This window comes from Perca flavescens, chromosome 16 (genome assembly GCF_004354835.1).
Source record: "Perca flavescens isolate YP-PL-M2 chromosome 16, PFLA_1.0, whole genome shotgun sequence".
NCBI classification, from domain to species: Eukaryota; Metazoa; Chordata; class Actinopteri; order Perciformes; family Percidae; genus Perca; species Perca flavescens.
Genome location: NC_041346.1, coordinates 556,330 through 700,000, shown reverse-complemented (window position 1 = coordinate 700,000; position 143,671 = coordinate 556,330). Strand labels below are relative to the sequence as shown.

Genomic DNA, 143,671 nt, shown 5'->3' with positions numbered 1-143,671 from the left:
CATCTAATGCACACATCATTTGCCAGCATCCATTAAAATATAAAATAGGTAAATCTACAACCCTCTGCTGCCCACACTACTGCACTAGCTGAGCCACATCATGCTTATATCTAGGTTTGATTATATTTCTGGATGAATATATTGTCTGATGTTTCATTTAACCAGCAGACAGGAGCCCAAAGCAGCTAGCCAGCTGTTAACACGTGGGATGTAGCGCGATTGATTCATATTTGATCCGAGCCGTGATGATGTTGGCTGGAGTGTAATTGGAGTTCAGTGTGATGGTCGGCTCAAATATCTATTCCACCAACTCCCATCAAGTCACCCATTCATCATGTTTCCCAGCCCATTGTGTCAGTTGGCAGTCATTCAACATTATTACACATATATATAGTAACAATTGTAGACGGAGTCAAACTGGAGTTGTGAGTATGATATCAATATGGAATATCAGCCAATAAGAGTTCATTTTTAGTGCACACATTAACAGAGAATGATGACCCAGATACAGTATGTAGTGAGCGCGACGTGTTAAGGGCTTTTCACACGGGGAGCGACACTCGGCCTGCGTAGTTGTGTGGATCTGCGGGGTCTACCACGCTCCTCGTGTGAACGCCAGGCGATCAATGTGTGGTAACCATGGAGATTCTGTGCACTACTGTATCCCTGCCGTACAACTGAATGAGATCAGCTGACTGGTATCATATATCCCTAATCACAGGTCCATTTATAACAAACAGTGGTAATCCTAGTCTTATCCTTAGTAATCCTAAAGTTAGCTACATTAGGGTCCGTGTACTTGGCGGCCAACGGATTTTCGTTTTGAAAGGAAAAAAACAAAAACGAGAAACGGCCAGTTTCCCAATTACCATTAGTAAATAGAAAAACAAAAAACGGAAAACAACCCATTATTTGTTTTTTGTTTTGATATTAAAAAACGGAAAACGAAAAACTATCTCGTTATCCGATTGTCTTTGATGTGTTTGTAGATGGAACTCGGAAATTAAATTGTGTGTATAAATCTTATTCTTCATTCATTTTTTTCGTGACCCGGAAGCGATCGTAGGTAGTAAGCAGCTTTTTTTTTTATTTTTTTTATTTTTTTTTATTTGCTATTTCTTCTCTTTTATGTAAGGTGTTTGTCTGTTGTCTGTGATGACATTTCATTTACTGTACCAGGCCAAGGTTGGTTGTTACTATTGTTCAATAAAAAAAAAAATAAAAAAAAAAGGTAGTAAGCGGCTGCATACCCGGAAATCATTTGGACATCCATGAGACCCATAAGACCATGGACAGTTAGAATGATACGGACGTAAAAATGTTTTTAGACGAATATGCTAGTTGCGTAGATAGCAGCTGCGTTGGGTTCACAGTTTGGAACGATACGGGGTTTTCTGAGAGGAGTGTGTGGAGGTGGTGTGCTCAGCAGGAAACACAAGTTGACTTTTATTATGAAGTGGTCACAGGAGATTAGCGCTGACTGCTCTCATTCATCAAAAAGGAGTCTACACAACAAGACAACCATCATAGTCTAATAATAATAATAATAATAATAATAATGTGCGGAGGTGGTGTGCTCAGCAGGGACTTGTCAGGGACTTCTGTCCTGACGGCCAACTTGAAGTTGAAATCGCTGAAGGTATTGCTGAGGCAAGTTTTTCTTTTTTTATCAATCGCCGTTTACTGCTTTTGTTAAACATACAAATGAATGCTACTCTTAAAGTAAATAAAAAGCTGACCACCACAGCTAGGCCGATATGCAGACTAGGGCTAGGTCTATGCAATTTTTAGATTTAAATAAATCAGCAGAAGTGAAAAGAGTAAAAAAAAATTTCTACTTAAGTAAAAGTACTGTTACTTTGTTGTTTACTCAAGTACAAGTAAAATAGTAAAAGTAGCTAATTTAAAATGTAGTTACTTAGTTACTTTTTTAACCTCCAAAAATCACATTTATATTGATTTTATATCTTATTTATACTAATTATATCCCTGTTTGTCTTTTGCGATTTGATAAGGGAAAGCCATATCATGGTTTCGATTTTAGTTTGTCTGACAGATATTTGCCAAAGCAATGGCGCAAAACAACGTTAGAGACCTTTTAGGTGAAAATGAGAAATTTTGAAAATGTTTTCGCTTCATTATTATTATTATTATTAGACTATGATGGTTGTCTTGTGTAGACTCATTTTTGATGAATGAGAGCAGTCAGCGCTAATCTCCTGTGACCACTTCATAATAAAAGTCAACTTGTGTTTCGCCACAAGTCCCTGCTGAGCACACCACCTCCACACACTCCTCTCAGAAAACCCCGTATCGTTCCAAACTGTGAACCCAACGCAGCTGCTATATCCCCACAAGACATCCCATTCTTTCGGTTTTCTAATATAAAACTAGCATATTCGTCTAAAAACATTTTTATGTCCGTATCATTCTAACTGTCCATGGTCTCATTGATGTCCAAATGATTTCCGGGTATGCAGCCGCTTACTACCTACGATCGCTTCCGGGTCACGAAAAAAATTAATGAGGAATAAGATTTATACACACAATTTAATTTCCGAGTTCCATCTACAAACACATCAAAGACAATCGGATAACGAGATAGTTTTTCGTTTTCCGTTTTTTAATATCAAAACAAAAAACGAATAATGGGTTGTTTTCCGTTTTTTTTGTTTTTCTATTTACTAATGGTAATTGGGAAACTGGCCGTTTCTCGTTTTTGTTTTTTTCCTTTCAAAACGAAAATCCGTTGGCCGCCAAGTACACGGACCCATTAGCATAGTCATAATTACAGAGGTTACCTGATAAATCCAGTCTTGTGCCGATGCTCTGAGAAGCAGAAGCCCCGCTGTCTGTGTCCTGATTACTCTTTAGAAAACACTTATATTTTAGAAGTAAGAATCAGTCTATCTCTCGTTCATTGATTTGAACGGCGCGTCGTACGCGTAGGGAGAAGTTCAACACAAATCAACTCTAGTGGCGGGCGTGAGTGTGTGACGAGCACGAACGCAACAGTTTCACGGGATTGCTTGTTGCGTTGCCTGTCCAACTGCCTGCGTCCCCCTACCTAGCTCGCCTCTCATTGAAAATGAATTACGAGATGAAAATGAATTATTAATCGCTCCCCGTGTTTACAGGTCAGTTGACAAACTGTTATGGAGATACGGTTTTGAAAGGTTCTCAAACATATCCTTGGGTGATTTCTCACCCGTCTACTCTCTGTGAGTCACCTGGTCACTGAGCCTCAGTGTGATGCGGTCGATGTGTCCCGTTTACACCGTGTAAAAAGCCTTTTACCAATCCCCTGCCAGGTGTAACTGCTTCACGATGGAAAGGCCATTCTGATTGGATGAATGCGGGCTATGTGCAGTCCTGTCTGCTCCTGTTGCCCCCAAGCTAAACGCTGTAAACACTCTCAGCTAGCTAATGGCAGTGGAGTTTCCTGGTGAGCTCTTTTCTTCAGGAATAAACAAAGTCCCTGATGAGCAGGTTCAGAGCAGGACTCTGTTCTACAGTTCAAATTCTCCAGTCTGTGATCTGATTAAATGAAGCATTGCTGGATGTCTGACCTGGGTAATGTGGGGCTGCAGAAGTGTGTGTGTGTGATGTGTGTGTGTGTGTGTGTGTTCTCTGTGGTGTGTGTGTGATCTGTGTGTGTGTTTGTGTGATCTGTGTGTGTGTGTGTGTGTGTGTGATCTGTGTGTGTGTGTGATCTGTGTGTATCTTTGAAGTAGGCTGCTGTTCTGATCTGTATATGGACACTTGCTACTATTCCAAACTATTGAAATATCAACCACTGGTAGCTCGCATTCATCGACTTGGATACAACTGTAAAATAATAACTCTGATATTTGGAAGCTTAGGCCATGTCCATAAGACAAGGGCTGCAACAAAAGGAGGCAAAAAGACTTGCAAAATGTTGCTCTGTTTCAACCGTGTGTGTGTGTGTGTGTGTGTGTGTGTGTGTGTGTGTGTGTGTGTGTGTGTGTGTGTGTGTGTGTGTGTGTGTGTGTGTGTGTGTGTGTGTGTGTGTGTGTGTGTGTGTGTGTGTGTGTGTGTGTGTGTGTGTGTGTGTGTGTGTGTGTGTGTGTGTGTGTGTGTGTGTGCGTGCGTGCGTGTGCGTGTGTGTGTGTAGGGCTACAGACGGCCAAACTTCAAAGACCTGAGCACGGACCAGGCCCGGTACCAGCGCTGGCTGCTGAAGAATGAAACCAAGGCCTTCTACACACCGGTGTACGCCGAGGACATGAGGCAGGGGACACAGTACCTGCTGCAGGTAGGAACACAGCCCCGTTATCACTGAGTCAACGGCTCTGCAGGAAGCATTGTTCAAGCCTCCTGTAGACTCGCACGGCAAGGGCCAGCAGCAGCCAGCCGTGTTGGCTCAGTGCTCTCGGCTTGCTGATAAGCAGCACATGCTTCTAATGGAAACTTTCTCACAAGTGGTCTCAAGTGTTGCCAACCACAAATGTTTGAAATTTTTGTTCCAGGTAGAGGATAGTTGTATTCATTGTGTAAGAGGCTATGAACTTTATTGAATTTGGCCCCTGCATGCCCTTAAACTGTCTCAAATGATCCCAATTAATCTCAAATCAAATTTATGTTATTTTAATAACCCAATAAAAGAAAAGAAAAAGGAAACAATTCAGGAAAGACATTCCCTGCTTAGTTAAAAGATATTATTCTGTATTTTTCTTACGTGTGTGTGATACACACACAATACTTATGTTCATTATTTGTTTCATAGAATTAGTTGAGAAGTAAACTCTCAATCCTAAATATTGGGGTTTAACATCTTAAATGAAAACTATATTCAAAGCAAATTTCCTGCTGAGAAAGAAAACCAGTTTAGATCTTCTGAAGCACAGTTCTGAAAAAAGGTTGTTGTTGTTTTGGTGAATAAATTGGTCTTATTTTATTTTGAATGGAAACCAGAAGAAGGTGAAAGTAGCAAGCTCCTGAGGATCTGAGAGTTGAGTCATACACAGTGCTGCCAGCGTTTCCATCTGAAATGTTCAAACTGGCCTGAGAGGAAACAGTAAGAACTGGCACCAGTGACAGCTTTAACAGTTACTTTCCTGCTCCAGAATGAACGTGTCAATGAGTCCTAGGAATGTATCCAGCCTTTAAGAAAAGAGTCGAGCAATGAATTCATGTGATTGTGATTTCCTCCCTCTCAAGGCTGCCGGCCTGGGTCGCCTCAAGCCCAACACCCTGGTGCTGGGCTTCAAGAACGACTGGAGGGACGGCGACATGATGAACGTGGAGACTTACATCAGCATGATCCAGTAAGTGGACAAGAACTAAAGCTGAGTCACGTTATCGTAATACAGAGGATGTTCTGGAAATGAAAAGTTCCGAGTGACAAGTCCTCTAACATCAGTGGACATGAATTTCACTACATGCTCTAATAGGAGAGTAGAATGATGGTAGTTGTGAGGAGAAATACCATCCTGTTGAGTGTATCTCAGGGCGTTTTCACACCTATAACTTGTTCATTTGGTCTGACTCAGTTGATGAGTTTGTAAACTTGGTTCGGTTTCGCTTCACACCTGTAAAAATCCAAGCATACCTAAATGCTTCATTACAAATCCTGCAAGATAGTTCCCTCCTCTTATTGGTCAGCTGTGTCTGGGGCGGGAGCAAGAAAGTAAATGCAGGAAGAAGGTCCTGTGTTCTGGACATATCCGTGGTCAAACCAGCTCATTTCATTAAACTAATCGGACATTGTTTGGCGAGGGTCCGGGAGCCCTGTGAGGTCCAGGGGCCAGGGACACTCTGTGTGTACTGTGCTAACACAGGAGTGCAGTGTGGGTCCATGTGAACACTAAAGCAGTCATGTGAGACTGTGAGTGAAGGACTTAAGCTGAATGAGTTCCTGATTGTAAAGTGTGGGGATTATGGCATTAGAGCTGAAGGTCAGATGGTTCAGCCCGACAATATTAAAATCTTTGCTAATACGCTCAGCAATTTGCCCTTTACTTTCCGTCCAGCTAGAGCCGAGGCAGAGTACAAGCTGTAAGGTTCAGCCTCCACACGTTGGAGCCTTCTCTCAGCAGCCTCCTCTGTAGCCACTTCTTCTTCACTCTCGGTTTAGTTGAGTATGTCCTCTGCTGATTTTTTTGTTGTTGTTGATGTGGAAATTAATGTAACATTATAGAGCTCAACACAGGGTTTAAAGTCTTAAAAAGTCTAAAATTTCTAAATAAAAATTTTAGGTCTTACAAAGTCTTCACTGAAGAATTGTGTTTTATGTCCAAAATCATTTTAAACGGTCTAAATGTTCTCAATGAAATGCTCCCGCAGTGCTTTACAATGTTTTTTTGGTATTCCATGGTGTTGAAGTTCTTTCTTTGCTACTCCAAATATAATTCACTGTATTACGACTACAAATGAGACCAACATGCATTTTATATAGCAGCCGGGTGCAGGGCTGCTTGAGTCTCTTTTTTTATTTGTTTTGTTTTTTCATAAAGGCTGATAGAACGATTTGTAAGGCTGGAACCGTGCCAACCAGCTACGAGATGAATCGTGACCATAAAACATTTAATCCGCAAAAGAACATTATGAAAAATGAAAAAGCAAAGGTCCAAGACTGAGTACAGAAACTATCAGAGACTTCAATGGTAGAGGCTTGCTCTAGCCGTGGGTGCGGTAAACATTTCCATGGTAAGAGCGAGCTCCACCAATCAGAGACGTCGCTGTTACGGTTAGGATTGTGGGTAGTGTAGTACTTCTCCATGACATGGTAAATAAAACTGGTTTTCCTTAGAACCAGGTTGATTTTATACAGACTTGTGTCTTCTACAGGAGCAGAAACCTTGGTTACACAACCTCACAGCTCAGGGTCCGTCTTCCTGGGATGGTTTAGACTTTATGGATGATAATCAACGGGATTTTCAACCACACTGTTGAGCTCTATACTCATAACATGGGTGTATGCACCAGGAACAGATGCACTGTGTTAACAGCGGCTATCCACTGGAGGCATTTTATTCTCAGACTTTAATTCCGTTTTTGTTTTTTTCTTCTCAGCGATTCCTTTGACTTCCAGTTTGGTGCTGTTATTCTGCGACTCAAAGAGGGACTGGATGTGTCTCATATCCAAGGACAAGGTATCAAAACAAACAGTTTATCAGTGTGGTTGAAATCAAAATGATTTTTCTAAATTGTAGCACCTGTAACACAACATGGCAGATGTCTCCAAAATTGCATATAAAATCAAGTTTAATCACTGGAGTGTTTCTGTGTGAAGACTACTGAACTCTAAAGTTCTCTGATTTCCTTTTTTCCCTGTTTTCGTGTTTTGTTTTAGTTTTTTTGTCTTCACACCATGACACTCTGTAAAATAAGCATTTCTAATTCCCACCGTCTTGTGTTCCCTCTCCTTGCCTTGTTTTGTCCTCCCGTTTCCTCCCAGATGACTTGCTGTCCTCCCAGGAGAAGTCCTCGGGGATGAAAGATGTGATAGTGTCCATAGACACCAGCAAAGACTCTGACGCAGATTCCTCCAAGCTGTCATCTAAGGCCACCAGCCTCCAGAACAGTCCGGCTGTGCACAAAGGTCAGCACCCCGCCTCACTATCAATGACTTTTATTGGCCAAGCACACTTAAGACAGAAGTAGGGAAATGGAAAACATAATAATTTATAAAGTTAGATTTAAAAAAATAATTGCATATTGAAGAAAATAAAGCACTTCTGTATTGTGAACATCTTATTTATGCATACTGTATAATATCCTTTTATGCATTATGTCTGTGGCTCTTAGCTCCAAGCCCATTGGTTCATACTGAAGCTCAAAAAAATATAGTTTAATCTAACCATAAATTGAGGAGTGCGTGCGTGCGTGCGTGCGTGCGTGCGTGCATGCGTGCGTGTTTATGTTGCTCAAACACTACTTTAGGTCATGACAGAGGAAGGCTTTTCATTCAGGAAATCAGTTTAACAACATTATCAGAGATCCCTCTTAATCCATCAATGACTTCTATTATTGTGCCTACACACACACACACACACACACACACACACACACACACTGCTCGAACAGGAAGTTGCCTCAGTGACCCATGACTCCAGTTTAATACTCCCCAGAGAGAGAGAGAGATGTAGACGTGCCACCCACACAACTCTGAGCAAACAAACCAACCCACCAATTGTTCCCAGCTTGTGGCAGCGGAGCACCAGCCTGGTCCAGTCTGGGTTCACCAAGGCTCTTGGAGTATTTAGCCCTGTACTGCTGCATGCTTACTTTATTGTCTTATTGTAGGGTGAGCTGTGTTACTTTTTTTTTTTTTGTCAAAGTTTAAGTACAATATCAAATCTGTAAAACAAATGCCCTACAACGAGAGGTGCACATGTATGTCACTCAAATCTACTGATAAGGGATCATTTCAGGTTGATCATTACAACTTGGGTTGTATTTTTGTATTGTGGTTACCATCATTTCTATCGCTCGGCTCACCAAAGGAACTGCTGACACTTGTTCTGCAGTTTAACTTTGCTGTTGATGTAAACGGTCTCCCAAACAGAACTTCCACAGCAGCACTTCATCCATACAACATTGCTGTGTCCTTTTAACAGAAGTACAGCTCTAATTCACTTTCTAAATTGAATGGCTTCTGTATGTTTTTGGTCATTCTTGCTCTCCACACACATTGTGAACATGTAGGTCTGGTGAAGATGATTGGGCTAATCCTCTTACTGTGAGCCTGAGCTCCTACTGTACCTGAGCCGTCATTAAGACAGAATCACCCTCCTCAGTGTGGGAGCTTTTCATTTTAATCCCAGCATAGTGTTGGTGGAGAGTTGAGTTTCGAGAGTTGCAGGTGATTTATGTGGATTTGATCCCCTCCGAATGGCCATTGGAAGCCGGTGTAAGACGTTTCCAGAAACGGGAGAGACTAAGTTGAGCCCTCTGTTAAAGCTTCAGTTAGCATGAAGCTAGCTGTCTCCTCAGGACCATCTGTGAATGTCTGCTTTGTTGCACTTTTAATCCTTCTTAATAATGTACATGTTCTGTTGTACTCAACTTCATCTTGATTCATGAAGCCTTGGTTGTAATTTTTTATCACATCAAACCAACATTTCACATCAATATCTCTCCTTTTGTCTCACATTTCCCAGATGACGACGATGATGGCAAAGCTACGACTCAGCCCCTGTTGAGAAAAGGCAGGAGATCCACTTTATTGTGTTGCCTTTAAACCTTTCTCTCTCTGCTTTGTTTTCATCTGAATCTCCATCCATCTAGCTCTCTGTCGCCTCATTTTTCACAGTATATTATGAATTCCGCCTGTATTAACATCCCGTCCTGTGCCCGGCTGTCTCTGTCTTGTGTCTCTCCATGTCTAGCTTCTTGGCTTTGGGGAATAACATCCTGTCTTTTCCTCTCTTTCTCCAGCTTGTAGCTCAAGCCCAGTCTCTGACGCTGTACTGTGTGTGTGTGTGTGCGTGATAGTGCCTTAACTCAGTCCAAGTCTTGAGTATTTAATGTTGTGAGTGTGTGCCAACATTTCAATTTCCTCCTTTCGTCTTCAGCCTCTCTCGCCTGCTGCTTCTTCTCACTCTGGAGGGGACACATTGTCTGCAGCTTTCTTTTCCAGGATGAAAACTGCTCTCCTGTTTCTGATCGCTGGTGTTTCCCCGTGTACATGAAAGAAATCATCCATGCATCAGAAAAATAGCTACCTATATCAAAACTTCAAAGAGCAACAATGTAACTTTTAAAAGAACACGTCTTCCTCTTTCAAATGAAAAGTCCCATTAAGAAACAATAAAAATGCACTCACTCAGTTGAATAAAGTGTCAGATGTTACTGGGACAGCCTTCCACCCATGGTGGCTAATGCTGGCTACAGATATTTAGGACTGAGTCAGTTCACTGACATTATCATTCTTCATTTAATGATCATACCGTGCCACCCTGACAAAAATCAAGAATACATGACACAGTGACTACAATATTCCAAACCATTCAACCATATAATAACAAAATAGACAATAAACAATAAACCAAATAAACATATGTATAAATGACCACACCATAAGCCTCTCCCCAGCACAGAGCTTCTTAGGAGCCCTCCAGAAAGTTCAGCTACTTTCTCTCTTTTCTAGTATAGACATCCAATCTGGCAAACCGTTTATATGACATTTATTCAAACATCGCCACCCTAGCCCTCTCACAAGCCCACTCCTGGATTGACGGCACCCCTTCATGCCTCCGTCCTCTTAAAATAATCTGTCTGGCTATCAGTAAACTAGTCTGGACCCAGCTTCATATGTGCTTATCTATCCCTCTTAGGACTGACCCATCTCCCAGAACAAATCATCTTGGGATGAATGGAACCTGGGTCCCTGCAATCTGACATAGGTTATCATAGATCCCAGTCCAAAATTCCTGGACCTTATCACAGGACCATAGGACATGAAGTAATTGGCTGTCCTCTGTCTTACATGTCCAACAATTTGGTGTGTTTTTCAGACCAATTCTAATTCCAATTCTGCTGTCCAGGCTCCATCCCCCAGCTTCTGCAGCCTCATGACCTTGTCCATATTTCAACAACCCCTTATCTAAACTTGTTTTTAAACTACAGTTGGCTTTTGCTTTTCATTGTTGCCGACCATTCTCCTAAGCATACTCTCTATTGTCCATTTTCTAACTTGAAGGCAGCCATTGTTGTCTGTTCATCTCAGTACACCATGAATATGAACTGCTACTGAAACGATTGGTCAAACATTTACAGCTTCTCAGATGGAAAGATTTGTTGCAAGTCTCTGTGTACACTATGTCATTGTAAACGCAACACACGGAGGACGCCGCCTTGAGAAAAAAATGGAAAATTGTTGATGGGAATTGCCCCTGCTTTGTAACATTTTATATTTTATTCATAATACTTAGAAGTACAGAATACAGAAAGTATTAAAATTGAGATACAAAAAAATAAATAAGTCAAAAGCAGTGGCCAGTCCATAGCTGACCAACAGTGTTTAATAATGAACAATAATTGATTACAGACACTCGACATTGCTGCAGATTTGTGCCTCACGTTAGTCATGTTTCCATCAACGTATTTTTATACACATTTTGAAGTATCGCATTAGTAAATGTTGATGGAAACGGCAGAATTAAAAAGAAATCTTCAAATAAAAAAAAAAGGTTTTTATGCTCGCTTGAGGTGGTTTTTGCCTTTTTCGAAAAAGAGTTCATGCACAAAATGGGAGATGGAAACAGCTTTGCCGAGTCAGTTGTGACATAGCGCACATGACTATAGTCCCAGTATCCATCAGATGGGGGAAGGATCGGGATACGGGTCCCATCCAGGGCGCTGTACACTTGTGGCACAAGGTGCATGGTGGAGTTGCGGTGCGCTATAGCCTGGGCCTCAGACATGTCGGGTAAATTGAGAAATTGGTTCAACAGCGTGAGTAGTATGGCCCTGCACACCGCGTATACACAGCGGTGGAAGGTTTTCTCGCTGACACCAAATGTCTCTGCCACAACCCTGGATTCTTCACAGGTGGCCAACTGGTCCAGTGCTCCCTCTCTCAATTTAGCCAGAGAACTCGGCTTCTAAACTCTTTGATTTGGCAAGCCGGTTTACGATCTACAACCATGTGTAACATCAGCTTGTGACCAAACTACGCTTTGCCTAGTCTAGTTTTTACGCTTTTAATTTGCTTTTGCTTTTTTTTTTTTTTTTTTTTTGCAACATTTTAAAAGTTTGCTTAAAATTCACTTGACAATTTGACAACAGAGTCTGTCTTTCCTCTCCTTTACTCTGAGGCATTGGTTACAAATGTAACATGTTGATGATTTTTAAATAATAACTTCAAAATCAACAATTCTGAAATCTCTAAATCTAAAATGTGCAGAGGAAAAACTGGAACTGTAACGTGGCGGTTTCATAATTTGCCTTTTAGTTTTATTAGAATTGTGAAACATGTTTTAAGTGCTTACCATCATACCCTTTTCAAAACCACAAAAGTCCGACTCTACATAAATTACTCATCCAAAGTACACACTGTTTGTCCACTGGGGGTTTGGTTCCACTCTCAGGACTCCCCACAGGCTGACATATTCTAGTAATTACAGTTGTATTTTATCATCTAAAGTGTGTGTGTGTGTGTGTGTGTGTGTGTGTGTGTGTGTGTGTGTGTGTGTGTGTGTGTGTGTGTGTGTGTGTGTGTGTGTGTGTGTGTGTGTGTGTGTGTGTGTGTGTGTGTGTGTGTGTGTGTGTGTGTGTGTGTGTGTGTGTGTGTGTGTGTGTGTGTGTGTGTGTGTGTGTGTGTGTGTGTGTGTGTGTGTGTGTTCTATCCTCTATCCCTACAGAAAAGAGGAGCCCGACTCTACCACTGAATGGGTCAGACCAGAGGCTGCTGGAGGCCAGCCAGCAGTTCCAGAAGAAACAAGGGAAGGGCACAGTGGACGTCTGGTGGCTGTTTGATGACGGAGGTGAGTCTGGGAAAAGAAATGTCCGCTATTGGGAGATCAGTCCAATGGCAGTCTATATCGAGGGCAGTTTATATACAGTGGTATATCTGGTGGATTTGTGAGGACTATGGTTAACAGCTCCTCAGATCTCTGCAGGGTAAATCCAGACAGCTAGCTAGACTATCTGTCCAATCTGAGTTTTCGGTTAGTCCAAATTGCTATTATTGTACATACTTGTATGTTTTAGAAGAAAAGCATGCATCACCTTTTTGTTGGCAGATTAAAATAATTCTGTTGTTAGGTAGTTTGGCTTGCAGCCAAGAAATAAATACAATAAATACTAAATGAAATTTGTGTTGGAAAAACTGAATATTGTCTTAAAAATACAGTAAACAACATAAATGATTCTCTTGAATGCACAGGGACATTTTGCACAAAAACCTGTGTTAAAAACAGATATGGACACAGAACAATTTGAGTAACATAAAGCAGGACAACACAGAGGCATGAGATGGACCCCCTAGCTGTGTGATGAAATCTTTTAGTGATATGTTGATCAGTACAATATGTCAATCTGACGCGCTGTCAGCCCAGCGGAGGGGAAGATGTGAACAAGGCCAGAGGCGTCGTCCTCACTGTGACAGCAGAGACACTGCCCCTCTGGTGCAGGCTCACGCCGCTCTCTGGATCAGCTTTCTGCTCTTCTCTTCTCTTCTCTTCTCTTCTCTTCTCTTCTCTTCTCTTCTCTTCTCGTGACTATATTTACACTGCTATGTTTTGGTTTAAAAAGGAATAACTTTTGCTACATTTCCCCCTCTCATTCCCCCTGCTCTGGTGTTTCCCCCCTCTCATTCCCCCTGCTCTGGTGTTTCCCCCTCTCATTCCCCTGCTCTGGTGTTTCCCCCTCTCATTCCCCCTGCTCTAACGTTTCCCCTCTCATTCCCCCTGCTCTGGCGTTTCCCCCTCTCATTCCCCCTCTCATTCCCCTGCTCTAACGTTTCCCCTCTCATTCCCCCTGCTCTGGTGTTTCCCCCCTCTCATTCCCCTGCTCTGGTGTTTCCCCTCTCATTCCCCCTGCTCTAACGTTTCCCCCTCTCATTCCCCCTGCTCTGGCGTTTCCCCCCTCTCATTCCCCCTGCTCTGGTGTTTCCCCCTGCTCTAACGTTTCCCCCTCTCATTCCCCCTGCTCTGGTGTTTCCCCCTCTCATTCCCCCTGCTCTGGCTTTTCTGAGCCCCTAAACCGGAAACCTTGACCGACACAGACGCCAACGTTTCTCCTCCTGATTGGGTCTTATCGGTCACGACGTCTTGTTCTCAGAGACTAAAGCTGCTAACGTTACCATGGTAACTACCATAGGGGGCGGAGCCTCCACGCTGCCTCCTGTTTACATCCAGTATACCAGAATGATGATGAGATATGAGGTTAGGCCGTGTTAGTTTAAACAGAGATTAGTTCTTCTACTGGAGACACTTGTTGCTCAAAACTCAAACGCTTAAAAACCAAAACGTAGCGATGGAGATGTAGCCTACATGTTGACATGACATGTCTCGTGTCCAGGTCTGACCCTGCTCATCCCCTACCTGCTGACCAACAAGAAGAGGTGGAAGGACTGCAAGATCCGGGTCTTCATCGGAGGCAAGATCAACAGGATCGATCATGACCGCAGAGCGTAAGTACTGCAAGTTCTTCCCATGACCTGCAGGAAAGGGCCGTCGAGGAGTAAACCTCTATATATGGGCGCTGGTTCTACCAACTGAGCTATCTGGGCGCCCAACACCATGTCAAATTCAAAGGTTAACACGAGTAGATAGTAGGGTTGGGCATCGTTTAGATTTGAACATTTCTGATTCCAATTCTTCCTTTTTGATTCTGGTTCTTTGAGGGCTGGAGTTGAAACACATCTTTACTTCACAGATAAGAGGACCATTTGATTTGGATTCATTGGTGATTAACAGTTTTACCGGGTTTTTACATCCACACTTTAGAGCGCTGTTACTGAGCTCCATGGCTGCAACACAACCAGCTCCTGGAAGTACAGTGGTCGCTACGGAAACCAACACTTGGGCAGGTTAAATTTGGAACCGATGATCAGATTTTAAAACCAAATTTTCCAAACAACTCAAACAAAAAAACAATTCCATTGGAATCCTAGTAGATAAGGTCACATTTAGCAAAAGAAATGACTTTTGTTCACTTTCCCCAATTATTAACCCTAAAAATAGAAGAAGACAGAAATACAACAACTGCTACTACATACAATAATCATGATAATAGTTAAAAATAATAATGGTTGGAAAGATTGTTCCCGGTTCTTAGTGCTCTGTTTGTAGATTTCTGGCATGACTAGGGTTGTGGCCATCTGCTCTCCTCCAGCAGCACTCTCTCTCCTCAGCTGCTGCTGACACAATGCCACTGTGTTCTGTTGACGCCGGCCACTTTGCACACAAGTGTGTGTTCACATGTTTGCCATAAGAAGCTGATTTATTGATACACAACCTGACTAAGAGGCACTCGAGATTCTAACCCTCAGTGTCTTGTGAATAGACACATGTTTAAATGTGTACAGCTCACACAACAACATGCAGTTCATGTACATCACCAAACATTTTACTTGCCACTGACTTGTAAAGTTTTCAAATTTGTAATTAGCCATTCCAAAGTGACACTTTGGTTGATGTCCTTGGCACATACTGTTGGACACCGATTAGTCAGCACGTAACACTGCATAACATTACGGATTCCTCTCTGTATGACAAATGGTCAAACTTTGACTGTTTTATTGTAGTTGCCAAAGAAAAACCACTAACCCTAGAAAGAAGCTGTTGGATTCTCAAAATTGCGACGGTCCCTGAATGTGCCTCGACATTATGTAAAAAAGCTCCAAAGTAGGCCAAAAAAAATCACTAAGTGGCTACAAACCTCACATAGAACATGTCCAATTTTAAAAAAAAATCTATCAACCATTTACATGATCAAGGAGCTGTAAAATGCATAATATTCTACAGCTGTTCAGCTACATGTAGGCAGCCATGTTTGTTTACTGCCATGCACAGCCACGTGATGAAAATTCATCCAAACTGACTGAGACCAGCACCAAAACACAGAGCAGCCTGGTAGAAGAAGTATTCAGATCCTTTACCTTACGTAAAAGTACCAATACTACATTGCAATAATACTTTGTAGCAGTACAAGTCCTGCATTGACAATGTTACTTCATTAAAAGTATGTAAGTATCATCAGGAAAATTTAGTTCTTCTTTGAAAACTGTCCTGTGGTGTGTTCATGGACGCCATGGCTTCCAGGGCTTGAAAACTTCTGTTGACATGCACTGGTGAAAAATGTTAAAATTTCTTAACTTTTTTTTAAAATGCACCATTTGGTGTATTTGTCCTTTTTTCCACCTAATTACTGTACCAAGTTACGTGCACTGGTGCATGTAAAGCTGAGAATTACGCTCACAGGTTAAATTTGACGTACACTACCGTCACATGCACGTGGTATTTCAAGACCTTACTCCACTTACACAAAAGGTAAAGGCAACCAAACATTAACTGAATGTTTAGTCGACATCACACTGAACTTTAAATGCAATCTAAAATGTTACAAATGATTATGGAAATTGGTGAAAACCCAGAAATATAAGTATAAAGTGTGGTCCTTGGAGAAAGCTGTTTGGGAACATCCTGTCTGCTTTGTGGTTGTATTCCCCCCGGATCAGGTCTTCATCAGAACCATTAGTGTGTGGCCAGCAGGGCTCATTTCCTTGTTATTGTTGGAGAGTCCCATCTCTGGTAATTATCCAAACTGAACTGAAGGCATGTAGAGTGAACAAACACCCTATTTCAGTGTCTTCGGACATTAGTTTTCTATGGTATCAAAGGAAAAGTTCAACCTGTTCAGAAATAGCTTTCTTTCCTACAGCAAGGAAATCAATCTCATGTCTGTGTAGGGAGCTGAAGTCAGGATGTGGTTAGCTTAGCTTAGAATGAAGACTGAAAACAGAGGGCTCTGCCCAAATTTGAAAAAATAAACCTACCAGCTCACTGATTATCATGCTGTATCATGTTTGTTTAAAGGGGTGATACGATGATAATATAGAGTATTTCACACTGTTCCTTATGGTCTCCTAATGGGGTATGTAACATTAGTTGGGCTGAAAATGGCCTGGTTGATATTGTATTGACCCTTATGCATCCCTGTGTTTTGGCCCTATTTGTAACAAGAGCTTTTCTTCCAAATATGGTATGCTCGTGAATATTTAGATGAGCTGCGCGCTGATTGGTTGAGTGAATTGCCATACACACACATTAGAGATGCGCGCTGATTGGTTGAGCAAATCCCCAATACACACACATTAGAGACGCACGCTGATTGGTTGAGCAAATCCCCAATACACACACATTAGAGAAGGGGCAGAATCTCATATTCCAGACACTGCAATGTTTCCTTACCAAATTCACTTCTGAGACTTTTTTTATGTGAGAAATCAACTATATAAAGCTCAAATATGGGCCGTTTCACGAAAATTGATGGCTAATTGCAAATATGGTAAGACTGTGTGTCGGACTTCAGCGGCGGTGCTGCTGCCTCGCCGCCCGGCCTGCCTTCCTTCACAGAGCCCGGCCTGCTCCGTTAGGCTGGCAGCCCTGACAGAGCTCCAGGGCCTGTAACTCCCCTCTTCCTGCTAGCTAAATGGCCCGTTGTGTGAGAGTGAGAGCGCGGTCAGCGAGCTTGTTACACCAGCAATCTCTTACCACATGTTACACACATGTCACGCTACTTATACAACATCTAACTAAATGTCTTATAAAGCTAACAACGGTGTCCGATTTCAAGTTAATGAATATTTGTGAAGACTAGGGGTTTTGTCAGCTGCGACTGTCCCTTCAATCCTAGCTATGTGTAGCTAGCTACAAATCACGGATAGCTAGCTTCATTTTCGGCGTAATTCCGAGTATATTTACAGTTTGAATTTTGTCACGCCACGTATACAACATCTAACTAAATGTCTTATAAAGCTAACAACGGTGTCCGATTTCAAGTTAATGAATATTTGTGAAGACTAGCTAGGTGTTTTGTCAGCTGCGACTGTCCCTTCATAGCTGTGTGTAGCTACAAATCACGGATAGTTAGCTTCATTTTCGGCGTAATTAGAGTATATTTACAGTTTGAATTTCGTCACGCCACTTATACAACTAACTAAATGTCTTTTATAAGACATTTAGTTAGTAGCTAACAACGGTGTCCGATTTCAAGTTAATGATTTTTTGTGAATTCCGGAGGAATTCTAAGAGGAGGCTAGCTAGCTCCATCCAGCCGCAGGCTCTATCACATCCAGCCGCAGGCTCTATCAATGAGACTCGCGGACAAGAGGCGTGTATTTCACCGATCGTTTGTTTAAATAACTCAACACATTATAATTACACACATTATAAGATTAACTGGAACCTGTGGTAAGAGATTGCTGGCGTAACAAGCTCGCTGACCGCGCTCTCACTCACACACACCTGGCATTAGGAAGAGGGGAACTGCAGGCCCTGGAGCTCTGTCAGAGCACCGGCATTTAGTAGTCCATTAGCCCACAAAACGGTGACTTGGCGCGGGTATGAAGTGCCGTGGGTTGCCAGCCGTAACGGAGCTCAATCGAGCTCACAGCAGGCCGGGGTCTGTGAAGGAAGGCAGGCCCGGGCGGCGAGGCAGTAACCCAGGCAGCACCGGCCGCTGAAGTCCAACACACAGTCGGACAAAATTTGCAATTAGACATACATTTTTGTAAAACGGCCCATATTTGAGCTTTACATAGTTGATTTCTCGCATAAAAAAGTTTCAGAAGTGAATTTTGTAATGGAATAGCAGAGATCTGCGTGACCTAGATTCAGAAGACTACCTGATCTCAGGTCAGTTGTGTAGCCTATGTAAATGTTGGGGCGTAACTGTTCTCTTAATACACCCACGGCTGTGACAGATTTTGAGATGCTTACGCAAGCAACCAGCTTTGTTGAGATTTGCCCGTTTTCAGCGGCAGTTTCAAAATATGAGATTTTCATAGTAAAGGGGTGTCAATGGGATTTTGAGCTCATATGTATGTCCTATTTACCCACTGAACGGTCGTTATTCAACTATGACAGGGTAAAATCGGTTTTGCATTCTATCACCCCTAATCTGTCAATGACTCGACATGTCAAAATAATAATTTGTGGTTTTAGGGGGAGTCATTTTCTGGAACTATTTTTTGACAGTGTATCCATCCACCCAGTGTTTCTGTGGGTTACCAGACTGGGTTGGTGAGCACCAGGGATGGAAGAAGTATTCAGATTACTGCAGTAAAAGTACTAATACCACACTGTAAAAATACTCTACTACTACAGTAAAAGTCCTGCATTGTAAATGTTCCTTCAGTAAAAGTGTGTAAGTATCATCAGGTAAATGTAGTTCAAGTATTCTCCCATTGTAGAAAGAGTAAAGGATCCAACCAGCTGTGTGTTTAATGGTCTCATCATCTCAGCTGGACTTGTAGCCGTTATATTGTCGGCTAGTTTACTTTAGAATCAAACATCAGATTTATAAACTACATGTGTTCTGTGTGCAGGAATCTGAATGTGTAAAGTAACTAGTAACTAAAGCTGTAACAGATGAATGTAGTGGAGTAACTAAAGTAACTAGTAACTAAAGCTGTAACAGATGAATGTAGTGGAGTAACTAAAGAAACTAGTAACTAAAGCTGTAACAGATGAATGTAGTGGAGTAACTAAAGAAACTAACTAAAGCTGTAACAGATGAATGTAGTGGAGTAACTAAAGTAACTAGTAACTAAAGCTGTAACAGATGAATGTAGTGGAGTAACTAAAGAAACTAGTAACTAAAGCTGTAACAGATGAATGTAGTGGAGTAAAACGTACAATATTTCTCTCTGAAATGTAGCGGAGTAGAAGTAGAAAGTGGCATAAAAAGAAAAGACTCAAGTAAAGTACAAGTACCTCAACATTTGGACTGAAGTACAGTACTGGAGTAAATGTACTTAGTTACATTCCAACACTGGTGAGAACTGTTTTTTTTGGCTCTATACACACACGGTGGTACCACACCTGACAATCTCAGTTCACCAGGAAATAGTTCCCTCACAACCACAAACTCTGATTCCTACTTTGTGTGGACACAATGGTAGTCAGTGAGCTTTAGAGGAGTTGGTATATTTGGACAGCGCCAGGTGCTGGCTCAGTGTTTCCTCCAGTGTATTGCAAGCCTGGTGGCCCACCGGGCCTAAGCTACTGGGAATTATTTGTACTGTATTTTTATGTTTTTTAAACTACAGTTACAGTGGGGCGGCTCGGTTGGAAACTTAGACGAAGTCATATTTTCAAATCTCCAGTCAGCTTTTAGCACTGACTCAATGTAGAGCCCTATGGAGGCTGTCTTAGCCTGGGTAAATCCTGACAAACTTCCAGCAAATGTGAGATTTGCTCTGCAAGTCAGTCTGGCCAAGAGCCCATTCAAGCCCATTTTCAATGTCCCCAAAATCGAGGCACCAATCACAACCGCCGAGGCGGGCTTTACACCAATCACAACCGTCGAGGCGGGCTTTACACCAATCGCAACCGTCGAGGCGGGCTTTACACGATGACGATAAGCAAAAGCTTTTTGTTTACATTCAACATGACGGCCACCGAAGCGCAGCAACCATGGATGTATTAAGAGAACTGGATACAGTGTTCGGCGGGAAGCCCCGTACGTTCCAATGAGAGTGCTCAAAAGCGCATTAAGACAACATGGAGCTCGGCATTTCCGCATTCTTGGCCCATGACGTCACGGTGGACACGCGCACTAGCAACAATTTGTTTGTGTTGTCGTAGCAACCGGTAGCAACATGCTCGTTCATGAGCTTATCTCCCGTGTCTCTTACAAGTGGCGAACTCATGAACTCGCCGTTTTCATTGTCTAAAATATTCACTAACGTTAAACATTGTGTTTTCGTTGTTCCCGATCGTTTACATGCTTAGCTAAATAAACAATAGATGTATTTAGCTAGCTAGACAACCAAGGAGATTTAATCATTATGTCGTGCTACTAGCTAGCGCTAGCAGTTAGCCTGCAGTTTCGGGAACAGAGCTCATCCACGGCTTCATCTCTCATCCACGTTACAAGCTTTACAGCCTACAGATGCTGTATGCATCGGATGTATCATAGGAGAGAACCAAGGCGATGTAATCACTATGTCTGTTGTAACGTTATGTAGGCATGATCTTAATACAGCCATGCTAGCTAACCCTGATGTTAGCAACTAGCTAGCTAGCCGATAGCCCCGCCAGTTTGGGAAACGCTAATGACGTTACATCTACATAACAGGCTTTATAACATACATACATCCCTCGGATGTATCATAACTTCATAAGATAATACCACGAACGTATTAATAGAACACATGAATTACAACCATTAGCTACGTGTGCTCGGAAGAACAGTCATGTGAGCGGGCGTGTGCAGTCCCGTGGGTCTGCTCGCGTCCATTATGCGCGTTCATCATTTCAAATTTAATAATTCCGGATTCGCTTCTAGTGAATGTTAAAGTAACGTTTTAAACAAGGACCCTTTCAGTGTTCGGGCTGGTAGGTTGATATACCCCGAAACAAATGATCCGCTGAAATATAGACGTTTCTTTCGCCATGTAATGTCTATGTGAAAAGTCTTTCTGGGCCATGGGGTGCAGTACCACCGTTATCCACTAAGCCCATGTTGGCATATAGACATGGCGCTCTTCCTGGGGGCTTGGCAGCAACCAGTTAATGCCGCTGTCGCTGCTACGTCACCTGGATCTTTGGTCTGATTGGTTGAAGGACTATCCATTTGCGCCCAGAGGCATTTGTGCGGCGTCCGTTGGTGACGCTCCTTTCACTGCATGAAAAGTGGGATTTCCATCCCCGTAAATGCCTGTAAACGCCCGGAAATCCCCCAAATGTTGCCACATATTGTCGGAAACAAACCATGAGGTATGTGGAGAGCCCCCGCGGAGGTGTTAATGGATCTAATTAGAATATGAATAGGCGCCTGGCCAGAGAACGTCTGGCCTGGCTGGAATTTCCTCACTGAAACCACTACTTTTAAATAAGAAAAATCTCTCGTGATTGGTTGACAGGTCTGTCACGGGTTAGAATATTGGTCAACCTGGGCCATTATTATTATAATAATAAAATTATATTATTTATTTATTTATTTATGTATTATATATATTTATTTAATATATGCTATGTTGTATATTCATGTCATGGTTATCCTAATTAAAATGATTTGCCAGGAACGTGCTGTTTATTCAAAGAGAGCTTTATTGACACAAAACACAAACGCAATCAGAAAAAAAAACTGTGTACAAAGCATCGGAGACACACAGCACACGCAACAAATATCCCTCGCTCACGAGGAGCAGCACCGTCCACACCTAACCCACGGCCGCCTCGGAGCTGTAGGTAACCGGCAGCATTCGGTCTGAATTCGGTCCATTTAGCAGACGTCTGTGGTGCGTTGTCCTGTAGGTCTATGGGCCAGGACACATCAGGCCGATTATTGGCCGTGGGACAGTCTGGCGAGGTCAGTGACTCAAATCTGTTCGGTTTGCCCCGGTTCGTCGTCCGCCTGGGGGGCTGTCGGCGTTCATTTTGGCCGACCTGACATGTTCGGTCGGCGGCAGGGCCGTCGGGACTCACCTGGAAATGACGAGCGGAATGAGGTGACTACAGTCTCTTAAAATCTGATGAAAATCTTTTAAACTGACCTTTGTTGAGCTGAAATGAAGACCGATTCAGGAACTGCACGGCCTATTTCTCGCTTAAAATGTTTTCAGAAACACGTTTCAGTGGACTATTTTAGTACAATATGAGATCGTATTCTGAACGGCCGCCATGACAGTCCAGGTCTGAATATCCGGAGAAAACAAACTCATGTGACGCGTTTGTCCAATCAGCTGCCGGTTTTCATTTCTTGGGCGACAATACAGATTAGCGCCGCCTGCTGTTATCGAGGCGTATTACGTCTAGTCTCCTCTCGTCTTTTTGATGTGTCCCGAGGCAGTTTTTTGGACCTCGGGGACGCGACTAATCATATCGACGGGGTTTTCTGTCAACGGTCGGCCGTCGGCTATATGTGTCTACACCATATGGTGGCGCACTTCCAAATGTCCACCTCACCCGCAGCCAGCACTGTCTCGCTTCCAGCAGCTGTAAAATCAACCAATAAAGACAATCAGTACTACGTGATATTTATTTATGGCCACAGCACACCTACGAATGCACCTGAAAAATATGCCCATTGACCAAACGGATCTAATCTTACCCTCTTTTCTTCTCGACCAACTCCGAGCTGAACTCTTCACAGCTTCTGCCCGCGATGCCACATCTGGTTGTTTCTAGCTGAAGCTCCTGCGTGCTGTCTCGTCATGTCTTACAGACAGCTGGAAAACAATGAAATGAGAGTGGTATGAATAAAAAACACAAGTCACAGTAAAATTAAACATGGAAAGATGAAAAAGTAAAAATTACTTACACACAATGGCGTCATTAACAGCGTCATGTAAATCTGGACTTGCAGACAACTCCGAGCAAATATAGGTCACGGCCTCGTTATGAGGCGAGGTTAGTCTGTAAAAAATAAAATAAACTATGGTTAAGATCGGTATCTATTAACGTATATCTATGTCCTTATACAGAAGAGTTAATGAAGTTCATTCAATGAAAGAATATTCTTTAAATCTTACCCTTGCTCCGGTTCGTAGCACCTGCTGTAGTTTCTCAGAGTTGTGAAGACGGCGGACTGCTTTCTGAAAATTACGAGAAAAAAAATATACTTTTATAAAACAACATCACCAGCTTAGCTCTGTAATGAATGGTGCTGAAAGCAGCCACAGCTCTGTGCTGCTCGCGTTTAAACTTGGTGGGGTTTAAAACATTACTGCCAAGTCTAAGTAGCCTGTTTAACATCCAAAGACAGTCACTGTACGATCAAGAGTTAATAAACAGTATACAGACTAGCTCGCCGTTTCATTAATAATCATATACTTACGTTGACTTCTTCTTTTCTGTGAGCGCATCTTTGGAGCCCCGGATGTGATATGAAGGAGAGAAAAAAACTGCTCCAAACGTCTCGAACAACTCCTGTGTGTTTCTAAGTGAAGTTTGACAGAGTGTACCGACAACTCTTTTACCAGCTGGCCTGAAATATTCCCATATTTCGGAAGTTTTTGCTCCAACTCTCAGACTCATCTCCCATGTCCCGCCGCTTTTTTTCAAATGGAAGCAGTGGGGGCGGGGCAGAGTGATAGAGAGAGACCGTGGAGCAGATTAACCAGCAGGGCGTGAACAGCGCACATACTGGTGTGGAGGTGAATTACAGTGAGTTATAATGGATTACTGGGAAAGCTTAATAATAGGACAATTGAAGTCTGGATTATGAGGCCATTTCAGCAGAGCCAACAGCTTCATATGCCATGGACATGTGAATATGGTGCTGAATTTGCCAGTATTTTAAGAAGATAAATGGTTGGGACCTTGTCAAACCTGATATGCTTTATGTGAAGCACAGTGTTTTGGTGTCAGCAGAAAGACTTCTCTTAGAAAACTGTACAGTGGAGCCTCTGTCTCCATTCAACCAGACAATGTTGGATGAGCAAGACCAAAGACTGTAGTCATGTCACTATGCTCAGTGGTGCTGCTCGAGGAGACTGGGAATGAATCATGGAATGCATATTTTACCTTTTGTAGCAAAGCCTGTAAAACTAATTGTTGAAATAAATTATTTTGTGTATCTTTTTTACATAACATTGGTCATTGCTAATGACATACAAAGTAATTAATCTAGCATACTTTCATTAAATAAATCAATTCAAGCTAAAATTGAAGAGTCTACAATTAGGCTATACTGGGTCTGATCTATTTTAAGAGATTTTCTTAAAATTAAGTTAATACCTTTTTGGAAAAATGTCATCTGGGGGCTGAAGATAGATCTTGATTTACAATCCACAAATGTTTTTGACCATGTCATGTGGAAATGATATATATGGGTGTGTGTGTATATATGTGTGTGTGTGTGTGTGTGTATGTATGTATATATATGTATATGTGTGTATATATATATATATGTGTGTGTGTGTGTGTGTGTGTGTGTGTGTATATATATATATATATATATATATATATTTATTTATTTATTTATTTATTTATTTATTAATAAATAAATAAATAAATAAATAAATAAGAGAGAGAGAGACCATTACATGTTCTGCTATTCCAGACCACAACATTTACTGCATTACATACCATGAAGATTGGCGTGGGATCAACATAACAGGATGCCACCAACACAGGAGGGCCGACTGAGGGCCTGGCACCCAACACCTCGTGCATGTCCTCGTAAAATTGCCAGGTTGCAGCGGTCACTTCCCCTCTGTCCTTACCTGACCCTGTTCTGGGAGTTATTAGTTCCTGGAAGGACACACAACACACACAATAATCATGCCTACAACCATACTGTATGCATTCATTACATCGTATTGAGATTGAAGATGCAGATTTTTTTTCTTTAACAGAACATCACATACCTTGTATTTTTGTTTCAGATTCTCCCACTTCTTTGCTGCCTGTTGGCCAGTCACTTTTCCCTCCAAACCCATTTCTTTCACCAGTGTCCTGTATCATAACCAACAACAATGTAAATGAACAGGAATGAATTACAAATTACAATACAGTAACAGTTACAAATATACAGTACTAATACAATAATGAATGTATGACTCACTCCCATAGTTGTTTTGCGGCATATTTTGATTTTAGAAACTTTGGTTCCTTTTCAGTCCGAAAGAAGATCAGCTGCCGGGTTTCCTCTGGCGTCCCTGTGCGATACAGGATGTACAGTAAAACGTCAAAATAATATTTATGAATCCCCTTCCCCACAACAAAGCACATAAGAACAAAGAACATAGCAGGACTCGACTTGTACAGACAAACGACAAAATATAATATTTACGAATCCCCTTCCCCACAGCAAAGCACATAGCTAGCTAGCTAGTGGCTACAGTTACCTCATGGGGGGATAACTGCCAAGCAAGGCCCACGTCAATTTCCGTCAATTTACGGCAGCTTTCGGTGTTGCCTGTAAATTGCCGTGTGCAGTCGTAAACCTGAAGTTCCACGACAATCTACAGTGCCAAAGACTGACGAAAATCCCACTTTTCATGCAGTGTTTGGAAATGAACTGTCAATGAACCTTTCCCAGACCCGCTCTCAGTTACAACTGAGAAGGGTCTAGTGTCAACCAGGCTAAGGCTGTCTTATAGCTTTTTAAATTCTCAATTTCAGCGACTCTGTCCATGATTCTGTTATCACCGAAACTGCTGGGCTCTACATTAAAGGTCCCATGGCATGAAAACTTCAATTGATGAGATTTTTTAACATTAACATGCGTTCCCCCACCCTGCCTATGGTCCCCCAATGGCTAGAAATGGCGATAGGTGTAAACCGAGCCCTGGGTATCCTGCTCTGCCTTTGAGAAAATGAAAGCTCAGATGGACCGATGTGGAATCTTCTCCTTATGAGGTCATAAGGGGAAAGGTTACCTCCCCTTTCTCTGCTTTGCCCGCCCAGAGAATTTGGCCCACCCATGAGAGAGAGAGACATCATGGCTTTCAAACAAGCAAAATGGCAATTGGTCAAGGCCACACCCCCACCCTCCACCTTGCCCCCCCTCTCTCCTCCTCAATAGCTACAGACACAGAAATGGCACATCCTAAGGAAAGCTCATTGTGGGACTGGCTCTAGTGGCTGTAGTTCTGCACCAAGGCTGAATTATGGGAAAGAGTCTTCAGATACAGTATTAGGGGACCACTAAGGTCTATATAAAAGAGACTTCAGATACAGTATTAGGGGACCACTAAGGTCTATATAAAAGAGACTTCAGATACAGTATTGGGGGACCACTAAGGCCTATATAAAAGACTTCAGATACAGTATTAGGGGACCACTAAGGTCTATATAAAAGAGTCTTCAGATACAGTATTAGGGGACCACTAAGGTCTATATAAAAGAGACTTCAGATACAGTATTAGGGGACCACTAAGGCCTATATAAAAGACTTCAGATACAGTATTAGGGGACCACTAAGGTCTATATAAAAGAGACTTCAGATACAGTATTAGGGGACCACTAAGGTCTATATAAAAGAGACTTCAGATACAGTGTTAGGGGACCACTAAGGTCTATATAAAAGAGACTTCAGATACAGTATTAGGGGACCACTAAGGTCTATATAAAAGAGACTTCAGATACAGTATTAGGGGACCACTAAGGTCTATATAAAAGCATCCAAAGAGCACCATGTCATGGGACCATTAGCGTTGCCATCAGCCTGGGACTCCGGGCGGTCGTTGGAAGAAAAAAACACTATGACACTATGTCCTGGCTCCTGCTCTGTATTTAAAACATTGATATCCATATTCTCATCCGACTCCCTGTAAGGAAGCAAAGAAGCCTCCTTAACAAAATCTGGAACTGTTCTTGGATGTAATGGGATGTAACATTTCCAATATTTACATCTGCATAAACCTTCACGACAGAATCCGCACAAAGGCATCTGCTGCTTGTACTGTGTCGTCGTCCCCCCCCTCTCCACACACACACACACACACACACACACACACCCACACCTCTCTGTGTCTGTCTCTCATTGTCTCCTACAGCTGCCTCCTACCTCCTTTTGTTGGATCAAATTAGCGAGGTGCTAGCAGCCGAGCCTTTTATCTCGGTGTGCAGTACAGTACACAGCTCTATGTGCTCTTTGAAAGCCCCTTTGTGTCTGTTCACTGTACAGCTACAAACTGGCCATTTCAACCCATATCTGCCACTTTAATGTTTCCCTGTCCAACCTTGAATGGATTCACACTCCACCATTGTTTTACCAATAGGCACATTTATGTATTTATTTTATTTTTTACCCCTCATATTTTGTTTCTTTCTGTATCTTCATTCATTCAGTTCAAAGGGTCAGTTCACCCAGATTTGACCCCAAACAATGGAATTTACCTCTGAAGAGCTCAAATTCAATAGTTTTCATTCGGAATGGCAATTGTTTGGGCTAAAATACACACATCATTTGGTGTCTTTTTATTTGTCATCTGCTGCAGGTTTTATAAAGCTCTTTGGGTTCGTCACTACGAGTGACGTCATTACACATTGTTAATGGAAAATATTGATTATTGGGTTTTGACATATGAAAGCAGGAGCATCCCAGTTGGATAACGCAGCTCTCCATATGTGACAGCTGATGCATTCAGGCACTCTGCTTCTTTGTAGTTGAAGCTAAAGGAAATGGCTCCCAGTGCAGTCCGTCCCACCTGCCTCCACCCTCCCAGAAACGTGTCCAAACAGAGCTATTTAAAGCCGCTTCCCTGCCTTTGGGATGACTCAGCGCTCTTATCTCTGTCCACAGCTCCTCGGATTGGAAATGTCTTGCAGTTGGATTCCCGTATTTCTCCCAAAGCTCCTTGTTTTGTGTTTTTGTGTGCAGGATGGCCACTCTACTCAGCAAGTTCAGGATAGACTTCTCGGACATCAACGTGTTGGGAGACATCAACACCAAGCCTAAGAAGGAGCAGTAAGTACCAGCCGAGTCCCATTTCCGTTCCTCTGTTATCAGCTCCGTCTGGATCAGCCAATAACGGCAGGCGCTCTGTCTAACCCCTCCCCATCCCCCGGGGCTCCGCCCACAAACAGATGTGCACGAGCACCGCCGCGTCACTGCTGCAGAGCAGAGAAAGGGCCGCAGTTTCACTCTAACTTTAGCTGAGTTTTCCCCTCCGTTCTCCAGTAAACCTGCAGTAACTCGCTACTAAAGTACTGCGTTTCACATGTGTCAGCACGCTGAATAAATGAATGGTAGAGGAGTCTGTGGCCAGACTGGCCCTCTGCCCCCACCATGTGTCTGGGTGAACACATTACATCATCAGAATCCTGAAGCTCAGACACATTACACTTTGCTTTGAAAATCCATGTATCTTTAGGACTTCAGAAAAGACTGCTTTGGTACCTATTTCTACATGGCTTTAGGTCATGCGGGTCCATAACAGTGTTGTTTGTCTTTTTGCTCTAACTTAAAGGATCATTCCAGCTAACTATATAATGTGGGTTTCCCTTTTCATTGAAAGCAGTAATAAAAACATTATAGTCACCAAGTTCTGGAGATGCAATGACATCACTAAAAAGAAGTCTGGATCAGACAAGTTGAAAGGTCCAGTTGGTGTTGGTGGCGTATGCACCTGCAGCTGGTTTGCCAAGAAGAAGATTTTAAAACGGATGCTTGTTTAGAAGAGAGGTTGTGCGAGGAGATCGGAACCCAAACTCCTGTCACATTTACGGACTCACTTCCTGCTTTAAAGCTTTAGTGCGTATATTATATAGTTTCTGTCTCCCCCATCAGGAATTCTAAGTAATGACAACAGAACTGTTGGAGCGTCCACATGATACAAGCCTTACGTGATCACACATGTGCAATGCGTTAGTTGTTTGGTTTCTGAAATGGTGAAATGTGGATCAGAGTTTCCCAAAACCCAAGATGACGTCCTGAAATGTCTTGGTTAGTCCCCAACTCAAAGATCTTCAGTTTCCTGTCTCAGAGGAGAGAAGAAACTACAACATATTCACATCTAACAAGCTGACTTCACACAAGTTTGACTTTCTTTTCATAAAAATGGCTGATAAATAACGATTGTTGGGTTATCCAAATAGTTTATGATAAATGTAATAGTTGGAATAATAATAGTTTGAACTAATGGATGAATCTTTGCAGCTCTACTACTTGACACGGCTGCGGCCGGTTGTATCCCTGTGTGCTGTCTGAGTGTTGTTTAAGGCTTTATAGCATGTGGTTGGCTGGCTGATATGGGGCTGACCACAGAGCTGTGTGTTGTGCAGCGTGTTGGCCTTTGAGGAGATGATCGAGCCGTATCGGCTGAAGGAAGACGACATGGAGCAGGACGCGGCGGAGGCGCTGAAGGACAGCGAGCCCTGGAGGATCACCGACAACGAGCTGGAGCTGTACCGCGCCAAGGTCAGTAACTTACCGTGTTCTCTACCGCTTCATGAGTTTCAAAACTCAGTGTCATTCCACCTCGCACAAGAAAAGCTGAGAGGAGGGGATGGCTCTCTGTGAACACCGTGCTGGCTCGGGACAGAGCAGCTGCAGCGTGTGATGTCATCTGGTAGGCTGATAGCTGAATGTCTGAACCTGTTTGTGTCTGTTTGGCTCCTCAGACTAATCGTCAGATCAGACTCAACGAGCTTCTGAAGGAGCACTCAAGCACCGCCAACCTCATTGTCATGTAAGCTGCTGCTCTGTGTGTGTGTGTCTTTGTGTGTGTGTGTGTGTCTGTTTGTGTGTGTGTGTGTGTCTGTCTTTGTGTGTGTGTGTGTGTGTGTGTGTCTGTCTGTCTGTCTTTGTGTGTGTGTGTGTCTCGGTGTATATCTGTGTGTCTGACCAGACGACATTCCGGCTAATTTCTACAGAATAATCAGATATCTACATATAAATGCAGATACATTTACAACAAGTTAACAAAAAAGCTAACTTGCCAATGGGTTCAAAGATTGCATTTCATGCAATTCCACCTTGACTGCTCTCCACACAGACTGTTGACCTGCATGCAACCAAAGCCCACTCAAACGTTATAGATGTGCAAAGTATTGTTCTGTACTGAAAAATCTTTTTAAAAATCAACAATACTATGGTGCCCCCCCTGCAGTATCTTTGAAGACCACCTGTTGAAGATCTCTCTTTAGAGCTTAGAGAGAGTTCTAGCTGTATCAACATCCCCACTTCTAGACCAGCAGAGACTCTGTATCTGGAGATTTGTCGGGTCATTTGAAAAGACAGAAATGGGGACCAACAACATTGATTTTCAATAACCGCATTGGGGGGGTAGTGTATGAGACATTTCTTGTATGCTTGAACTTCTTTCTAAAGTTTTTTCTTTCTTCCCAAAACTACTGCTGTTAATCGTTGTGTGAACAAACATGTGCGGCCCCATGGATGTCTAGCAGGACAGACTGTCTGATGTCCCGCCCCTCTCTATGAAGGCGGGGCTTCCACTGCGACCGTTCAGACAACTTTGCCTTGTGACCTTTATGGACGACACGTCATACAAACTTGAAGGCAGTGTTCAACCACTCGTAGCTCTGCGTTAAAGTTCCCTCGTTCATTTCAATGAGACCAGAGCGTTGGCACAAAGAGCTTCTACAAAAAACCCGCAGGCCCGTGTGAACCTGGCTCAGCTATTGGCCAAAGCTCCCATTCGGGTTGGGCTTCTGTGGGACACCGGTGCTCGTGCGGAGCTCATAGTATTGATCAGCAGATCACAGAGGGAGGGAGAGGGTGGAGGAAACGGGGATCTCTAACAGCACAAACAACTACTGTGCAAACAGAGCATTAGTTAGTGCCGTGGTTAGCTCAGTCACCGGGGCGACCTGGCTTCCACCAGAGAGCCGGGCTCATCGGCGGTGAAGTTAACCGTGCGGTGTAATCAGCAGGTAACATCTGTATGAGCACCAATCTCTCGCAGAAGGCTGGCAGCGAGCAGCACAGCGCTGACTGTGGCCAACATTTCAACAACCCGTTCTTGTTTCCACTGACGCCAATAAAATCTTTTTCTAAATCAAATTACAGTGCTCAGCATAAGTGAATACATCCATGCTAAAGTTGACTAAAAAGAGGTATAAAAAAATCATCTTTTGGAAATTGATGTTAATGCCTTAATTAAAAAATGAGGAAAAATCCAACCTTTTGAGAACACCATTTTTCTTTTGTGAATGAATAATGTATCGTAAATAAAGAAATGTTCTTCCTTAAAATACATGGGGCATAAGTCAGTACACCCCTATGTTAAATTCCCATAGAGGCAGGCAGATATTTAGTTATTTCATGGATCCAGGATACTATGCATCCTGATAAAGTTCCCTTGGCCTTTTGGAATTAAAATAGCCCCCATCATCACATACCCTTCACCATACCTAGAGATTGGCATGGTTTTATTTCAGTTAGACTATTAGTTGGTTTGATTTGCATTGAGAGATGATTTTATGGAAAGTACCCCATGCCAATCTCTAGGTATGGTGAAGGGTATGTGATGATGTGGGGGGGGGGGGGGGTTATTTTAATCCCAAAGGCCAAGGGAACTTTATCAGGATGCATAGTATCCTGGATCCATGAAATAACTGGCCTTTAAAAATAAACATCTGCCTGCCTCTATGGGAATTTAACATAGGGGTCATTATTGTGAAATTACTTGCTCTACCTTATCGCTAACATAGTCTTTATCCACAACGACCTCTGGTGGATTTGTGAGGACTATGGTTAACTGCTCCTCAGATCTCTGCAGGGTAAATCCAGACAGCTAGCTAAACTATCTGTGCAATTAGAGTTTTCTGTTACACGACTAAAACTACTTTTGAACGTCCACGTTCCACCAAAACAAGTTCCTTCCTGAGACTATTTAGCAGAGGCACTGTCAATAAATGCCAATAAACCAGAGCACGTTTTCTCCCATCCCAGAATGCTGTGTGGACTAGCCAGACCCTCCTCCACAGCACTGTAGAGGAAGGTCTGGCTATGCGAGACTATTGCTAACATATCAATTTAAAAGAAAGGTATCAATTTAAAAAGGTATCAAAAGCCGTATTAGTTTCTGGGTACTAAAGCTCTAGTATGTATCAGTGAAGTCAAAGAGAAGTAGCCTGCTGATGCTGTCACTGTGTCCCTGTTTACAGGAGTCTGCCGCTGGCCAGGAAGGGTGCCGTGTCCAGCGCTCTGTACATGGCCTGGCTGGAGGCCTTGTCCCGGGACCTGCCTCCCATCCTCCTGGTGCGCGGAAACCACCAGAGTGTCCTCACCTTCTACTCTTAAACACACACGGAGAACAAAACAAATCCACCTTTTTAAAGTCTCACATCTACTTCTGCCTGTGGAGCAGAGCCACATCCACATCCCAGTTCCAGTCCGAAGCTACCGGTGCACCACACACACTCCAGAGACACTGATGGAAACAATGCCGCTAATATGAATGAAGATGAAGGAAGTGAGAATGGTCGAGATGTGTAGAAGCCCTAAGGTGATGGAGGAATGTCAGGGTTGCCCACTCTGCTCCTTTCTCTCTATTTATTCCAAGATGTCTGGGCTTTGCTCTTGTAGCTTTAGTTTCTTCTAATTTCCTCATGAAACTTTCATTTTTGTCAAGTTGATTTCTCTCAGGCTCCAAAGCAGTCGTGCACCATGTTCACGTTGTTCTCATGATATGGAATATCCTGATGTCATACTTGTTAAGTTAATTGGACCAGTTGTTTTGTTCGTGATGCAGCAATAATCACCCTAATAAATGTTGGGAGAGAACCATGCAGAATGCTTTGCAACACCTTCTAAAGCCTTATGGATGTGCCTTCCAGTTGAATCAGATAAAACAATTATAATCTCTATCCAGATTGACAATATTACCTATTATATTAGTGGATAATAGTTAGCTTTATTGAGTTTTAAATGTAATTCCTTCTTAGATGGAGCATTGTATTTATTCGAGTGGATTGCTTGTATTTAATGAAGGGTGTCCACTTGATTGCATGAAGACTTTCTCTGTCATTTCTTTCTCTTTTACCCTAATCGATATGTTTATTTTGGACCATTGCCTTTTTATTTTTTATTCACTTTGGAGTCTTCCTTTTTTAAGCTGTTGAATATTTACGATAGCCTCAGCTACGCGACACAAGACACATTTAGTTTTTAGGCCCAGTGCCTGAAAGTGTTTTTATGGTTCTTGTTTTGTTAGAAAAGATGTGAAGCTAGTTTTCCATTAGCCTTGTCCAATGTAGCTGCTGATGACTAAATGAAGTTTTTCAACAACGATTGTGTTTCTGTGTCCACATGTCCCGTTCTTCCCCTGAAGAGAAACTGCTCCACCCAATGAGCTAGCTGAAACCTTGCCTTAATGCTAGAACTAACGATTGTCAAAAGTTCCTTCTCTCTTATAAGCCATACTGGCTGGGTGGTTTCTGGGTAAATGCAGATAGCAATCCATTGGTTCCATGTTCTGTTTCAACACAATTTAATGTATATGCATCTTAATTTTTCTTCCCATAGTCCACCTACATCAGTCTGTTCCGTTGCTTACTGTAGGCCTGCAGGTTGCTGGGGAGGTAGAGTTAGTGGCCCAGTAGACTGGCTGCTTGTTAGACCACTGGTCTCCATTCCTACACAGCCTAGATGGAACGAGAGAGTGAAGGACACAAGCTTCATGCTGAAAGACTTGCTGGCAGGAAGAATGTGATATTAGTGTTGAGGCTGAGTGAAGAAATACCTCTATGCATGTGAGCTTGTGTTGCGTAGGTACGTGTAATAAAAGTCCATGTTAAAGGAACTCCTCACCTCTGTTCATATAAGGGGCACGTTAGGCTCTGGCTTAAGGGTACCAAATAAAGCCATGTACAGCATGGACCATTTCACCATTTTATATACTGATGTTCTAAATAGGTCAAATGTAGTCCCTGTTGGACCGCGGTCATAGGGAATATTGACTTGGCTGGAGGATGTGGGTCATTTTCACACCTCTCGGATGTAGTTAAACGAAATTAAAACTCTTCTGCTGTTACTAAACAACTGCTGGTTAAGTGTTATTCTAAAGGTGCGTTTGGATAGTCTGGCCATCACCAGACCGAGCTCAATCATTTAAGATTGAACATGAGTCTGGAGTCTGCTCTGGATTTTCGGGCATAGTTCAAATGACTCTGTACACAATTGGATAGTCCTTCAACCAATCAGAGCAACGATCCGCGTGACGTAGCAGCGACCGCGGCATCAACGGGTTGCTGCCATGGAGCGCTGCACTTCAGTGGCCGCCATGTTGACTGTAAACAAAAAGCTGCTTGGTTGCTTCTCTATCGTCATCGCCAGGTGGATAAGCCAGTTTGTGATTGGTTCCCGCAAATTTGTAACGGAAGCAGGATAGATAAACGTACAGGTTTCCAGCCTGAGCTGCAGGGAGGAATCAAACCCCCGGCAGATCCACCAAAAGCTCCACCATTTCTTATAAAAATCAGTGCAAAGATGCAAATTCACCCCGGGGCCGCCCAAACTGAGACATCAACACAACGAAGTGAGTTAAAATGTTTCAACGTGAGGGGAGTAATCCTGCTTATCCCTGAATAGTCATGAAAAACCCCAGATGAGTCTTAGAAAGATAAAGAAGGAACAGTCAATGAAATCAGAGTTGCTATTTCACATTGGATGGCTGAATACTTCAAATGGTGAAATTAGCAGATAAGTCGAAGGAATGGGAACATACCTGAAGGTTGGTTTAAGCGGTGCCCACATAAATGTTCTATTTTAGTGCACTGCCCTGAAAAATGTAATTTTGAGTGTTGTGGATAACGTGGTATAAGCAGCATCATGCTAACTGTGGTTTATTAAACAATAACTGCACAGGACAAAGTGGAGTAGCCAAGCTTTCACTGTCTGCTGAAGCAGTTAACTGCCACCAAACCAACGGAATAAAACAGGGTTCTCTTTATTCGTAATGTACTTTGAAACAGGCAGTTTTAGCATTTAGCTAGTTGCTTTCATGTGCTCTGTCCTCTGTACTGTATGCAATGTCAAAGAGGATTGTCACACGATGCTTCGCTTAGTTGAATGTACTGTATAATAATGAACACTACCCCTAGGAGTTAGCATACATAGTGTCCTTTTGTTTTGCATCGTGTATATGAACGGTCTCCTGCAGCGATTGCAGTTGGCGTGGTGCAGTATGTGTGTGTCCGCTTCATTGTGCAGTTAGCATTCATACAGCTGCAGCCCATCCTCCATCACCTGCACCATGTGTAGGCCAGGACTTTGATTTACATACTGTGTGTGTGTGTGTGTGTGTGTTTGTGTGTGTGTGTAAGGAGAGGTTGTAATGAGTGTGAATATATGCATTCAGTACATAGAAACTGACTGTATACACACCGATGCATGTGTAAATTAAATATACCCCGAGTACTTTCCGAGTGTGTAAACAGCGTGTACTGGCTGAGGAACTGTAAACCCTTTGATTGAAGGCACAGTCCAAGACGATCCCTGCTTCAGTTATAGCCTGCAACAGTGGCCCCCAAATATCTTTCAGCTCACGTCAGACCGTGAAAAACCTTCCTGAACACGTCATTATGTTTAACTTTTCAAAAGAAGAGACCTAGTCCAAAATGCATTCGACACAACCAGACCCAGAGCTGACAGAGTCCCCTCAGACCATTTTGGCAGTAGGCGATTTGGTAACTTTTACAAGGGGGGGCAGACCGGTTTGTTTTGTTCCCATGACCGCCAAACCGCCCCGTTAACGAGTCGTTTGGTTCTGTATTTTTCACAGCTATATAGTTTTGAGAACATTATAGATTCGAGCAAAAGTCGCAATTACAAATCTGTCGGCTACTTCAGCACCACAGATTTATTAACACGCAGTTAGCTGCTGATGTTTCAGAGTCCTGGTCGGGGCCGTAGACTCTGACTTTCCCAAACCTCAGCCAGATGAAGGATCAGAGCAAACTAACATGTTCACTCTCTCTGCTACGAGGGTTGGGAGGGGGAGGCAAGGGCCATGCATTTTGCTAACTAGGGGGATGGTGTGTGCCCCCTCTCCTCTCATATCCCCTACTGTGTTCAGGTATTGGACAATTTGACCAACAGATTGAAAGCCTGTCTGATCCAATTAGACTAAATTCAATTTTGACCTTGGTTCGGAGGAACCACGTGGACCCGTACATGTATGTACTGTTGCTTGTCTAAACTATAAAAATGTATACTTGACCCAAACTAGGGACTAAAAGTCAGATCTCTCTACCTCTGCTGCTTTGATTTTGTCATTTTTAAAATCTGTTTCTTGCAAGTGGTCCGACTTTATGAAAGCGCGACACTAAATCGCTGCAGTTTCACCTTAACTGGCAGTGGCGTTCCAAAGTCCCAGTTTGATTGATGTCTGTCAATATTGCATCACTTCCTCTTGGCACAAAATGATAATCGACCTCTTGTGTAGTAAATATCTAAATGTATCGGTATTTTGTCACTGTACTTTTTGTCAACTTTGTTCGTAGTATGCATTTGGGACGGCAAAGGTTTCAAAAATGTTGTGAGCTGGAAGGAGATTGTGACATTTGGGGCGCCATTGTGCACTATAACAAAGTGTGTCTTTAATTCATTTTAATTGTGCTGTGAAGCATTCGCTTACCGTTACATGGCAACAATATTACAAACAATAACACGGGTTACTCTATATTTGTATATTAAAGACTATATCTATGCCTATACATATACACACACATATATATATATATATATATATATATATATAAAAAAATAAATGTATTAGTGTGAGCTGGGGGGATCTTTGTCTTTGATATGTTACATTAAATGAAACCGAAAGACCTCCTGTCAACATTTTACTACCAAATACTGGTGTTTGTGTGTCTTCATTTATCTCCCGATATATATTCTAAAAGTTGTGTGAGCCCCCCCATATCTCCTAATTATTGTCTGTATTTTTGCCAAAGCCCCCCCCCTCCTTTCTCTGCAGTCCCAATCTGTCATGTGTTGCCATGTTCACACTGCAAACATAAACCAACCTGTAAATAAACTTTCTAGTCTAATGGCATACATTAAGGGAGAGGAATAATTATGGTGAGCTTTAATATGGAGAAAGATATTTATTTTAGTTCAGGATTTTCTCCACAATTTCTTTGATTTTACTATATTTTGGTTTTGGTTGTCTGTGATTTGCATGTTTGTTTTTCCAAATTCTTTTAAAGCTTTATTGGAGCAGCTGTAGAGTGACAGGAAATGTGGATGAGAGAGAGAGGGGGGAGAGAGATGACATGCAGTGATGGCCCTGGGCCGTCCCCCGTGAGCTAGAAGTCGCCCCATCTTTCATTGTTTTGTTACATTTTTGATTTTAGCATTGTGTATTTTTTCCGTTTTTTGAGTCGGTGTATTTCTATCTTTTTAATGCCTTTTTTGAAGAAAAGATATCCCGTTAAAAGCAGGTCCAACCTGCTCTCACACACACACGTGGATGGAATCGACTCGCCGGTTGAAGCAGTGCTGTTTTGATACGCTGTACTGTTCACAGTCACGGATATGCTTTTTCTAACATAACATTTATGATTACCAATACTTTGTACATCTTTATTGCAATAAATAAATCAAATGAAATCTGTTACATTTGAAGTGTCTTTGTGTGCTCTGCATTATTCTAACAGTTACTGAATAGGAAAGGTGGTTACAATATGTTTAAAGCTAGGTTGGCTTTGCCTCCTAAAACAATGACTTTACACTATGTACTACAACAAACTATAATCATTCATTAAAAATAAAAAAACATCTTCTAAAGCTTAACATCTGTTCACTGTGTTTTTATGGGAAGTGCAAACATTTAAAGCAATTTAAAAGGTAAGATAATTGAACTAATAATGAAAAATAAACCAGAGATTTACATCTTTGAGCTTGTTTAGTGGCCCGTTGTGGTTCGTCCCGGTTTTCTTTAAGGTCAAATATCTCCTCTCTCGGGAGAACAAAGTAGTTCTCTTTGATTTCCAGGCGAGACCATTAACTTGTGATTTTAAGATTATGGGATAGAAATACATACTGCAACCTTGACTGCTCTTGTCTGCCGTGAATGTCGTTGCATGTGGTCAGATGTGAGCACCCAGCAGTGATGTCACGGTGTGATGTCACAGCGTACTGACACACTCTGCACTACACCTGCACATCACGGCACAACGTTGTCAGCTAAACCACTAGAGGTCTGAAAAAATAGTTTTGCAAAGAAAAGATTTTCAGTTGGTTATAAGTTGTACAGAGGAGGATTAGGGCCACATGTGAAAAAAAATTGAGTTCTGAGTTTAAACGCAGAATTCTGACTTTAAAATCAGAATTCAAATAAAATCTTCACATGTGGCCCCTCTCCTCCTCCTCCGTAGGCTGTGTGAAGCCACTGGAAGTTTTTTTGTGTGGCTACTTTGAGATGATTCCAGCCGTGTGTTTGCTGGTGTCTGCCTGCTGATCCTCCTAGCAGGGTCTTCACAGGATGGCTTTCACATTCATTCTTTTCATTTAATGACTTTTCTTTTTCATAAAAGGCTTCATCCATCCATCCATCCATCCATCTTCGTCCGCTTATCCAGTGTCGGGTCGCGGGGGGAGCAGCTCCAGCAGGCTTCATAGTTTAACAAATAATATTGTAATTTTAAAATCTATAATAGTTAATGGATTAATTATACTTACTTTATACTTTATTAGTCCCATCACTGGGAAATTTGTCTTGGACACCGTGCATAGTCTAGTCATGCAAAGCAACATGATCAAAGTACATAAAAACAAAATAAAAATTATCTAGCAACTCTTATAATATGTCTAATACATGTCTAATATCTTTCTAATTCTCTAGTGTTGTTCTTTCACACAACTCAAATATGGTGGCCCTGAAGGACAAAACACACCAACAGTTCACAAAATGTGAAATGTTGTATTTTGTCCTTCAGCACCACCGTATTCAGACTCTAGAAGTGTGAAAAAATGGGCTACATGAAATGATTCCGAGGGACAGAGAGTCAGGGGCCCCCAGTTTATTCTCTGCAGCGTCTCTTTACAAACCTACTGGTGACATTATGTATGCCATGTCCATGTTTTATACTGCCTCTGGAGCGCTTTACCCGTGGGAGTCAGTATAATGACTAAAACTTTCCGGTGTAGGCAGTGCCTGAATTGAACCACAAAAGGTGCCTGTATCCTAATTCAGCATTTGCATGACATAATCATTCCACGTGTTTTGGATATATCTATATTCACAGTGTTGTGCCTGAACACGTTCATATAACGATAGTTCGTGAACTCGTTCATATTTTGGGCGAACGTGAACTGAACGTACCGTATTACTGCCTGATGAACGTTACTGTGAGCTCCTTCATTCTGGTGTCTGTGAACGCCACGCTCTCTCAGTTTAACTTCGTCCAATAGGGCGGCAGATTTCTATAGAACCTTCCAGGCCAAAACCACGGCTAAAACACACCGTAAACAGACCTTTATATGTAGCGGAAAAACCACCCAATCTGGCAACACCAGCCACCAGGGTCTCACCGCCACATGGCTCATCAAAACAGAAAGCAGCGTGGAGGCTCGATCATGAGGTCTGTGAGGAAGGAAAAATCTGACATTTCTGGGCAAACTTTGCCCGCCGGGGAAAATCAAACAGAAAAATCTGCACTTCAGTCCCATCCACAGCAAACCTGAAACGGCACATTGAACTGATTGGATATGAAGATGAAATCTGACGCATAGTTTCACTGTTAAAACTGATGAAATGATTGCTGTCTGTGGTTCTATATGGGCTGTGGCAATCATTTAGAAAAATAATAGCTCGCAGCAACATAGGGAAAAAAAGAACTACGAACTAGTTCATTTTAAAATTTGTGAACTGAACTTTGAACTAGTTCATTTAGAAAGTGAACTTTCCCAACACTGTCTATTCATACAAAGGATCATTCCCTTTGGCCTATGGTGCTGAATGTCTGATAACATACAGTACAATTACTTGTTTTTTATAGCCTATTTTTAAATATGAAAATCAGCCTTTTAATAATAATGTTAATAACAATTAGAAGTAAGGATACTCAGTACTGCTGTGTACTGGGCTGGCCCATTTCAGGCACTGCTTTAAGGTCTAAACCAGGGGTCTTCAACATTTTTTAAACCAAGGACCCCTTAACTGAGACAGCGCAGGGACCCTACTACATATGTTGTATAAAATGATTGCTTAATAAACTGGGCCTGCAATAATGTGTAGGGCTGTCTAAAGCTTTTATGCATACCTTTTAAATGCATACAATATTAAGCTATTAAAATAATTGCTGGTATGATTTTATAAATCATGTTTTAATATTAAACATACACAGTGAAGGATGAACTGTCTCTGTGGATGGCTACCTTAGTGACTACCGTACCTATAGGCCAGTAAACCTATCATTATTGTGTTTTTTTCACAAATAGGCTGATTTATGTTTGCTAATAATATGTTGGATGCATGTTAAGATATTTTAATTTGAAGATTTGTGGTCTAAACTGCTCCCCATAGCAACCTTTGCCTCCACTGCTTATTTGTCTGTCCTCCCACCATGTTGGTGCAGAGCGACATACACGATTAGAACGTCGTGCTGCAGGTGAGTGACTACAGCCACATCTCTAGTTCTCGGTCAACTTAACATGAGAACAGAACAATCAACGGCCATGTCCCCATCAATCAGTTGTTCTTGTGTAGAACCACAACTGGCACTATGATAACGATAAGTACTGCGCTAACAGACACAATGATCGCAAAAATAATTTTACAAAGTCTTTTTCTTTTGTGTTCTGATTCTTTCTTCTTCAGTAAAGAGTCAAATCCTGGTGTGTAGAGATCCTCGAGCCAGAAGTCCAGATCTCTAGGACTCTTCTCTTCCTCCTGCAAAGGAAAAGGAAAACCGGCTGAACTCTGAGACATCAGCAGGTACAAATATAATATATATATATATATATATATATATATATATATAACACATAATATTATTAATAAGCCATGCAGGGATTCACACAGCCTGCTGCTTCCCTTCACGCTCGCCATCTTGTAGACAAAAAAGAAGTTTGGGAAAAACATTAGTCAAACGAATTGCGATCAATTGTAATCTAGATATCATATCACCTTCATCATCATTCCCATATAGTTTCAAATGTCATAAAAAAAAACATCCTATTTTTCCCTTGTTGCTATAGGTATTATAGTTTCCAGTGTATAGGAAAGTGTGAATGTTCTGTCACGAAACAATCGTCGTTACGTAACGTTATCCTCGCGCTTTTGTAAGGGGGTGTACGGAAATCCTTGACCTTTCCTAGCGGGTATACGGCTCATACCTGCGTATCACGTAGACTACACCACTGGTGGCAACACAACTTTAACTAGTGACATGCAGACAACCTGGGGCTTTTGGTGGTTTGGCCACTTGGTTATTCAGCCTTTAAGAGGGACTCAGCAGTCACTAACTATCACAATAGTAACTGGTTTGCAGAGTAGCACCAACGAATCCTCTGACAGTCTACATGTATCCCTTTATCTGTCCGCTGTCCACCTGTCTGTCTTCTTGTTTTGCAGCCATTCATCCTGTCAATCACCCACGGCTCTCCTCCTCCCCACACTTTACCTGTAGATAACCTGCCAGGTTTCCGTGGACTGTTTGTGTGTCGTACTCCTTGACAGTCCAGGAAGGCTTGGACTTCTTGTTGTCCGCTGCTTCCATGGATCTCATGTCCATGTACATAGGGTTCCTTTTGATGTTGGACTTGAGAGTGAGCGGTGTGATGTGCTTCTCCAGGTATCTGTCCTCAAACTCCACACGAGTGCCCTCTGGGGATGGAGGAGACCAGCTTTCAGTCTTCACCCTTTGCTCCCTCTGCTGAGACAACAAGGCAGCGATTTTAATTCTCATCACACCTACCTTCAACTCTTTGCCCAGACAAAGAGAAGACACTGGGGACACTGGAGACACAGGTACAACGTAGTCCCAACCATAACTCTTCTGCATCAAATACATGAGGATTATTTCAGTTTTTATTTGTGCTTTCCTAATTGTCTGCGTTTCCTTCAATCGCTCAATCAATTCATTATTTGTCACCGGAAATCAAATAAAACGATACAAGAAAGTTAAATTTAATTCTGTCAGTTCCTGAGGGTAGCTGCTCCTCCTGATCCTCTCAGATCTTCCTGGTGGATCTGCTACCTTCCTCCTGAACTCAACAGGGAGAAAAGGCTGTTACCCGGGTGGTTTGGATCTTTAATGATTCTCCTAGCCTTTTGCTTGCAGCGCCTGGTGTAAATATCCTTTAGTCAGGACCAATGGAAGTACATTTCTGGGATAAAGCCTGACATCCCGCGGCCTTTGCCCCTCACCTTCCTCTCTCTGTTTGTTTCTGTTCTCTTCGGGAAACACCAACCTGAACCTCCCAGCTAGCAAGCTACACGCTGGAAATGTCAAGTTTAGAAGAAAATTTGGATGATGCAACAAGGCAGACCTGCTTGGTTCTTTCTGGGAATGATTGTAAAGATTTACAAAGAATATATTTAGGGCATTTCCTCTCTAACTGAGAAGTTTTGGGGGATTCAAATGTTCCACCAGAACAAGTTCCTTCCTGAGACTATTAGCATAGACACCATCGCTGAACTTAGCACCGCCCAAGATGATTGTGATTGGTTTATAGAAATGCAAACAACCCAGAGCTTTTTTTTTCTCCTATCCAAGAATGCATCTGTGGTGTAGCCAGGCCTATCTCTACAGTGCTGTGGAGATAGAGCTGGACAGGAGAGACTAGAAGTCAGTAATAACAGCTTCATGACAGTGGTTATGTTAGGCTCAGTGGAGCCATGGAACCCAAAGGGAGCAACACTCAGTGGAACTTGCTTTGTGATAGAGGCCCCTGGTGTGAACGTGATCTTAGTTAATATAGTACTTTAGCCACCTACACATTTGCAATAGCTCAAAAGAACAGGGTCTAAGGAAAGATGCTGTGGTATGTTGTACACTAACCCTAACCACTACACGCTATATACACTTAGCATTTTACAAAGAGTCTGGATCAAATATTAGACAGGATACTCCTGTCCTCTGGATATGAAGACTGATAAATACTGAATGCAGCACTCTCCTGTTCTCCTGTTTCTCCACACAGCTCCAGATTACCATGATGATCTCTGATAGAAGATCATTCCTGCAGACTTGGCTCGTAATGTGTAATTTCTAAGGAACCAAATACAGCCGTCCATGTCGAAGAGGAGAAACAAGACAATCATACAGAGAGATGAGTGTACGGTAAGAGCGCTCCATACCTGGGAGTAGACTCGGTTCTGCCAGTGTCTCTGACTGGACACGAGTGCCCCGACCTGGAACATGCCGTGTGTGGCCGGCAGCATCCCCACGTCCAGCTGGAGGAACTTCTCTGGGTGATTGTTGTTGGGCAGGACAGAGATGTCCATGGCGGCTGTGCTGCTCCGTCCACACTGATGGCTTGACCTGCCGGCAGCAACTCACACGCTCACTACAACCTGCACGCTCGCTAATAATTCATGGAGAGCAAGGTATTCATGAGCCTGTATCACTAACAGGTGTGTGTAACCCAACCTGGGCATTAAGAGCCTGGCACGCTGACAAGCAACAGTGTCAGAGAGAGAGAGAGGGAGAGAGAGAGAGAGAGAAAGAGAGAGTGCCAAGACCGCCAGCAGGATGATTGGGGTTGACCAGGTGTCTGCAGCTCAGCTTCTTCTAAAAAAGACGGATGAGATCGATGATCCTGCTCATCCTCTCCATCAGAAACTCAGAAGCAGCAGCCGGTCAAAAGGTAGATTTCTGCAGCCAATCATTTGTGCCTACAGCAATTAGACTGCACAATTAAAAAGGAAAATGGTCTTTGGTGCTTAAGCTATCATTGCACAGTTATGACACTCTCTGTCACTTTAATTTCTTTTTTTATTGCTGCAAAATATTGTACTTTGGATTCTACTTTTATTGTTGGTTTCTTCAGGTTAGGAATTACTTGTTGCTTGTCAGACCTTCCTGTTGTCTTCTGGATGTGTTCTCGTCTGTACTGACCATATGTTTTTTTTTTTTTTTTTTTTTTGAGGAAACGTGGAAGACCACATGAATTTCCCTTTGCCAGATAATAAAGTTTACTTTGAAGTACTGTACTTTACTTGAGTATTTTCTTTTCATGCTACTTTATACTTTTACTCCACTACAAGACAGAGGGAAATGTTGTACGTTTTACTGCACTACATTTGTCTGGCAGCTTTAGGTATTAGTGAAAAGCTTTTTATATTTGCTTTACAGAAATCAATTATTTTGACAAAACAAACATTGTGAAGGTGGGTGATTGTGATGGCATTTATCCCTGATTTTCAATGTTCAAAAACCGAATTAATGGAGAATATAATCATATCATATCAGCAGATGAATCCATGAAGAAAATAACCACATTAATGCGTGAGGAATGATTATCTAATGATAGAATATAGAATAACACTAACAGTGGCCTTTCTCTGCATTGACTATATTGACTTTTAATATTGAAGTGAATTTTGTATGATTAAACTTACATATATACTGTGATATTTTCAATGCAGGACTTGTCAGTCTGGTATTAGTACAGTTTCTAGGTGCCCTATGTTGTAAATGTAAATGGACTGTATGGACTCAAAGCGGTTTTACATAGTACAGGAACCATTCACCATTCAGACACTGTGGCTGAGGCTGCCATACAAGCTGCCACCTGCTCATCAGATACACACTCACACACATTTACACTCTGATCGGGGGCAACTCAAGGACACTTCAACATGGGACTGCAGGGCCAGGGATCGAACTATTACTGACCATATTTAGCTGAACACATAGGTTGTGTGATAATATTGGTACCATGTGAATCAACCCTAAGGGGGTAAACGCACCAGGGTTCGATTCAACCAATCAGGCTGAAGAGACAGACTAATCTCTGCTGCCATCTGGTGTTTGAGCAGCAGGTGACACTTACGATCAGGAGCTTGAATGTGTGATTCTATCAATTACTAATTAAGTGTAGATTATTTTACCACAATCAATTATTTTATTTTGTTTATTTGAAATCATTACACACTATTGCGTAAGCTATGACTTTGTGTCATTTGTAGTTTTATTTGGCAACTTGGCATGTGACATTTTGAGAGTTAAAAGACAAATATATTCAACTGTATAAAGTATTCTGTCCCTCTCAGGAAGAAACCTGGGACAGATCCAGGCTCTTGGTAGGAGGTGTCTGATGTTGCTAGTTGGTGATGTGATGAACAATGGCAATAATAGTCACAATAAAGATAATGGAACTATGACTAGAAATAGTAGTTGTAGGAGTTCATGGCATAGCAGGGCACTGCAGGTCGATACAGGATGTAGCAGGGCACAGTAGAGCATAGCAGGACGCAGGCCCGGATTGGCTAATCGGGAGCACTGGGAAAATTCTTGGTGGGCCGGTCTGTTTTTTTGGCCGCTAGGGCCGTTGTTGTCATGGCACTCGGTTGAAATATGGATGCTGTCCCTAGGCTGCCTGCACTCACAGCAGCCCCACGCTTTTTATTTATTATTTTACTGCAGCACCACTCTTTTTTTTATTTAATATTTTCTCGCAGAGTGCGGCTGCAGGTTAATGATTACGTGATTATCTTTTGACTCCCTGGCCCCGACACGGCACCTTGCAAGTTGCTCAAAATAAAAAAAAGTCAGATAAAAATGGATAACAGGAAGCGCAAAGGCGGCACTGAAAAAGGGCAGAATAAAAAAGAAGAAACTGACGCGGCCAAATGTTCTAAGCTGAGCACATTTTTCCTCAAAAAAAACTAATGAAGACGACGAGGCCGGTAAGTAAGCTAACGTTAAAGGAGAATTCCGGCCAATTTTTACGTTAATCTTGATCACTATAGCTACGCGAGTACTTTCGATAGAAAAAACCCTGACCCGAATCAGTGCAGGTAACACGGAGAAGCTGCAGCTACGTACTACAAGCGTTCCCTGAGCTAAAACGGCAGTGCTCGGGGCAAGTTTTAGAGTGCCTTTGTGCCTCTTAACAGACTCAATATGCAATTAATATGTCTGTGCCACATGAACAGGGCCCTTACGTGTCAACAAGATGCGTTTTCAACTCAGACATTGTTTAAATTCACCTACCCTGGTCCCTGTCTCGATCCTGCCAGTAGCTAGCTTGCCCTGCTAGCTGATAGCCGTTAGCTGCTAGCTGCCGTTTGGTGAGTGTATTCAGACAGGCTTCTGTGATAATCATCCCAAAAACAATCCACGGAGCGGTGGTTGTGTGGCTATGTCCTCCAGAGGACAGGTTATGTCACGTCTTGAAGTGTATTCCCCCCTAAAAAAAACAATAGTGCGGTAGTAGCTGTTAGCTGCTAGCTGCCCTCCGGTGAGTGTGTACAGCCAGATAGCTGTTACAGAGCTGCCAACTTTTCCCCAAACCTTGGAGTGAGATTTGGTGGGGCGAATCCAAACTTTTTCTACGTACAAAGCAAATGTCTTTGGCTCATTCAGCATCATTACTGTCAGGATTTAAATTGTGATTTGTTATGTGGTGGGGTTCTCCCTAGGGGGGTCCGGGGGTATTACCTTGTTATGATATAAGAAGTGACCCATACAATGTTCCAAACATAATGTGCTACATGAAGAGACAGCAGCATATGACAGTAGCAACAGCTGAGAAGATTTGGGTCTGTGGTGACCAGGTCCACCTCACACAAACTTCCTTCTCCCCTTCTCTCTCTTTACTACTATTACAACACACACCACACACACACACACACACACACACACACACACACACACACACGAATGCTTCTCAGTGTAGGGACCAGGGACCCAAAGTTAAATTAACATTGGTCTACCAAAGGGATCTACTAGGACCACTGAAATTCTAAAGAATGAGAACCACTGATTTACATACATTCTAATCCTTTAAAACTAAATAAATAGAAATAACCATTTTTGGGGTACCAAGGGGACTGGTGGCCAAAGACCAAATCTCATTAGATTAGGCAGTGAGGGAAAATCATTCTTCAAACAAGGCCTCTCCCCACCAAAAGGTCCAGCAGAAACTAGACTGAAAAATACCAACAGCAAGACAAAAGACACAGCATGGCTCATTTTGTGCATGTATTATAGCCTTTCTCAAACTTTTTTTGTGCCAAGGCCCAGTAATTTGGCCCTTGTCCTCTGTGCCCCACTTAATGTAATTCTTTTGGAAAAAGAAAGACAATTTTTTCATTTTATGAAACATTTAATGTATTATTTACAGTTACATTTAGAGATGCACAGAGGTGAGCTGGCACAAACATCTGGACCAGTCACAGCTGCATGGCCTGGCAACCAAATGGCATCGGTTTTGTTTCCAGATTTTGTGAGGAGACATAATTTTGAGCATTAAACACTGGATTTTTAACACCTATTTCTATCCTTTTCTACATCAATTAAGTCTGGAAACAATTGAAAATATATAAAAATAAGGCCCTCAGGCATTCTGTATTACTTCAACTATTCTCTAGTCTAGTAGATCAACTTTTTCTAATTTAACGTCATGTCTGCTCAGTCAATAATTTACTCTTCCCTCCCTGAGCAATCCCCTAACCCTAACCTGAACCACTCGAGGTGAAATGCCTAATCCCAACCAATCAAGCTGCTTCATAGGGCGGGTCTTGGCGTGGCCATAGTGGGATTCGTAATTTTGCGACCGGGTTGACACTTCTTTCTTTTTTTTGACCGGGTTGACACTTCAGCGTGAGAAATTGGGGGTGTGGCGTGTGAGCGTGTGAAACCAATCAAATGCGTGTGTCTCACGGCCAATGCGTGAGAGTTGGCAGCTCTGCTGTTAGCCGTTAGCTGCTAGCTGCCGTCCGGTGAGTGTATTCAGCCAGGCATCTGTGATAATCATCCCAATAAAAATCCACGGAGCGAAAGTACTCGCGTAGCTATAGCGATCAAGATTAACGTAAAAATTGGCCGGAATTCTCCTTTAAGGTAGTTAGGAGCAGTGCAAGATGCTAGCGACCGTGCAAAACAACATACATGAGATAATTAATGATACCTGATGATTCAGCAATACATTAAAACAAGCTAAATCTAAAACAATTATTTTTCTTACCCCATTGGCAGATAATAGCTTGTTTCAAGCAAACAATGTTGAGGTGTTTTTTCATACTTGTTTTAGTAAATGCATCTTGATATAAGATTTTTTTTTTTTTTTTTAGATATTTGGACTGGAAACAAGGCAAAAATACTAAGTAAGAAAAGCATTTTTTTTTTTTGCAGTGATCACATTAGTTACAATATAACAACTTTCTATGTCCAAGTGTTACTAGTGACCCATTATGTTTTTTAATCAAACGATAATGAATATAATATAATATTTTTCAAAAATACAATGAATTACAAGGCTGTAGAGAACAGTGTGTCTATTGCAGACTTATATTCTGAGGTTTTAATTACATTATTTTAATATAGTCAGTCGTGAACTAAAGTGGGCCTAAGGCATGAAGCTCCAGGGCTGAAAATGAGTCCCAGGACGTAGCAGGATGCAGCAGGGCGTAGCAGGGCGTAGCAGGGCACTGCAGTTATGCATTTGGTTGTAGGGCTGCACGATATGAGGAAAATATCTAACTGTAATTATTTTAACTGATATTGCGATTGCGATATGATTTACGATTTTGGAGGGAATGACCATTCATATCATTATTACCCCCCATTTTCATTAAAAAATATTAAAATAAAAAAAATATAAATGATTATAGTGTGATTTATACGAGGAACTGTACCAAACAAAGACTTTTCCTTTATTCTGTAGGATAGGATTTGTATAATACTTCATTCAGAATTTTTGCCATTACTGTGTTTGTGATGTTTAGTTGTGCACATGTAGATGTGTTGCTGCATAGATAACATACAATGAATATGATGTGATGTAGCACTAGCTAAGCCTAAGCATGTTGTTTGTATATTATGCCATTTAGGTTTTAATGATGTACCAGATAATTGGTTTATTGCTCTGCATTTATTTGTTCATAGCAAGGCTAGCAGGTTAGCTCTGTAGATGATTTGGTAAAGCAGTCATTTGTGTTTTCAATGAGATCAATGTGATGCCAGAGTGAAAGTCATTAAAGGTCAAAAGCTCAAATGTCAACTTCCTGACTCGCATGCCATTATTGACCTGAGTTTGGCTGGCTGTTAATCTTCGTTCCATCATCAACACATAGGCAGGCCACTGTCATTATGTAAAGAAAGAAGACAGACAAGTCACATATTTTCCATCCTTTTCCTGATGCACACACATTTTTATTCATAGACCATCTTTTCCTAAACTTAACTATTTATTATTATTGTGCCATTAACCCATAACCCCATTATGCAACAAGTAGATCCGACCAGGCAATCTGATTGGTCAACTAGAAATTTAGAACATGCTCAAATAAGCATGACAGCACACCCAGAGCCATTTGAGCACATGGCCCGTCACTAAAAATATCACTCTGCCATTTCCATGTCAACATTACAGAGGTGAATCAAAACGTTTTTAAAACATTTGTATTCATGAGAATAAATCAGGAAACACAGTGGGACACACAAACTCTCCAACATATTTATATAAAGTGATTTGTCAGATTAAACAACTTATTTGTTACACTTCTCTGGAGTTAACTGGAAATGTTTGGATCACATCAGCTGTGCCGGTGACTCAGCGCTGTGCTAAAAATAGCTGCTACATGTGAAGTTCGCAGACGTACTGAAGCTAAATTTGTCAATGGAAACATATTTTTAAGCAGATATCTTAGTTACAACACAATTGAGTTAAGTTTGGATCTCTACAAAGCTAACGTTAGCGAAAGTTGACTGGCTGACTAAACAGGGAGGGACTAGAAATCCTCTCTGTGGCTTTTTCTTTATTTTGGGAGCTTCACAATATAAATACAGTTTGATTATAAGTCTTATTTTGTTGGTAACTGTTGTATAATCGTATAAACTTCACTGATGTGGCTAGGACCGAGGGGCTTAAATTAGGGTGACCAGACGTCCCCGGTTTCGGTGACCTGTCCCCGGCTTGAGCTGCCTCAGGAAATGTCCCCGGTTTTCACTGTGACTGACAGACCCGAAATTGGAATGAAAGAAAGAAAACATTGACCAAACGTATAGTCGCGCACCCTACACATGCAGGCTCAAGACAACCAGAGCAAGCGCTGCTCAGAGCTCAACTTCAGTATAAGTTAGAAAGATATTCACAGATTTGAACTTCCGGGATCAATTACTCTACAGTGAAATGTTATTAAATCACAAACAACGCATCTTTCCTACCTTAGTAAGGTTAACAACGAGCTACAAACTCATTTTTAATCAGAATGAGCCGTCCTCCGACCTGGAGAAATAGCATCTCTACAAACAGCCGGCGGTGAGACAGCAGTAAGACGAGTGCTTAGGGACCGTCTACAAACTACAACACCTTAGGGACCGTCTACAAACTAACACCGAAAAGAGATACAACAACAATATTTATTAATTAAATTATTAAATAAGGTAGTGTAGTCCAAACTTACCTCAATTATGCTAGTTGTACTACAGCACTTACTTATTCATATGCATATTCATAATTTTGGGGAATATTATTTGCCAAAAACATTTAATATTTTAATAATTAAATAGAATTGTGTCTCTAAACTTACCTCACACATAATTAGTGTTCTACTGGTTGTACTACATCATTCACTTTTCAAAAATAGGCATATGCATATTTGTGGGGAATATTTTTTGCCATACAATCTTTTTAAATATATGTCATAATTACAAAGAGGCATGTCTCCAAAACTACTCCACACATAGAACCCCCCTGCTGGTTGTCGGAATTTCTTTACAAGGTGATTGATACTTACGGGAGTCAATTTCACGGTCGGTAACGTGTTCGGGATGGATCAAGCATAGAAAACAACTGGAGCGGGCGGGAGCGGGACAGAGCTAGAGATTAAATTCAGAAATGACTCTGCAATGCGGTGAGTGCGCCCAAAGATTGCGAGGCATTTTGTTTTAGAAAAGAGAATCACTTACAACACACAATACGCAGAGGTGTATAAAGTACTAGAGACCCAGACTTGAGTAAAAGTACAAGTGCTCTACCAAAAAAGTGACTTGAGTAGAAGTTGAAGTGCTCTTTAAGCATCACACTTAAGTGGATACTAAAGTATTCAAAATTTTTTGTACTTAAGTATTGCAAGTAGTTTATTTTAAAATATACTACTCAAGTACTAAAAGTAAAAGTATTGTGTTATTTAGTTATTAAAGGGGTGATAGCAGTAGCAAAACCGATTTTACCCTGTCATAGTTGAATAACGACAGTTCGGTGGGTAAATAGGACATACATAGAAGCTCAAAATCCCATTGACACCCCTTTACTATGAAAATCTCATATTTTGAAACTGCCGCTGAAAACGGGCGAATCTCAACAAAGCTGGTTGCTTACGTAAGCATCTCAAGACCTGTACCTTTGTCAGCCCATGGGTGTATTAAGAGAACAGTCACGCCCCAACATTTACATAGGCTACACAACTGACCTGAGATCAGGTAGTCTTCTGAATCTAGGTCACGCAGATCTCTGCTATTCTATTACAAAATTCACTTCTGAAACTTTTTTATGCAAGTCAACTATGTAAAGCTCAAATATGGGCCGTTTTACGAAAATGGATGGCTAATTGCAAATTTTGTCCGACTGTGTGTCGGAGTTCAGCGGTCGGTGCTGCCTGGGTTGCTACATCGCCGCCCGGCCTGTCCTCCGTCACAGAACCCGGCCTGCTGTGAGCTCGATTGAGCTCGGCCGGCGGCCCGGTGCTCAATATCCGCGCAAACTCACCCTTTTCTGGGTGACTGGACTACCACATGCCGCCAGAGATGGGAAGTAAGGAAGTACAAATACTTCGTTACTGTACTTAAGTAGATTTTTCAGATATTTTTACTTTACTTTACTATTTTTTTTTCTGGTGAATTTTTACTTTTACTCCTTACATTTTAACACGAATATCGGTACTTTCTACTCCTTACATTTTAGAAAATTGGCTCGTTACTTTAGTTTTGTCCAACAGGTCGTCTATCATGAGTGATTGTAAGTGCATGTTGGAAAATAGCTCAGACACACGCCTCACACCGCGAGCGGCCCACACGGAGAAAAAATTGAGAGAAAAGAAAAAGACACAATCTATCCGGAGGATAACCAGTTAGATGGTGTGTGTGCGTCCTTGACAACTGTAAGTCGTATAACTTATGTTGTCAGTTAATGTAAGCCTGTTGTTGTATTGGTCTATAGTTCTTGCAAACTTAAAGTAAAGTTAGCTAGTGATTCTGTTGTTTGTGTTCTTCACCTGTTAGCTAGGTTGCACGTTGCTTGATCTGATTAAAGCATCAAAAGAGAGAAGTTGTCTCCGTCTGTGTTTTAACAGACACACCTGGGGCGAAGTTGGAAACCAGAATGGTCAGCTTTAAATCCAGTCCTAATCTAGTCCTCATTAACAAGTTTCAAATAATTTCACTGGAGTTACCGTTATTATTTTTCGCGTCATCAATACCGAATTCAATCTAATTGATAATATACTTGACGCACCACTACAAGACTACTCGACAGATTAGGCGGCATTCATTTTTGGCAAATCATTGCAGCATGATGGTGGTACCGTTAGCACTAGTAGTATGGATGGAGACATGAGAGATCCCAGAGATTCAGCAGACAGGCAGCAAGACATTCCCAATCACCCTTGGCCTTATCTGAGAGAGATGTTTAGGCATCAAGAATGACTCCTGGCCAATGTGCTGCGTAGCTCTTAAAGTATGGGGAACTTCAATTAATGTCTGTTTAGTAATTCATATTGAATCCTTTATTTTCTTTCCAGAAGCCATATTTGAGCAGACACACATACATGTAGATTCCTTTAAATGTTAAGGGGAAGATTAAAAAAGAGAAAATGGATCTGTGAATTCTCACAGAATCACAACTGAATTCATATCTTGCTACTCAGTCAAAATCTTATTAACCTGGAGTCCCAGTCTCTGTCACAATAATCATATATGTCATGTTTTAGGCCTTGGCAGACATCCATTTAAAATGTAGCCAATACCATATAAAAGAGCCTTTTTTCCATGTCCACTGAAGTTTCTCAGCTTGAACTCTAGTAACATTTCAACTCTCCCTCCCCTCTTCCTGCTACCGGCCGGCCAGTGAGTGACTGAGAGCGCAGTCAGCGAGCTTGTTACGCCCGCAATCTCTTACCGCAGCCCGCAGGTTCCAGTTAATCTTATAATGGATATGTGTGTTGAGTTATTTAAACAAACAATCGGGGAAATAAACGCCTCTTGTCCGCGAGTCTCATTGATAGAGCCGGAGTCCATCAATGAGAGCTAGCTAGCCTCCTCCTAACTCTGACATTTACAAAAATGCATTCAATTGAAATCCAAAATCGGACAAGTGTTAGCTAAGCTTTGTAAGACCTTGGGGAACCTGTAATATACATGCCGTGACGAAATTCAAACTGTAAATATACTATAGTTATGCCGAAAGTGTAGCTAGCTAGCTGCGATATTTCCCCATTGTATTCAATGGGACATATAGCAAGATAGCTAGCTGCTCCTCCTAACAAGACCCTGAGTTTATAAATGCATTTGCTGTGATGTTTACAATAATATATGAAAGAAAGTATACCTCAAAATATTTATTAATTTACTCTATACTAACGTGAAGTGTTGACTTAAACCTGTAAATGTTCTATCATTCCCTCTTTTTGAATCGTTCTTTTATCGTTCCATGTTTTCCTTAGTTTTCTCCCTTGTGTCTTTTGACACCGGCCTCACGTTGAAATATATGGTGTAATGATCTGATATTCCGTCGTTTTGGACAAAGAGATTGAAGATTTCGACATTTCTGGTGATGACCAAATCCAAAGTGTGACCTGCCCGGTGCGTTGGCTCCTGTACATGCTGAACAAGGCCTCTGTTTTCCCAAATCTCAAAACAGCAGCAGATAAGTTAGTATCAACCCAGATATTAAAATCGCCAGCGACAATGAAGTTGTTGTACTTTTTAATGATATCATCCAAGAGTATTCCTAACGATACACATTTAGGACAAGGACAGATTCGTCCCTCTCATCATGCTGCAGAACTGTGGCAACATATTCAAAGGTTGTCATGATGTCAAAAGGAATTTGTTCCCCCTGTACTACCTCTGAATACTGAATAGCTGTCCCTCCCCCTCTGGTGCCATGTCATTTCTCCAACGCTCCATTGTTCCGACCTTTCAATAACCCAACAAATTCCCTTTGGTCCTACAGCTCAATAGTCCAATGTCCCTTTGTTTTGAAAAAAATAAACCCTCTGCTCCGACATCCCATTGTTCCAACTGGGAAGCAATATTAAGAATCCCACTATGGCCACGCCAAGACCCGCCCTTCAATAGCATTTATTGGCTAGGCGTCCATGTTTACGCAAGGTAACGTAACCCCATTTGAACAGTTTCTGTCCCCTGACCAATCGGCTATCCTAGTTTAACCACTCGAGGTCAAATGCCTAACCCCAACCAATCGACCACTATGGCCACTCCAATGGGGTCTTGGCGTGGCCATAGTGGAATTTGTAATTTCACGACTGGTATTCCTGAAGTTTCAATGGGAGGTGATCCACAAAAGCCTCCACCTCCTTTGTCCTCATGTCTTTGATCTGTTTGACATTCAGCACAAGTCTCCTGGTTTCCTGAGGTGAATTTGAACTCATATTTCCGTCGGTGTGAGAGCTGAAAACGAAACAAATAAACAAAAACAGAGCAAATACCAAAAGATGTGTATGATTTCTTCCTCTTGCCTCGTGTTCTTGTTGACCTTTAACCATCATCCTCCTGTGAATGAAACAAGTTAGCATGATTTAAGAAACCCAACATCATTAATAGTCAACACATTTTTCACACTGAAATTACATTCATGTAAAACAATTGGGAAGTAATAAGTTGTGTCCAAATGTTTCCAGTAAAAGCCTATGCATGTGTTTGCTGGCTTGCATGGTGTTATCTCTAGTCTCTCTGGGATGATGATAAAGGAAACCTGGCTTCGCCCGCAAATCCTGGATGCCATGATAGAAACAAAGGCATTGGTAAATGCAGAGGACAAGGACTTTGCATCTATGTATGTGTACAGCAGTAGAATTATAGACAGCTCTCGTTCCTCTGACCTTGAAGCTATGTACAGAACTTGGATACTTTAAGGCACCGACCAAACTGCCTCCATTGTAGTATCGGAAAAAAACAAAATTGTAATACCTCATCAGCGTCTGAGAGCCAATAAGCAGGCCTCTATCAAGATATAAAAATGCTTTTGATTGGCTGTCATGATGTGTGTGTGCTTTGTATTTTGAGTGGCTTGACTGCAGTGTGCATCACATAGGTGTAAAGGAGCTGGGAAAGAACAACAATGTGTAATAATACTAATAAAAGTTGAACTTGTGATTTTGCCATGTATAGTGTCTCCTACGTAAGAGAAACTATCTCGGGCATACGTACAACTTAAATTTTACATCTTTATAAGGCTGATTTTAGAGGGGGGGCAGCCATGCTGAAGCACTTAGAGTGCATGATATAAAGGGAATTGAAAGTTTGCCCAAATGCAGCATGAACAAAAAGTTTTATCTTATTAATTAACTACAACTGTCCACTGTAAAACATAATAGAACTGTGTTTAGCACCGACTTGGGTTAAACAGTGTAGATAGCCTATAAAGACCATATAGCAAATTAATATTCACTCTTGTGTAGTGCGATGACGTAATTTACATGAATATTAAGTATCCACGTGTTCGCTGGAAGAGAGAAAAAAACTTTAGTTTCAGCATGTTTGTAGCAATTTGCTATTTGTGCTATGTACGTAATGGCAGCGGATGGGAGCAGACTGAAATAGGCTATTGGTTCTTGTTCATGCCTGTTGGAGCAGGCCTAGCCAAAGTTTTTATTTGCTACTCACAGAGATTGTATTGCACTTATAGGCAGTGCATAAACTCATCGGTAGCCTACTGAGTACCGGCATTTCTGATTTTTCCGTTACTGCCACCTCCTGCACTGAGGTAGGCAACCCTAAAAACCTGCGAAACTGCGTCTCTAATAGCAGCTTAACGCTGAGAAAACAAAGCTGAAAATGTCTGTGTTAACAAGGATAATTTTAGTAGATAAACATATTATTGTAACCCTGATCGCTGAGCCACTCTGCCACTGTTCCACTGCCAGACACAGGAGGACACCAGTCCTGTGCCCACAGCTGGAGGATGAATTGTCACCAAATCCTGCATTCTTGACCAGCAAGCGCGGCAAGGGTTGCATATGTTTATAACAAGAGGATTGTAATGAAGTTGAGATTGCGCGCAAAGCATGGTCACCTTTAGATTTAACCCTCGACTCTGGAATGGCCAGAAGGGCCCCGTCCAAGGATCTAAGGCTGCAAACTGGCTCACATGGGTCCAACATCTCTGCTATGTATCTAGGAGCCATAACCAAACGAGCTTTGGACATATTATGCTTTTCCGTGTTTTCTGTAATTTCTACAATGTGATAATGCCAGATTTCCATGTTAAAGTGGCCAAATAATTCAAATAATGAGGTAAGCGTATTTTAGAGAAATCCCTGTGAGCTAAAACTATTCTGAACGCTCCGGTTTCAACAGTTTTTTTCTACTTTCGGCTAAGTATTACGCAACTCTAAGCCGGCCTTCTATGATTGGTCATCTGCTCCAAGTAGGCAGAACTGGCCAGTAGACAAGACTTGGAGCTATGAAAAAAAAAATCCTCTGCACTTTCATTGAGAAAATACGGAGCCTCCCTGGGGTCAGTTGATATATTCATAATCCGTGCTCTCGGTTTTATAAACTTGAGCAAAGTTAGAAAGATATTCACAGATTCAAACTTCTGGGATCAATTCTCTACAATGAAATGTTATTAAATCACAAACGACACATCTTTCCTACCGTAGTAAGGTTAACAACGAGCTACAAACTCATTTTCATCAAAACGAGCCGTCCTATAACATTGGTCTCGGCGGGGAGACGGCAGTAAGACGAGTGCTTAGGGACCGTCTACAAACTACAACACCTTAGGGACCGTCAGAGGTGTCAAGTAACGACAACATTATTGGTCTCTATGAGCAACCGGCGGTGAGAGTCAGTCAGTCAGACCGTGTTTAGGGACCATCTACAAACTACAACACCGACACAAAAATATCTATTAATTTAATGATTAAATACGGTAGTGTCAAACTTATTTTTTAAAAGTAAGTGCGGTAGTACAACTGGAGACAAGTTGTAATTGAGGAAAGATGCGTTGTTTGTGATTTAATATTACTTTGCTGTAGAGAATTGATCCCAGAAGTTCGAATCTGTGAATATCTTTCTAATTTTGCCTACGTTTATAAAACTAAGAGCACAGATTATGAATTTCTGCGTACAGTTTATGAAACCAAGGGAATGGATTTTTATTCTGTGTGCACTGTTTAGTTTTTTATCAGCTGACCCCAGGAAGTAAGAAAAAACTACCAGCTAGTGAATATTGTCCTAAAATCAATCATTCAAAACGTCATAACAGACAGTATAGTGTCCTTGTGCTATTTCTAGTAAAGATATTAACGATATTCATCATTAAGTATGAAGTCTCCATTAATGGGAACCAAATGAGATTTCATCAGTGTATTACAAGTACTGCAATGGGAATATCATTTCTAATCATTGGAAAGCCTGGTAATAACTAAAAAACGATTTCTTTTTTACATTGATATAAATATAAATGCAGGAAATATTCAGATTAATTAACTGAATCAGTTTTTTTTTACTGATTTATCTTTGACAAAAGGACAGAAAAAGTTCGTCCAGTTCTTTTGTTTTCAGAGTCCGCCAGCAGGCTTGTCTGTCTCACAGCTGTTCACATCTACGGTGTTGTAGTGAAGACAAGTGAGCCCAAGTCATCACCAAGACCAGAGCGTATCGAGACCAAGACCAGACCAGTGAGAGTCCCACACAATAAAATGTGCAAAATACTAACCAGAGGCACTCCTTAAATTGATCTGAAAGATCCACATCTTTTATTGCCACAAGTGTATCATGAGAAATGCTTTGATAAAATAATCAAAAGTGGTGGTGGATTTGATGTGTAGGAATTTCCCTTTGTTTTTGTGATTGATAACGTTAGCTTCGCTGGCATCACCAACACTTAGCATACCTTTCTGAATGCTTCCTAAGTGCTGATAAAGAGGTCAGTCAGCGTTACACGCACAATTTACATGCTAAGTGTGTTTTTTCTTTCAGATGTTTTAGAAATAAACTCCTTATGGATTAGGTAGCAAAAGTTTTATTACAAAGTCATCGTATAGTGTGTGGCAATAATAATAAAAAGTCATAGTATAGTATGTCGTGTAATAATCATAAAAAGTCATAGTATAGTATGTTGACAGCAACACAAGGAGTCAAAGCAACGAAACCTTTCATTTATTTGAAACAGAATGAAAAATGTCAAAAGATTATGATTCACGGTAGTCAATTCATCAGTATCATAAAAAGTCAAAGTATAGTATGTCGAAAAAAAGAGATAAAAAGTCATAGTATAGTATGTCGAAAAAAAATGATAAAAAGTCATAGTAAAGTATGTCGAAAAAAGTGATAGCAGTGGCTGGGTTGGATCAGTGGGTAGAGCAGGAGGACATACAGGATACTGAGAGGCTTATTCCTCGACGCAGAGGTCCAGGGTTCAAGTCTGACCTGTGACAATTTCCTGCATGTCTTCCCTCTCTCTCTCTCCCTTTTCTTACCTAGCTGTCCTATCGATTAAAGGCGGAAAAGCCCAAAAAAATAAAAAAAGTCATAGTATAGTATGTCAAAAAAATATATAGAAAAGTCATAGTATAGTGTGTCGGAAAAAACTGATAAAAATGTCATAGTATAGTATGTCGAAAAAAGTGACAAAAAAGTCATAAAGAAAATGATAAAAATGTCATAGAATAGTATGTCAAAAAAATTATAAAAAGTCATAAAGAAAATGATAAAAAAATCATAGTATATTATGTCGAAAAAAATATAAAAAAGTCATAGTGACTGATTAAAGGCGGAAAAGCCCACAAAAATAATCTTAAAAAAAAAAAAACTCATAGTATATTATGTCGAAATAATTGATTAAAGCAACACTATGTAACTTTTAGCGGCAGCTGTAGTTCCAATGAGACAACGTGTAGGGGGACCGTCCCAGCATGTTTCCTTGGGTTAGGATGGCACCAAAATCATGGCTGCTGCTGTTGCCGTGGTCCTGCTTCCCTACACCCTGCTACGCTCTGCTGCTTCCTGCTGCTTCCTGCTGCTTCCTGCTGCGTCCTGCTGCTTCCTGCTGTGTCCTGCTGCTTCCTGCTGCTTCCTGCTGCGTCCTGCTGCTTCCTGCTGCTTCCTGCTGCTTCCTGCTGCGTCCTGCTGCTTCCTGCTGCGTCCTGCTGCTTCCTGCTGCTTCCTGCTGCTTCCTGCTGCGTCCTGCTGCTTCCTGCTGCTTCCTGCTGCGTCCTGCTGCTTCCTGCTGCTTCCTGCTGCTTCCTGCTGCGTCCTGCTGCGTCCTGCTGCGTCCTGCTGCTTCCTGCTGCTTCCTGCTGCGTCCTGCTGCTTCCTGCTGCTTCCTGCTGCTTCCTGCTGCGTCCTGCTGCTTCCTGCTGCGTCCTGCTGCTTCCTGCTGCTTCCTGCTGCTTCCTGCTGCGTCCTGCTGCTTCCTGCTGCTTCCTGCTGCGTCCTGCTGCGTCCTGCTGCTTCCTGCTGCTTCCTGCTGCTTCCTGCTGCGTCCTGCTGCTTCCTGCTGCTTCCTGCTGCGTCCTGCTGCGTCCTGCTGCTTCCTGCTGCGTCCTGCTGCTTCCTGCTGCTTCCTGCTGCGTCCTGCTGCGTCCTGCTGCTTCCTGCTGCGTCCTGCTGCGTCCTGCTGCGTCCTGCTGCTTCCTGCTGCGTCCTGCTGCTTCCTGCTGCTTCCTGCTGCGTCCTGCTGCGTCCTGCTGCATCCTGCTGCTTCCTGCTGCGTCCTGCTGCTTCCTGCTGTGTCCTGCTGCTTCCTGCTGCTTCCTGCTGCGTCCTGCTGCTTCCTGCTGCTTCCTGCTGCTTCCTGCTGCTTCCTGCTGCTTCCTGCTGCGTCCTGCTGCTTCCTGCTGCTTCCTGCTGCTTCCTGCTGCTTCCTGCTGCTTCCTGCTGCTTCCTGCTGCTTCCTGCTGCTTCCTGCTGCGTCCTGCTGATCATCCTGCTGCGTCCTGCTGCTTCCTGCTGCTTCCTGCTGCGTCCTGCTGCTTCCTGCTGCTTCCTGCTGCTTCCTGCTGCGTCCTGCTGCTTCCTGCTGCGTCCTGCTGCTTCCTGCTGCTTCCTGCTGCTTCCTGCGTCCTGCTGCTTCCTGCTGCTTCCTGCTGCGTCCTGCTGCGTCCTGCTGCTTCCTGCTGCTTCCTGCTGCTTCCTGCTGCGTCCTGCTGCTTCCTGCTGCTTCCTGCTGCGTCCTGCTGCTTCCTGCTGCGTCCTGCTGCGTCCTGCTGCTTCCTGCTGCGTCCTGCTGCTTCCTGCTGCTTCCTGCTGCGTCCTGCTCGTCCTGCTGCTTCCTGCTGCGTCCTGCTGCGTCCTGCTGCGTCCTGCTGCTTCCTGCTGCGTCCTGCTGCTTCCTGCTGCTTCCTGCTGCGTCCTGCTGCTTCCTGCTGCTTCCTGCTGCGTCCTGCTGCGTCCTGCTGCATCCTGCTGCTTCCTGCTGCGTCCTGCTGCGTCCTGCTGCGTCCTGCTGCTTCCTGCTGCGTCCTGCTGCTTCCTGCTGCGTCCTGCTGCTTCCTGCTGCTTCCTGCTGCGTCCTGCTGCTTCCTGCTGCGTCCTGCTGCTTCCTGCTGCGTCCTGCTGCGTCCTGCTGCATCCTGCTGCTTCCTGCTGCGTCCTGCTGCGTCCTGCTGCGTCCTGCTGCTTCCTGCTGCTTCCTGCTGCTTCCTGCTGCGTCCTGCTGCGTCCTGCTATGCTCTACTGTGCCACGCTACATCCTATAACGCCCTGCTGTGCCCTGCTATGACATGAACTACTACGACTACCATTTTTAGTTACTGTTCCTTTATCTTTATTTTGACTATTATCGCCACTGTTCATCACACCCCCAACCAGCACCGTCAGACACCGCCTTCCAGGAGCCTGGGTCTGTCCCAGGTTTCTTCCTAAAAGGGAGTTTTTCTTCGCCACTGTCGCACTGTCGCACTATGCTTGCTCTTGGGGGAATTACAAAAATTTTTTGGGACTTTAGAAATTATAGTGTGGTCTAGACCTACTCTATCTGTAAAGTCCATCCATCCATCCATCTTCGTCCGCTTATCCGGTGTCGGGTCGCGGGGGGAGCAGCTCCAGCAGGGGACCCCAAACTTCCCTTTCCCGAGCAACATTAACCAGCTCCGACTGGGGATCGAGGCGTTCCCAGGCCAGGTTGGAGATATAATCCCTCCACCTAGTCCTGGGTCTTCCCCGAGGCCTCCTCCCAGCTGGACGTGCCTGGAACACCTCCCTAGGGAGGCGCCCAGGGGGCATCCTTACCAGATGCCCGAACCACCTCAACTGGCTCCTTCGACGCAAAGGAGCAGCGGCTCTCCGAGCTCCTCACGGATGAGTGAGCTTCTCACCCTATCTCTAAGGGAGACGCCAGCCACCCTCCTGAGGAAACCCATTTCAGCCGCTTGTACCCTGGATCTCGTTCTTTCGGTCATGACCCAGCCTTCATGACCATAGGTGAGGGTAGGAACGAAAACTGACCGGTAGATCGAGAGCTTTGCCTTCTGGCTAAGCTCTCTTTTCGTCACAACGGTGCGATAGATTGAATGCAATACCGCACCCGCTGCGCCCGATTCTCCGACCAATCTCCCGCTCCATTGTCCCCTCACTCGCGAACACAACCCCAAGATACTTGAACTCCTTCACTTGGGGTAAGGACTCATTCCCTACCTGGAGAAGGCATTCCATCGGTTTCCTGCTGAGAACCATGGCCTCAGATTTAGAGGTGCTGATCCTCATCCCAACCGCTTCACACTCGGTTGCGAACCGATCCAGTGAGTGCTGAAGGTCGCAGGCCGATGATGCCATCAGGACCACATCATCTGCAAAGAGCAGCGATGAGATCCCCAGCCCACCAAACTGCAACCCCTCCCCACCCCGACTACGCCTCGATATCCTGTCCATAAATACTACAAACAGGATTGGTGACAAAGCGCAGCCCTGGCGGAGGCCAACCCTCACCTGAAAAGAGTCCGACTTACTACCGAGAACCCGGACACAGCTCTCGCTTTGGTTGTACAGAGATTGGATGGCCCTGAGAAGAGACCCCTCACCCCATACTCCCGCAGCACCTCCCACAGTATCTCCCGGGGACCCGGTCATACGCCTTCTCCAAATCCACAAAACACATGTAGACCGGTTGGGCATACTCCCAGGCTCCCTCCAGGATCCTTGCGAGAGTGAAGAGCTGGTCCGTTGTTCCACGACCAGGGACGGAATCCGCATTGTTCCTCCTCAACCCGAGGTTCGACTATTGGCGAACCCTCCTTTCCAGCACCTTGGAGTAGACTTTACCAGGGAGGCTGAGAAGTGTGATACCCCTATAATTGGCACACACCCTCTGGTCCCCCTTTTTAAAAAAGGGGAACCACCACCCCAGTCTGCCACTCCTTTGGCACCGTCCCAGACTTCCACGCAATGTTGAAAAGGCGTGTCAACCAGGACAGCCCCTCCACACCCAGAGCCTTGAGCATTTCTGGGACGGATCTCATCAATCCCCGGGCTTTGCCACTGTGTAGTTGTTTGACTACATCAGTGACTTCCGCCTGGGAAATCGGCGACAATCCCCATTATCCTCCAGCTCTGCCTCTAACATAGAGGGCGTATTAGTCGGATTCAGGAGTTCTGCAAAGTGCTCCTTCCACCGCCCTATTACCTCCTCAGTTGAGGTCAACAGTGTCCCATCCTTACTGTACACAGCTTGGATGGTTCCCGCTTCCCCTCCTGAGGTGGCGAACAGTTTTCCAGAAGCACTTTGGTGCCGACCGAAAGTCCTTCTCCATGTCTTCTCCAAACTTCTCCCACACCCGCTGCTTTGCCTCTTTCACGGCAGAGGCTGCAGCCCTTCGGGCCCGCCGGTACCCTGCAACTGCCTCCGAGTCCTCCGGGATAACATATCCCGGAAAGACTCCTTCTTCAGTCGGACGGCTTCCCTGACCACCGTTGTCCACCACGGTGTTCGTGGGTTACCGCCCCTTGAGGCACCTAAGACCCTAAGACCACAGCTCCTCGCTGCAGCTTCAGCAATGGAAACTTTGAACATTGTCCACTCGGGTTCAATGCCCCCAGCCTCCACAGGGATGCACGAAAAGCTCCGCCCGGAGGTGTGAGTTGAAAGTCTGTTGGACAGGGGCCTCCTCCAGACGTTCCCAATTTACCCGCACTACACGTTTGGGCTTACCAGGTCTGTCCAGAGTCTTCCCCACCCTCTGACCCAACTCACCACCAGATGGTGATCGGTTGACAGCTCTGCCCCTCTCTTCACCCGAGTGTCCAAAACATACGGCCTCAGATCAGATGAAACGATTATGAAATCGATCATTGACCTTGGCCTAGGGTGCTCTGGTACCAGGTACACTTATGAGCATCCCTATGTTCGAACATGGTGTTCGTTATAGACAATCCATGACTAGCACAGAAGTCCAACAACAAACAACCACTCTGGTTTAGATCAGGAGGCCGTTCCTCCCAATCACGCCTCTCCAGGTGTCTCCATCATTGCCCACGTGTGCGTTGAAGTCCCCCAGCAGAACAATGGAGTCCCCCACTGGAGCCCCATGCAGGACTCCAGTCAAGGTCTCCAAGAAGGCCGAATACTCCGAACTCCTGTTTGGTGCATATGCACAAACAACAGTCAGAGTTTTCCCCCCCACAACCCGCAGGCGTAGGGAGGCGACCCTCTCGTCCACTGGGGTAAACTCCAACACAGCGGCGCTCAGCCGGGGACTTGTGAGTATCCCCACACCCGCCCGGCGCCTCACACCCTGGGCAACTCCGGAGAAGAAAAGAGTCCAACCCCTATCCAGGAGTATGGTTCCAGAACCAAGACTGTGCGTAGAGGTAAGCCCCACCAGATCTAACCGGTAGCGCTCCACCTCCCGCACCAGTTCCGGCTCCTTCCCCCACAGAGAGGTGACGTTCCACGTCCCCAGAGCCAGCGTCTGCTGCCCGGGTCTGGTCCGTCGAGGCCCCTGACCTTCACTGCCACCCATGTGGCATCGCACCCGACCCCAACGGTTCCTCCCACAGGTGGTGGGCCCATGGGATGGAGAGGGAGTTGCCACGTAGCTTGTTCGGGCTGTGCCCGGCGGGCTCCGTGGCAAACCCGGCCACCAGGCGCTTCGCCGGCGAGCCCACCGTCTGGGCCTGGCTCCAGGCGGGGCCCCGGGCTTCCTCCGGCAGGGTCACTCCATCTCTGCTTAGCTTTTTCATTGGGGTTTTTGAACCATTCTTTGTCTGGCCCCTCACCTGAGACCACTTTGCCTTGGGAGACCCTACCAGGAGCACAAAGCTCCAGACAACACAGCCCTCAGGTTCACAGAGACACACAAACCTCTCCACCACGATAAGGTGATGGTTCACGGAGAGGTGTCTCAAGATAATTCTTGTTATGATTTGATAATATAAATAAAATTGAATTGAATAGTTTATTTCTTTTAGAGCAGGTTGCCATCTTGTTTGGAGGCTAGGCACCCATGATGAGGTTCCTTCACTGTTTTTGCATGTGAGTAATTGCACAGGGACACAATATAGACTGCACCATTTTGCTGTGAGGATTGCTGTGACTTGCTGTTTGCATTGAGGTGAGTGGCACACCATTGATAAAAAGTCAGTGTAGAATTTATAATGAAGGGATAAAAGCCATAGTATAGTATGTTGAAAAAAGTAATAAAAAGTCATAGTATAGTATGTCGAAAAAGTCATAAAAAGCACATACTATAGTATTTCGAAAAAAGTTATAAAAAGTCAATAGTATGACGAAATATTTTCATGAAAGTCATAGTATTGACTTTATTCTTTGCCTGAACTAGGGCACTTTTGCATTCTGTTATTTTGTAATATTACTTCCGTTTTAGAGCGGAAGTGCTATTACTTTGTAGCCAGCTAATGTCGACATTGTCTTTGTAACAATCTATCTATAAATCTATCTATAAATTGCAGGAACGTCTGTCTGTCTGTGTGTCTCTGTGTGTGTGTGTGTGTGTGTGAGTGTTATTTGCATATCTCAGGTGTCTTGCTGACATGCATGAGTAAGTGCGGGCCGAGTTTGACGTTGTTTGGATTAGAAATGCAAAAGATATCGTTAAATATATATCGATAAAAGAATAAAGGAATAAGGTTGGCAAAAAAAAAGGCGCTACTCTTTTCTGTGTCTATTTTTCACTAAGAGGAAACTCAACAAAAAGCCATTTGCCAACACTAAATATCAAACAAAAGCCAGACACTATATACGGTATAGTATTAAGTTGCTGTGAGCTGTAGCCTACACTCACCACTTCTAACCAGAGGCAGAATATAAAGTAACCTCAGAGATTATTCCTTCACAGCGCTGTGCAATGATAGAAAATCTCAGAGCTGAACCGGGCAGACACAGCACTTTTCATCAAACTCACCCTGGGTTAATGAAGTCTACTGCTAACTAATAACATTACCATCGCCAAAATACCCCCGCGAATCAAATCCCCTACTACACCGTTAACTGTCAAACCACTAATGCATGGAAATTAACCCCTCTGCTGAAATGTTACATTTGTTAACAATCCGACATGAGACCACACCGTCTCTCTCTCTCTCTCTGCGCGCACACACACACACACACACACACATACAGTGTGTAATAATAATTATAATAACATTGGGAGGAAGGCTTGAAGGATGGATGACAGAAAATGGCTGAATCACAGTAACAGAAGTCATGTTTTCCCCCCCAGTCACTGATTGGAGTGTTTCCCATACATTGATTTATTCGTGGTGGCCTGCCAGAATATCAACATTAACCGCCACAAATAGAATTTCTATTATTTCTGCTATTTGAAATGAGAAAAATCTTTCATGTTCAATCTTTCAGGTTAATAATTGTATTTTAAGGTTGTACCAGAATAGGTTTACATGGTTTAATTTTCAAAAAAACACCATATTTTTGTTGTACTGCACATCTCTCTCTCACTGCTGCAGATCCTCTTTTCACCTGGTCTCTGTTTTAGCTACAGAGTGAGACCTCTTTTCTTCTTCTTCTTCTGTACTATCTTTGATTGCACTCGCACATGTGCAGTAGCTCAGATGTAGATCATGTCAGCTAGCTCCATAGACAGTAAAAGAGAGCCTGTTTCTCCGACTTTAGTCAGTTCCAAGGCAGGATTAGCTGGGAGACTTCTTCTAAACCAGGGCGCACATGGAAGTAGTTCTTCTTCTTGGAGATTATGGTGAACTTGTGTGTGTTGTAGTAATGCTTTGCTATTGAGAAGGAGGTAGCATGCTAGCATGCTAATGCTAGCACGCTAACGCTAGCATGCTAACGGTTGCGGTTAGCCAGCTCGTTTTGGCTCATATATATAAACACTAGATGTCGCCTGGCTGCTGCTGTTCATTGGAACAAATGCGTCAACAGAGCCGCCATCTTGGAACAGGGGAGTCACTCCTCTTTAATGCATCAGCATCAATGTAAGCAAAGGGCTAACGGAAATAAAATCACCATAAATCCTCAATCTCAAGCGATTTTCTAGTTTTTGTGGTTCGTTCCAAAGGTCAGATATGTATTTATGATCGAGTCCAGAGAAAATTAAAGCTTTTGATATTAATATAATCTACTTTATTCAAAATGTAATGCCTAGTGCCTGTAAGCCTCAGTTTATAGTCCCATTCATCCACTTGATACTGCTTCCACTTAAGTAAACTTAAGATGAACTATCAAATACAAAACAAAGAGACTAATTAATGTGTTAATACAAAGAATATTTATTATGATCGGTTCACAGATCCAAACGGAAACTTCCCCCTTCTGAACTAAGTTTCTGCTTCAAAGTGAAGTTTAAACAGATTGAAATGTCCAGGTTTACTCCTCCACTGTTTATTTCTGCATGTATTTATTTATTTAACGAGACTTAAAGTCATGTTTCGTCATCCACAGTCCGAGTCCACATACAGGTCGTCCTGGACTACGTGTAAGATCCTCCCAATCACCATTCTGTCTTTGGCCGGTCCGAGGCGAAGCTGTGTTTTTGCCCAGGGGAAGAGACGCTGGCGCCGGCCACGGAACTCTCCGCCTCCCGCTGCCGCCGGAGCTCAGATTGCTGGTCGAAGGCGCCATATATATCATAAAACACATTGTCACCTGTTAAATGTTATCCCTTGCTGTTTATTGTTTTCATTTCCTCTATCGAACATCAATAAGCAGCACAAAAGTCCGGCATCTTTAGCGTTGATCTGAATGCGGGAAAACTTCAGACCCCTGTTCCGAGATGGCGGTGGTTTTGATGCATGCTTAGAACCTCAAGGTGACATCTAGTGTATATACTGTATATCTATGGTTTTGGCTAGTGACGTAAAAAGCTGTGCAGATTTTGACCAGCTCACCAGGAGACTGAAGGAAGGACACATTCAGAAACCAGATCTCACTCTAAACAGCATGGATGGATTTTTTTTCAAAGTTTGCATGCGTGTGGAAGCACCAGAGACACAAAATAACAACCCAAATCCCAGAAAAAGTGACTTTTTCATAATATGGGCACTTTAATGTTCAATGTTTCTCATACTGCCCATTGCTGCAGCTCCTGTCTGAAACACTGCCTGAGCTCTTGGCCCGCCTTCCTGAAAAGCCCTTTCTGCTCTAATTTGTCAGCTGGCCCACTCTGTTGTGATTGGTCAACCACATTCAAACAAGCTGCTGGGCAGGCTGTTTTAAAGTACGTGGCTGGAACAACTAATATTGGCATAAACAACAACCAAACCCCAGCACCGGGGGTCACAGCAGGCTGGTTGCCAGTGGGAGCGCATATGGCAGTAACAGAAAGTCTGCTGATCCGACGGATAGTCTGAGTAGTCCGGGATCAGACTTTGAGCTGGATGAATTGGAGTTGCTACAGGCGATAACTGAAGGTATGTGTTCCCCCTCCTGGTCAGCTACAACCACAAATATAATTGAATTCTGTGAGAGAGACTGTGCATTGTAAAACCAATTCGATCACCCAGTGTCGCTGCTAAATGTTCCCACTGTTTAGAACACCGACTGGTGCTAGTACTACACTAACCAGGATAACAAATACAACTGTGTTCAAAACAGAAGAGCAAAAGTGGTCGGGGCAGCATAAGGAGGATAGTATGTCATAAAAGTGATAACAAAAAAAAAACATAGTACAGTATGTTGTCAGTGTATCATGGGTACACACCATCCATCCATCCATCCATCCATCCATCTTCGTCCGCTTATCCGGTGTCGGGTCGCAGGGGGAGCAGCTCCAGCAGGGGACCCCAAACTTCCCTTTCCCGAGCAACATTAACCAGCTCCGACTGGGGATCGGCGTTCCCAGGCCAGGTTGGAGATATAATCCCTCCACCTAGTCCTGGGTCTTCCCCGAGGCCTCCTCCCAGCTGGACGTGCCTGGAACACCTCCCTAGGGAGGCGCCCAGGGGGCATCCTTACCAGATGCCCGAACCACCTCAACTGGCTCCTTTCGACGCAAAGGAGCAGCGGCTCTCTCTGAGCTCCTCACGGATGACTGAGCTTCTCACCCTATCTCTAAGGGAGACGCCAGCCACCCTCCTGAGGAAACCCATTTCAGCCGCTTGTACCCTGGATCTCGTTCTTTCGGTCATGACCCAGCCTTCATGACCATAGGTGAGGGTAGGAACGAAAACTGACCGGTAGATCGAGAGCTTTGCCTTCTGGCTAAGCTCTCTTTTCATCACAACGGTGCGATAGATTGAATGCAATACCGCACCCGCTGCGCCCGATTCTCCGACCAATCTCCCGCTCCATTGTCCCTCACTCGCGAACACAACCCCAAGGTACTTGAACTCCTTCACTTGGGGTAAGGACTCATTCCCTACCTGGAGAAGGCATTCCATCGGTTTCCTGCTGAGAACCATGGCCTCAGATTTAGAGGTGCTGATCCTCATCCCAACCGCTTCACACTCGGTTGCGAACCGATCCAGTGAGTGCTGAAGGTCGCAGGCCGATGATGCCATCAGGACCACATCATCTGCAAAGAGCAGCGATGAGATCCCCAGCCCACCAAACTGCAACCCCTCCCCACCCCGACTACGCCTCGATATCCTGTCCATAAATATTACAAACAGGATTGGTGACAAAGCGCAGCCCTGGCGGAGGCCAACCCTCACCTGAAACGAGTCCGACTTACTACCGAGAACCCGGACACAGCTCTCACTTTGGTCATACAGAGATTGGATGGCTCTGGTAGAGACCCCCTCACCCCATACTCCCGCAGCACCTCCCACAGTATCTCCCGGGGGACCCGGTCATCGCCTTCTCCAAATCCACAAAACACATGTAGACCGGTTGGGCATACTCCCAGGCTCCCTCCAGGATCCTTGCGAGAGTGAAGAGCTGGTCCGTTGTTCCACGACCAGGACGGAATCCGCATTGTTCCTCCTCAACCCGAGGTTCGACTATCGGCCGAACCCTCCTTTCCAGCACCTTGGAGTAGACTTTACCAGGGAGGCTGAGAAGTGTGATACCCCTATAATTGGCACACCCTCTGGTCCCCCTTTAAAAAAGGGGAACCACCACCCCAGTCTGCCACTCCTTTGGCACCGTCCCAGACTTCCACGCAATGTTGAAGAGGCGTGTCAACCAGGACAGCCCCTCCACACCCAGAGCCTTGAGCATTTCTGGACGGATCTCATCAATCCCGGGGCTTTGCCACTGTGTAGTTGTTTGACTACATCAGTGACTTCCGCCTGGGAAATCGGCGACAATCCCCGTTATCCTCCAGCTCTGCCTCTAACATAGAGGCGTATTAGTCGGATTCAGGAGTTCCTCAAAGTGCTCCTTCCACCGCCCTATTACCTCCTCAGTTGAGGTCAACAGTGTCCCATCCTTACTGTACACAGCTTGGATGGTTCCCTTCCCCTCCTGAGGTGGCGAACAGTTTTCCAGAAGCACTTTGGTGCCGACCGAAAGTCCTTCTCCATGTCTTCTCCCACACCCGCTGCTTTGCCTCTTTCACGGCAGAGGCTGCAGCCCTTCGGCCCTTCGGTACCCTGCAACTGCCTCCGAGTCCTCCGGGATAACATATCCCCGAAAGACTCCTTCTTCAGTCGGACGGCTTCCCTGACCACCGGTGTCCACCACGGTGTTCGTGGGTTACCGCCCCTTGAGGCACCTAAGACCCTAAGACCACAGCTCCTCGCCGCAGCTTCAGCAATGGAAACTTTGAACATTGTCCACTCAGGTTCAATGCCCCCAGCCTCCACAGGGATGCACGAAAAGCTCCGCCCGAGAGGTGTGAGTTGAAAGTCTGTCGGACAGGGGCCTCCTCCAGACGTTCCCAATTTACCCGCACTACACGTTTGGGCTTACCAGGTCTGTCCAGAGTCTTCCCCACCCTCTGACCCAACTCACCACCAGATGGTGATCGGTTGACAGCTCTGCCCCTCTCTTCACCCGAGTGTCCAAAACATACGGCCTCAGATCAGATGAAACGATTATGAAATCGATCATTGACCTCGGCCCTAGGGTGCTCTGGTACCAGGTACACTTATGAGCATCCCTATGTTCGAACATGGTGTTCGTTATAGACAATCCATGACTAGCACAGAAGTCCAACAACAAACAACCACTCTGGTTTAGATCAGGGAGGCCGTTCCTCCCAATCACGCCTCTCCAGGTGTCTCCATCATTGCCCACGTGTGCGTTGAAGTCCCCCAGCAGAACAATGGAGTCCCCCACTGGAGCCCCATGCAGGACTCCAGTCAAGGTCTCCAAGAAGGCCGAATACTCCGAACTCCTGTTTGGTGCATATGCACAAACAACAGTCAGAGTTTTCCCCACAACCCGCAGGCGAGGGAGGCGACCCTCTCGTCCACCGGGGTAAACTCCAACACAGCGGCGCTCAGCCGGGGGCTTGTGAGTATCCCCACACCCGCCCGGCGCCTCACACCCTGGGCAACTCCGGAGAAGAAAAAGAGTCCAACCCCTATCCAGGAGTATGGTTCCAGAACCAAGACTGTGCGAGAGGTAAGCCCCACCAGATCTAACCGGTAGCGCTCCACCTCCCGCACCAGTTCCGGCTCCTTCCCCACAGAGAGGTGACGCCCACGCCCCCAGAGCCAGCGTCTGCCGCCCGGGTCTGGTCCGTCGAGGCCCCTGACCTTCACTGCCACCCATGTGGCATCGCACCCGACCCCAACGGTTCCTCCCACAGGTGGTGGGCCCATGGGTACACACAGTAGAGGTATTTGGACCCACACTGCCATCCCTAAAGCATTCTTTAGGAACATGATGCTGGTATACATTTTAAAAATGGTGGCATGACCAAATACACAGACACAACTAGGTGTATTTGCTACTTTTATTCATTTGAAGGACTGCAATATTGAAGCTGATTGTATGTTAATGCAGGTGACATAAGAGCTCTGACAGTGCAATAGAAGATTGGTGAGATAATAACAGTGTGGTACTTGAATGCAACAGCAATTAACTCTGAATAGATACATCAACAAAATCTTTTACGTCCCATTGAAAATTCTTTCTGGCCCATTTCAATTTATCACTTTATGTACAAATCATATTACTGTGTTTTCAGTTTTAACTGAGTGCCTTGGGAGGATAAAATGTGGTAGAGATTATTTTTTCTTAGATTTGAAAAACCTAACCCAACAACAGTCTGAATAGCTGCTGTGTACAACAACCCATGTGAGAAACAGGTTACAGACTGCATACAAGAAAAAATAATCTGTCATAAATGAGGTTTGCTGCACATGAATACATTTTAATCTGTGGTCTGCCTAATGCAAAGGAAGACATCGATGAAAATTCAGGGCAAAGCACTAACTCATGGTAAAAGTTAAATTTTTATAAAAGCAGAAAACCAAACTGAGACATGTTGAAACTGATGCACAGAACAAGGCATGGTTTCACAGTATCTCTCAGGAAAATCACCCATTCAAATCTTTTAAGTCTAAAATTGTAATTTTGCACAAAACCAACTGCTTGCCAAGTCCCCTCCTCAACTGTGCAATGCAATGAGGCCTTAAGCAAAATAAACCTGATGTTTTACACAGTCACTGATTCATAAAAGCAATTCACTGAGCAAGTCATGTCAGGTAGATAACTATAAAATTACAGACATCTCAGACTGTTGGAGCACAGTACATTTGAAAAATTCAACATAAAAGAAGGATTAACAATGCAGTCATCACCTTACTGCAATGTGCCGGAGTTATTGAGGATTTCTAGTTTGTTACATTAAATGAACTGAAAAGGCACATCACATTTCTGAAGCTGACATTTAAACCAGACATCCCAGTGAATTACATGAAACCTCACATTGTTTTACATGGCACACAACAATGTACCAAACCACTTTTCAACACACCATTCAGTTTCCAGCTTCCTTAGGGATGATCTGTAAAAACCTTACGTTCCATCTGCCCTGATGTCAAAGGAAATATTCTCCATTATTTACAGTAACTGTGTTTAAGGCGACCCTGCGTTTCTTCAAGGAAACCAATGTTTCCGCAAATTGGCTCAGTGACCAGCGTGGCATTGGCCTGACTTAGTCTGATCCTGATAAGGAAAAGGTCAGTGTCCAAAGTTGGCACCCAGTTACTCGACTATGGATTAAAAGGTAACTACTGTTTTTTTCAACCTGGACCCTATTTCCCTATGTTTGTATGTCTAAGTGTCTGATGGGAACAACAATCTTTGACATTGGTCCAGTATTAAGAGAGATCGCTGCAGTTGGCAGCAGAGAAACAAGCTACAATGTAAGTTAATGGGGCAATTGTGCAATTTACGTTCATAAAAGTGCTGGTTTTGCCACTGACCGACTCAGATTAATATTCTAAGTGTCTGACAACATTATGGAAAGGATTTCTAAGGAGGTCGACCTTTCTGGTAAAGAGTAAGATCCTTTTTTTAAAACATAAAAACATCCGCGAAATTGCGTTTGCTAAACCCACCAGACTCCATGTAAATAAACTGTAATTTTAGCAATACAACACTTACACACTTCAAATACACTTCATTCAAAGTCGACAGAAACTAAATCTACGAAAAGCCGTTTTGGGTCGTCTTGCCACTTTTCCAACCATCACAACTCTAGTTTTGGTTGAAATAAACACAGTTTACAGATTTACATGTGAAAATATGTTGGCTCTATACACACTAAAAGTATTGCTTTTTTAAATGGAGTCTGGTGGGTTTAGCGCTAGCAATCTTGAAGCTGTTTCAGGTTAAACAGAAAGGTCTTAAAGAGGTTTTAAAGGTCTATCTCTGTAGGGATCCTTTCCATAATGTTGTCAAACACTTAGAATAATAATCTGAGTCTGTCAGCGGCAAAACCAGCACTTTTGTGAAGTTAAATACAAGCTGGACAATTGCCCTATTAACTTACATTGTAGCTTGTTTCTCCACTGCTGACTGCAGCGATCTCTCTTAATACTGGACCAATGTCAAAGATTGTTGTTCCCATCACTCACTTAGACATAAAAACATAGGGAAATATGGTTGGAAAAAACTGTAGTTCTCCTTTACTGCACAACGCCAAATGGATCGAAGAGCAAATCTGCCAAAAACATTTACACCACTACGTTCAAATATATTACAGGAGAAATTCTATTGTTCTTTATTTTGGAACCTTTAATTGTCATAGATGTGTTGATCTAGCGCACCAGTAATAGTTTCATCATCTTAGTTTTCCATCCGTGGATGTCCAAGTGGGTGTCTGGAGTGGGACTGTATGAGGAAGAAACCGATAAAAACTAAATGCTTTGGTCCATGCATGATCTATGTTGGCTGTTAAGGTTCATATATTCCAGAGCGCGCGTGCTGTCTATCCGTTCTCCTTCCACAGTACTAAATGAATGCTATGGTCCGGCATGCTGGTGGCAAACACCAGTCCAGAGTCATTGTCCCCGTCCAGGCCGTTGAGCCAGGAGGTCACACCGGCCAGGAAGCTGGATCCCCGTTTGGACTTCCTGTAGGCTGGCAGAGGCCAGCGGCCCGAGATGGCCTCTGTCCTCAGGTCCATCACATACAGGAAGTGGTTGTCGAAAAGGAGCGCAAACACCTCGCCAAAGCTGAGCAGGGACAGGTTAGCTGGGTCCTGCGTTTTGATCACCCTAGGAACATGAAAACATGCTGTTAATATAACACTATAAACAGTAAACAGAGTGATGCATCAGAAAGTTTCTTCTTAATAAATGATTCCAGCCGTATCAGCCCACCGTACTTAACGGTCAGGTGCTGTTACATTAATAAAAGGTCACAAATGAAGATATTTTGTGGTCTCGCTGTTTTTCAGCGCGTTTTTATAGCATCAAGTAACTAATAAAAACCAAACTGATCTGAAACATTAACATCAACGTGATCAGAACAACCTAATATGACAGAAACATCTTTGGGAAACATTTATCTGACATGTACTTAGATTTTTGTGTTTGGCTCATGTCCCATCCACTAACATGGAGGGGGTGGGGCTTTTGACCTATACTACATCCAGCCACAAGGCCATCCATATGTTTTGGCTTCAAAGCTGTCCCTCTTTATATACAGTCTAAGGGTCAAACTGAGAACAGAGGACAAAGACCATAAATGACAGCAAAATGTGGTGGAGACACAGTTTTTTTTCTTTTCGTCTGGCTGTAAATAACACTTAAGACGCTTTGACTACAAATCAGCTGTATGGGCAAACGTCAGGTGTGCCAGCGCAGGTATGTCTCCACAGACACCAGACAACACAACTCTGTATTCTGGGCGATCCAGAGAGATTCCCTGGCAGTAAAAGGCTTAATCAACATTGTGTAAACTCATTTAGCGAGGGCTTGAATGTAAAAGACATTTATTCATAAGTAACAGTTATGCATTCTCAAACTCAAACTAAATGAGAAGTTGTTCTCAAACAGTTTACCTAGATAAATAAAGGTTTAAAAAAAAAAAAAAAAACTCAAATTCATTTATGAAATCAAATTTAGAATATTCATTGGCCACTGTAATGCTCGTGAAGGTTCAGTCTGGCTTCTGACTTTGATATGATTGAAGGTGTTTAAGGTGACTGTTCTTCACCGGTACTGACGGATGGCAGTGCAGCTCAGACATTGCTAAAACCTGGCACTGGGTCACATTACGCAATCACTGATTCAGCCCTGACAAACAATCTTTCAGTTGCCTTGGTGTTCCCCATTCTGGGTGCAATTTCTTTCCCCTTAACAGACCATTCATAGTTTTAGACACATCTCTTAGAACTAGAATTATGGTATATGAACGATGATCATAGGACGCCTGTTAATACTAAATAAACTAAGCAAACATACTTGTATGTCGGCCAATGTTATCTTGAAAAGGCAATTTAGCACCGTCATAGCTCAAAGCTGTCGTCAGTTTACAGCAGAGATCTCTCATCATCCAGCTCAGCTTTAATCATGCAGCTGGCAACACCAGCAGTGTCACAGCTCGCTTTACATTCACGCTTACCTGGGACCAAAAGACTTTTCTTTTCAAGTGACACAAGAAGCTGCTCAAAACCTGAGCAAAAGCTCAAACCTGGACAGTAAACCTAGCCAATTTGGACACATGTAAAAACATAGCCATTTTTGTTTTATTGTTATGCCATTTTAAAATGTGGTAGGATTGTTATTATTACTGTTACACACCTTGTGACATCTGCTCTAAACTATACAAGAATCAAGAGGTAACCTCAGGTGCTGAAAAATTAAGCCAATGTGCCAAAGCAGCATTTCCTCGAATGTCCGCTCGAGGCTGGCTCCAACAGTGAGTCAGTCACCATTGACATCTATGCTGAAATGCCCAAATTTACAAAAGAAGTAACCATGTTTACAGCTTAGTACAAAAAACAGCTTTGGTCTATACAGCTAGCTAGATAGCTAGCTCAGCTTTGAGAAACAGGTGGGTGCGTCACATGTGGCCGACATAAGACGGCTTCATGGGCTTCATTCACTCCGCCTCGGGGTCACCACACTCCCCCTCGGGGTCACCACACTCCCCCTCGGGGTCACCACACTCCCCCTCTTTGCACATCTTTGGTTTAGACTGGAGTTAAGCGGAGTCAGCCGAGGCAAAGACGGCAACGGATAGAGCCAGCGTGAGCCGCCCACGTTGAGCTTCATGTTTCAGAAAGCAGTGGGTGACGTCACAAGGAGACTGCGTCCATGTTTAGTACAGTCTATGACCAGCTACAGGGCAGCCATATATTTTACCTGAGAATCTCAAAACTGGCAAAGTCCCACTGATAGACTCCGAGGTCAGAGCTGCAGACGATGTAGCGTCCGTCAAACTGCAGGCGAGGCTGGAGGCTGATGCTGCGGTCCTCGGACACTGACAGCGTCTTCAAACACTTGCAGTTGATTTCTCTCCCTAAAGGCCAGACCTGCAGAGGGAACACACTTCATAAAGCAGCTCACACATGAGAACACGAGACAAAGACAAGAGACGGCAGGAGACAGGACCTTTACCTTAATTTCATACTTATCAGCACTTAGGAGGATATAATCCCCAGGACTGTGCACCATAGATTCCACCTCACTTTTCTGTAGCAACACCTGATGGGAGATAACAACACCAAACACGTCAAGCACTGCATTACTCTGATCCTGTCAGTTTAGTTTGGGACTGCTGAGGAACTAACATGACATTAATACCAAAAGGAAACTGGGAACATGTCAGTATTAACTAAAACTATGCATGAATAAGATCAAACTCATTTCCTAGAATGAGATGGCTGACCTTGGTGACCCACTCGGTGTGTCCCGTCAGAGTGTTGAGACACGCCCCAGCAGACAGAGCCCAAACCTTCACCGTAAAGTCCGCGGAGCCGCTGACCAGCACGTCCAGTTCATCATTGTAGTCCACACTGAACACTGAGCACACACAACAAGGCTTTCAAAAGAAGGTGCAAAACTGCAAGATTCATCAAAATGCCACGATATCAAATAGGGCTGTACGATTTGGTGAAAACATCTAATTGTGATTTTGTGCCAAATATTGCGATTAGGAAATTTTTCTTAAAAGTTTAGCTACGTTCACTATTACTAACATGTCATGGAGCGTTCTAACGTGAGACACCAACTAAACTGCTCTATGTTCTTATGGAAGGATGAGAACATGGATATGAATTGCAGAAATAATTGTTTTTCTTTAATAAGTGTGGAACATTGAGCAGCCAAACAGAACACTTATCACTAAAGATAAAGTTCTAATAATAAACAATTCCAATAAAAATGATCAGTACTTTCCTGTAAACTGAAATGTGTGATCTGTCTCAGTTCAACAGCAACATCTACACCTTCTACCATCATGTTAAATAAAGTTATCCACTGAAAATAGGATGTTTCTGTTAACAATCTGTGATATGTAACATTATTCCAGCATTTGAACAGTAAATACAATAATAAAAATGTAAATATAAATGGACTGTTCTTATATAGCGCTTTTCTAGTCTCAACGACTACTCAAAGCGCTTTAACATTGTACAGGAACCATTCACACACGTTCATACACTGTGGCCGAGGCTGCCGTACAAGGTGCCACCTGCTCATCAGATAATCATTCACACACATTCACACCCCCGATGCACAGCATCGGGGGTAACTCGGGGTTCAGTGTCTTGCCCAGGGACACTTTGACATGGGACTGCAGGACCAAGGATCGAACCACCAACCTTCCGCTCTACCACTGAGCCACACCCGCCCCACACACAAAAAGAGGAATAAAAAAACATTAAACCAAAATGTTACAGCAAACATTCAACTAAATATTGCTCAATCGATACATCCCGGTCTCCACTATTAGCTAATCACAATTTTTCCAATGTTGATTTGACAGCGATTAATAGTTTAGCCCTAACATCAAATGAATACATACGTTTACAAAATCTATCACACACTGAGTTTTATAAAACTAGGATCCTTACTATAAGTGTCCAAAAGCCCAAATTGGCGTACGCCGAAAAAAAGTTAGATTTATAAAACCGTGTGTACGCACACCTGTAAGCAAACAGAGATTGAGTACAAGTGTGCATACATGGATCAGCCTCTTATCCCGCCCTGTACACGCCCATTTTTAACCATAAATAGTCAATGTAAAGCACCTCGTAAATGCTGATCAGTATGTTAATGACCCTTGCAGGCTCTTTCGTTACACCGAATCATGCCGAATCATGACGACTGGCGGAGAAAAAAAAAAAAAAAAAAAAAAAACTCTCAGACGCTCGGGAATTGCTGCCAATTGAATTATAATGTTGGCCTGTTGTCGCACAGTGTATGGAAACCGGATCTATAGACTACCTTTATTAATAAAATCTTCCAAAACAGCAGGCATTACGGCACTCTGGGACAACTTCGATATACCAGACGTATATAATAAGATTTAACAGAACTATATATTATATCCAAACAAGCCTTAGTGATGAAGTTGAAGATTATATATAATATTTATTTAAAAAAAAAAAACACTTAGCTGTCTGACATTTCCCTCTGGAAACAGCCGGTTTCACCCAGAGTGGCGAGGACCTGTATTTGGACCGGGATGGCACGGTTCCGGCGCGTTGCCCTCTCTACTGGACCCAATTCAGTGCATAGATCCAAGAGCGCAGCTATATTACTATTACAGCTATATTAGGGAATTTAAAACGGCATATGAGCCAGTCATCGTCATGGTCTCTGAAGTCTCTTTCTCTCCTGATTCTTCCATTCCGGTCCTCCTGCAGGGCCAGCAGGGCCATCATGCAGCATTACGCATGGGTCCACCGCAGTATTTATACGTTTAGCCCACAACAATTTGTGATTGTTAACACCTTGCTAAAATCAAAATTGAAATCAAAATGTAATAGGCAAACACACTTTTCTTCATGCAGGTTTTGTCACAAACGGTATTAAAGTTCGGACTGATAACGAGGACATAGAGCGTAACGATTGCGCGAGAGCTTAACGGCTGTATTTCCAGACTTTGACATTTGATGATATATGCACAGTTTTAAAGACAGATATTTAGTTATTTACACTGTGTTGTGCAGTTATCTAATGGTAGGGTATTTGATGATATCCTGTATTCCATGCAGTCGGGCCATCTCCTCCTCCTGCGCTCCGTGATCGGACAATGTGGCGTAGACAGCGCTGATTAAATATTAAGAACGACTTTTGATTTAAAATTTGAGTTGGAGGTGTTTATGGAACAATTATCACTCAATTATCACTCAGTACAATCTTCATGATATGGTGTGAAGAAATGTGCGTGAGGCATTACTACTTAAACATATTAAGAGTAGCCTAATCGTTTATTCCCACATGTACTTTCTGCAGTCTGACTGCAGTTCACCACCTCAACATCTGCGTCGCCAATTCCTATTTTGTCTCCAAAATGTGCGTACGCATGGGTCAGAGTTTGCGTGGAGGACCGCACATTCTCCCGTCAAGTTTGTTTTTTATAAATCACAACCTTTGCCTGGGATGATGCGTACGCACATTTTCAGCCCCGTTTTGTGCGTACGCCACGTTTATAAATGAGACCCCTGATCTCTGGCCTCTCCGGTCGAGCTTTCCAGTCTCCAGATGCTGCCAAAGGTTTCAGGTTCCCTATTAGCACTGGGTTTAAATCCAAAATATTGCCAAATAGGCACTTTTTGCACCAGATCCTCCACCGTCTGTCGGTCAACTCTTGTCACATGATAAGTACACGCTTTTTTTATTTGATGAATGTGGGCGCTAATACGCAAAAAACAAAATGGGTTTTATTTCTATTTTAAAACAAATCTAAAGGACAGTTAATGTTACTGTTGTCGTGTGTGATGGTTGTATGAGCGAACAACGTGTAACAGGGTGTGTGGAGTTTATAATGCTGCAGCTCTGCGGTGGGGCGCCCTGATCTTCTCAGAAGTCCTTACCACTCTCTGCAGCCAGTGTCGTAGTACTCGGGATCGGTCACTTTTTGAAGGTCTTGTCTCGGAATCGACCACATTTTTACTCAGGTCTGCCAGTGAGTCCCAGAGTGTGGGGTTCAGGCCAAGATTGTACAGTTTGTGAGTTTGTCGGGGAAGACTGTAACATGACTGGGCTCCTTTTAGGTTCTGGTATCATGGTGGTGGTGGATTTGCTGCAGGTTGGGACTGTGTCACGTGTGAAAGACAGGTTAAAGATAAAGGTGAGAACATCAGCCAGTTCCATAACACATCTGTTCCCTGGGCCGGCTGCCTCGGGGGTTCATTCTCCTCCGGACTTTGTGGACATCAGCTGACGAGCCTCCTCTGTGTCCAAGTGTGAACAGAATGTATTCAGCTGTTCAGGTAGGGAGATGGGGGTGTTGCATATTTCCGTGGTGGTGCCCTTATAGTCGGGATGTGTTGTGGCCTTGCCACATGCGCCTGGCATCAGCAGCAGAGTTGTAGCCTTCCAGCTTCTGTTTGTATTGCTGCTTTGACTCTCGAATGGTTTGCTGTTTTATACTCCATCTACAGTAAATGGCTGATCTAAACGCAAGAGAGCGAGCACACAGCATGTGTCGTACCTGACTGCTGATCCAGGGCTTCTGGTTTGGGTATACACACACACAGCCCCTCCCACTGTGCTACGTTGGGTTTTTTAAGCCCCCCAAACGTCACCTTCCAGGCACCGCGGCAATGGTTATGTTTAAGGTTACGGTGAGGGTTAGTGCCTGTAAGGCGACGTTGGAGGCTTAAAACACCATCGATCCCACCATGCACACAGCGTCTGTCTCCATCAAGGAGAGAAGACGGCTGGCGAAATTCACAAGTTCACAAAAGGTTGGTATCTATCTCGGGAACACCTTTACACAATCACACATTAAAAAGTGTTATAAAAATATTTTAGATTCTGAATAAAATGTTGTCAGTGTGTTAACGCTGGAGTCCCGACCCGACTCTTAGCAAACAAGCGATTGCGCCTGCTTTAGAAAGTTAACTAGTCGCAAGTTTACGGTAAAATGCAGAGTTGTCGAGGTCAAAACACTATATGTAGCAGCTGTGAATCAAATAAACGTATTATAAATGTTATTTTTTACTCTTACACTGAATGTTTGCTGCTTCAATCCAGATGAGTAGCCTATTGAGAAGTATTTTCCGCGACTGAAAAAGGCCCGAGTTGAGGATGAACTGGAGGTATCAGTCAGAAACAGAGCTGAACTGCTCGGCCAGCGGAATTAGTTATGTTATTAATTTGTTTTACAGTATTTTCAAGCTTCAGCCAGTGAAAGACAGGGGAGAGAAAGAGATAGATTCGTTAGGCATTGAAGTAGGAGATGAGGACAGCATCCAACTGCGTGCGTGCGTCTCTTCCCAGATAATTATCTATGCAGGAAAACCCCTGCACATATGTTTTTTGTATACCTGAGTACACTGGGTTGAAATGTGCTATATAAAGAAAGTGTTGCTTGCTTATTACTCCAAACAGCCCAGAACAGATATATTTGCTACATTTACACTAACCTGCTCCAGTGTGGCCACGGAACTGCTGGATTTTAGCACCTGTGCTCCACTCCCAGCATGCCATAGTGTTGTCAAAGGACCCAGTCACCAGCTTCTGTTCATCAAATTTCACGGTGGCGCAGGTGTGTGTCTGAATTCCATAAATGCACTGCCCAGTGCGCACGTCCCATAATTTGGCAGAGAGGTCATCGGAGCCTGAAAACAAGAGGGCATCTCGGTTATGGCTGCGAGCTGCGACACACCTATAGCAGCCCATCCAGACAGACACAGTGACATGGGTCAAACCTGCAACACTGCTCTGTCTGAATAGCTTAATGTGTAGCAGCGGACCCTCCTTTTTACATTTTCATCATTTTAAATGTTGTGCTAAAGGAAGCCATGCCTCAGTTTGGGCATGTGTTTTTAAAGACAAAAGCCATGGATTCCAAGACCTGTTATAGACGCTATGAGATGCTAAAAAAGCAACACAGGACAGAAAATAAGCACAGCAGAGACGACAGATAGGTTAACTGTATACCTTTACAGTTACGGATGAAAATAACGACAGAAAGAAACTAGTTTGCTGATTTCACAAATCTCCACAATTCAAATCAACGGCCAGTTATCTACAGGAAGCGATTGCTGTGTTGGGTCTATTCTGTAACTGTGTTGTAGTTCCAGACTACACACTAATTCTAAGCAGGCTTTGAGCCGGTAGTACCTTTAAGGGTCTGAATTTTGGATTACTATTATTCATATTAATAATTAAAGGTCCAATATGTAATATTTGTACTGTAATAAATCCAAAAATGACACCAATGCCTCATCAGATATTAAGGAAACATGTTAAACTGAAATACTATCTTTTCTGACAACAATGCTAATGTCAGTATTTTTTCTTTTTGAAATTTACATTCCGTGACGGAATTTATGTTTATGTTTTGATCTGTGTGTTGTTATCAACGGCCCAGTTTGACAGGCAGGCCGGGTTGCCAGATATATACCTGTAAAACATAAACCCAGCACGCTACAGCTGTAACGGTAGTACAGCCATGAAAGCAGCAAACAAACCAACAGGATCAACGGAGATAGATTCTACATGACATAAAAAAAGAAAACAGCATGTTTCTAACAGTTGCGTGACCAGAGACGTAACAACCCCCTGGTAAATATTGGAGATGTATTTGAAAGATGGAGACAGCTTAGATCCCAAAAGGACGCAGAGTTGGCTTATTTTCTCCTGAACAGGTAAGCATTAGCTTCAGGCTAATTTATCACAGCTACTAGGGATGGGCATTTTTTGTCATTTCAACATTTGTGTACTCACATTGAATTATATAGCTAGAGTACCCGAGTTGGTTACTCGCAAAAACAATTGAGACATAGCCAGTAAAGTGATCCCGACTGGTCCTGGCTAACGCCGCCATGCTAACCCTGCTAACCCTGCTAACTGTTAACGTTACCGGGAGGACCAGGCAAGCAGCCCATGGCTGTTTACAACGTGTAGCCTCTTCAGCGGCTGCAGCCGACAACGGTGAGTTATTTTAAGCCACGAGAGGGGGGCTGTAAATCGGAAAGAGAGGACTGTGAGTTTGCAGTGTGTTTAGCGATTGTTGCCGTAATTCCAAGCCAATGAAGTGTGTTCCGTCAGCAAGGTAATGGTATTTTTAGCGTTTCGTATTGTAATTCTAACCCGGGGAAGTGTGCCTGACTGGCGTGTGGAGAGGACAGTGAGGTTGTTGTGTTTTTAGCGGTTCATACTGTCATTTTAAGCCAAAAAAGTGTGTCTGTCAGTTGGTTACAGAGCTCCGCGTGAGCACGGGCTTTTATGACTGTCAATATAGCCAGCATCTACCGTTAGCTACTCCGCTGTGCTGTGGAGTAATGTCTGGCTATGTGAGACTAGCATCTAACGTTAGCTACTGCGCTGTGCTGTGGAGTAATGTCTGGCTATGTGAGAAAAGCGTCTAGCAACATTGTTGTGAATGCTGCGGTCTCAGCCTGGCAACCTCCGTGAATTTCGAGTCTGGGCAGGAGGGGGCGGGGGAAACGACTCTCTAGTATTTTGAATTGGTAGTGCAGTAACTATTTTAACCGCTAGCTGCCAGTATTACATACAATATTACATATTGCACCTTTAAGGGTGTCACAATTTTGATTTTAAATCGAAATCGATCAAAATTAAGTCACAATCTTGAATAAAAAAAATGTAATCGTCGATACTGCTACGCCTCCATGTCACGTCTGGCCGGCTTGTCAAGCAGAAAAAAAACACACGTGTTGAAGTGCTGCGAGTCAGTCAACCTCCTGTAACGTAGCTACAGCCAGTCAAAAGATAGCATGGTAACTGCAGATGCTGGAGACCCATCGACAGAACTTGAGCCCCCTCTTCTTTCACTGAAGTGTGTGAAAGTATTTTGGATTTCCAGTGAGTTATGTTGACAACGTTCACGTTGTCGACAAAAAAGCTACAGTTTTCAAGCTCTGCTATGTGCATGTACCATATTCTGTGTGTTTACCATTGCACATTAGCCTAGCAGCTAGCGGATATTCCTTCTGCTTATAGCTTTATCCCAACAAAACTGCACTGTTGAATTTCAGCCTGCATGCACGTTTTGTAGCCTAAACAGAGCAGCTTATATTGGTTATATTAGAGAGAGCAACAGGTTAGGGGACTGCCGAGTCGGCCTCTCTGCTCTCTGTCTGCTCAACTGCTGTGCTGGCTTGATGGGGTTTTAAGCCCCCAACTAAGCCTTCAAGGCAGCGCTGCAACTGTCGTCTTCAACCATAACCATTGCCTAATCCTAGTGCGACGTTGGGGGCTTTAACACCAAACTCCGTGTGCTGAGCAATTTTTTTCTTTCTCTCTCTTTCTTTCGTCTTTATTGACAAATTGTCAAGTTTCCAATTGACTGAAGATATGTTATTGTTACATTATGTTAATAAATGTTTTAAAATTTGACAATGTAATATGGTACATTGCGAACAAAGGTCAGATATTATATTACATACAAGTCTAGTCTAAAAATGGCATAGCAACCTGTGCTTTAAAAAAAAAAAGTAAAAATCGAGAATTGAATCGTGACCTTGGAGAAGGATTTGGAGAATCATGACACCCCTATTAATAATATACTACTATTTTAGTGTTTTTTCATCAACAATGTTGTTTAATGACGTCAGTGCCATCTTGTCTCAGGCCTCGTCCACACATTTAGGTCACTGTAAGCAGAGCTCTTGGAACTTTGGCCGGAGTAAAGACGCTCAGAACCGCTGGTTGTGTGTTATGTCGACAGTTTTTGTCTTGTAACGTCAGAGAGTGCACCGTTATCTTCTTTGTTAGGCGGCACCTACAGTATAAGGCCACATTTCTTGCAATGGTGCTGGTTCAAGTGCTGCTAACAGGCTTGCTAGCAGGACTTTTAACACTTAAATGTGCAGTTACTGTTCCATTGTATTGAGGCATCAGAATGCTACGTAGGTCACTGCTACATAATCCAACACTGCCATAAAAACATCGCCAGTCTGGGACCAGAGGTGTCAAAAGTATTCACATTCATTACTCAAGTAGAAGTATAGATACTAGGGTTTGAAAAGACTTCTGTAGAAGTTGAAGTATCAACTCAAGCTTTTTACTCAAGTAACAGTGTAAAAGTACTGATTTCAAAACTACTTAAAGTATAAAAGTAAAAGTAATGTAAGGGGGAAAAAATGCCATTAAGGACAAAAGCTTAGCCCACCCCACAGGGGCCCACCTCCACAAAAAAACATTTTTCTAAAAGGCCATAATGACTATAATAATGTTATATTAAAATCATACCTGCAAACTCAGAAGGGCTGAAAAAGGTGACACATCTCGTCTGTGTTTTTCAGAAAACGGCAGCTACAGTCTGGTGTTAGAATCCTCGCCAGTGAAATACAGACACACTTTTACACCGTTTAGCTGTGTTTTTAAAAATACCTGTGTACATGTGGACAAGGCCTTATGCATGGATAGAAAAGGTTGTTGGCGAATATTTTAAGTCATAGTTTTTGTTACAAAATGAACACTGGCAGTAACATCAGTAAATCAGTCTGCATTTCTCTCTAAATGATTATGAGTGTTCCTTCTAGTATCTGTTGTCCACATCTACTTTTTGCTGTATGAAAAGCTTCTCCGTCAGTTCATTAAATCTCTGCAGACATCTCAAGGCATCAGGAGGACACAAAGTGTGCAGCCGTTGCTTTAAGAAGTGCTGCAAAAGAGTGCATCTCCGAGGCCCGAGGCCTACCACTTGGCTATTAAAGCCTGTCCATTTTGCGGTTGTGTAATTAAAATAGGGCTGAATTAATCAAACAATACCCACTTTTCACAGCAGACATTTTAGCTTGGCATAGCAGGAATAAATAACATTAATCAAAGCCCCATTCCACTGAAGCATCGCAGTAAAGCTTATACAGTAAGTGTGCTAGCAAGCACAATATCAGGCCCCTGAAACTGACACACAATGGACTTGCTGGTCTGGTGTCTGCTGGATGTGTAAACAGGCGACTGATTGCAAACACACAAAACGTTACAAGGTAAATCAATGAATGCAGCGATTAGATGCCATAACAAAAGCATTGATTCAGTGTAATGCAATAAAACAGCCTATGCATGTTGAGGTGTTGATTCAAAGCTATGGTCATAGTATGGTCAGCCTTTGCCACATAGAAAGTGAAGGCGAGCCCCAGCATACCTGTGCAGAGGAGGCCGTCCTTATAGTAGAGGGCGTAGACCCGAGCACTGTGGCCAATCAGGGACGATGTCTCAAATGCCTCCTGATCCTGCAGCTGCACCATGCGCAGTTTAGCCTTCAGGTAGACCCCCTTCCAGTGGGGGGCTTCCTGAATGGACTCGTCAATCCTCCAGCCCAGCTCCCGACACACACCCTGCCACACCTCTGTACACGAGTTGATCACCTGCAAGGAGACAAACGCTCATTGGAATGTTGGAACACTTCCATGGCTGAATGACCAGTACATCAATACTAGAAAGGGTGAGCTGATATACAGTACTTTTTATACATGTGGTGTTTAGATTCTAAAACTGAATTATTTCTGGCTTTACCTTTAATATGATATTAGGTAACCCTATCCATTTAGGAAATGACTGTAATTTATGTATGCCAATTTACCATAACTGGATTAAAAACTTCCTGTAACTCTGTAACTTTTAATACTAGTGCCAACACCTGAGTACCAATACCAAATTAATTTGCACCTTATTTTGAGAGATAAGCATGTTTTTTTCATTTTAATTTATTGAAGGATACAAATTTTTGATATACCGCCAGAGGGTGCATAGCCACCAAGAGTGCTGCGTAGGGCTGGGTACCGAACTTCGATACTTTTATGGCACCAAAAAAAATCATAAAATCAATCCTATGAGTATCGAAAAATTAGGTCTTTCGGTGCCAAATTTTGGTTCTAAAAGCGTCTGAGCGCAAGCTTATCTGTCCTCTCTGCATATTGACACACAGTGGAGCTCCGGCACACACACAAACACGCACGCACACAGAATTTTTTAATTTTGATAACTGTTTTGATTCACAATTAAGATGGAAAATAAAAGCTTTGTGTTTATTGTATTTTTGTTGATGTTTATGGATTTTAAAACATATGGTATCGAAAAAAGTATTGTTAGGAACCGGCATCGAAACTGAGGTATCGAAATTGGCACCGGATCGAAAAATTTTGAACGATACCCAGCCCTAGTGCTGCGGTCGGATTAAAATGGTTGTATTGAGAGGGGATTCATATTAACTGCCTACCCTTCTCACTCATGTCTATAACTTTATAACACGATAATGAGCCACAACTAACTTTCTTCATTACCATTAAAACAAATTAAACAATGCGATTAATCGCATTGTTATACGCAAAATCCAATAATGAATTAAAAAGTAGTGTATAGCGCAATTTTATTTTAAATGTTTTGTCATATGAACGAAAGTGCCATAACATTTGTTCTGCAAACACTTAACATCAGCATTTTGTTTATACAGTAGCAGTTAAATACAATATTTAGTGTAAATCTCAACTTAAACAAAGTAATCAAAGCAAATACAAAATTAAAGCTTATTGCCACTGCCAGGGCATTCATGTTATCCTGTTTGTTATATATAAAATAAAACTGCCCACAAAATCCTGAGCCACAATCATAACATTAAAACAGGCAATTTCTGAGATAACAGAAGAAACATTTGTTTTCTTTTATCAGGGAGTAGCATAACCAGTCTCTGTTCAGTACCAAATGTCCCTGCTATAACCAGTCTCTGTCCAGTACCAAATGTCCCTGCTATAACCAGTCTCTGTCCAGTACCAAATGTCCCTGCTATAACCAGTTTCTGTTCAGTACCAAATGTCCCTGTTAGAGTGAGGTGAAGCACAAACGTTTCAGCATAATGTCTCTCCTCTGTTTTCATTACAGTCAGAGCATGTGAATGCAGCGCCCGCTGTTCATCAATATAATGCACTGTAACTCCGAGGTAACTATGGTTACCCAGTGATGTCCAGTAGTCCCCAGTGAGAGGTACACGTTGTAAAGGGGTCTCTTTTGCGGTCCTCTCCTTTTCATACAACTGGTGTATTCTTCTTGTGATGGTGCGTTTTGAGGGACTCTCATACCTGCCGTCATTTGTTGTGATTCTTAGAATGTTTCTCAGACCGACGTCCTCCACAACACTAATGGGTCTGTAGCTCTCCACTTCGCTATGGCATCTGTTAGCTTTGCTTGCCTTTGTTAATCTATACTTCTCCCACACGCTGCATCTAACGTAGTCTGCCAACGCCTCGCACCACTGTCTGTTTCGCTGAATGATTTGCTGGTATCAACGGTGTGTATTGCATGTAGGTGATATTTCAGACTGGAAGTACTCCGGTGAGAAGAAAATTCAACTTTGCAGTGGTTACAAATAACTTTGGTTCTGTCGACTGCGCCGTCTAGAAGAACTTTAAAATGAAAATGGCCATGCAAAAGTTCTGTACCCTTCTCCATGTTCGTTGGTTTGTTTATCCGTCAATTCTTTTCTTTTCCATTTCCTGTAAGCGCGGCACCAGTCAGTGATTAACAGACTTTTACAATAATAAAAACAGCGTTAATGCGCAATAAAATAATTGTCTGTGGGTAATTAATTAATGAGTTAATGCGATAATAACGCGTTAACTTGCCCAGCCCTAAAAACAAATAATTATACATTTAAAAACTTAAGGCAATATGCTGGGTTAACATTATAGCTGCTAGCTAGCCAGGTAGCATAACAGTCTGTTAACAGCTGAGAAAGGCTTCGTGGCTACTGTACATTGAAGAACAGAAAAGAGAGATGGAGAATGAAGAAAAGAGACCAGAGAGTTTGTTCCCAAGTGACCCAGTTTGCTGTTCAAAAGTTTTTTGTTTTTTTGTTTTTAAAAAAATCTGCCAACATCCGCTACACCCGCCAGAACCTTTTGGACATCGGTGAACAACACCAGATATCTATTTTGAGTGTCTTTCATTATAAGCACAACATCCCAGACGACATAGCGAGACCGCCGGGCTCTCAGTGGATTGTTGTCAGGTCTAGGAAGCACCGCAGACGGAGGAGGGAGAGAATAGCCGCAGGTCCGGTGTTATGCTAAGGCTAGCATAGCACACAAGTCATCTCTACCGAGCCTGCATCTCTACAATGCCAGATCCCTGGTGCATAGAAAGGACGACTTGGAATTACAACTCGCTGGAAATCGCTACATTCGTGACTGCTGTGTTTTGATTATCACTGAAACCTGGCTTCAAGACACTTCCTGAACACAGACATAAGGCAAAAACTAAAAAAGCAGCGACCAGAAAATCAACAAGTAACATCAGTAGGCAATAATCGATTATGGTCTGTCACTGCATCCATGCAGAAGCGTCCGCATTGCGATGCATTGATGCAATGATTCATTTCAACACCCCTACGTTGAACTGATGGTATATTACCATGCATTCCTCACAGTGGAAATGCAGCTTGAGCAGCAGCTCGAATTGCAGACTGTTCATAACAAACTGTAGCGTAGTAAGAGATGCAGCGACATAACAAGGTTTTAGACCAAAGCTATAGAAATATAAATAATGCATACTGTGCAAGATGGAAGACGGATTTTGGCAAATTCAGACCCTAATACAGTCCATCTGATTCCAACTTATAAGACTGTCTCTAAGCAGTAAAACACAGACTAAGTCAGTGAATGTATGGTCAAAGGACAGCACAGAGATACTTAAAGGATTGTTCCTCTGCACCAACTGGGGAGTTTTTCATGGGTATTGATGAACTGAAACCATTACAGATATTCAATTTTTTGTGGATTGTGTGGTTACCAAGAAGAACATTACAGTATATCCTAACAATAAAGCTAAAGAACCAGAGAGATAAAGGACCGCAACAACCGGAAACAAATGGCTTTTAGAAATCACGACAGAGTGGGGGGGTTTAAACAGTGCAGAAGCAACTCAATCAGTTGCTGAGGAATGCAAGAAGAAAACACAAAGACATCATCCAACAGAGTTTCATCTCCATGGACTTAAAAAAAAGCTCAGGACTCCGGGAAAGCTGCTACCAATATGACCACACAAACCAAGCGCCTCATAATGAACTGAAAAAAGCAAATTAACTTAATGATTGTATTCTTGGGTTTGAGACACAAAACATTTCTCTGGAATGTAATAATGTACTACTGACCATTACAACTACTGATCCCTGTTCAAAATTAGTGAAATTCATGTACGCAAAAGGAAATCTACAGGCGCTGAAGGCATCTCTTTGCTGGGTGCGTTTCCCAGCGCCCGCTGGATTTACACACTGTTCCTGCCGCTATTGTTCCTATCCTACAATAAAATAATGATTATAGACTGGTGGCTTCAACTTCAGTTGTCAAGAAATGCTTTGAAAAATACATTGAGTCATATGAAAGCAGAGATACGTTCTGAATTGGATCCACTACAATTTGCTTATAGGCAGTATGTGATGAGTTGGGATTCTTTGAATCACTCACCGTGCATCTGACTGAACTACTCTGATTGTCCCTACACTGTTAGGCTACTACATCGTTTTACACATATTGAGCATTACCTGGATTATTAAATGAGGAGTTTACAAATATATCTTTAAGTACAGACGCCGATAACATTTTCACTGACAAAGTGTTTGACTGATCTGTACACAGTCTGAATAAAGTCCAAAGGTCCACGCGAGGGAGCAACGGAGAATACGGGAGGGAAACAAGGAGACATTTAAGACAAATGAAAAGAGAAGATTACTGAAGCGCCCATGACTACAGTACTATATTCACCATAGGGCGGCACAATATATTGTTTTTTTTAATCGTCATCGCAATATCAACTTCTGCAATAAACACATCGCAAAAGGCTGCAACATATCGCGATGGACACTCAGAAAACTGCACTGTAAAATATAACAGTCATTCCTTTTTTTAGTGCTGCCTATATAGTATATATTCAATTATATATTCAATTCAATGTTCAATTTGTTCAATAAAAGAATGCTGGAAATAATTTCCTTTCATTGGTTTTAACTCCAACAACTGTTTTTGTATTTTAGCAGAATACTGAAAGCAGCAGAACTGAGCACACTTTAATATCTGTTTATTTTTGGCAAGTTATATCGTTATCGAGATATTCAACAACGTTACCGCATATGGCATATTTCCCTCATATCGTGCAGCCCTAATCCACCACTAGCAATACATATCACATATAGGATATTGACCTTATTCCACTGTTTGCAGACAAGGCAGCAGGTGAGCAGGGTCTCAGGGTCCAGCCAGTGCAGCAGGTAGAAGGCCAGCTCCAGGGGGAGGAGGCGCAGGAAGTCCCTCTTCAGCAGCGTCTCAAGCCCGTTGGACAGGTGGCGGAGCTGCACGGCTCCGCTCAGAGAGATCAGCTGGTCCAGAGACTGGTTGCGCTGCTGGTCGTTCAGGGTAAGGAAAGAGGCCGAGACGGACTGCAGCCAGCCCTCGAAGGCTGCCGTCTCCATGGCAACATGAGAGCCAGCTGCAACACCGACAGGAACGCCGCCCGGCCGCACGTCAGCTCATCATCCGTTCTGTAGGATCACAGGGTTAGGGTTACCGTTCATAACCCCAGGGAGTCCCATAGGACGAGGATATTCAATATGCAATCATTCAAAAATAGACTGAGTAGAGCTGGGCAATATATCGATATTATATCGATATCGTGATATGAGACTAGATATCGTCTTAGATTTGGGATATCGTCAAATCGTAATATGGCATAAGTGTTGTCTTTTACTGGTTTTAAAGGCTGCATTACGGTAAATGTACTTTTCTGAACTTACCAGACTGTAACTAGTACAGTAATTATTTGCCTTTACCACTTAGTCATTATATCCACATTACTGGTGATTATTTATCAAAAATCTCATTGTGTAAATATTTTGTAAAAGCACGTGAACACTACAATATTGTTGCGCTATTGATAGAGGTATTTGTTCAAAAATATCGTGATATTTGATTTTGTCCATATCGCCCAGCCCTAACTTTGAGAGTATGGCTGGGCAATATATCGATGTCGATACATGAGGCTAGATGTCACCTAAGATTCTGGATATTGTAATATGTCTTTTCCTGGTTTTAAAGGCTGCATTACAGTGAAGTGGTGTCATTTTCTGAACTTACCAGACTGTTGTAACTGTTGTATTATTTGCCTTTACCCACTTAGTCATTATATCCACATTACTGATGATTATTTATCAAAAATCTCATTGTGTAAATATTTTGTGAAAGCACCAATAGTCAACACTACAATATCGTTGCGGTATCAATATCGAGGTATTTGGTCAAAAATATCGTGACATCTGATTTACTCCATAACGCCCAGCCCTACCTCATTGTGAAGATATTTTGTTAAAGCACCAACAGTCAACCCTACAATATCGCCGAAATATCGACATTGATGTATTTGGTCAAGAATATCAGGATATCTGATTTTCTCCATATGGCCCAGCTCTATTTGAGAGGCTATGGCAGTTTTACTTTAATGAAATTGTTATACTGTTGATTGATTGATTATTAATTGTGAAGGAACAGAGTGAGTGGTGAAATGTGAATGCTTAGTAACATGGCTTTATGTGATGTTTAACTGACTGTTTCATGACATCCAAATGTATCATATAGATGCAATATAATACATAATGTATCAACTAGTTACTTGAGTTAATACATATTGGGCAACTGTAGATGATTAGGTACCATCATCAGTATGTGTACATCATTGAAATATCTTGAATGACAACTATTCACAGAGAGCAAAACACCAACAGCATGCTGTAAAAATAGAAATGACACAGTCATAGTTAGTGGGTCATCTCAGAGAATTAATAAATAATTCATGCATCATTTAAATCGTCTATTGAGTCAAACTGTCGATAATTAGCTGGTAAAAGAGTTTTAAATGTCATGTTTCAAATCATTGTGACTGAATACGTTTCTCACATGTAGTCCAACAGACCAAGCATTCACGATACGGTCCAGTATTCAGCGTAACGTTCCAAATGGATCACACTGTAAGCCAGAGAGAACATAGCACCAGATACAATGACTTCTGGGTGTGTGGCAACATGACAGAAATAGCTGCAGTCAACTGCTGTCAGGTGATTACTTAGCATTTAGTCTAAGTTAACGTTAGCCACCTGGCTAGTTAGCAACTTTTGCAGCAACGTTAGCTAAGTAACACGACCGGTGCCACCCAAACAATCCGTGAACAGTGCCTGGTACCGTCAACGTTACTGTAGTGAATACAGTTCCGTGTGTAATGTCCACCAACCAGAGAGCTGCTGCAGGGAGTCTCTTTATCTTTCCCGGTCAGTCACTTCACATAGCCAACTGTTAGCTAGCTAGCTAGCTGTCGAAGCTAACCTGTCAGGGCTGTCCCAGAAGTGACCTAGCTTCGTAGCTCCCGTTAGCTAACCACCATGATCAGAGTACTCTAACAGAGTGACGTCAGTCTTCTCTTCATTGTGTACGTGACGTCAGTAGAGAGCTAGAGAGCAGCCTCTGACAGCATATGGATGTCTAAAGACAACAGCCAGCCCGATGGTGAAAACCACAAGATAATGCGAACGCTAGTCGTGGCCTGGGCTTCCAACACCCTTGGCTTTGTCTTACAGGAGGCACCGTAGATGTATTTCCCAAAAACAACACGTAGTGAACATATTCAGAACATTAAGTCAAGTATCATTACTTCCTTCCTCCCATGTGTATACGCTACACAAACACATTCATTTTACTTTATTTTTGCTTTGCAGTTGCCTTGGAATTTTCCTCTTCATTGGACCTAACTCTCCTGTAAGACGACGCTGTGGGCTATTTTTACATCATGGCTGCTCAGGTCATATAACTAGCTTCCGGTGTCACGCACAACTTGGACCGGTCCACGCCTGGCTTTCTCCGTGGTTCCGTTGTGTGTGTACTGGGATCTATCTATCGTTCTCTTAATACATCCATGATAATTACCACCAGAGGGCAAACTAATAACGCATATTATTTCCTGCATGTAGTTTTGATTCATTGGTCCCATGCAGCCAGGAAGGTCCCGTGACATCACACTAATTATAGACTTTTCAATTCAATTCAATTTCGCTTTATTCTCATTGACACCATGTGCAGGCACACCAACAAACAGTACTGGTGGCGGGCACGCACACAGCAGACCAAAAAAAACACAAAAAAGTCTATATAGCCTAATCAAGTATTTAAAAGAAATGACATTTTAAAATCAGTTATGAATGTCAACGTATTTACCAGTTAATAATATACCTTACTTATCCAGTGATTGATGATTGAAATTAAAGTGGAATTGCCAAATTCATTATGAGAAATGCAGCCTAGTTTTTTGTGTCTGATTCTTCATAATCTCACATGTGTTTCCTGCATTAGCCTACTTATTTCTTTGATTTCCAGTTCATGACGATAGTTTTCTTGGCGATAGTTAGGGCTATGAGCAGTCATTAATGTTTGATCTGCTCATATTAATTGGTTGTTGAAGTGTCACGTGGGGATGAAGGAGTGTGACAGCCTGAGCAGCCAGGGATTCTGGGACTTCTTTCCAGTCTTGTTGAATAGCTGTGCAGTGCCAGATGGGGTGAATGTAATCGTCAGGCGTTCTTGGAGTGCAGTTAGTTCAGATTTCTGATGTGAATCCCATTTTGAAAATGTTCAGCCTAGTGGAGGGAATTCTGTGGAGTTATTTGTACTGTATTAGTTTTTTTGTCATGAGGTAGATATTTTTTGGCAGATTTGTTTCCAGAAGTCAGCATCAGGGGCAATAGACAAGTCTTGTTCCCACTTTATTGATGGTATGGAGATGGCCTTTTCAGACATATGTGATATTATTTTGTGTATATATACAGTACAGGCCAAAAGTTTGGACACACCTTCTCATTCAATGCGTTTCCTTTATTTTCATGACTATTTACATTGTAGATTCTCACTGAACGCATGAAAACTATGAATGAACACATATGGAATTACGTACTTAACAAAAAGTGTGAAATAACTGAAAACATGTCTTATATTCTAGTTTCTTCAAAGTAGCCACCCTTTGCTCTGATTACTGCTTTGCACACTCTTGGCATTCTCTTGATGAGCTTCAAGAGGTAGTCACCTGAAATGGTTTTCCAACAGTCTTGAAGGAGTTCCCAGAGATGCTTAGCACTTGTTGGCCTTTTTGCCTTCACTCTGTGGTCCAGCTCACCCCAAACCATCTTGATTGGGTTCAGGTCCAGTGACTGTGGAGGCCAGGTCATCTGGCACAGCACTCCATCACTCTCCTTCTTGGTCAAATAGCCCTTACACAGCCTGGAGGTGTGTTTGGGGTCATTGTCCTGTTGAAAAATAAATGATGCAACGCCAACCGGATGGGATGGCATGTCGCTGCAGGATGCTGTGGTAGCCATGCTGGTTCAGTATGCCTTCAATTTTGAATAAATCCCCCACAGTGTCACCAGCAAAGCACCCCCACACCATCACCATCATCATGAAGGCCTGATTCGCAGTCTCCTCTTAACAGTTGTTCTAGAGATGTGTCTGCTGCTAGAACTCTGTGTGGCATTCATCTGGTCTCTAATCTGAGCTGCTGTTAACTTGCGATATCTGAGGCTGGTGACTCAGATGAACTTATCCTCAGCAGCAGAGGTGACTCTTGGTGTGAACCAGTTTCTTTGTAGCGCTTGATGGCTTTTTGCGACTGCACTTGGGGACACATTCAAATTTTTCTCAATTTTCCGGACTGACTGACCTTCATTTGTTAAAGTATCGATGGCCACTCGTTTCTCTTTACTTAGCTGATTGGTTCTTGCCATAATATGAATTCTAACAGTTGTCCAATAGGGCTGTCGGCTGTATATCAACCTGACTTCTGCACAACACAACTGATGGTCCCAACCCCATTAATAAGGGAAAACAATTCCACTAATTAACCCTGACAAGGCACACCTGTGAAGTGAAAACCATTTCAGGTGACTACCTCATGAAGCTCATTGAGAGAACACCAAGGGTTTGCAGCACTATCAAAAAAAGCAAAGGGTGGCTACTTTGAGGAATCTAAAATATAAGACATGTTTTCAGTTATTTCACCTTTTTTTGTTAAGTACATAATTCCATATGTGTTCATTCATAGTTTTGATGCCTTCAGTGAGAATCTACAATGTAAATAGTCATGAAAATAAAGAAAACGCATTGAATGAGAAGGTGTGTCCAAACTTTTGGCCTGTACAGTATGTATATATAAGTCATCATTTGTATTTAACCCATCCTATAGGCTTACAGATGAGCAGTCTCCAGTCTTTTGGCCATTGCCTTTGTTCACGGGCACTGACAGGAGCTCTAACATAACATACATGTTTTTGATGGTAGGAGGAAACCCATGCAAACATGGGGAGAACATGCCAACTCCACACAGAGATAATATATATATATATATATATATATATATAGTGTGGATGTAGTGGATGTAGTGTTACATTTGGTTTGGATGGCTGATTTGAGTAAATATTGCAGGTATTGGTTGCCCCTGGAAATGAGACCAGTGAGTTATTGTGTGATACTTTTTTCTGACCCTGTGCAAGTCAGGCTTGTTCCATATGGGGCTAAATTTACTTATTGCCAAGGTAGAGTTTTTGATTTTGTGATATTTCCACCAGTAAACCATCCAACCACTACAAAATGAATCATTTCCGTATTCAGTGCTACCACATTAGGAGCTCATTATCCTGCGGAACACGTCTTTCTCAATGTGTTTGTGATGGTTTTATTGGGGACTGTATTCCACTATGGCATGTTATTTGTTCAAAAGGGGTCTTTAATCAATTCAAAATGAGTCTAAGATTAAAAAAGACCTGCCTGGTAGATGCTCACATCTTTCAAACTCCACACCACCACCATCACCACAATGTAAACTCACACCACAAATGTTAGCAGTTTCATATTCATCTCCTGAAGCTTGTCAACGGTTAAGTCAAGTTTGCTATGTTCTGAACGGAATCATTTGTTTCCTGAAGAATTCCAAATTCTTGGGCTTGTGTCCAAATCTGATGGCTAATACTGGATTGGGTAACTGCTGTAACAACATTTTTGTATCTGCCAAATCTGGGAACTACAACCTGGCGACGCAATCTCAACAACTTTACCTTTCCTTTCCTACTGGGCCCCATTGTTGTTGGACAAAAGTTAACTCAATAAGCTGCACTTTATAAAAGATGTTTGACAGACGTCAACATGAACCCTTCCTATACCAAGGGTCAGTTTAAGCTGCTGCTACAAGTGAATGAAACCAAAAACACACTGTAGCTGTACTGGAAATGTCACATTTCTGAGTACATTTGAAGAGAGGAACAGTGGAGTTAACCCTATTTACAGTAACAGTATAACTCACAGATTAACTGTGGAGTTCAGAAGATTCAAAAGATGACGGTCCAATCAGCATCCAAACACTCTGTGAACTATGATTGGATTTTTGGTGCTCCTGCTTGTTTCTCCACTAAAGTAGGAAAAATCCCAAGAGTTAGATAAGCACATAAATATATCCCTGATAACATAATAAGTCATGTCTGTGCTGTTTGTTCTGTGTAGGGCACAGAGTGTCATGTCTTGTTAGCTCATCATGCACTGACGCCAAAAAGTGGACTGATCGGGGCTAAAAAACCTGAGAGATGCAAGGAGCGGGGTCTTTCAGCTGACATAATGGCTGACTAATAGATGGTGTTAAAAACACTTGTCGTGTATGCTGCACAGTCCTCATGTGGTTTACCACTCCATCCGTATCTGTTCCTGATTAGGAGGAACCTCTCAAGGACACAACAGCAGATCTGCTGCAGCCATCTATTCTCTCCGTGTTTACGCTGTATCATGCTGGATTTCCCCACAGCTTGCTTTCAAGTTTCTTTATGTACTGAAAGGACATCCGATGAAATGACTCAGTTTGACTTGAGTTAGGGTAAATATTATCACTTAGCTGGAAGTTGTTCAGTGATAAAGCATTTGCAGGGATGAAAGTGTTGGGCTGTGTGCTGTCTGAGGTTGCGTTGTGTACAAGTGAACAGCTTCAGATTCCAAGCGGTCTACATGGGACAGCTCAATATGCCTACCTGCCTCCACATCACCAGTTTCATCTTCACACACATCATGCCAACATACAAACACCAGGGCCTGTAAATGTTCTCTGGGATATGTAAGATATCAGCACATCTAATGGTTTTTCTCTAGATATTCTCGGTCCAAGGAGGATGATTACATTAACGAGGGTACTACACATCCAACCCCATACTTTGATTAGTTGCAGGATAGTAGATTCATCAGACCAAAATTTCCATTAAAATCTAAAGGCCAGGTTGCGATTTAAATGTACTGTAACTTGTATGAACTCTGTAAACGCCCCAATGGCCATCCTCTCGTGCCACCATGTCATCAAATTGTTGACACAAAATTATTCATAATGTGTTTGGCACATTTCCATGAAATGTCTTGAGCATATTGGTGCACCCTTTTGATTATTTTTCCTCCATCACCATATCATGTTGTTTTTTAGCTCCAGTACTGGTAAAACTTAGAATAAAGAAATCAATTCAACCATATTTATAAAAAGCATAAAAACTAGACTAGTTTCAAAGACACGAGGACAACATAAACGAAAAACAACTCTCATAGTGATGAAAAAGCCAGAGAATAATTATGTGTTTTAAGATTTAAAAACAGGCAGTGTAGAGGCAACTTGTCTAGAGTTTGGGGGCTACAACAGTAAAGGTGTGATTGGCTCTGTGCTTTCACCTTGATCTTGGGACCACAAGGAGCAACTGGTCAGCTGACCTGAGAGCCCTCGGTGTGACGTGTAGTTGTTTTAGCTCACAGAGAGAGGTTGGAGCTAGGCCATTTATTGATTTGTAGGTAAACAATAACATCTTAACATCAATCCTAAAAGAGTGTGTGGTTTGGGCATAGGTGTAATTAACAGGGAGGATGGGGGGGCTTCAACCCCCTCAATAATCAAAACTGGCCAGTGCAACACACCCCAAAAAACCTAATATAATTTCCTTTACATAAATAAAGACATTTGCACCATAACTTGGTTCAGAAAAGGCACACATTGTTGCAGAAAAACTCAACAGAATGCAGGAATTAAGTGTTTGATATGCTCAAAATTTCAAAATTTTCAACTTTGGAGATCTCAACTGTAGAACTGCATCAATGAACGTAGCAGGGTCATTCAGCAAAAAATAAGGCAGGGCCTCTCTGTGTTAGCCTCGTGAGACCGTCCTGATCTGGCGAGCTCCAGTTCTCCTCTCCCAGATCAGTCTGGCATCTTGAGATAGAGAAAATTTGGATCCGTTAGCCAAACGACCGGGCCAATCAGCGTTGGTTTTGAGGTGGGTTAGGTGGTGATAGACAGATGGTTTATCCAATCACCTAACCAGTATTATCAGCCAGCGGTAGCCCTAATTCTGTTAGCTGCTCACTAATGCTTTTTTTCTCTTGGATCCTTCTTTTGGAATATGGTCCGGGAACCTAAATTCTCGTTACACAAACGGCAAATCTCCTTTACCGACATGTTGCTTGCATGCTGAGCTAACGAGCTATGCTTTGCCTGCAGCAGCAGGGGCGGGCTTGTGGTTGTATTTTCATACACTTCGTGGATCTGATTGGTTGATTTGGCCCGTCTATCACCAACATAGGTGATAGACAGATGGTTCATCCAGTCAGCTAACCAGTATTTCTGGCCCTTCACAAAAGTTCTCCAACGGAAAGTTCCCAGATGGATATGCCGAGCAAATGCGAAGCAATCCATCTGGAGGAGTCAGGTTATCTCTGTGTGGAGTTGGCATGTTCTCCCCATGTTTGCTGTTGTTTCCTCCTACCATCAAAAACATGTATGTTATGTTAGAGCTCCTGTCAGCGCCCGTGAACAAAGGCAATGGCCAAAAGACTGGAGACTGCTCATCTGTAAGCCTATAGGATGGGTTAAATACAAATGATGAATTAATTTTTTCTGTGCATGCTTAGAAATGACAATAAGGCACATTTAACCATCTTCTACTGTTTACCTTATGATCACAATGATGATCTGACGCTGATGACTTATGGTGGTTTTCCTAAAGATTGGGGTAATGCTGGTGACCATGAATATGTTGATGTCATATGCAGTCACATTGAGGTTTACACTATTTGTTACACTATAGGGCGCCTGTCCAGCACTCGCAGCCCACTCACTCTGACATCTCTCCATTTGACCATGTATAAGACCTGAGCATGTGTGTGTATTTCCGGCCTGTTTATAGTGTGTTCTCACAACAGAGTGTAAAATTGTAATTTCCCCACTGGTCAATAAAAAGTATAATTCATTTTGTATTGCCTTGATATTGCCTCAACTCTCCTATATGTATAATGGCACAAAGTTTTCCCCATGGGGGAATAATAAACTATTTTGTATTGTAGAAACAAGTAAAGTAAAAACGAGTAAACAATGATTTTGATAACTTTCCAGAAGTGTAAAATCCAAACTCATATAACTCTAAACTGCTGTGCAGTGTTTTGGTTTCTGATAACCGATCTATTGTATTACATAAACTTTGTGTTTGATTGTATTTTATCTTCTCACCGGTACCTGAAGCAACACACCAACATAGACCCTTGTGGTTCTATTTTCAGGCTGAACACAAGCCCACAGTTTAAGTCTTGACATTATGCACATGACAATACCCAAATGCACAATATCCTCATCATGTGCCAGCTACTGCAGGTGACACAAAGTTCATGGGTGCAAATCTGTCTGGTAGGCCATGGGGTGTCAGGCACAGCCGGTGTTTGGGGAGGGGTGGGGGATGGAGAAATAAAGAGAGGTAACAAGTCTCTAACAGGCTAAGTGATGGATGTCTGACTGCTAAGCTCCATACTACAAAGGAGCTACTAAAGCTGCTGAAGACACTAATGAGCCAGTGACTAAAACCTGGCCTGGATTCACTGGACTGCACAGGTTAACACAATGCCAGAGGCTGATTGGTTCACACAAGGACGTGTGGTGGATTTAGGCTATCATGCCTTCAGTTAAAGGAGTATAGAATATTATGGTCATTTGTTTTTGGATATCTGTAAAATAATAGAAAAAATATTTGGACAGTATGTGCTACTGATGTATTATTACATCAGTATGCTTTTGTTTTGTACATTTTTTTATGTTTTCGGAGAAAATACAGTGACTTATTATGTAAATCCAGAATGTGTGTTTATAGGTCAGCAATGGTTTACAGGGGGCTCCAAGGGGGTGACTCAGGCCCCCGTTTAAAGATATGCAAAGCCACTCAGGCAAACCATCACAGCAGGTGATTGGTTTGCCACCATCCAAGTTTGGCTTCGAGGGCCAGGTGTTCGATTCTTATGTTCTGCCTTTCGGCATTTCACTGGCTCCCCGGACCTTGAACCGCTGTATGATTGCAGACATTGCACTCACAGGCAGAAAAGACTCAGGATCCTCAGTCATGTCAGTGGTAATGCCACTTTAAAAGGTCAGTTTTGGCCTTTTGTCCACAGGAGTCCCACCAGACCATGGTGGCGGTCTCAAAGAGCCCTTTGCTGGTGGTGGAATTCAGCTAACATTGCAAAGGGAAGTGTGCTAAAACCAGTGGTTTCCCACCAGCAGGTCTTCACAGATGTGTCCCAGGCAAGTTGGGGTTTTGTCCACGAAGGCTGCAGGGTCATTAGCTGTTGAAATAGCTTCTGAGTGACTCAGCATATCAATGCCTTGTAGCTTTGAGCGGTTCACCTAGCATTTCGCCATGTCCTGCCAAGACTAAGAGGTCATCACATCATTGTCAGAATCAACAGCACGGTGGCGGCAGCCTACATCCATGCGCAAGGGGGGCTGGGCTCCCCTTGTTTTCTTCAAACTGACAACCAGGCTGTAGCTTCAGCATCCCACCACCACCCCCCCTTTTTGGCCACTTGTGGCTGCTATTCTGAAATGGTTCTCCCTTAAAACTGGGTTCCTCTTGGCCATAACCTTTGCCAGAAGTGTAGGCAAGCTCCATGAACGGTCTGTTTACAGTGAAGGTTGCAGGTTTTTACCGGATGGGACGGGTATAATCCTTTGCCCCAACCAGGCTTTCCTGTCTAAGGTTCCATCTGACTCAGCCTGTCAAGTTACAGTCACTCTCCTCTCCTGAGAAGGGACAGGTGGTCCAGTAGCCTCAGTCCATGTTGTATCCGGCCAGGGCCCTAGCAGAATACATCAGGTGCGTACAGGCCCTTACGAAGACTGACTATTGTTTTGCTGGCTGTTTTGCTTCCAGTCATCTGGGTAGACCTTTGTCAAAGTCAAGGCTGTACCAATGGGTCGTAGATACACCATTGAGCAGGCCTATACATTTTCAGGCCTGGTTACAGGCGCACTCAATCCATGCGTTGCTACCTCATGTGCCTTATGGCAAAAGGGGAGCCTCCCTTTCTGCTATATGCACATGAGCCATGTGGTCATCTCAGTCTGCATTCATTAGGTAAAGTGCTCCATCTAAATGTGGGGGCCATCCTCTCCCTGTCATATGTTGCCAGGGTCCTATGTTCTCAGAGTCCTATGTTCTCAGGGTTCTATATTTCCAGGTTCCTATGTTCCCATGGTCCTATGTTCTCAGGGTCCTATGTTCCCATGATCTTCTCAGGGTCTTATGTTCTCATGGTCCTATGTTCCCAGGGTTCTATGTTCCCAGATTCTTATTTTCCAAGGTTTCTATGTTCCCATGGTCCTATGTTCTCAGGGTCCTATGTTCCCAGGGTTCTATGTTCCTAGGTTCCTATATTACCATGGTCCTATATTCTCAGGATCCTATGTTCCCATAATGTTCTCAGGGTCCTGTGTTCTCGGGATCCTATGTTCCCACGATGTTCCCAGGGTCCTATGTCCTCAGGGTTCCACGTCCCCACGGTCCTATGTTCTCAAGCTCCAAGTGTACGAGGGTTCTTTGTTCCCAGGTTCTATGTTCCCAGGTTCCTATATTTTCATGATCCTATGTTCTCAGGATCCTATGTTCCCATCATGTTCTCAGGGTCCTGTGTTCTCGGGATCCTATGTTCCCATGATCCTATGTTCCCATTATGTTCCCAGGGTCCTATGTTCTCAGGGTTCCATGTCCCCAGGGTCCTATGTTCTCAGGCTCCAAGTGTATGAGGGTTCTTTGTTTCCAGGGTTCTATGTCCCTCGGGTCCTATGTCCTCATGGTCCTATGTTCCCAGCATCCTATGTTCTCAGGGTCCTATGTTCTGAGGGTTCTATGTTCCTAGGGACCTATGGCCTCATGGTCCCATGTTCCCATGTTCCCAGGGTCCTATGTTCCCAGGGCCCTATGTTCCCAGTGTCCCATGTTGCCAGTGTCCCATGTTGCCAGTGTCCTATCTTCTCAGGGTCCGTTGTTCTCAGGGCAGTTTTAACATTGCTCTAGTCCACAAGAGAAGTATAATTTAAAAAGTGTTTTTAATAGAGATAAATGGATATCTCTATCGTTTGGTAAAGGCCCATAACTAAAAGACAGTTTGTTCAGTTGAAAAAAAAGAATTGATTTTTGTAGTTTGTTTCAAAAGAAATTAAGCCTTGCATTATAATAATTATATTTTTTTAGGTGGGACTAGTAAAGGGTTAACAGTGTCAGTTACAGTTCAACTGCAATTATTGTAATTTAACTCATGACCCCTACTGTACTCATAGTATGAACAACTTTAATGGGATAAAACTGGAAAACTATGACATTTTTTAATCTTGGTTCTTTTTACCAGTTCTACAGTATACATTTGTTTGATTAACATATAGTGTCTTCATGCCTTACCTTACAGTATACCTTTTTAACCAGGAGCTCAGAGAATGAGCATCCAATTATTAGCAGGTGTTAATCCAGCTCATGTTTTCCTGTCGTCTCTCTGCTCTCATGGCTGATTACACTCTGTGAGTGCAGAGCAGGGAGGGCTGTCTGTTGGAGTTCGCTGCTGCACTCATTAGTAGCCAAGCATGGGCAGTGTGTAGCATGCCAGCCTCTAAACACTGGGCAACAGCAACGTAGCCAGGAGCTTCTCCACCGCACAGCCGCATGTCACTACTTTAGGACTTTTCACTTCTTTTTTTCTACATATTACCTTTTGGTCCGTGGTTTTACCATGGAGTTGGGGAAGATTCATTTGAATCTAAAGACAGTACTGCTGACGATGATGATGTTCAAATGGGGTGAGTAAGACAACTGTTGTGTTCCAGGACAGTTTAAAGTGTTCCTTTTGGATGATCATTTCTGTCTAATTGTAATTGAAGGAAATCACATTGTATATCTCAAGATATTCTGTGCTGTTTGTACTTTTCCTGTAAAAGCAACAGGTTTGATGGAAAGAGTTATTACAATATAAAAATCAAACAACTATTTTACCTCACATATTTGCAGCATGCTTATTGGCCAACACAAAGAATATTAGTGCTAAATTGGTCAGTCCAGAGGAGCTGTGATGGAGCAGGCCTCAGGAATGTCAGCAAGGCTCTCAGAGGTGCTGCTCTATGAATGGCACATAAGTGGGCTTTTGGGAGGTGCTTATTGGGCTCCTGTGTGCTCCCACTATATTAGGAGACTCAAATAGATGGAGACAGGTTGTCGTTTGTCTTTTGTTACTTACAACAATGATGAGGGCATTGGCTAGTTTCCAGTGGATTTCACAATACTGAGAAACCTTGAGCATGTGCAGGATCATTATTGTAATTACTGACATTGTGTGATGTTTTGTAGACAAATCTCTTAACTGGATTCTTAAACATTAGCCGCTGGTGTAAGCTTGGATCGTTGATTGTTGGTGTTGATGGTCAATGGACAGTTATTTCAGTTTTTTTTACTAGCTCTGTCTTTCAGATTTGCCACATGACTGGTTCTGAATCATAGGCAGTGCTCCTCAGTTATGCACACTCAAACAGAGCAAACATGGGTGAGATCAGTGGAGAGAATCTCATTCATATCTGTCTGCACATGAATAAGGTCACACAATGTCCAGAAAGGTTACGTTTTGTTTCTGAAAGTTATGTTCCATTAACATTTAAAAGGCAAAGGGACATCAGGCAGAAGAAGTTCTGTGATGTGATGATGTGAACTCTGGGAGTTGTTTCTAAGCATGGACTCTTTCCATTGAATGTCATGTTAAAGAACATTAAAGCCATGGTGGCAGAAAAAAGGCAGGGACTGCTGCTCTTCTAAAACACATGATTGGTAGCACACAGGTCCATTTACTGTAAGTTCATCATTCAGTGGAATCTCACTGGAATTCTGTAGCAGCTATAAACTTGCTATAACACTTGCTATAAAGCAACTATAAGGACATTGTAGGTGTTTATTAAATTTCACATGACATGTGAAGTACAAACCGAGAAAAATAAAAAAAAGCTGGTGATGCTCATCATCCAAACCAAAGTCAAAAATAAGTGCTCACTAGAGTGACTCATGTAAAGGTGAACCATGTTGCTCATGTTCTTGATAATGTTACTTTATTAAATAAATGTTCAACTGGGATAATACCTATGTTATTAACTAGTTTAAAGAGGTGAAGGAGCAGAACAAGAAGGGGTAGGCTTGTGCAGTATGAAAGCATTTGGATGAGCCGGAGCCTGATTCAGGTGGGGACTGATAAACTGCAGCTATTTGCAATGACAAACAAACATATAATTTCAAGTGGTCAGGTGGTACAACATGTTGAAACAGTCATTCCTTTAACACGTCCGAGGTCCACAGCAGAACAGGAATGGCCCAGGAATCGACCCTTGAGGCACACCATTGGACACATGATCTGATGATGAAATATGGCGTGGATGTGCAGTCACACAGTGTCCATGATCAATCAGAATACAATGGGGAGAGTTTCACCGCTTTGTGATCAACTGCGTGAGCAAATAGTCCAACAGTTTAAGAACAAAATTTCTCAATATCTATCAAAAGATTCAAAGAATCTGGAGAAATTGCTGCACTTAAGAGACAAGGCCGAAAACCAACATTGGATGCCCGTGAACTTTGATCCCTCAGGTGGAACTGCATTAAAAACTGACATCATTATGTAAAGGATATCACCACGTGGGCTCAGGAACACTTTGGAAAACTATTGTACGTTAACACAGTTTGTCACTACATCTACAAGTGCAAGGTAAAACTCTACAATGCAATGCGAAAGCCACATATCAACAACACCCAGAAACACCGCCAGCTTCTATGGGCCAGAGCTCATCTAAGATGGTCTGACGCAAAGTGGAAAAGTGTGCTGTGGTCTGACGAGTCCACATTTCAAATTGGTTTTGGAAGTCATGGACGTCATGTCCTCCGGGCCAAAGAGGAAAAGGACCATCCAGATTGTTATCAGTGCAAAGTTCAAAAGCCAGCTTCTGTGATGGTATGGGGGGGTGTTAGTGTCCATGGCATGGGTAACTTGCACATCTGTGAAGGCACCATTAATGCTGAAAGGTACATACAGGTTTTGGAGCAAGATATGCTGCCATCCAAGCAATGTCTTTTTCAGGGACGGACCTGCTTATTTCAGCAAGACCAACTAACAGACTAAGCCACCTTCTTCACGTGTTACAACAGCGTGGCTTTGTAGTAAAAAAGAGTGTGGGTACTACACTGGCCTGCCTCCAGACCTGTCTCCCATTGAAAATGTGTGATGCATTATGAAGAGGAAAATATGACAACGGAGACCCCGGACTGTTGAGCAACTGAAGTCGTACATCAAGCAAGAATGGGAAATAATTCCACCTACAAAGCTTCAACAATTAGTGTCTCAGTTCCCAAACGCTTATTGAGTGTTGTTAAAAGAAAAGGTGATGTAACCTTTGTAAACAGGCCCCTGTCCCAGCTTCTTTGGAGCGTATTGCAGGCATCAAATGAGCATCAAAAAGGAGTGAATATTTGCACAAAAACATTAAATATCTTATCTTTGTAGTGTATTCAATTGAATATAGGTTGAAAAGGATTTTCAAATCATAGTATTCTGTTTTTATTTATGTTTTACACAACGTCCCAACTTCATTGGAATTGTGGTTTGTCGTGCGTGATTGGATTTATGGAAGCAGGGACATGAGTGTGGACAAGCTCTGCTTAGCTCTGCTTTCTGTCACTCTGTTTCATTCACAGGAGAGAAAACTAGATCCGCTGCTCATCTGTCTCAGAGGGAGGCAGAGACAAAAGACAGAGGAAATCAGTGTGTGACAGACAGAATGCTCTGGTGCTGAGCTGTGGACCTCAAGAGAAGATGTTTTGGAGCTCCTGATTGGACAGTTGATAGGCAAACAGGAAACTGAGTCAGAAACAGGAGACAGAGTTGCTGTGTGTGATGTGTCTGCTCCGTGTACTCTGCGTCACGTCTGATAGGTACAGGTGTCTGAACAGTCAGGATCAACCTTGTTTGTATTGTGTGGATTACCCATAATGCTGTATGGGACAATGTTGTGAAGATTATAGGAAGTTATGGAGTATTAGTACAATCATACACCAAGTTGGAGATTAAATCTGGCAGTATTGAGTACTACATCTGTTGTTTTATTTGTATTAAAAAATATATCTAATAACTGCAGCATGTTTATAGGAGCAATACAATCATATAAAGCTACAGCCCCTCTAGCAGCTAATTTTGCATAAGGTTTTGTGAATGTATATGAAAATAGTGTAGATGAAATAAATGGTATAAAACTGTGAAATGTTATAGTGTTATTATATGTGTGCCATGTTTAATGAGGGTTTGAGTATGGGAAGCTGGGGGAATGTGAGCTCAAAGTGAGAGAAGAAGAAGAAGAAGAAGAAGAAGAAGAAGAAGAAGAAGAAGAAGAAGAAGAAGAAGAAGAGTATGTGAGAGACAATCTGGAGACAGAGAGTGGACACATGCTCAAGCTGTAATCTGTGCACGTATCCTCCATCCGGAGATTAGAGGAGCAAGGGGATTGGCCCAAAGAGGCCTCAGGGATTACACCATGGAACGGCTCTGGAGTTCAGGGAGGCTGTCAGACCTGCTCAGGTGGAAGACGGGGGGAAGACTAAAGTGGGGGGTGGATAGGAAGAAGGTTTGCACAGTGAAAAGCAATGCATGAATGAAGCAGAGAGACACATAGTGGCAGACTAGATCACACATCAAAATAAATACAAGACCAGTCAATTTGACGTTATTATCACACACAATTATTGCTGTTAGAATTGTAGCTGGTTTTATGGCATCATTAGAATTGTCGGTTAGCACTGCTGAGGTCCGGTCAGGGCCGCTCTATGTAGAGCAGGTTCTCCCACCGTAAAGAAATGCATGCTGGGAACTCTGACTTGCCCCTGATCAAGACACTGCATTACAACTGCAGCTGGACCCTGGTCAGTTAGCATGGGTTAAATGTAGAGGACACATTCCTTGTATGTGTAAAATGTACTTGGCAAAAAAAGGATATATTATATTAGATTATTATATATTATAGAATTGAATGAGCAACATGGTGATATAGCAATTTGGTCCATGTTGCATGGTTAAACATCTCACTTTTTGCATTTAGTGCCAATGATGGAGATAGTGTGTCCTTATCAGAGAACTGCAATTAGTGTTTGCTTTTTTTTAAACCTAAACCTTAACCAAGTGTTGCCACTTATTTTACATAGTTTATTTGCCATAACCATGGTCTTTCCCTCAACCTTAACCATACCATAGGTCCCCCGCACTGGTATCGTAGGAAATGAGAATTTAAATTTGAATTAAGCGTCTTTAACACATGAGCTGACAGTGAACCCAATGATCTAAACGTTCTGATGAACGTCAATGAAATGGAGCATATGAAGTTGCTGATGTGACATTCAGAACATATCCAGACGAACACTGTTCTGTAAAGTGCTGAATGGGATTCTTTAAAGAAAGGGATGAATCAATGAAATCAACTGAATTCATTAGAATAAAGGCCTTTCCTGACTCTCCACAAATGTTTGACCCAACAGCACTTATGTTAAGTTTCTTACCAAGCAAGCAAAGGATCACCTGCTCAATCAATGCTCGTGTTTATCCTGCTCTCTTCTCACATCAAGCAGACGTGAGCCTAATCTGGAAACCATGGGCTCTTCTCTCCTCTGTAATCTGTACAGTTCAAACACAGTTAGTGTCTACGCTTCACACTGAGGGGAGATGTACCTCAACAAAAATTGGAAATGACAGCAACCTTCTGCTTCCAGAGGGCAACGCTGGGCCATAGTGTAAAGCTGAGAGCAGCTGCCCAAGAGCGGATAACTTCTACACAAAATGATCAATCATGGGGGTTGGGTGCTGGGGCTCACTGCCTGTGGCATGTTTGTGGTATGTTATATTTTAAACTTTTAACACATGCTTTAGTGCCACAGTACATCCAATAAGCTTGAATCATATAGAGACTATGGATTATTATGGATAAAGCTGAGGTGCATGCAGTAGGGTGCCAACACTGCTTCGTCATTAAAACATTTTTTCTTTTATTGTGATTATTTCATCTTATAAGCAGAATGTTTTCTCATAATTTTTCTTGTTGTTATAACAAGAGTGACCATCAGGACTGTGTGGGTGTGATTAGACTGATTGATTAACATCTTTCTGAGTCTCCTGTTAGGCGGGACAAATGACAGGTTACCATGAAATGAAAGCCATGAAAGCCCCTGAACACTACACAGGGGGTTTCACTTCATCTGGCTGATTAGACTAGAAGAATTTATTAGGTCACAAATCTTTTCTACCAATAGGAATGGTAACCTGTCATTTGTCCCGCCTAACAGGAGACTCAGAAAGATGTCAATCAATCAGTCTTATCACAGCCACACAGTCCTGATTGGTCCAATCAGACAGATTACCTGAAAACACCTATATTAATTTAATTTTCTAATTTAATTTATTTAATAATGCCACTCAATTTTAACAACAGACAGAATTATACATTCAGTAATTTCCTAAAAGATTATCTGTGGCTGAGTTATCGCCTCAATTTTATCTATGACTTATAATACCTGTTCACTCATTGAAAATATTAAACATTACATTGTAAATATGTAAATATGATTTGAGTTCTTAACGTGTGTCACTTCAAAGATGAATATACATTGAAAATTGAATTGAGTTATAGTGACAGATCTAGCTTGTTTTTACTATTATTCTCTTTTAAAGCTATAGTGTGTAGTTTCTGTCACCCCGATGAGGAATTCTAAGTAATGACAACAACACTGTCGGGGCGTCCACATGATACAAGCCTTATGTGATCGCGCAACCCCCCCCTCCTCCTCCACACAGTTGCTAGTAGCCAAGGAGGACACGGAGGATTAAAAAAACATGATGGACTCTTCAGAAGATAATTATCTTCGCTCGAGTTTCTGCGTGGGAAAGTCCGCCCCAATCTTCTGAACATAGTCCTACTGAGAAATCCAGAGAGAGTTGTGTGGAGCTGATAGTCTTAATTAGCTTTGTAGCAACTCATTTGGAAATGGCTTGAATGTAACTGATGTTCATTAATATCTGCATAACTTAATTAATATATAATTAAGTTACACGCTAAAGCTTTAAGCCTTGTTATCTTATGTCACAAAATAACTAATCTTGTTAAAATAAGAAACTTGTTGTCATTACATGATATAGTATGTTATAATGAGAAAAAAAAGAGTCCCATGCCTGAATACTTTTACACATAGAAGACATTCAAACAAAGGAGGTTAGCTGTAATGTATTCATGCACTTAATCTTTATATGCATAACTCATGTTAATGAGTCCTGGCCTCACATTAGACTAACAACATCACATTATGTCTACTAGAACAATACAGAGCAGTCTAACATTCTTTTATTCTTTTCATTAGAAACAGTTCCCATTAAATACAGAGACTAGCTCTGATGTCTCTTTTGCTATATGGCTGCATGGCTGCATGGCTCCATGGCTGCGCTGGAACATTGGAATCCTTTGTGACCGGCTGAACAAGGTCTGTTGGGCTGCACATGCTTGCAACAACTAATAAAAGTGACTTTTTCCCAACCGGTTGATCTGATTCCATATTCTCTCCCTTTGCCCCCCTGCTTCCCCTCCATAACTCCCTTCACTGTGAATATCTTCCACTTGAGTGAGCGTTTGGGAACAGGACGCTGATCAAAGTGTCGGGCAGCGAGGCTGCGAGTAGTGGATGGGGAGTTGGGACTGCCCTAAAAAAAGGAATGTGGACTGATTCCACAGAGGCCGCGTGTCATTGGCTGCTGAGGGGAGACAGATCCTCACTGAACTAGTGTTCACATCCACTCGGTGAACCGACACACAGAATTGCCCCTACAGGCACCAAGAGACGAGAGGGCACAGTACAGTCATTATCTGCTCTGGCTACAAGCTAACTGAGACAAGAAACACAATTAGAGCTAGTAGAAGGAACAGCGTGTGGAGCTCGGCCAATGTTCATTAACAAGGGAGCTTGTGCCTGCAGGCGTCTTTGTGAAACAACACTAAAGATCCCAGTAGTGGCCCCTAGAGGCCATGGACAGACAGTGGGCCCCTTGGCACAGGTGGCAGGTGTTTGGCATCTGGTTCTGCAGGTTAACTGTCACTCTAAAGTAAGACTTTGTTCCCGCTACAGATGCTAGCTGGTGTCCAAAGCTTCCAGCCACGGTTGATGATCCCTACTGATGCTCTGCTATCACTATCAACTTTGTCTATATCCACGACATTCCACTTCCTGGATAGTTCCGGTGCTGCCGGAAATTCCGACGGATGTCCCTCATTTTGGCTGGATATCCGTCCCCTTCCTCTGTCTCTGTGTTGGCGTTCTAACCTCCGGTGGATTTGTGAGGACTATGGTTAACTGCTCCTCAGATCTCTGCAGGGTAACTGTACGTAGACACCGCCGCCGACTTGAGCTGCAAAGAAGCTCTGGACGCCCTGTCGAGGACGCTTGTCAAAAAGTCCGAGGAAGCTGTTTGACGCTTTGGCCGCTCTGACGTGGGAGCATTCTTCAATCATGTTCAACACACGATTGAAGAAAAAGCACAAGCAGCAACTGCACGGCCAATACACTGACACTAGAAACCTTTTATAAATTACATATATAAGGACATCATTTGTATTGTTTGTTGGTCACAGCGGTGTCTGTTAGCAGTTAGCCGCTGAACCGCAGCAGAATGCAGGCAGAGCGAGCAGCCGCCAGCTGTTGACCCGTGCAGGACTTCACTGTGAGCGGACTGTTTAGAGACCATGTGACGGCACGTTAACTGGTCCCTATACGCAAACAACGTTACATCATAAATGATAGGGGAACCCAGCAACGGCGATTATGAGATTTCCCTCCATTTTCATGGAACTAATGTCTTGGTAGGAACAAAAGTTTACATCGTATGTTTCTCCAGAATCAGCCAGCGAGAAGGACGTCTATATTCCGATTGGTTGCTGCCGTTTGCCGCTGCTTGCCGCTGAACCGCGTCATAGCTCATTACCATAAAGTTGACCAAAGTTCAACTTTCTGATTGACGCTCAAAACGCTCAAAACGCTCAAAACGCCCAAAACGCGACGCCGACAGTTTTGACGCTCCTTGCAGCTGAGAGAAGCCAGCTTCCATTGGAAATTAATGACTTCCGGTATCTTTAGACGCCCAAGTCGGCGGCGGTGTGTACGTACAGTAAATCCAGACAGCTAGCTAGACTATCTGTCCAATCGGAGTTTTCTGTTGCACGACTAAAACTACTTTTGAACGTCCACATGTTCCACCAAAACCAGTTCCTTCCTGAGACTATTTAGCAGAGGCACCGTGGCTCCGTCCGGAGCTTAGCCCCGCCCAAGATGACTATGATTGGTTTAAAGAAATGCCAATAGACCAGAGCACATTTTTCTCCCATCCAGGAATGCTGTGTGGACTAGTCAGACCTTCCTCTGCAGCCTCAGTAGCCTAATTGCACTCTTTCTAGTTTATTATGTGAATCAATATATTTAGTTATATTGATTCACATATGACTGCCAGCTACTACAATGACTTCACTGTGTGGGGACAAGAGCCAGTGACCTGACTCTTACTTCATGTAAACTTTGCATTTATTTCCCATCTTGTCAAGTTCATGGCAGGAATATAATCTTTCTGTGTGTTAATGTATTTTCAGGATTAGCATATGAATCCTCAATCAAACAGCAGAGTAGAGTAGCTGGTGCAGTTTTTACTTCAGAGAATGTCGTGGACATTGAAATGTTTTTTTTGCAACCATACATTATGATATGATATACTTTATTGCCTCCCTAGGGACATTCGTTTTAGACTCAAAAGTTGCACACATAAATAAATGCCTTGACAGTTCAAAAAAATACAAAAAACAGTACCAGCTGTGCCAGTCACAACAATAAATTGCACATAAAGTATTGCACACATCCTGTCATTATCATTACCAAGTGACTTGTAAAGGCTGGACTGATCGGGCCACGTGTGGGCTTCAGCTGTATAGTCTATGTCAGGATTTAGGACGTCTGCATGTGAACTTGGGTGCCAGGACTCTTCCATGAAGTGAGAGCAGATTAGAGGAAATGTCAGACTGAATAAGTGAAACAGGTTTAACAGCAGGTGACCTATTTTAGTCACACTTGGTGATTTCAGGTCTTTCACTTGTTTGTTGCTGCTAAATGGAGATATTGTCATGGAAATATATTTAATGAGCTGACCCTGCCCACCATTCTGCAAGTGTCCCCCGCAGCACTTTGTGACGGACTTGACATTAAGTCTATTATGCTTTTTTTTTATTCAGACAGCCCAGGCTTGTCTGTATGCCAGAAGACCCCAGCACTGACAGGGTCCTGTTCAATGCTAAGACAGTACTTCGAACCTCTGGGACAACTTGTTGCATTTCCTGTGGCTGTAGGAAATGTGATGTTTGCATTAGCAGTGACTGTGACAGGACATTCAGCTCTGATACAGCTGTCTGCACATGCATTCATCTATCCTTGCATACATGTGCTTGTGTTTCAGGAATCCTGTGCACAGCCACTTCAGACAAATGTTTGTCTGCGCCCTGCCAGAACGGAGCCACCTGTGTGGACACCATGGATGACTATGCCTGTCTCTGTGCCAGAGAGGGGGTCCGATACATGGGCAAAGACTGTGATGAGCTCTATGACGCCTGCTCCTTTGCCCCGTGTGACGACTGCACCAGCACCCCGGGCATGGCAGAATACCACTGCATCTGCCCGGACGGATTCACAGGGGATAACTGCACCGACGAGGTGGACGAGTGTCAGAGCAACCCGTGCTCTGAGCCCCGTTCTCTGTGTGTAGACCAGCTGAATGGATACTTCTGCAGATGTCCTCCTGGGTACGGAGGATGGGACTGCAGGACACATGTGACTGACTGCATCGATGAACCCTGCAGCAACAATGGCACCTGTGTGTTGAGACCACAGGGCTTTGAATGTCGCTGTGCACCGGGGTTCGAGGGGAAGACCTGCGAGGAAGATGTGAATGAGTGTTTGTCAGAGCCCTGTCAGAACGGAGCTATCTGCATCCAAGGAGTGGCCGAGTTCCACTGCTTCTGTGTGCCGGGGTTTCAGGGTTATAACTGTGAGATCGACATCAACGAGTGCGCCTCGCGACCCTGTGAGAACAACGCCACCTGCATCAATGAGAAGGACCACTATGAGTGCGAGTGCCTGCTGGGCTTTGCAGGTACACACACACACACACACACACACACACACACACACACACACACACACACACACTCGCGCCATGGCACCAGGGTAACATGGGAACCTAAATTAAAAGATAGTGTAGTATAGTATAGTATATCCTATGTGTTTTTCTTTGATATACTATCTTTAAGTCTTGCTAGAATTTATAAAATAAACATGACATTATAAAAATAAATGAAGACATTAATTTTGGTTGGTTATTATATAATGCACCATATTATTACATTTTGGTTAAAAGAAATTGCAACCCTTGCATTTTGTAAGAACTGCCGCATTATGTATTATTATTTATTACATATTGCATTCAGGGTTTTTATTACAAAATGCAGCAGATTATTACATAATGAGGGTGTTATTACATAATAAAGTGAATTTTTATTACATTTTGATGTTTCATTACATAATGCATTGTCATTACATACTCCTTTGTTTCAGGGTCTTAGGGGGCTTACACACCTGCCTCATTTAGTCCGGCTGCATCACACTAGAGTTTGTTTGCCCCCTTGGTGCAGATCATTGGTTTCATGCACTGAAACTTACATAAATACTTTCAAAACATGTACAGGATGGTGAGACCTGAAAAACACAATGTACACAGTTGCAGGTACTGCAGATTCACAGTAATATAACTTTATATTGCTCAGCCTCCTGGCCTCCTGCATGTGTGTTTGCTTTAGTTTGGAGCTGTGAATGAAGAAGTCATCGTGAATCATCTCTTAACAGAACACATTAGCAGAGACTCGCAGCGTTGCTGTTTTCCTACGTCTTGTTCCTCACCGTCATTTCTTAAGTGTTTTGTTTGTTCTGATAAACTGGGCACGAGGAGTATTTTAAGTGCACAGTAAGATGTTGTTAGTCAGCCATCTTATCTGCAGCTCAGATAAACTCTCGCACTCCCATCTTGCTTTTCTACCACTCCTTTCTTTCTCCACACACCTGCTCTGTGTCAGAGGAGCTTGGTGTTATCTGTGAGCGGCCGGGTTAGATCAGCACCGCTGCATTCTGCTGTCACACTATGACTTAGTTTGGACTTTTATCACCGCAGCTATCAGCAGTCCAGAACAGACTGATACAGACATCAGGGCAGAGCAGTGTGGTTGGTGTGTTGATTTATAAAATGTGACTGATTAACACAAAGACCCCCTACTACATATAGTGTATAAAATTCAGTTCCATTAAACTGGACCTATAATAACGTGTAGGGCAGCCTAAAGCCTTTACACATACCTTTACAATGGTGCATAAAATTAAAATTGTTGGCATATTCATATACTTATACATCACGTTTTAATGTTAAAATGGGCCACAGTGAATCCTTAGGCTCCAGCTGTATGTGGGAATGGCTGCCATACCTACAGTATATGCCAGTAAGCCTATCATCAATGTTGTGTACATTAAAACATTTTTTATCTTTGCTAATAATATGTTGGATTCATGTTGATGTATATTTTCAGAAATATTTGACTTTTTCTTTAAACCATCAAACAATAATTTGGCGGCTCCCCCCTACAGCAACTGTGAGGACTCCCTAGGGGTCCCGGACCCCCTGTTAAAGATCTCTGGATTAACACAATTAACAATAGCAACTTTTACCAGATATGACCATCTGCGTCATTGCTTCCAGTGCTTTCTACTGACTGATGTGGACTCTGCCCTCCTCCCCCAGGAGTCAACTGTGAGGTGGAAATCGATGAGTGTGAGTCCGGCCCCTGCCAAAACGGGGCCACCTGCCACGATCTGGTCAGCACGTACTCGTGCGAGTGTCTGCCCGGCTTCGATGGCATCGACTGTGAGCTGGATGTGGACGAGTGTGCCAGTGAGCCCTGCCAGAACGGAGCCCGATGCCATGACATGGTGAACAGGTAGGCCAGTCAAAAACCTGCTGTCTGGAGGAGCTTCAACAGTACAGGCAGATCTACCGGGGAGCTTGTGCATGTTCCCCCTATTGGGTCTTTTATTATTGGCAAAAAAAGGTATACCCAACAAATACCCAGAAGGTTTTTAACAACAGAAGGTTCTGAAGGTGTTCCCAGAATCCTCAGACTCTGGATGTAAACTTTTTCGGTCAGCTGCACAATAAAACTGATTGTTTCTTGTTTCCTATCGCACAACATACAGTATGTTATTGCTCCTTCTATATGACACAAGGGACATAATAAACATTTTATTGAGTATGAAAATATGAGTACAAAAAGTAACAACAATATAGAGATTTATTACTGAGATTGAAAAGTTTTTGGACAGTGACATGGCATTTCCAGCTAGCATCTTTGTTTGGATTAGGAAATAGAGTTGCTAATATTAAATCATGCAGTGACGGACAGCAGCATCCAGACTGCTAGAAGAGTTTGGAAGGATTCTGGAAACATAGCCTCATGGCTGTAGAATACTTTCTGGGCTTGTCATAAATGACAGGGTGTTTTTTTCCCTGGTAAAACGTATGCTTAGCTATGGAACTGGAATGTAATGCTAATACATGAGAGGAATATATTATACAACAATCACTTTTACAACCATAAGACAAAAAACATCCCCACCTCAATTTCTTTTCACAAATTGCAGCCTGCCTTTAACCACACCCAACAGTGATGTCATGGGGTCCTTGAGTACATCTGTACTCTACCTGTGAGTACAATAGATGCAAGAATTACAATAGTCCATGCCCGATGATATAAATGCATACAATAGATAGCAACAGTGTATACTACAGATCTCAGTTTAGTAATATTTCTTAAGAGGAAAAAACAAGCTCTGGCCAGCTGCTTTACATGTGTCAAACAACAAATTACACAGGTTGGTGCCGACAGCAGAGGAAAGAGGCCCCACCCCCCAACACTAACCCATTACAATACATGATCTGGGGACAATCTTTTCTGCAGCAACAAGCAGATCATCTGTCTATCAGCATCGAGTTGTGAAAAATGAAACAACTCTCCCATGAAGATAATAATAATAATAATAATAATAATAATAATAATAATAATAATAATAATAATTTATACTTTATTAATCACGCAAGGTGAATTACAATCTTTTCACTCTGTTGTTATTACACACATTACCCACAGGCCTGAATTACACACACATGCTCAGTACCTGTACATGCACTAATGGAGAGATGTCAGAGTGAGGGGGCTGCCCATGGAAAGGCGCCCCGAGCAGTTGGGGGTTCGGTGCCTGAGAAGAGAGTCCATGTTCAGTTTGCTGTTCAGGTATTGCCCTTTGTCGGATCTCTCTGTATAAACACTCATTGTGTCTCCTGCAGCTATGAATGTGACTGCAGCGATACAGGATTCCAGGGGGACTACTGCGAAGTGGACATCCCTGAGTGTGCCTCCGATCCCTGTCAGCACGGCGCCTCGTGTTCTGAGGGAGTCCAAGGATACGCCTGCCTCTGCTGGCCAGGTACTCCACTACAGACATGCAAAGCCCACTGGCAGTGTCGGCACACAGTTCAACATGCAAACTGACAGGGCAATCATCTAAACTGCAACTTATACACCAAGTGTACACAACCTTTGCATTTCTTTCTAAAGCCATGCGTTTGAATCTAGAAAGACGCTCTGTTGCTGTTCTCTCAGAGTTACTCAGGACAATAGTAGCGACTAGAATTTTTAGGACAGTGAAAGATGTGTTTGACAGTGGGGTCACCGTAGAAAAACACTGGTCTAACTAAAAAGTTGTAATGGGACAGAATATTACCAACAGTTAATACCAGTAGTAGGCAGTAATGCAACATGTGGGATGCCAACTGCCGTCAAACCCTAAAGAAGAAGAAGAACTAGTATTTGTTTTTTTTTGCTTTGCACCAGAATCCAACATGTTCTCTTAAAAGAAAGTTCTATAAAGTTTAAACTCACAAAATTGCAAATGTTTTTAGTTTGTTTGGTTATTTACAGAAATATGTTATCAATAAGGATCACCAGGACTTAATGAGAGCCATGCTAGCAGCTCTGTAGCTAGTTAATATGTGAGCAGATAATATTTACTATGTTCATCATCTTAGTTTAGCATTTGAGCAGGCTTATTAGCAATACACACAAAGTCCAGCAGAGGCTAATGGGAATCGTCGTTTTGCAGGTATTTGGTCATAAACCAAAGAAAAACAGAAATGTTGACCTGATGATGGCACAAGATGACAATTCTGAGGATGACCAAAGTTTTAAAATTCACTCTGAAAAGTACATGTCTGTATAAAATGTCATGGTAATTTCTTTATTTATTTTAACATGTGATTAGAGAATAAACCCCTTGAGATGCCCATCTTGTCTTCAATGGGGTGCTCAGGAACAAACCATGACACATTTAAGCACATAAATAATAATATTAATAATACTGATATTAATAATAATAATAATAATAATAAAAATAATAGTCAAAGTCAAAGTTTAAGTCAATGACAAAACAATCAAGTCAAAGGCATGATAAAAAAGGTTGTTGAATGTGAAGATCTGAATGAAACTAAAAGCTGTTTACTATAAATAAGTATAAAGGATAGTTCAAGTAAATGCATTTGAAAATAAAGAGCAACCAATGAAAATATTTCTTAGGCTCTAGTGCCTCACGTCCTTTATGAAGTGGAATAACTCTAGCACATTTCCAAATAGATGAACTTTTACAATTAGATAAAGAGAAATTAAATACATTTCTGTGGGAAAGCAAACTTCATGAACTTAGCCTTTCAGCCATCAGGTCCCGGCGCTTGGCCAACATTTCAATCAGAAATACATTTTGTAGGTAAAATATATCTGAAAGAAAATGAGCCATAGTTATTGAGATATTTCACTGAGAACCAAAAAATCCTGGTGGCACCAAAAATAAGTCAGAGAATCATAGTCAGAAGGATTTATCCTTTGGGAACCGCGAATGTCTGCAGAACATTCCATGGTGATTATAGTTATTGAGACATTTAACTATTATGCGGACCAAAGTGGTGCCAAAAACATTATAATGTAACAGACATAATCAGAGTTATAAGTCCAGTCACAAAATCAAAATGCTCATACAAAAATGTCAGAAATGGATCAACTTGTGGCAGAGATGAAAGAAAGCTACTTCTCTGATATTAGACTGTGCTCCGATGTAAGGAATCAGAGGTTCATTTTTTTTCCTAGTTTATTATTAGTTATTATTATTATAATAATAATAATTATTATTATTATTATTATTATTGTTTCCTCAAAGATTGTGACTGATCTAAGAAGACATGGAAAACTTCATATGTGTTTGATACCACTACATGTCCTGTTGTTGTCTTCTCTAGGTTATGAAGGACCAAACTGTGAGATAGACATCGATGAGTGTGGCGAGCAGCCGTGTGAGAACGGTGGCGAGTGTTTCGAGCGCTCCGATCCGTCCCACTGGGAGCTGGACTGGGAGCTCAGCTTTGCAGATGCAGCTGGATATATCTGCCAGTGTCAGCCAGGCTTTGCAGGTCAGGAAAACTAAAGAGACCAATCAGTTCTCACACCTTTTTACATTTCTCTGACAATCATTTCATTTCTTTCACATTACAGGAGAGAACTGCTCGGTCAACATTGACGAGTGTGAGTCTGAACCGTGCCAGAATGGAGCCACTTGTGAGGATAAGATCAACGGCTACACCTGTGCATGCGCTGCTGGATTTTTAGGTGAGTCTTGGACCGTGTAATAAATGGGCTCATGTTCAAATTTAGAATACCATATGTTCTTTGTATCAGTGGCAACGCAACATTTAACATTTTCTGCTATCCTAAAAATAAATATTACGCTTATAGATACATATTAAATATGCTCAGATAAAATGAAACAATCAAAATAGTTTAGAGTTAATGGACTAACATTAGCAAAGAGCCAAATATGACAAACTTAACGCTTGTTTAAATCCCTTAAATCCAACTGATCCGCTATGGGAAACTCTGCTGTGCAGCCAAACATTATTCCAACCCCAAAAAACTTTGATTCTAGATTGCAAAGGAGCATCAGGGTTGCCTGGTGGTAAAGGGCTTTCAAGAATATTAGTCTGGATCAACAGAAGTACATTATCAGGATAATTGCCTGACATGTCCCTCACCTTCCTCTCTCTGTGTGTTTCTGTTGTCTAACTCCGTTCTCTTCGGGAAACATCTACAAACTTTGAGCTAGCAAGCTACTCTCTGAAAATGTCAATTTTTAAAGAAAGTTTGGACGGTGCAACAAGTCAGACCTGCTTGGTTCTTTCAGGGAATGATTGTAAAGATTTAGAAAGAATATGTTTAGGGCATTTCCTCTCTAACTGGGACGTTTTGGGACTGATTGGTGGGATTGCTGTGGACGAAGTACACACGGAGATACACTGGGAAGAGCCAATGAGGTTTAACCATGCATCAGCTCATTTAAATAGCTCACGTTACTGGATTGTGTCAACAGTTAACTTCATTTAATATTGTATATTGCGTCTTCTTTTGCGGGGTGCAAATGTTGCACCAAAATAAGTTCTTTCCTGAGACTATTTAGCATAGCCACCGTCGCTGCGTCGATGCTGTGGAGATAGATAAGAGCAATGCCAGACTACAAGCTTGCTGATCAAATAATGTCAATAATAAATACATAAATGATAATGAACTATATAGCACTGTTCAAACCAAAGTAATACAGTGTTTTACATGGTTAAACCAGTTTGTGAGTTTTTGAAATAAGGCAATTTAAGTAATAGCCTAAAGAAATACAGAAAATGAAATGCACCTCTTTCTCCTGTTTGAGTAAAGTTTGATAAAATGACCAAATGTTTTAAGAAATGACTGAGACTTTTTAAAAATGAAACTATATTTATGAGCCTTTTTAAAAGTTCCACCAATGGGCTTGGACCTGAGAGCTACAAACAGGGTAGGGAAGTCAGCACATGACTAACTAACGCATGACATTTGTTGACAAGAAGAATAAGGGGGATCAGCATCATCCTTCCCTTTCCCTCCTTGGTTCTTTGGTAGCCTGTAGTCCTGACCACCATGTCTAAACCCTGGTGTTGCCCCCTGCAGGTGAGCTGTGTGAAGTCAACATTGATGAATGTGAGAGCCAGCCGTGTCAGAACGGGGGCTGGTGTGAGGACGGCAGGGCGTCCTACACCTGCCACTGCCCTGAGGCCGAGCCAGGTGAACTTCCATGGGGAGGGGATAACTGCCATGTGAAACTCTACGGCTGTGTGGACCACGAATGCCAGAACGGCGCCACGTGCCAGGCGTGGCTGGAGGCTGGAGAACACGGCCAAACATGCTTGTGCCCTCATGGCTTCTATGATGAGCAGTGCTCCACCAGGACTACTTTCTCCTTCTCCAGTCCTGGATTCATCCACATCCAGGTTGTTCTAGAAGAAAGGACCCGCAGGGAGGTGGAGCACCGTGGTCACCATGGTTTCGGAGTACAGCTACGCTTCCGCACGACTATACACAATATGTTGCTCTTCTACAGAGGGGACGTGGACAATCACCTCATCTTGGAGATTGTGAATGGTGGTCTTCACGCAAAGGCCTTTTGTGAGGAGTCTGAACTGGATGTAACATTTCCTGGTTTGGTCAGTGACGGAGACTGGCGGGATGCTCATGTGTTTGTAGATAATGAAGGCCTGGTTCTGATTGTGAAAGGCGCTGGCTGTGACAGGGACGGGTGCACAGTCACAGATGGTGGTGCTGATGAACCAGCTTTCCGGCCCTCTGAAGCCTTCACTCAGGTGTATGTAGGTGGAGCACCAGAGCAGCTTTTGGAGTACTCTGAGAGTGGTGCAGGCTTCATTGGATGTATGGAAGACCTGATGATCGACTCTAAGCCTATCCTACCGCAAACGCTTCCAGAAGACCAAGGCCATGAGCTGGGCTGCAGTAAGACTGAGTGGTGTCAGCCAGACCCCTGCTATGGACATGGACGCTGTGTGGACCTGTGGACCAGCTACCAGTGTGACTGCTACCGGCCCTTCCATAGTGAGCGCTGCTCTCAAGGTAAGCACTTTACCACCTGTAGTGTTTTTTACTTCACCTTACCAAACACCGCAGAAAGTGTCCAATTCAAAATGGTACTTAAATGAAAGTACAGCAGTATTATGAGAAACATTTATCAAAAGTAAAAGTGCTCATTATGCAGAGGGGACCTGGTCACATTGCTTTGTTAATACAGTGTTTTTAATGTTGTACACCACATACCCCTTTAGAAAATATTAGGCTCTCTAAGTATACCACCATTATGGCCCACGTTAAGATAGAGTAGCGTAAGGCGTACCCTACTCATCTACGGCTAATGCAGAAGGCAGGTTTATTACTAAAAACAATATTTATTGTTGACAGCCACGCTGTAACTTTACTTTCTCCATCCCTCTCTAACTGAATCCAAATTTGAAGTGACTCAGGTCATCCCTGTTGTTTTGCATCATTTGCTGCTAGTCGGTCCTGTGGAGACTTCACCACCGCTGCTTAAGGAACAACTAGCACTACACTCGTCTACTATAGTTTCAACAGCTCAAAATATTCTCCTCCTCATCCACACTTCTCTTAATAGTTCCTGTTTGAAACCACGATTGCAGTGTTTTTGAACCATTCATTTTACCTCTGCTAACTATCTTGCCATCACATCTTGTAACTAATTATGGATGTGACTATGTAACATTAGCAAGCTGATATTAAAACAAAAAACACTTATTTTAAATTACTTTTAACTGATCATAGTTTAAGTATAATTATTGGAAATGTTGTAGGATTTCTATAGTATTGTTTTTTAATTTATTTATTTCATTCATTTAAATATATCAGAGATTAGAGATTCCATCCGTGTACCACTAGAGGGAGCTCTCGTACCACCAGTGGTACTGGTACCACAGTTTGAGAACCAGTGCATTAAAGCATTTGCAAAGCATGAACAAACATTCATTAACATCAATGACATTGATTGGCATTGTTAGAATGCCACTATTCTTATAAATTATTGATTCTCTTATTAGTAGGCCTACATAGTTTGGTGACGTCAAGTAGCATAACATAAAAGGTACAAGTAGCCTTAAAATGTCACTATGGACCTAGTGACATTCCAGCACCACTGTACACATGGAATCAGCTAATGTATGTGTGAGAGTAACAGCAGAGCTGATCTCTGACCACTGACACCACAGACATAAATAACAAGAGATAAAGTGACTTTTAAAGATGATGCGGGGTCCGAGGGTAAAAACTGTCACCTCACAGATCAAAGGTCGTTCCATAGCAACAATGTTTCTGACTGGGTCTGGAATGATGGGAAGGCAGTAAGGAAAATGTATGTTTAATTTAACTTTGTTATGTTACGGGGGTCACGTGATGGCGCCGAGCAAGATGGCTGCTTAGGCTAGAGGCTGCGGCACCACTAGTTTACATTTTGTGTGAATATATAGGCATTCGCAATCTATCGCATTGCTTTTTCCTCATAAGTTGCTCATTATAAGCCTCTCCCACTGCCGAGATGCCAAATCCCCGGAAAAACAAAAATGTGTCTTAACAACAGCAAAGCGTCAAGGCTACCGCTAGCTCAAAAGCCGCCCAAGCCTCTGCTGTATCACCGACACGTGAAGACGTGGATGAGTCCATATCCACTGCTAAAATACACGAGCTTCTGCAGAAACTATCGGACGAACAAGCCAAACACTTCGCAGATATCCACAAGGACGTCTCAGAAACAAGAAGAGCTGTTGAGGGGATTGAGGGTAAACTAGCCGACATGCTAACTAGGATAACTAGCGCGGAGGCTCGTCTTGATATGCTGGAGGAGGTGGAGAGGCAGCGCGGCCTCTCGCCCTCGGCCTCGGCTTCTGAGGTTGAAAAACTGAACGCCAAACTAACTGAATACGAGGATCGGGAAAGGCGAGTAAATCTACGCATTTATGGGTTCCCGGAACGTGTTGAGGATAAAGATGCCATATCGTTTTTGAGGGTCACTCTCCCCGAAATCCTTCAGGATGACTTCCATGGGGGCTTAGATTTGGAGCGTGCTCATCGGTCGCTACTACCAGCTACGCCCGGAGCCCCCCCAAGGCCATTCATCGTTCGGTTCCTGAGGTTTCAAAAGAAGGAGCGGGTGAGACAACTTGCTAGAGAGATCGGGGACGTACGCTGGCAGAACCATAAGATAAGCTTCTATCAAGACTTCTCCAAGGCCACGCAGGAGCGACGTCACTCCTTTTTGGAGTGTAAACATCTGCTTCACTCAGCCAAGATCCCGTTTGGCATCGGCTATCCTGCGCCCCCCCACTCTCCCCGTTTTTGCACCTTTCAGAGTGTCCCCGGTAAGACAATGTAATTTGTTTCGATCTCCACCTCCCCCTCTGATAGACATTTAGATGAACATTTCGGGTTTGCAACGCTGGACGTTGGTGATGTTTTTTTTTTTTTTGCCCAATTGTCTCGCATCTCTACCTGTAATCTACCTCATAACATAGATCTACCACTGTCCTTATGACTGTTATTGTCTTTACTGTTGTTTTTATAGGTGCATTCCTTATTACGATTTGTAGACTGTGGGGGCATTATTAACAGGTAGGAATTTTTCATTTTTGCCAGGGTTGCAGGTCATGTATATCTGTCAGGTGGGGAGCGTCTTTGGGGGCGCTGTGGTCCGTCATAGGTGTACCACACTGTTATAAGGCAGATGTCTCAATGTTGAAGAAAATGTTCACACTGCTGCTGGTTTGCTTTTTGATAATTGCCACACTTGAGTGGCCAGAAACTCTTAGTTCCTTGAGTTAGTTATCCAGTTGTGGATTTATCAGGGAGGTTTAACAGTATTCTGCTTCCTCACCTTCCTTTTTCTTTTTTGATGTTTTTGATATCTTTTGTCTTTTTCTTTTTTGGGGTGTTTTTCTTTTATGGATCCAGACTTCTCTCTTACTGTTGTGGGGACAACTCAATTTTTTATTTCACTATTTTTCCCAGCATATGACGGTTCTAAATCTCATTTCGGTCAACGCCAGGGGTCTTAACATTCCGCACAAAAGGACCACTGTACTTGAATTTCTTCGCAAGAAAAATGTCGATTTTGCTATGGTCCAGGAATCTCATTTATTCTCTAAAGATGTGGGTCGATTAGCCAATAAGTTTTATCACCCTATTGCGTCTTCATCTGCAGCTACAAAATGTAAAGGAGTAATGGTATTGTGTAAACGCAAACTAAAATTTCATGTGATTGACTCCTGGGCGGATGATGCAGGTCGGATAGCCATTGCAAAAATTTGCATGGATGGGAAAAACATTGCACTTATTTCTGCTTATGCCCCTAATGCATTTGATGGTACCTTTTTTGAATTACTAACTAAATCCTTGCTTGATCTCACAGGGTTTCATTTAGTTCTAGGAGCAGATTTCAATGCGGTGTGGGACAGCGGCATGGACAGAACAGGTGGCAGTGAGACTAGGGACCAACGCCTTGCGTCTGAAGCGTTGCGCCAGTGGGCATCCGAAACAGGCATGGTCGACGTTTGGCGACTGCTAAACCCTTCCCTAAAAGACTTCTTATTTTACTCAGGGAGACATAAATCCTTCTCAAGATTAGATTTTATCTTTGCCTCTAAAGATCTGTTTCAAAATATTCAAAATGCGCATTTCATTCCGGTTACCTGGTCTGATCATAAACCAATATATTGTTCGGTCACTGTTCGCCCGTCCTCCACTAAAGCCCCCAGGTGGCGTTTCAATTCCTCCTTATTGCGAGATGAAACATTCAAAACTCAGTTTGAAACAAATTTTAGCGAACTTTTGGAATTTAATGTCGACTCTGTTTCCGATCCGAGAATACTTTGGGAGGCAGTGAAAGGCTTTATAAGGACACCACTTCAGTTTCATAAGTAACACCACTTTATACGCTTCAACACGAAATAAGGAACGTGCTGCCAAATTAGAAGCTTTAGAATTAAAATATGCGACCCTTGATGCCTCTCTGCAACATAATTTTAACGACCACACAGCCCTACAGAAGGAACTGATTAAAAAAGAGATTAACTCTTTTCTGAGGCGCCGTTCAGAATTCCTCATGCACAAAACAAGGCAAACTTACTATTTTAATTCCTCAAAGCCCAGTCATCTACTAGCAATGAAACTTCGGGCAGATGAGCACTTTGCTGATATTTTTTGCATTAAAGACAAAGACGGCACTATACAATGTGACCCAAAGAAAGTAAATGCCACTTTTGCCTCCTTTTATCAGGAGTTATATAAGTCAGAAAATAACTTTGACAAACGTGTCAGCGATATTTTCTTGAATGACGTTAAAAGTACCCCGTCTTGGTACTGTTGACTCCTCAAAGCTATATGGCCCTGTCACATTGCAGGAGTGTGAGGCAGCTGTTAGGGACATGCGTAAAGGTAGATCACCAGGGCCGGATGGAATTCCACCTGAATTTTACCTCACCTTTTGGCCCTCTGTTATTAGACATGATCCTTTATTCAATCAGAGTGGGATCATTTTCTAGGGATGTTAATTCGGCATTAATCTCACTACTTCTTAAAAAAGGAAAGGATCCAGTTGAGTGATCCAGCTATAGGCCTCTTTCGCTTTTAAATGCAGATTTAAAGATTTATGCGAAATTACTGGCCCGGCGGCTTCAAGGCCATATGACAGGACTGGTTCATAGTGACCAGACAGGGTTTATAAAGTCTAGACTTGCTACAGATAATGTCAGAAGACTATTACATATTATAGATGGTGCTCAAGGCTTAAGTTCCCCTGCCGCTGTCCTTTCACTTGATGCAATGAAGGCCTTTGATCGCCTGGAGTGGCCATTTCTGTGGTCGGTGTTAGAGTTCATGGGGGTCGGCTTGCAGTTCATTAATATGATCAAGGTGCTATATAATAATCCAACAGCTGTAGTGCTTACAGGCAAAACTAGCTCCTCTCCCTTTCCTGTCTCGAGAGGATCAAGACAAGGCTGCCCTCTTAGCCCTCTGTTATTCGCCCTTTCTCTTGAACCACTGGCGCAAGCCATCCGTGGCTCACCCACAATCTTTCCAATTTCCATTAGGGGAACACTCCATCACATCTCACTTTATGCTGATGATGTATTATTGTATATAAATAACCCTGTGCAATGTATCCCACATGTTTTGTCAATCTTTGAACATTACGGCAAACTTTCTGGCTTTAAAATAAACTGGCAGAAATCAGCTTTGTTACCTCTAAATCAGGCAATGTGTAGTGTTCTCTTCCCTGCATCTATTCCGGTCACTAAAAGCTTCACTTATCTGGGGATAGATATCTCTTCCTCCATACAGATAATCATTAAAAACAATTTTTCTAACACACTTGAGAAAGTTGTGGCGGATCTGGACAGGTGGGCTAATCTGCCAAATTCACTTCGTGGCAGGGTAGCCATAATTAAAATGAATATTCTGCCCAGAGTCAATTTCGTCAGCTCGATGCTCCCCCTTCCCCCGCCCCCTCGGTATTGGAGCAAATTACAGTCGGCAATAAATAGATTTCTATGGCATGGCAAACGATCTCGCATTAAGCTCACCACTATGCAGCGAGAAAGGCAAGCTAGCGGTTTGTCCCTCCCAAACTTCAAGTTCTATGAGTGGGCCTTCACACTTAGACCTCTCCTATCCTGGTTTCAATCTGATGCTCAAGTGTCTTAGCGAGCTTTGGAGGAGCGGATGATAGCGCCATACTCGTTTACTAACATTCTGCATTCCAAAATCTCACCCCATCACTGCCGTCTGAGATTTGGTCCTATGATTTCACATTTGCTACTGATCTGGAGGAGGGTGGAGAAATTAGCTGGTTGCCCCTTTGTTTGGGACCCACACTCTCCAATATTTAACAATGAGAGATTGTTAAATATTGTTAAGATCTTGGAGGTGCTGACGTGCTGACGTGTAAGGTGAGCGTATTGTGTCACTTCCGGTGTTCCCGTGTTACAAACGCTAATTTGCTGCTCCGGCAAAAACGTACTCAACTCTGCTTTACTGTTTAAATTAGCGGCTATTTGCCTGGATTGCATTTGAATTATAATTGTTTTACTCAAGCACTTATACTTAGCTTCACTTACAGTGACTGACTCGCTGAATTTACAATTGTTAAAACGCTGTTAGCTATTTTAGCTTAGCCATTAGCAATGGCTAATTCCTCTCCCTCTCCTGCTCTTTCTTGCTCTGTGTGTCAAATGTTTAACTATTCCTCTGCCTCCTTTAGTGATAACAATACATGTAATAGATGTAGTATATTCGCTGCTCTGGAGGCAAAGCTTAGTGAATTTGAGTCACGGCTCCGCACCATGGAATCAGAATCGTATGCTTCCGTAGTTAGCCAGCACCATGTAGTTAATGCGGACCACCATACTGTAGCTTCTGTAGCTTCTTTAACTTCTGCTAGCTGTCCCCCGTCAGACCCCGAGCAGCCGGGCGAGTGGGTGACTGTCCGAGGGAAGCGTAGCGTCAGAGGGAAGCGTAGCGTCAGAGGGAAGCGTAGCGTCAGATGGAAGCGTAGCGTCCGAGGGAAGCGTAGCGTCAGAGGGAAGCGTAGCGTCAGATGGAAGCGTAGCGTCCGAGGGAAGCGTAGCGTCCGAGGGAAGCGTAGCGTCAGATGGAAGCGTAGCGTCAGAGGGAAGCGTAGCGTCAGAGGGAAGCGTAGCGTTAGAGGGAAGCATAGCGTTAGATCTAAACCAGGGAGTGCACATGATGACGGTCGTTCTAAACCGGAGTGTCTTCGCCTCTCCAACAGTTTCTCCCTACTCAGCGATACACCCGCTGAGAAGCCAGCTCTGGTTATTGGGAGCTCTATACTGCGACATGTGAAGCCGGCGGCCCCGGCGGCTACAGTACCTACAGTCATATGTGTCCCCGGGGCCAGAGCGGGCGATGTAGAAACCCATCTAGAGCTGCTGGCTAAAAAGAACCGTAAATACAGTAAGATCATACTTCACGTAGGGGGTAATGGTCGTAAATCGGAGATCACTAAATTGAATGTTGAGTCACTTTGTGCATACGCGAAGACAATGTCGGACTCAGTAGTTTTCTCTGGATCCCTGCCAAACCTGACCAATGATGAAATGTACAGCCGTACGTCATCCTTCCACCGCTGGTTGTCGGGGTGGTGCCCAGCTAATGATGTGGGCTATGTGAATAACTGGGGAATTGAGGGAATTACTGTAATTGTTGGAATTGTTGGGGCTTTGTAAATTATAGAGTGTGGTCTAGACCTACTCTATCTGTAAAGTGTCTCAAGATAACCTATGTTATGATTTGATACTATAAATAAAATTGAATTTAATTTAATTGAATTAATTGGCGGTCGTCCTAATCAATATCCTGATTGGGAAAAAAAAACGTTTGCACTCTCGGTGATATTTATGGGGAGAAGGGGTTACTCACTTTTCAGAACATACAGTGGGGGAAATAAGTATTTGACCCCTTGCTGATTTTGCAGGTTTGCCCACTTACAAAGAATGCAACAATCTACAATTTTAATCATATGTACATTCTAACAGTGAAAGACAGAATCCCAAAGAAAATTCCAGAAAATCACATCATATGAATTTATTAAAATTGATAACCATCTGATGAGGAAAAACAAGTATTTGACCCCCTGGACAAACACCATGTTAATATTTTGTAGAAAAGCCATTATTGGCCAGCACAGATGTCAAACGGTTTTTATAGTTGGTGACAAGGTTTGTGCACATTTCGGCAGGGATGTTGGCCCACTCCTCCTGCAGACAGCCTCCAAATCATTCAGGTTCGAGGTTGTCGCCTGGCAACTCAAATTTTAAGCTCCCTCCAAAGATTTTCAATCGGATTCAGGTCTGGAGACTGGCTAGGCCACTCCAGAACCTTGATGTGCTTCTTCTTCAGCCACTCTTTTGTTGCTTTGGCGGTGTGCTTAGGGTCGTTGTCGTGCTGAAACACCCATCCTCGACCCATCTTCAGCTCTCTCACTGAGGGAAGGAGATGTCGGTCCAGAATTCCACGATACATGGCCCCGTCCATCCTCCCCTCAATACGATGGAGTTGTCCCGTCCCCTTGGCTGAAAAGCACCCCCAAAGCATGATGTTGCCACCACCATGCTTGACGGTGGGGATGGTGTTCTTTGGGTTGTACTCTGTGTTCTTTGGGTTGTACTCTGTGTTCTTTGCTCTCCAAACACGACGAGTTGAGTTGAGGCCAAAAAGTTCTATTTTGGTCTCATCTGACCACATCACCTTCTTCCAGGCCTCTTCTGAGTCGTCCAGGTGGTGAATGGCAAACTTCATGCGGGCCTGTACATGTTTCTTCTTGAGCAGGGGGACCTTGCATGCGCTGCAGGATTTCAATCCATGACGGCGTAGTGTGTTACCAACCGTTTCTTTTGTAACTGTGGTCCCAGCTGCCTTCAGTTGATTCATCAGTTCCCCCCTTGTGGTTTTGGGATGATTCCTCACCGTTCGCATGATCAGGGACACCCCACGAGGCAAGATCTTGTGTGGAGGCCCAGACCGAGGGAGGTTGGCGGTGGTGTGGTGCTTCTTCCATTTCCTGATAACTGCACTGACAGTTGATCTTTTCTCTCCAAGTTGCTTTCCGATTCTCTTGTAGCCCATCCCAGCCTTGTGCAGATCAACAATCTTGTCCCTGATGTCCGTAGAAAGCTCTTTGGTCTTGCCCATGGTGGTGATGTTGGATGCTGGTTGTTTGGGTGTTGACAAGTGTCTTTTATACAGGTAACGAGGTGAAGAAGGTGTATTTGATGTAGATAATTGGTTCGGATTGGGGCTGTGTCTTAAAGAAAGACTAACTGGCTTGTAGGAGCCAGAATACTTGCTGTTTGTCCAGGGGGTCAAATACTTGTTTTTCCTCATCAGATGGTTATCAATTTTAATAAATTCATATGATGTGATTTTCTGGAATTTTCTTTGGGATTCTGTCTTTCACTGTTAGAATGTACATATGATTACAATTGTAGATTTTTGCATTCTTTGTAAGTGGGCAAACCTGCAAAATCAGCAAGGGGTCAAATACTTATGTATGTCTTAAGCATGGTATCCCACGTACCTCCTTTTTCTTTTATTTGCAGCTGAGATTGATTTTAAAAAGCAATGGTGCCCCTTTACACGCCCCTCTTACACCACACCCTCTTCGAAAATTGTTCCACTCTGCTGGGAGTACAAGGGGTTTTGTGTCGAGACTATACTGGATCTTGCTACGGTATGCTTACAGACCCCTGGCGTTGGACACAGTGTGGAGGAGAGATGTTCCAGACTTGGAGCCTACATTTGACTGGGATGAAGTGTGGATCAGTGTGGGCTTAACATCCAGAAACCCTGATCATCAGCAAATACATTACAATTATATAAACAGGGTATATTTAACTCCTAGGAAGCTTCATCTGATGAAGGTTATTGATGATCCTACGTGTACTTTCTGTTCCTCCAAAGTGATAGGCAGTTATTTTCACATGTTTTGGGAGTGTACCCCAGTGGCCGACTTTTGGAAGATGGATGCCTTTAATCTCTCTAGGTTGTTTAAGATTAGACTGCCCTGCTCGCCTGCTACGCTTATTTTGAATGATCTGTCGAGGCAGGGTTTGAAAGGCATTGCTGGCTGGACTTACGGCTGCAAAAAAACTTGTTGCCACACGTTGGAAACCTCCACATTCACTCTCTTTTCGAGCTTGGGTTTTAACATATTTGGATATTGTTTACTTGGAGTTGTTGACAGCTAGAGTTCACGGAGCAAAAGAGTTAGCAATAGAGGCTTGGCTTTCACTTTTAACTACCCTCTGCGGGCTTCAGGTTTAATATGTCACCAAGAGTTGGAGTTCTGGATCCAGGGGGTGGGTGGGTTATGTCTGGGGTTTTATTTAGTTATTCTATTTTTTATTTATTTATTTATTTCATTTTTTTTATTTTTTTTTATTTTGTTATTCATTCTTTTCTTCATCTTAGCTCTAAATCATATGTTTCTATATATAGGTAGGTATGTGAATATATGTTTTGTGCTCTATTTCTGAAGCGTATACATACCTGTACGTACTGTCTCTTTAAAATAAAATAAAAATTTGATCACAAAAAAAAACTTTGTTATGTTACATAAAACACTTGTGGCTGCAACTTAAACTGTTGCTTTGTATTTTGGTGACTTGACAATGTAACGTAAGGCACTTTGTGATTGATAACAGCTCATGTTTTCTCATCACCAGACCCAAAAACAAAAGCCGAATAGAATGAGCTGCAGCACTATTAAACCTATTCAATCCATATGACAAAGTTATTTACCATTTGATAGCCGGAGAAAGTGTTGATTGAAACAACGTATGTTTATGTATATTGCAGTGGCCACTTGATACTGAAGTCCTATTACTAAATAGTTTAGTCCTATTTTTGTGTGATTAATCCAAATATTTTAATTCACTCCTGTCAGAATTCCCTTCCTGGACATACAGCCATGAGGACACAGGGAGCTTCAGTGTCTACGATGTAGGTCAGAGCCATGAGAGCAACTTCAACGTGTCCTTCTTCCTGCGCTCCTTAAAGCCAGACGGGCTGCTGTTCCAGCTCCGGAGAGCCACAGACGTCTACTTCTCCGTCTACCTGGGGATGGGGAGGGTTTTTGTCAGCTCTCTGCCCAACAGTGCCCCACTGACAGCTCCGATATTTGTGACTACTGGCGAGAAGCAACTTCTACAGGTGGAAGTCCATCACAGACAGGTGATCTTTGAGCATGCAGGACTTAGCTATGGAATAGGAGAGATCCCTGAAGTGGATGTTAAGAGTGGGGATCAGGCCTATGTAGGGGGACTTCCAGGAGACTGGGACTCTGACATGTGGGGAGGGCATTACAAAGGTTGCCTGCAGGACCTTCGGTTAGACTCGGTGCATCTCAATGTGGATGCCTGGAACAGCTCGGATGAGGAGGAAGTGTATTTACCAAGTGATGCTGAAAATGTACAGAAGGGCTGTGTCAGTGATGACACTTGCAAGGTAGGAAATACTTCCTAAATCTGCTTTATTCCTTTCAGTAGCACTGTCACAGTTATAGTGTGAGTTACTTCTACTTTCTTCATACTGTACTGAACAAACTGGTGAGGGGAGCTGCTGTGGGCTGCAGGCTCTGCAGAGACAATATTCAATCACTAATAAATTCAGAGCTAGTCTTGAATTTTTTTGGGAAAAAGTCAAGAGGAGGGTTTTAGGAAGACTCCCAAAACCGCACCTACAACCGTTCTATTTGCTGCTGCACGGTGGTGGTAATGTTACCGCAATCATATGATTGTTGTATTTAACGTAACAGCAGGGTGTTTCCTGCATAGAGGAATATTTGGCGCCCCCCAAAGAGGTTTTAGCCAGCCCCAAAGGAAAATCACCTACGCCAAAATAAAAAAAATAGCAATTTAACTCCTCTCTAAATGTGTTTAAGAGCAATTTACAAAACAACCGTTGAACAAGCCGGACATAAACTGGAATATGAGATCTAATCTCAGTTTTATCTCCAGAGTCAGCCTGTACCTAACTCTCCCGGTGATTTATTTAAATATGAATATTGTTTTGTTAATTTTTTATTTTTTATTTTTTACTAAAGCATAGTATACATTTTTTGTTTATTAAATTGTCCGAAATAACAGTAAAATGGGCGCCTGGGTAGCTCCCCACGTAGAGCGCACGCCCATATAAAGAGGTGTACTCCTTGACGCAGCGGCCGCAGGTTCGACTCCGATCTGCAGCCCTTTGCTACGTCATTCCCTCTCTCTCTCTCTCCCCTTTCATGTCTTCAGCTGTCCTATAAAAAAATAAAGGCCAAGAAATAACAGGAAGATGCATAGATTTCTGTCAAATAAGGTAACACAGAATTTTGCCCTCCCCAAGGCCCATTCTGAGCCAGGACAGGAGCAGTTTTAAACACGTAATTAATGTTGTAAAACATAACTGGTTAAGTTTAGGCAACAAACAACTTTTTTTTAACTTAGGGTTAGTAAAATGAGTCATGTAAAACTACTAAAATGAGGACGTTATGTGACATCCCAAAATGAAAAACTCAATTCATTTCAAAATGATTGACTTTTGGTTTCACACAGGACATGAATCGTGATCTCCTGAGTAATAGTCCTGTGTTTGTTTGACCCACCCATCCCTCCAACCTTTGCTGTCTTAAATTGTCAGCTCACTTCCTGGTTTGCTGTCGCAATAGTTACTGCAGCCGCCAGAGGTCGCTGCCTAACAACAAGCGTAATTGTTGGGTTGTTTTGAGCTGCTTGCACAATCAACCCATATGGTTGTTTTCTGCTTGAGGACAGGCTAAAAGAAGAAAATATAAATAATTCTGAGGAGGGCCTTGCTTTTTTAAATGAAATACAGAATAGAGGTCCTGATATACAGCCCCGTACATCTGACTGTATCTACAGGCAGCCTCGCTGTTGTAATTCTGAGTCAGAGTATCAAGATTTACTGACAGCTAGGATTGTTCTCACTTGGCTAAAAGAATTACTGAAGTATGAACCAGCTAATGGCAAAATGGCTGCAGAGCCTCCATCAGTGGCAGTTAGGCGTTATTATGGATCCCACGTAACTTCTAGGCAAGTCCCGCCCTATGAAGCAGCCCAATTGGTTGGGGTTAGGCATTGACCTTGAGTAGATGAGGTTAGGATAGCCGACTGGTCAGGGGACAGGACCTGAACAAATCAGGTTCTGTTACCTGCGTAAGCATGGACGCCTGGCATATGGATGCTAAGCCTCCTCCCAAATGAGACGGCCGACAGATTGTCTCACACACAGATAAGCCATAGATGCAGCGGTCGTACTCTACGTGTATTCACTCATTCAATGTTAGATATGTGCAGCCCTCAAAATGGGTCACAGAATTGACCTTTGACAGTTTTGGATACCACAGCTAAATCTGTTCTGATTATGATTTATCAAATCTAAATGCTTTCCTCTTCAGATGAAACCTTGTCAGAATGGAGGAGAATGCACCATCACATTCAACGATTTCACGTGCTCTTGTCCGGAGGAATACACCGGAAAGACCTGCGAAACCCGTGTGTGGTGTGTTAGTGATCCTTGTGTAAACGGCGGCCATTGTGTGGACCTTCCTGATGGATATGAATGTAAGATTGTCTTAATATTTTTTATACATATGTGACTTGTCAGAAATGACTCATTTCTTTGGCCCACCCACAGGTGCACACAGATACACAAAAAAAGACATGATGAAAATTCTTTTCCCAGGTAAAGAGAGTTTATTTAGGAGATACTTCTTGGTAAATGGCGGAATCTCAGTTTCTGGTATTAACCGGTTGATTTGGTATCAGATGGTACTCTGGGTCAGCGGACCCCCTTAGTTGAGGTATCGGAATTGGGAGTGGAGACGTTTGTTTTTTGTTATCAGACTGTTCCATAGAATAAACTCAATAAAAACAATAAAATAACAAATTAAATATTTCTCCATGTTGACCCTTAGGTGTGTACAATGCCACGTTTGAGAACAGCGCTGTGCACTACAGTGCTGCAGGCTCACTGGCTGAACCGGTCTCTAACATATACATGGAGCTGCGCACTCGTTCAGAGAACGCTGTGCTCCTGAGGGCCTCCTGGGGCTCGGACCTGCTGCTGGTAGGTCTGCTGGACTCCTCAGTCCGGGTGGAGATCCACATTGGCAACAGTGTCGAGGCGCTGACCTTTACAGGAGTTCGTCGGGTGGCTGACGGGAGCTGGCATCGCGTGAACATCTCAATGGCTGAGAAGGAGCGCAAAGCCTCTCCCTGGGTCATCACCGTGGATGGGATCACAGACGCCAGCAGCGGGCCAGAGCGCACAGGAAGCCTTGGCTTTCTCAGGGAGAAGGGGGCCATGCTGGCCATCGCAGAGAGCTTCACTGGCTGCTTGGGTGCAGTGAGGCTCGGCGGAGTCTACCTGCCTTTTGTCGATGACTACAAAGCCCCGCAGCCGTCTCAGTTCCACTTAGCTGGAAAAGCAAAGATTCGTTTGGGTTGTACCAGTGCCCCCGTTTGTGATTTAGACCCTTGTATGAATGGAGCCACCTGTGAAGACCTCTTCAATAAGTTTGGCTGTGTGTGTGACTCGGGTTGGGAAGGGGAAGTGTGTGAGACAGACATTGATGACTGTGCGTCTCAGCCCTGTGTTCATGGAAGCTGTAAGGACTACTTAGCTGGTTACGAGTGCCGCTGCCACCCTGGATATGCTGGCCCACTCTGTGAAGAGGATCTGGACGAGTGTGAGCATCACGCCTGTGAACATGGAGGCACCTGCCAGGATGGCATCAACATGTACACCTGTACCTGTCCCAAGGGCTACAGTGGCCCTCTCTGCCAGTGAGTACTGACCCGTCCAGACACACAGTGCTAGCTCTAGCTTTAGGGTTAGCATGCAGTTCCCACACACAGCAACATTTCAGTCAGCATTCACTGAAGCTAAGTGTGATACCTTTTCCACCAGGTGGGACTATCCTCCGATCCAGTGTGGTGAAGATGTGCAGTGTGAAAATGATGCTATCTGCAATGACGGGCTGTGGGGAGCTAACTGTACGTGTATGCCAGGCTTTACAGGCAGCAGGTGAGCTCACTTTAGATGTATTTTTATGATCATTCAAAAAGACTACAGTGCCAAATGATTAGTTTGACCTAAATGCATCTGTCTGGTGAAGAGGCAGCCCTCAGGTTGATGTCAATTTCACACATTAGCTTTTTCCAGGTTTGGATACATCGAGATTTGTCTGACACAAAATTTGCAAAGTAGTCATTATGAGAACTGTTCACTGACGCTGCTTCTAGAAAGAAAGACACTTTGCTGTTGAATGCATTCATCTCCATTGTGAAATGTGTTTTAATACTCTTAAAGTAGTAGAGACTTTAATAGCGAACATAAATAAATGTCTGTAGAAAGGTTCAGCGTTTGCACAGTGTGGTTTTGTTTGTCATGTGTTTTGTGTCCTGCAGGTGTGAACTGGAGATTGATGAGTGTGAGTCTAACCCCTGTCGAAATGGGGGTTCCTGTTTGGATCGGTTCAACATGTTTGTGTGTGAATGCCCGCCCGGTTACAGCGGTCCAATCTGTGACACTAACGTATGTTTGTTACATTTTTATTCTTTACTTTTATATGAACAGGTCAAGTCCATTTTCACTTGTTTCCTAGCAACACCTACCACACATCCCAAGAAACATTCCAACATACTCAATTCTGTTTTGATTGATGTGAAGGCTAGAATGTGTGAGAATCCGGTTGTGTGTGCCTGTGCAGAAACAGGCCCAGAAACGAGGCATCCCCTGGCTGCTGGTGGCCATCCCGCTGCTCTGCTTCTGCGTGCTGATCCTCACCATCGGCCTGGCCTTCATGGTGCTCACAGCCAGGAAGAAGCGCCAGTCGGAGGGCGCATACAGCCCCAGTGCTCAGGAGGTGGCGGGAGCTCGGCTGGAGATGGACAGCATGCTCAAAGTGCCGCCGGAGGAAAGACTCATCTGACACAGAGGCCGAGCATGATGGGAAACTTTTAGATCCTCCACTGAGGGCATGTGTTGTCTGGTGGTGCCAGGTACTGAGCCGGTCTGCTGCTCTGTGTGGCGCTGCATTAACTCTGTAGGGGCTGTGTTTCTGAGGACACAGCCCCGAGTAGCGTACACACTGTAGTTTGTCTATGGCAGGTCCTTCATCTGTGTTTATAGTCCCAACTAGTGCAGACAGGACAGTTTCCGGGCTTTCTTTCAGGAAGCATGACACAGTTAAACTACGAGCACTCACACGCTGTGGAAAGCATTGTCAGTAGATGTTAGGGCCGAGCAGCACCCAGCAGTCAGTAACGCTGGACGTCCTCTATCGGCCACTAGATGGTGCTCTAGGAAAACTCTCAGCCTCTATTGGAGTGGTTGGGAAAATGCTCCAACCTCTTTATCACAACAAAGGAAAACAATTGATTTTTCCAAAATTACTTGTAAAGTGGGTCTTGGTGGTGATTTTTTTTTTTTTTTACTAAAAATGCTCCACTTAAAAGACAAGACAGTTTAAATAGAGGCTTAATTATGAGTGGGTTTGTTGAATTAGGGGCATTCCATCCACCTGTTTTCATAGCAGGTTTAATTTGTGCGCAAAAGAAAACAGATGTGAGTGGAAATGCTCTCATACCTGAAGCATGTCACTGAAGAGGCTAGGAGCTTCCTGTAACTCTTTTCTCTTTTCATGCTACTTGTTTGAGCTTTAACTGGAGCTCTTTTAATTCACCATCATCATTCTGTTGTGTCCTCTTCTGCTGCGATGGTTTCATGGCTCCACCAGCTGCTGATATTCACAGATTGGGGGTTGGTTGCAGCTTGCTCCTCCAGCTTCCGCTAAACATACAAGCTTGCGTAGTTTTTACAAAGTACTAGAGAATCGGATTAAGATTGCATAAAGGATTCCCTTTACCAGGAGACTACAGACTGCATCAGATTGTAGGATTGGAGAGTGCAGTTTCATATTGCTTGAAACTCAGACCCACAAGAGGACTTCTACACTTTTCTCAGCAGTAAAACTGGCGCTGTCACACTGCACCTTTGGCCTCCTGTCAATGCCTGGATGCCGTTGAACACACATCCTGCTCAACCTTCAATTTAGTTGAGTTTTGTCTGTGCAACCCTGGCCACATATCAGTGCGGTGATGGCCTTGCTCTGCACAATTTTGCACTCGTACTTTGTGTGTGAACGCAGGGCGAGGCTCCAGCACTTTGTGGTTCCGCTGACTGACAAACACATCACAGAGATGTTAACACCAGTTAAGAAATGAACTCTCCACTAAAGTCACTCATCATCATTGGCGTGTCCAGACTTTGACTGCACCGATTCATGCAGGGCTGGCATGAAGTGTGTACACACACACACACACACACACACACACACACACACACACAAAACAGATAGCATTACATACATTCCTGTGTTTAAAAATGTAATGTATGGGGTGGCCAATCAGATTTCACGCCTCTGATGGCAGAACAGTTTGAAGCAGTTTTGTCATAAAACGTCCCCTCAGAGCACCAGGAAATGTACAGCACCTTAAAAAGTCCCTGCGCCCAGCGGCTCACCCTATCGCTACAGGACCACTCTGTGGTCATAGTCAGGAGCCACACGACCAGTTTGACTCCTGACGTAGGGCCAGCTGGTCCCTGACGCCTGGATCCACCTCACTGTCTCTCACTGCATGCGCCCTAGTGTTTAAATGCATCGTTTGACAAAGTCAAAAGGAAGTTGTGGAACTGGTCAATCTGGTCATATCTTGGAGTCTGTACCCTGCATACACAGCAGGCTACACAGGGCAGCTTCAGTACTCTAGTGCTAAAATACTAAAGTTTTCTGTGTTGTTTCATCTTCATTTAGGAATATGCACCATGTGGACACAAAATAAGACAGATATTGTGTAAATTGATTGTTAATAAATGACCAAAACCCAGTTGCTATGTAGTGAACCTGAGACTGTTGGGGGTCTGGGATAATCCATCCTTGTCCGGAGGCTGTGCTCCAGAGGTGGTGTGTAAAGTGACCAACAGTATCACATATCATACTGGATCAGGTGGACAAAAAACAGAATTCCCTCAGACGGTCTGGGTAAGCTTTAGAATAAAGCTCCCTTTATAAAAGGAAGAACATGATGTGACCCTTGACCCCTAAAGTAGCACTAGGACTCTACAGCACATACTCCCTTACTGCACTCCTCAGACACTTTGGTAGACTCGAGAAAATGTGTTTGAAAAGATTTTCCAGCTGCAGTTGCCATGTGCTGTCCCAAACACAGAGACCTCGGTAGTGTAAGACTGTTCCAGACTTTCCAACAAACAAGCATACGGAACACGCAATATGAAATCATGGGATGTGTGATGGCAGGGAAGCTTCTCTGTGTGCATCAGAGGGGCCAAAACCAGGAGTGTGGGGGAGAACTGCTGTCCAGGGTATAAAACCCATACAGAACCACAACATTATTTTCATTTTGTTTTGTTCCTGATCTCAGAGTGTACACAGCCTGGTCCTGTGTCACCGCTGTACAGTTTGTATATTTATTCTCTGTTTGAAGTTTTAGCGTTGGCTCATGTTTCAGTAGTAACGTGTGTTTATATCAATGCAGAATATATTAAAGCCAGATTTGATGATATGAACATCTCAATATGTAGGCAACATTGTTAGGCTCGAATGTTGAAATATTACACCTAAATAAGTAATGAAAGGAATAAACAGACCCATGGAAACAGAGATGTGCATGTCAGTATTTAGTACACAGTCAGGTGTTGGCTGCACGTTCTGTCAGGATGTTCACATTATACACATGCAATAAAGTCAAACTGGTTCTGAAGTGTCCTGATTATCCCCCGTTTGTTCACAGTCTGCAGTGTATCCCTGCGTGCATTAGGCCAGAGGACAGGTGTCCTGTAGTGTTCAGACTGAGGGGGAACTAAACATCTTTTCATCTGTTCTGTTGTGTTTTAGAAATATGAGCACCATTTAAAAGACAATGCTTTGGAATTTGCAGAAACTAATATACATGTTTTCTAGACAACAGGAACTAGAAAGGGGAATGAAAATAACCTAGAAGAACATGTTTTAATAATGTCTTAACTTCTACAAAAATAATTTATTTGCCGAAAAGTCTTCAAAAAATTATTTCACTTTCATTTTCAATTACACTTTTTGGAAAAAAAGTCTACATTTTCCAAAAATCTTAACTTTACAAAAAAATTACTTTGCTTTCCAAAAATGCCCTTATTTTCTTTAATTACTTTATTTGTGAAAAAAAGTCTACAATATCGAAAAAGTTTTAACTTGGCCAAAATGACTTCGAAATATGTGTTTTCACTTTCCATAAATGTCTTAAATTTCCATAAAAATCTATTTCTAAAAATGATCTCACACCCAAAACAATTTACTTTTCCGTCAAAAACAACAACTTCTTTTACAAAAGATCTGAGGCCATGTTCTATGAGAAACAGTGAACCAGTCTGATAGCATTGTGTAGCGTGGCGGCCATCAGCTGCGCCTGCTGGAAGTGTGATCACGGTAACATGAGCCTCAAACAGCGCTTCTAAAAACCGTTCTGTCATTCCCGTCTTCAGAGGAGGACAGTTTTTCATTCCAGGCTCGGCTGCTGAGCGACTCCTGTCTTTCCATGTATAGTAATATGCATATAATAGTCAGAGGCCAGAGGAATGAACATAAAGACAGAGAACCAGATCCCAGATTAAATTAACACTTGTATCAGATATCACTTTTTAATACTTCACGACACCAAATGTTCTTGCATTCCATATTTTTTTTACATTTTCCAACCTTCATGCATTAACAGTGTTGATTCTTAACCTGAGCAAGAGCAAAAAGTGTGAAAATAAACCTTTACATGTAAAAGTGCACTTTGTCTGGGTCACAGCTTCTTACAACCCCCCAATAATCAAAACTGGCCAGTGCAATATCTAATAATAATTTCCTTTACATAAATAAAGACATTTGCACCAGAAGTTGATGCAGAAAAGGCAAAAATTGTTGCAGAAAATTTCGCTAGAATGCAGGAAATGAAGTGTTTGATGTGCTCAAAATTTCAATTTTGCTCAAAAGTGAAGACTCCCCCCCCCCCCCCCCCACACACACAGTCCATGTGCATGTAGCATGATGGTGCCAGCTGAGCCGTGCATGGGGACACACTGTACAGCTCTATTTATACCAGCAGCAGTACATGCTACAGTATCACATACATGTCTGTGCTGTAAATCAGGCCCAGCTCAGGATATCTTCTGTATGGAGGAGAGTATGGCTCATGCATTTTTTACATAGTGTTCAGGCTCTTTTTTAACTTTCTGCTTTTATCCTCTCTTGTCCTCTCCCTTAGGGCACAGGTCGCTCACAAAGGCTCATATGCCGATGTTATCATGCATTGAGTTATTGCAGATTATAGTCTCTCCACAGCCATGCCAACATAAGTCTGGCATATTACAATTAATTTGATTCGGCTTCTGTGGAGTTATATATGTTTGGTATAAAACCTTCCTCTGTATAAGTTTATATCAAAAACATTTGAATGAGTCATTTGTATATCTCATTATAGAGTCCCATTTTTCTGGTGGTAGGGGTTTTCCCAGATCACATTCCCATTGTTTGCCCACACAGTGTTAAACAGGGAAACAGATGATTCAATAGTTCAGGGGACAGTCTGACTCTCCTGGTAGTGTTTGCACCAATATTAATGGCATCCCTCTTTTTTAAGATTATTTTTTGGGCATTTTAGGCCTTTATTGACAGGACAGCTGAAGAAATGAAAGGGGAGAGAGAAGGGGAACGACATGCAGCGAAGGGCTGCAGGTCAGAGTCAAACCCTGGCCCGCTGCGTCGAGAAGTAAACCTCTATATATGGGCGCCCGCTTTACCAACTGAGCTATCCGGGCGCCCAGAAGTTCATTTTTATTATCAGAATTCTTGTTCAGCTTCCACTGAACAAGATTAGTCCTCTTCACACTGCTCTCAATTCCTACATTTCCAGACCTGCACTGATTGAAAAACCCCAACAAACATGTCAGCTTTGTCTCTGGATATTGTTTTCTGTTGAGGCCGACACGGTTTTCTTCTATAAAGAGCTGACATTCACACACACACACACACACACACACACACACACACACACACACACACACACACACACACACACACACACACACACACACACACACACACACACACACACACACACACACACACACACACACACACACACACA

General features: G+C 42.9%; 4 protein-coding genes and 1 long non-coding RNA gene across 9 annotated transcripts in view; 2 read left to right on the top strand and 3 right to left on the bottom strand.

Annotated features, from left to right (window-relative positions):
- The window catches only part of slc12a2 (solute carrier family 12 member 2), an 89,617-nt gene extending 55,758 nt beyond the window's left edge, over window positions 1-33,859 (top strand). The window contains exons 17-27 of the mRNA XM_028600773.1: window positions 4,136-4,276; window positions 5,182-5,288; window positions 7,036-7,115; window positions 7,421-7,564; window positions 9,126-9,173; window positions 12,330-12,452; window positions 13,990-14,101; window positions 27,973-28,059; window positions 29,376-29,511; window positions 29,715-29,782; window positions 32,223-33,859. Of these exons, the coding sequence (XP_028456574.1) occupies window positions 4,136-4,276; window positions 5,182-5,288; window positions 7,036-7,115; window positions 7,421-7,564; window positions 9,126-9,173; window positions 12,330-12,452; window positions 13,990-14,101; window positions 27,973-28,059; window positions 29,376-29,511; window positions 29,715-29,782; window positions 32,223-32,358 (1,182 nt within the window). The 3' untranslated portion in view covers window positions 32,359-33,859. The remainder of the gene's footprint in view (window positions 1-4,135; window positions 4,277-5,181; window positions 5,289-7,035; window positions 7,116-7,420; window positions 7,565-9,125; window positions 9,174-12,329; window positions 12,453-13,989; window positions 14,102-27,972; window positions 28,060-29,375; window positions 29,512-29,714; window positions 29,783-32,222) is intronic.
- LOC114570480 (uncharacterized) lies at window positions 23,022-23,689 on the bottom strand. The gene is made up of 3 exons (XR_003694527.1): window positions 23,479-23,689; window positions 23,174-23,236; window positions 23,022-23,057 (listed from the first exon to the last, which is right to left on the bottom strand). It is a non-coding gene; the product is annotated as an uncharacterized LOC114570480 (long non-coding RNA).
- Window positions 33,860-40,756: 6,897 nt separating the features above from the next.
- On the bottom strand, window positions 40,757-43,516 carry minar2 (membrane integral NOTCH2 associated receptor 2). The gene is made up of 3 exons (XM_028602117.1): window positions 43,370-43,516; window positions 41,686-41,939; window positions 40,757-40,943 (listed from the first exon to the last, which is right to left on the bottom strand). The coding sequence occupies exons 1-3, from the start codon at window positions 43,514-43,516 to the stop codon at window positions 40,757-40,759; spliced, it is 588 nt and encodes a 195-aa protein (XP_028457918.1).
- A 30,434-nt stretch (window positions 43,517-73,950) lies between these two features.
- fbxw2 (F-box and WD repeat domain containing 2) lies at window positions 73,951-94,230 on the bottom strand. 5 transcript variants are annotated; one of them, XM_028601491.1, is made up of 9 exons: window positions 94,084-94,230; window positions 93,290-93,358; window positions 91,546-91,881; window positions 86,500-86,722; window positions 81,806-82,000; window positions 77,095-77,228; window positions 76,824-76,910; window positions 76,569-76,738; window positions 73,951-74,474 (listed from the first exon to the last, which is right to left on the bottom strand). In XM_028601491.1, the coding sequence occupies exons 3-9, from the start codon at window positions 91,810-91,812 to the stop codon at window positions 74,186-74,188; spliced, it is 1,365 nt and encodes a 454-aa protein (XP_028457292.1). In that variant the 5' UTR covers window positions 91,813-91,881; window positions 93,290-93,358; window positions 94,084-94,230; the 3' UTR covers window positions 73,951-74,185. The 5 variants fall into 5 exon arrangements, with proteins under 5 accessions (XP_028457292.1, XP_028457291.1, XP_028457293.1 ...); XM_028601490.1 differs by lacking the exon at window positions 94,084-94,230 and adding an exon at window positions 93,621-94,077; XM_028601492.1 differs by lacking the exon at window positions 93,290-93,358.
- A 10,247-nt stretch (window positions 94,231-104,477) lies between these two features.
- crb2a (crumbs cell polarity complex component 2a) lies at window positions 104,478-138,414 on the top strand. The gene is made up of 13 exons (XM_028602413.1): window positions 104,478-104,546; window positions 114,290-114,982; window positions 116,675-116,870; window positions 118,274-118,413; window positions 120,272-120,442; window positions 120,525-120,638; window positions 122,004-122,957; window positions 133,363-133,922; window positions 135,877-136,042; window positions 136,396-137,266; window positions 137,391-137,507; window positions 137,891-138,017; window positions 138,193-138,414. The coding sequence occupies exons 1-13, from the start codon at window positions 104,480-104,482 to the stop codon at window positions 138,412-138,414; spliced, it is 4,398 nt and encodes a 1,465-aa protein (XP_028458214.1). The 5' UTR covers window positions 104,478-104,479.
- The last annotated feature ends 5,257 nt before the right edge of the window (window positions 138,415-143,671 follow it).

Excerpts from the sequence above, each read along its gene's own strand:
- minar2 (XM_028602117.1), bottom strand. The coding sequence starts at position 43,516 with ATGGACATCTCTGTCCTGCCCAACAACAATCACCCAGAGAAGTTCCTC. Across the intron at positions 41,940-43,369 it reads AGAACCGAGTCTACTCCCAG|AGGGAGCAAAGGGTGAAGAC; the intron begins GTATGGAGCGCT and ends TTGTCTCAGCAG. Across the intron at positions 40,944-41,685 it reads GCAGGTTATCTACAGGTAAA|TCCTAGAGATCTGGACTTCT; the intron begins GTGTGGGGAGGA and ends GGAAGAGAAGAG.
- fbxw2 (XM_028601491.1), bottom strand. The coding sequence starts at position 91,812 with ATGGAGACGGCAGCCTTCGAGGGCTGGCTGCAGTCCGTCTCGGCCTCT. Across the intron at positions 86,723-91,545 it reads TCTGCAAACAGTGGAATAAG|GTGATCAACTCGTGTACAGA; the intron begins GTCAATATCCTA and ends GTCTCCTTGCAG. Across the intron at positions 77,229-81,805 it reads CCGTGGCCACACTGGAGCAG|TGTTCAGTGTGGACTACAAT; the intron begins GTTAGTGTAAAT and ends GTGTGTGCTCAG.
- crb2a (XM_028602413.1), top strand. The coding sequence starts at position 104,480 with ATGGAGTTGGGGAAGATTCATTTGAATCTAAAGACAGTACTGCTGACG. Across the intron at positions 122,958-133,362 it reads TAGTGAGCGCTGCTCTCAAG|AATTCCCTTCCTGGACATAC; the intron begins GTAAGCACTTTA and ends CACTCCTGTCAG. Across the intron at positions 133,923-135,876 it reads TCAGTGATGACACTTGCAAG|ATGAAACCTTGTCAGAATGG; the intron begins GTAGGAAATACT and ends TTTCCTCTTCAG.